This window comes from Hyperoodon ampullatus (genome assembly GCF_949752795.1).
Source record: "Hyperoodon ampullatus genome assembly, chromosome: 17".
Lineage (NCBI taxonomy): Eukaryota > Metazoa > Chordata > Mammalia > Artiodactyla > Ziphiidae > Hyperoodon > Hyperoodon ampullatus.
In genome coordinates this window covers 47,279,120-47,423,298 of record NC_136930.1, presented here as the reverse complement: position 1 = coordinate 47,423,298, position 144,179 = coordinate 47,279,120, and the positions used below count along the sequence as shown (strand labels likewise).

The 144,179-nt window shown below is 36.8% G+C and overlaps 1 protein-coding gene across 1 annotated transcript; it reads left to right on the top strand.

The window, feature by feature from the left end:
- Positions 1 to 48,485: 48,485 nt before the first annotated feature.
- LOC307065348 (integrator complex subunit 10-like) lies at positions 48,486 to 139,811 on the top strand (the record flags this gene model as incomplete). The annotated part of the gene is given in 7 exon segments (XM_079722156.1): positions 48,486 to 48,617; positions 48,620 to 49,190; positions 49,193 to 49,857; positions 50,170 to 50,412; positions 50,415 to 50,576; positions 50,580 to 50,889; positions 139,444 to 139,811. Coding segments are annotated over 7 exon segments (2,451 nt in total).
- Between the last annotated feature and the right edge of the window lie 4,368 nt (positions 139,812 to 144,179).

Below are 144,179 nucleotides of genomic sequence, written 5' to 3'. Positions count from 1 at the left end.
TGGTGAGTGAGCCAGGGACCCAGAAGAATTGTTGCAGGAATAGAAACTGAGTCTGGTAGGAAACACATAATATCCAGGGAGCCTTAGTTCAGGGATCTAGAATGCTACAGGAAATATTTTAAAAGTAAGGATGGACAGAGTGGACTCACAGCATGACTCTAGCCTTTACTTTTTTTTTTTTGCGGTACGCGGGCCTCTCACTGTTGTGGCCTCTCCCATTGCGGAGCACAGTCTCCGGATGCGCAGGCTCAGCAGCCATGGCTCACGGGCCCAGCCACTCCGCGGCATGTGGGATCCTCTCGGACCAGGGCACGAACCCGTGTCCCCTGCATTGGCAGGCGGACTCTCAACCACTGCACCACCAGGGAAGCCCTAGCCTTTACTTTTTATTGGAGTTCCTGTAAGATATCATTTGAAAAAAAAAAATGGAGCTTTGTTGCAAGAAGAGGGAGAAGGCGGAGGAGAGGGGAGAAGGGAGAGGAGAGAGGAAATTACTTGTTGTTTGATAATCACTTGACAAGAGAATTAGTTTTCTTGAGAACTGGACAGAGGCTGGTTCACAACATATCCTCCATTCTTGGCATAGTAGCTGGTACACGGTGGGCATTCAATACATACTTACTAAAGAAATGGATGAGTAAACAGATGAGAGTGTGCCTCAGATAAGTTCACTATGCATTAAAAATCTCAACAGATAAGCAGAGTAAAATGGTTGGTTAATGGATACCCCAAAAGGCAGAGAGGCAGACAGGTAGTACCAGGAAATGTGTTGACAGGAAGCAAGCTCCTAGTCACTGGAGCAGTAATCTGGTAACTGGCAGGGTAGGGAAAGGAAGACCTGGGTCCTAATGGAAAGCTGTATTCTTGGGAGTGCCCTAGAAAGGAATCTAATTGACAGCAACCAAAACAGAAATATGGCCTGGGGCTGGGCAGCCTTCTGGGGATAATGTTTTCAAAGGTGACAATGGGTTAGGGGCAGACTTTCAGAGGGAGGACTCAAGTATTTAAGTCTGGTCCTCCTAATTCTGGTTAAGGTTAGTTCTGGGAAATGGGGGGCAGTTAGCAAGTAATCTCAATCGTGATTAGTTTGGGGCAGAAGCTAAAATCTAGCCTAGGTTTGCACTGAATTTTTTTATCCCAAGTTAGGAGGTTATTCTTTTTCTAAGTTTGCTCAGCAATTTCTTTTATCTTAAAAAAGGTTCAACTGGGGAAAAGCACAGCCAGTGAGAGAGAAGGTGACTTTTAGATAAGAGAAAGGGTTGGGGGAGTTCTACGAACCATCCCAGGTTGAAGAATTTGAACACCACGTGTGTAATGCCTGTTAGCTAACCTCTCCACATTCACGTTTATTTCAAGTGGATGAAATTAGCTTACTTGACAAAATGTATGATCTTCCAGTGTCCACCAGAGTGCCATGAAATGTGGAGATTTCTCTGCCAATGTAATAAATAGTACAGTATTTATTGAGGAAAGAATTAAGATTATTATGCTTTTATTTAATTAATTTTTATTATAAGATTGTACAACTCATGATAAAATATTTAAACAGCAGAAATAAAAATAAACGTGGTCATCTGCATTTGGCCAGTACCATTTATAAGAATGTAAAAAAACATATTTTAATATGTGGTTTAGAAACAGTCTGTGCATATGCAAGTTTATATATGTTCATACTTTTCTTACACAAATGGAATCACGACATACCCAAAGTTTTACAATTGGCCTTCTGAGATATTATTTCTTATAATTCTTTCTTTGTAGGTAAATATAGATCTATAGATTACATTAAATTACCCATTAGGCTGCATAATATTCCATTTTTATGTATACTGTATTACAATGAGCATTCATTACCATTATCTATGTCCACTTATGTGAGTATGCTTGTAGGATAAGTTTCTAAAATTGAAATTTCTGGGCCAAAAGGACACAGACTGTTATTCAAGGGTACCTTAACAATAAATGACATTTTGGTTTTTTATTGTTTCTATTTCATTTTACACAATAAAATGACAAAATGTATTATTTTGTAATATGTATAAATATATTAATTTTTATAGTATTAAACCAGGCAGCACCATAGTGAATTAACCACTATAATATCCTACCTAAGGTAGCATTGAAAATATATGTTTTGAATTCCATCTCAAAACTGCAGAGAATAATGGAGGAGAAAAATGGAGACACTAGTAAAGTAACATCTCCTGAGAACACAAATTATTTGCAGTGGAAATTGGTACTCAGCTTTGAAGGTTAATGCTCTTTGTCAGTCAGAGGAAAACAACTGTCTTCCCTGTTTTGGGGGTTTTTGTTTTGTTTTGTTTTGTTTTGCGGTACGCGGGCCTCTCACTGTTGTGGCCTCTCACGTTGCGGAGCACAGGCTCCGGACACACAGGCTCAGCGGCCATGGCTCACGGGCCCAGCCGCTCTGCGGCATGTGGGATCCTCCTGGACCGGGGCACGAACCCGTGTCCCCTGCATCAGCAGGCGGACTCTCAACCACTGCGCCACCAGGGAAGCCCTTCCCTGTTTTTAAGTCTATAAAAGTCTGTCTTTCTACCTCTCTTAAGGGATAGATGTGAGGTCAAATCCAAGATACAACAAGGGAGAAGTCTTGCTCTGGAAAAGCAAAGTTAGAAGCTCGTCCTGAGTGGAGGAGAGGCAGTGGGAGTCAAGGTAGCTTGGGTGGTTAAACTGGAACCCTTGGCAAGAGTGAGATTTATAAGCTCCTAGACTTGGCTTCAGCCAACCAGGAGGAAATAGCCCCAGCTCCATTGCAAGAAATGGTTCTGTCCCTGAATGAGTCATATAAATAGTGACCCTGGGTAAAGAAGGTTTCCCTATTTTCTTCCAGCACAGAAGTGATGGCACCATCATCCTGGGAGGTCAGGAAGAGAGGAACAACAAAAGTTTCCTTGAAGTTATACACTAGAAGGGACCTTGGCAGTGGTGACAGTAACCTGAAGTAGCAGCAACAGGAAACAAGAAGAAAAAGGTCCTCATATGGACCTGTACTCCTGCAATCCTCAGCCGGTCTAAGGACTGTGCACTTGATAGTGATAGCAGGAAGGAGAGAGCCTAGGCTTCAGTGACTTGCTAGGAGCAGAATGTCCTAGTATACTGGGAACCAGCCTAGTGTATAGAGGGAATCACGTATCCATCTTGCTTGAAGGCTATCTTAGAAGGTATGCCACTACGAGTGCCTCAATCTAGCACTTGCACAGCTGTAGAGACACTATTGGTTTCATTGTCATTGGTAAAAAATTACCTATAGATTTCTCTATCTAGGCTGGGGGTTCGGAAATGTTTTATATATACTATGTATATATATTTATTACATACACATACACTGTAGAATCTTTGCCAACTGTGGTTTAAAAAAATTCACATATGAAAAATCCAAATTTTTTATATGTGATGGTTCAATTGTTTGTTCTTAAGCAAGAGAATACGACAATATTGTCAGCCTTTTCTCTCCACAGCACACTGCGTGGTTATAGAGAACTTTTTTTTTTAGGTAAAAGAGAATCTGTTTCTATGGCAGAGCCTAGGTCCAGGAAAATGTGTCCTTAAGCACTACTTTCATTTATAAAGGACAGATTGAGGCTTGTGAAAATAAAAGAAGGGCAAGTGGGATGCCAAAAAAGCATTTACTATTACCCAAAATTAAATCCATCATTAAGGGACAAAACTTGCCACCAGTGAAAATGATCAGTCTGGTTCAGATTGATTGATCACTAATAATTAAAAATATATCTCGATAATGGATTTTCACATTCTTTCCTCTCTCTGCAGCCTTCGTTTTTTTCAGTTTGGATGTTTTACTGTGACATTATGCATCAGGTGTTCCCTAATTCTACTTCTCAGGATTTACTCTTTATGATCATATGGCTTTTAGAAAATAGCACCGTAGTGAGACTGGCATCCCTTTGACCTTTTGTAGCCCTCACCTTGCTTCTTCTTTCTGCTTTGGATTTCTCCATCTAAGTAGGTTCACACAGCCCTCCAATCATCAGCAACAGGTTCAAATATAATTATGACAAATGCAGGGTCTGGAAACCCTGCCTGGTAACTGCCTTCGAAAGAGACTTAAAGCTTCTTACAGAATCAAGCCTGTTGTAATGGAGCATGTATTGTAAAACCAACTCCATAATTGTCCACTTCAATTCAGAATTGAGAGATGCACTGCACATTCTGAATTTGCTTTTAATAAAAATGTGTTTTTACCCACTATACCAAAACTTACTTGATAATCAGTCCTCCAGCTTACCCAATATTGTAAAGAAATCCCAGACATTAGTCTGTAGAGGTTTCATCTCACCCAGATAAATCACAACTTCCTGCATTTCAGCATATAACTCTCCCTAAAGGCAAAGACTACTGCATCTCCAGTGTGATGGCATACAAACATTCTCCTGCCTGAAGGAGTCCTCATCATCATTGACTGTGAATAGACAGGCTCCCTCCCATTCCCGCTTTTAAAAGCATGTAAACTCTGTCCTTATTTAAATATGTTCTCATTTGAATGGCATGCCAAATCTAAAATGATGGAAAAAATTCCAAATTATTACAGTGGTTCTTTGTACTGTTACCTCCTTTGTGTTCAGAGGCTGCAAACCACCTTTCTTATACAAACAGGTTTTTCTTTTTGTCTACATAATAGCCTTTAGTTTACTCCTTATTTTTGCTTCCAAATTAGCCATTAGTGGAACATTTCCAGAATCTCCAAAATTTTAGGAACTCTATACATTGGCCTTTTTCCTTTGAGTCTAGAGATGAGCTTATTAAAGGAGGCATTAATAAGCTGATGGGGGTCACTTGGGGGTCCTGTTCTGCATCTTTTTATGGGAGTGGAAGTGAATGAGAAAGGAGATTTGTACTCACAAGATGAGAAGTTTTACCTTTTATTTTTTTAAAACCTGTTCTTTAGGTGCTTGTTCACAGAAAGTGAATCCTTATAATAAAGTATCTGTCTTGCTCGAAGCACATCTTAGAAGGTGAGCCACTATGAGTGCCTCAAGGACCTTGTTATAATACAACTGCATTTATAACACACCCCTGTGCTCAAATGTCTCTGCTTCATTGACTGTCGGGGCTCCATACTGGGACCCGCCAACAACATCCCTGCGGATATGAGCCAGTTATAGTTCCATATATTAAAACTGCAGAGAAATAGGACATTTTCTTTGCTTGCACTGTGTAGAAAATATCAGCTTGTTTTCTTTAACTGTTGTTCTATTTATTTCACAGTCAGTCTCAGAAAGTGGGCTGGCTTCTTGCTACTCCCAAACAATATAAAAGCTTGTTTCCAAAGAGCAAAGATAATTGACTAAGATCCATGGTTAGATGACAGATGGATTCTGTCGCATTGCCAGAGACATGAAATTACAGGTGACACCTGATATATGATAATAAAGAGTACCCATCCAGTAATCAGCCCTTGGCCTTTATTTTTGTGATGCCATCAGCATGCAGGTGGCTTACCTGAGATTCTGAATAAAATACTGAGCATTGTCAGGGGCTACATGGACAACTTTTATCTCCCCATCTGTGTGATCTCCTGTGTGATGAGTTTGGACTACAGCCATTTCCAGCTCTGTCTTGGTTTACAAAAAGTTATTAGAAGGTTGTCTGTGGTCCTGTTTATCCTGCTCTGTCTTTTGTCTTAAAAAAAACTCTGAAGCCAATCAGACAGTTCAATTATGCCATTAATTGTAATATCAATACCTTTAGAACTAAATGTATGTGCTTTGTAAAAATATGATCAATAAGAAATATGAGATGTAAAGAATATCCACATAATATTAACCTGGATTTGGATTATTCATTGTGCTCAGATGACAAACTCCTGGTTTATTTATCCTATAGGGTAGTTTCCTACCATTTGATGGCACATCAAAAATATGCCTGAGGAAGTGGTGTTTTCCTGTGGCATCTGGGAGGTAAGGCTGTTAACCTGTTACTTATTTCCACTCAGTTCAGCTAACTCTTTTTTAAAAAACACAAGAAGTTCATTTAACTTGCGATCTCATAATAAAACAACAAATACACACACACAAAGATTAGTTAAGAAATAAACTCTACCTCCTGCAATAGAGTCATGTTATGAACTATGAACAGTTTGCTGAACAACTATTCTCAAGGTAAAATAAGTAGCACTCTTGGGAGCACCCAAAGCACCAAGTACAGGTGCTGTGTATCTTATGACCATTAGCTGGTTTAAAGCTCATGAGTGCTAGCAAGCAGGTTCATTTTATCATTGCCAATTCATCAATAAGGTAAGGGAGGTGCAGAGGTCATATTAGGTACTCAAGTTTGCACAACTGTAAATAGCAAGATCAAAATTAAATTCAAGCCTCACTGATTTCAAAGCAATGTTCCTAACCAGTACATCATACTGCTCATAAACACTGTGTAATAGAACGAGGGTTGTTTGAAGATGTTATATTATAATCCCTCCTTACTAAGATATGAGTGAATCTCTAGTCAGAGGCATTAAAGGAAATATGTTGTCATGGTCCCTTTCTTCCATTATCATCTTACAGTTTTATTATCCACTGTTTGTCTTCTCTGCCCCAAGCCAGTCCATATCCTACAATGATCTGGTCAATTCCTTTCATCTGTGCTTATGTACAGTTAGCCAAGAACTTAGCTCTCCTCTGATAATTGCTCAAAACTTTTATGTATTTAGAAAATTATCTTTAAATCATTATATAGTGGTAGTTGCATTGTTTGTTGTTTGAGTTGTTTGTTTTATTTTGTTTTCAGGGGATGGTACTGAAAATATTGGTATGGATTTTGGAACTTAGGCATTTCATTATTCCTAAGTATGACATCTGTAAAACTGCTTACTTGGTATGTTTGTGTGTATGTGTGTGGGTGTATGTTTCTGTGCGTAGAGGGGTTTTTTAAATGTGCAGGATGTAGTGTAACCTACTTTGGCTTTTAGCAAAAAAGAACAATTTCTGGACTGAGTACTGCATCAGAAAATGTTCACTAATTTAAAAATAATTCTTCTTGTTTCATATGATTAAACATCTTACTCGGTTAAAGTAACTTATTTTAAAAATTAATAATTTCATACACACACAGATATGCCTCATATAAACACACACATAAAATGAAAATTTGTTGAATAAATTTTCTTTATTAAATTTAATATCTTTCTGGGTTTCCATACTTTATATGCTAATAGTTAACACATAAAATAATTTGAACAATTTTTATTTTAAGGTCACAAAATGGTACTGTACTTGAAATAATATTGAATTGAATACTTGAAATGTCTTTTTGTCAGTTTGTTGTACCAGCACCTGGTACAATCATGACATGAGGCCCAGCACTCTGACATATTTGTTTGTTTGGTTATGAGTTTGTATAAATAACAATGAATTTGGAAAATTCAGTAATGAGAAAAATTCAAAAGACTTTTTTTCAGATTTTTCCAGAAGAGAGTAAATAGAAACGTTTAGTAAAATGATAAAGACAATGAGAATAATTCACCAATAATATAAAGTAGTGTTTTAATTATAGCATTTTTTACTTCACTAGGAGCAATATGTTACTGCATTTTATTTGTAGTCTCCATGAGACCATTCATGCTTAGTAAATCTGGCATAAATTAGAGATATTGAATGTAACGTGAGAATTGTAGTTTTCCATAATTGCCCCATGGTGGATTTGAGAATGTGTACCAACAGTAAATTCCCAAATGAGTGTTTAGCATATATAAATACCAGCATTAAACTTAGAAATCTTCAAGTATGTAGGGGAGGAGTTATTTCATTTAGAGAAAGAATTATGGTGAGGTATGGTTGAGCAAAGAGATTAAAAGTTTTCAAGTAGATGAAAGAAGTTAAAAATTGAAAATCTTCTAATTTCTATACACAATAGGTCATCCTTCCCACAGTGACATGATAAACATCTTTACAACTATAACCAGACGATTCTCATCAGAGTCCCAGAAAGTCTTCCATAAAGCCTACTGAAATGAAGCATGGTGTTGTGTTGGCTAAGAATGAGGTCTGATTTCCTTTCTATGTAACTTTCACAAGTGAACTCTTAGGATATATACTCTTATCTCATTTCCTAATGATTTTTCTTATCAGCTTGTTAGGTCATGCAATAGTCCCTGAAATAAAAATTAATACATTTCATACAGACGACCTTGATTCTGATTCAGCACAATCCTAAATAAGAAAGAACTAATAAGCACATGGATGAGACTGTGTTTGGTTTTACCACAAACACATCCTTTAGACTTATATATAACTGTTGGTAAATTTTAGCATTATTCCCCTGTGTGAGATTGGCAAAACTGCAAATTTATAAGAATCTCCACTGAGGGGCTATTGATTCTTGTCTAAATTATTTCAAACCTTTTAATTATTAAATTTCAAATCATTGAAATGAATGAAGGGAATAGAAATAGATAAGAGTGCAACTTAATTTAGACACTTATAAATAGAGCCCCAACTTTAAAAAAGTTAATACGTGAGTTAAAAAGTAAAACACAGATGGAATAAACTACTTTAGAAAACTCCTTAAAAAAAACAGATATGCATACTTTTTATTAGAAAATTGAAGTCTGATTTAAAACACTTTATTTTTAAATTTATAGTTGGTAATAACACCTGCTGGAGCACTGAAACTAGAAAATGAACAGTGAAATATTCCTAGAAAAAGATAAAAAGTATATTATGTGATCTTATTTTACCTTGTTCATTTTACATTTGTATGGAATATGAAAATTATGCAAAAAAATCTTAGGTTGCACATTAAAACTATGTGAATCTTTCTCCCTTTTACTAATACCACCATATATCTCTGTTCTGCAGATGACTACTAAAAATCCACATCCCTCATAAATCCATCTTAGATTATCAGAAAGAGAATAATGATTTCTATTGGACCCTTGAAGAGTCCATGTCCTACTCCCCTTGTTCTTCAACCTTCAACAAAAAAAATTTGTACTTGATTTCTTTCCAACTTGCAAATAACCAGAACATAGTGTGAATAATTTTACTGTCTCTGTATGTATCTGTGCAACATTCATATTGCATTCATAAACATTTTTTCTTTGTTTTTCTGTATCACTGGAACTTGATTCAGATTCTAAATCTTTAGAAAATAGGAATCTTCAAAAAGTACAGCTTTAACATAATGTAACAAAACCGCATTCATCTATTCACAAAACATTCAGTACCTACTATATATCAGAAATTGATCAAGAAGTTGGAAACACAAAAATTAAGGAGACATAGTGCCTCCCCTTAAGATATTTACTTTAATGGAACCAGGGGAAACTATGTAAACAACCGTGCATTAGTTTTCATTAAATAATGCCACATTTGCAAAAATCTCAAAAACTCAGAATCTTACTGTATTTCTCACATTAAATAATGATTGTTGTGGCTATAGGTTAGCTATGGGTTTGCCCCACCTCTTTTTCACTCCAGTATTAAGATTGAAGGAGAAGCCCCTATTTGGCACATGCCATTATTTTAACATGAAAAGAAATAAATGAATTCTTTGTGGCATATGGAACCTCCACCCAAATTCCATTGATTAAAGCAAGTCACATGGCCAAGTTTTACATCAACAAAACAAGAGAATATATATTCCTCCCAAGTTACAAGGCAATGGGTAGGGATGAGGAATCCTCTTTTAGAGTGGATAAAAAAAATTGGAAACAAATATATAATTTATATTGAATTAATTACAAAGCAATGTGATGAATATGAAATATGTTTGGATCACATAAATCAGATCATTTAAATATAGCATTTAGCAGTAATAGGAGAAGTGATACTTGAGCTTAGTCTTTTAGGTTGAGCAGGAGTTTGTCAAAGTGATAAGATAGGGAAGGTATCCCAGACAGAGGGTAAAGATGTCCATTTGCAAAGACATAAAGGAAAGAAAGAGTCTGTCTTGTTCAGGAAATGGTGAGCTGTTTAGTACAATTGTGGGATTAGATTCTTTGTGGTAATAGTGATCCCAGATTAAATGTGATCTAAGGAGCTCTGACCTTATATCTTAAGAAATAGAGTGCCAGGATGTTTTTTTTTTTTTTGCGGTACGCGGGCCTCTCACTGTTGTGGCCTCTCCCGCTGCGGAGCACAGGCTCCGGACGCGCAGGCTCAGCGGCCATGGCTCACAGGCCCAGCCGCTCCACGGCATGTGGGATCTTCCCGGACCGGGGCACGAACCCGTGTCCCCTGCATCGGCAGGTGGACTCTCAACCACTGCCCCACCAAGGAAGCCCTGGAGGTTGATTTTTAACAGAGGAATATCCCTATAAAAACAATTTGGGGCAAGTCAATTAATGTATACCCTAGGCTCTCAGAATCTCAATGTGCAAGATGGGATTTGGGGACTAAATTATATACCATATTCTTTACAGGCCTTACGTTTTATAATTCTGAAGTCTTTAAATTATGACTCAATTAAGATGATTTTCAAACTTAATGAAAACATTTCAAGATTTCACTTTCAAGTTTTGCATTTTACAAATCTCAAACATGAAGTAAAAATTTTCTCTTTTCTCACATAAGTGATCCATAATAATTATTAGAAAATGACCTACATATCCTGACGATGGTTAGAAATTCATAAGACAGAAAACAGATTTCAGTATAGTTATATTTTTGAATTGTACTAAGTCATTTTTTTTTAACATCTTCATTGGAGTATTGCTTTACATTGTTGTGTTAGTTTCTGCTGTATAATGTACTAAGTCATTTTTAAACAAAATAAGTCAGAGAAAAATCCATTTAGCATAAATGTTCTCATATTATAGGCCCACGTTTTTCAGTTTTTATTTTATACACAGTGAAATTGTTTATTTTTTTCTTCTAAATAGTGTCTGTACCATGAGATATGTGAAATATAAGTGAAAAAATGATTTAGGTAAATTAATTCAAGATTGACTAGATCATATTGAGGTAACAAACAATCCTCAAATATAAGTAGCTTACAATATCAAAAATTTATTTTTAGTTAATGTAAAGACCACTTCAAGTCCAAGTAGGTTTCAGGAGTAGCCACACTCATGAGTTCGTTCAACATTCCAGGTAGCTTTAAACTTCTGAAACCTCTTAACATTTTTTTTCACTATCACCTTAGCAGGGTGAAGCATGACAAGGAGAGTAGAATATCAGCAATTAAATGCTTCTTCCCAGAAATGACATATTATTTCTGCCAACGATCATATCTACCCAAATTTCATTGTGCAGAGGAAGTCATATGGTCTCTACTAACTTCAAGGAGAAGGGGACATGATATGTTCCTAGTGTGGCCAAAGATAGAGATGAATCAGCTTGATGCTGGAGAGTTACAGTAATACCTACCATCTAATATAAGGCAAACAAGAAATTAACATTTGTTTACAATCTACCATGGGCCAGAAGTGTACTAGTACCTTTCTCATTTGTTAACTTAGTGGATGCTCACAAAAAAATTATTGGTATATTATCTCTATTTTGCAAAAGCCAACAATTAAACAAGCAAATAATAATAACCAAACCTGTACCCAAAATCTGCCCCAAAAGATAGAAAGAATTTAATTCATGAATTCTTATTCCAAGTCCTGTGTTCTTTGTACACAATCATGTTGCCTTTGAATGTTCCCACATTAATAATAGAATAATAAATATTAGATAATAGATTAATAAATATTATTCTTATGTTTCTTAAAAAGCCAAGTAGAAATTGTGTCTTGAGTTTATAATTTTGTTCTCTTTTCTTGAAAACAAGAATTATAAAAACATTATATTAATGTAGTCATCTATCACAACTATCTGATTCACATGGAATTGAGGAAATCTCCACATTTTGTTCTAACTTTTTGAGTGTTCTGAATCTTCTTTTTCAGAAGTTATAAACTTCTGACTCACTGGCTAAAAATTCATCTTCTTTGTGTTTCATTCCTCAGTGGCCATAGGAATTAAAAATGGAGCCCAGTTTAGCATAAAATGTGAATCTAGTTACATGAGCCTTTTTTTAAGCTCAATGATAGTAAAGAGCATTCACACCCATTGAATATCTTATCTCAGTGTTTCAATGCAGTTAGGATGATGGTCTTGCAAGAGAGATTATTCAACATGGTCTATAGATTTTATTTTTAAGTTGAAAAAGTAACCTGCAATATGGCAAGGATAATGGTTTCTATATACTCTCTAAGGCAGTAGTAGCTCTATAAAAAGGCCATGGAATTCATTGCCCCTTTCTTCCCAAAATGACTATTATAGTTTTTTAAAAACCTGAGTTGACAGTGGATTTAGTTTGCATATATTAATATTCACCCAAATTGTCTATTTTGGATATTAAATAAATAAGTATAAGATTTGTGCATATGAACAAGCTCTTTCTGAGTTGCTGAAATTCTTGAATAAGTTCTACCAATTGTACCTCCCTTTTTCTGCATGAGAATATGTCTAAGAGAGGTGAAGAAGGAAAGACCATGCAAAAATCTGCTCATACAGTAAAAATATTATGTCTTTACTTTAAAACTTTGGAATATAACTCATCTCAAATAAAAAGTTAATAAACTAAGTATTTCTAACTGTTTCATAAGCATTGGTCTTCTAGATATGCTCTCACTAAATATGCTAAGAAACAAAGAACATTCCTGTTAAGCATAATTATTAATATTCAAAATCATGAGAGAGATCAAAACAGATACAGAATTTTTAGGGTGGTGAATATTTGTAAGGAATTTTAGCAAATTTCCAAATGGATCAGGTTTAGAGACTGTCAGCAATTCACAACTGATACATGGAATTCGAGCCTAATATTTGATTCAATGTACAGAATGTATCCTATATCCTCAGTGAAATTGGAGGATTAAGCTTCTTCACAGGCTGCTAAAGACTGATTTAATCAATTAAAATAACACAAAGAAAAAACACTGAGTCATGACATTTTAATGAAAAACCATTATTAAAGGACATTTATATATACTAAGAAATTCATTAATCATTTTCTTTGAATTGTTAGACTGTATGTATTGCTATCACTTATCGTGTTTTTAGTAGTAACCAGGTATGACTTCTAATCTTCCCAACAACTTTAGAAGTTAACTGTTACTATCCTCACTTATAGATATTATTTAACTGAGGCTCAGAAATGTAAGTTGGCATGCATGTGGTTGGTGGTGGAGCAGAGATTCAAACCTACTTCTGAGTGATTCTAATGTCCAGGTGTTTTCTGAAACCTCAGTCTGTTAAAGATAATGGCACCCTCATTATCTAAGTTATGTAGGCCGGTGACTTTGGGTATATTTTAGAGCCTCCTCTTCTTCTGTTTTTCTCTCTACAAGTCTCTCGCACCTCTCCTTTTATACACTGACATTGATTCTGACCTAATTTAGACCCTCATTATCTTTTGCTTTAACTTCTTTAATGTATTCAGACATCAACATACATTAAATGTTTAACAATATATTATGTACCAAGGGTGAAAAGATAATGAAGTGTTTTTCATAACTGGTCCAAAATTCTTTGACGCTCTTCTCATTAAGCAGTGGGGTCTATGTCCCCTCCTCTTAAATTTAGGCTCTAAATTTCATGTTTCATGAATAGAGTATAAAAGTGACTCTGTACCTGTCCTAGCCTGGAGCTTAAGAAACTGGGAGCTTCTACTTCCTGTCTGATGTGAGAAAACCCCAGTCACGTGGAGAGGCCATGACAGTCCTAGCTAAAGTCTCACGTCAATAGCATCAACCCCCAGACATGCAATTGACAAAGCCTTTGAAATGACTCCCATCCCAGGCTCCAATCAGGAACCACCCTGCTGAACACAGTCAACCTCCAGAACTGTGAGAGATGATAATAAAATAATTGTTGCTCTTTTAAGTCACTAAAATTTAGGGTGACCTGTTATGCAGCCATAAATAACTGGAACTGATGACTAAAAACCAAGGTCTTCCCAACAGTCTAATAGAAAATGAAGACATGAAATAAAAGAAGTGAAATGGGAAATTTTTCATTCATCAAAATAACCTCAGGGGCTTCCCTGGTGGCGCAGTGGTTGAGAATCTACCTGCTAATGCAGGGGACACGGGTTCGAGCCCTGGTCTGGGAGGATCCCACATGCTGCAGAACAACTGGGCCCGTGAGCCACAGCTACTGAGCCTGCGCGTCTGGAGCCTGTGCTCCGCAACAAGAGAGGCTGCGATAGTGAGAGGCCTGCACACCGCGATGAAGAGTGGCCCCCGCTTGCCACAACTAGAGAAAGCCCTCGCACAGAAACGAAGACCCAACACAGCAAAAATAAATAAATTAATTAATAAACTCCTACCCCCAACATCTTCAAAAAAATAAAAATAAAAATAACCTCAGGAGAAAGCCCATTATTTGTCCATGATAAATACATGGCTTAGTTGATAGGTGGACATTTGTGGTAGGCATGTTTTGACCACATTGTTGGGAAGAGGGTGCTGTTTTACTGGTCCTTGTGCATTTTACTTGGGAGGGGTCCTTCTTAGGTCCCATCCACTGCTACCAATAGTGTTTTTAATATCAGTTACATTTTCCTAATATATTTTTGCCTTATCCTTTTGGTTTTCAAAGAAATCCCTACTTAGAAGAGACCTTAAAGTATCTGTTGTCTCTAGGTATTTTAATTCTCTTAGGCTAACAATGTGACGGACAGAAGGAGGAGTTGGGAAGTTCTAGGAATGAAACCAGGTGCCACGGCAGAGAGGCTAGTGCCAGTGGAATTTCTTCAGACTGAGTTTTACCTGACAGTAGGGGATATGTCGCATTCTTTCGGGCATTTTGAAAATATCCTAATATTGATATCAAATAAATTTGAGGAAGTATTTGTCCTCCTAAATAAAACTGTCTTCTATGATATTACTGTTTCCAGAAAAAGGAGATCTGTGCCAATGAAAAACATAGAAAACAGTAATATATGTTCATTTGTAACTTCATAAAACTCTGAATCAGAAATTTACAACTTTATTTTGTTCTAATTTCTCTGTCCCATCCAGATTGCTTTGCTGATTCAAAAAAAAAAAAATCACAGCATATATCAAATTAGCAACCAATTTTCCTGGCATGTCAAACAGCAGAAGATTTGCTTTTCTAGTGAACGCTGGGTTTTGTTTGTTTTGTTTTTTAACGATTATTACTGTTGCAAAAAAACCAAAAAACTGCACAAAATAGATTAAATAATAAATGCTTAATTACATTTTAAATTAAATGTAAATCTTGAAAATATCAACAAACTGCTAATTGTAGGTTGTTTCACATTTTAACTGAAAGCATCTAGATACATGCCGTATTCACATATTCATAAAAAAGTCACATAATCTGAAGAGACGAAACTATCTAAAAATTCAAAGTAACAGTTTGTGTAATTATACTGAATCAGAGAGGTCCTGTTGCTTTGTTCATGGCTGGGAAAGAGACCTTATGTAATACTGAAATGAAACATTATTACCGTCTCACTCAGTCTTTCTTGGAATTGGTTTAGTGATTACTTCAACATAGACATCAGTGAAAAACATTTGACATCTGGCCTAGAAAATCAGACAGTAGACCACAGAGACTTTGATTAAAAAACTTCATGTAATTTTCTCCAATCAGTAACTTGGCCTGTTCTTTTATCAGAGTGAAGGTTGCTCTCATCGCCTGCAAATTTATACTAAAGCTTTAAACAAACAAGCATGAAACTTTTACATGAAAATCCCCTCCTGAAGGAATATTTACAGAGGAACTCGATGATTAGCTGTACTGATGATTTGATTTCTTCAATGTGAAACAAGACTGGAATCTTTTGTATATATATTTTTTACTCCAGTCGTGTGTACACATGTATATGTGTGTGATTAGCCTTCATCTCGTAAAGCATTTTGGGGAAAACTCTACACAAGGTGCTATTGCTTGCTGGGGAAAAAAAATGACAGCTTCTTTCCCATCATCTGTGTGCCAGGAACTATTCTGAAGTCAGAAATCATACAAACCACTAGGGTACTGTATGTTTAACCTCCTATAGAGCAGAGCCATTCCCATTACTGAAAAGAATGAACTCTTAGCAACACAACAATAGAGATCCTGAAATGAACTGCACTGCAGTATCACCATGAATTAAAGTCTCCATCAGAAGCTGTGGCTCTTGGCATCACAGAAAAAGGGCTTCTATGAAGTCGAGCAAGGAACTCTGCAGTAATGAGCCATCCTGCTGCCTTTTCTCTTTGAAGACAATTTATATGATGAAACTTGATAATTAACTTATGCCCAACAAACTAAATCCAATATATCTGTTTTCAGGTCAGAGGCAGTAGCTGTAGTCTCTGGGAATATGCTACCCCATCTACCAGTTCCTTGACAAGGAGACAGTCCCTGCTAATACAGGGTCACGGTAAATTTGCTTATCTCTTAAGAATAAGGAGGTGTCCTGTAAAATATGTATGTACTATCAAAACATTCGTGATAAAATCTTAATAAAATTAGAAAGTTGGAATAAAAGGAAATCATGGTCTTTAATTGTATGTCTTGAAATTAACTTCAGTAATGGCTGATATGTTATATATGTGGTGACTATAATGCTTCAGCCCATGAGCACACGATTGGTTTCCCAGGTTCAGTTTCCAGTGAAAGAAGACAGTATGATGAAGTAAAAACCAACTTTTCCCAATTCTACAACTTTATCTTTCATGGTTTACAAATTGTCATTACACTGCTATACCCTGGAGAATATGAAATCTACTCGGTGATTAGAGACACAGCCCAAAAAAGGCATTTCCTTCTTGATACTACCTGAAATAGCAAAGTAAAAAAACATAGAAGGTGAAAAAAGGAAACACTTGGATCATTTTTCAAAATGTCAATGTTTTATTTAAACCTGCCTGGGGCTGATCTTTGCACTCAATCCATGTACATGGCATGGTATTGGAATTACAACTCTCAGATGGAAAGAAATAAGAAGTACAAGGCAGATTTTGCATCACAAGTTGTGACTATTTCTTGATACATGCTTACAACAGTCATTTATTGGTCCACTGGCCTACATCCTCATGAAATCAGATTGCATTTTTGGAAATCAGACAGAGAAATAAAATCTGCTCTCAGAGATGGATATCTATTGGGAAACACTTTCATTATGTGACTGCTATAAGAGGTATTCTGCTGGAAAAAAGTGATTTGTTCCATGGAAAAATGCATCTAGAGGAAATTGATATTTAGTTACTCATATCAGACATGCTTATAAAAAAGAGATTCTAGGTTTTTCTCTTTTAAAAACATTATATTATTAATCTCTCTAGATGTATTTATTTGTAAAATGATAGACAATAGGAAGCTTAAAACCATTCTCACAATTTTTGCCTTTTAAATATAAAATTCATTGTGGATAAGTTATTTAACCCTTTTTTACAATTTCACATTAACCTATTAATGCCTTAGCAGTGGACATATTTCTAAGACAGCATAATGTTATGTAATTTTCTTAAAATTATTGCTTTTCTAATTAAAGTTATGTTTTTTTATCAGAATAATAAAGTGAATAAGGGTTGGTCTTGTATGGCATGTTGGAGGAGGACCTAAACCATTTTCTCAAATGTGAATTAATATTAGGGCACACTGGAAGTTATGCAATGTCTTAATTCTAAACCCCATTCATGAGATTTTTGGAAGTTATCAACTGAAATATACTAGTTTCAGATGATAGGGTCCAAAGTGAGAGATGATCTTACTGTATTTGCCAGTCTCTTGTCTACCTTTAAATGATACACCTTATAAAATCATATATTTAATAGTTTATGAGTCCTTAGGCCTACACAAAGCTTTACATTTTACATCATGCTTTGACATTACCTATGTGACCAAATGCATAGTCTATGAAATTTCCTGGTGTACAAAGATAATGAATCCTATTTCTTGCTATTTTAAATTGTTCAAATAAAATATATATGCTTTTGTTAAAAGAAGCTGAATTTATAAAACAGTTTCTGTCTAGGAGACTTCATTGACTTCATTCTTCTTGCGCATCACATTCTCCAGAGGAGTGAGGTGAGAACTGCTCATAAAGAGAAAATCTGTGCCTGAAAGATGCTACCTCACTGAGGATAACTGTTACTTATGGGTAGAGGTCTTTATTTGTAGCCCATTACTCCCAACCTGCAGCAGCTTCATGATGGCTAGGAAAGTGACTCCAGATGAGCTGCCGTCATCTCCTCCCCCTTTAAGCCACACACAGGAGAGTGTAACTAGAGAAAAGGCAGGTTGACATCCTCCTATGGCACACGGGATGCTTGCAGGTTGTGGCTGACTGACAAAATCACGTTAACAATAAGCATCTTGATGCCACCAGTATTGCTCAGCTGAGGAAGATCTCTCTTTTGCCTCTCTTGCACTTCATCAAGAAAATCACCTGCTAAATTCTGATTCTAGGGTCTTTATTATTGGAGATGATGTGTGAAACAGGAAGACACGAAGTGAATTATACACACTGGGCTGGGATTTCAGTTGGGGAAATTCAAACCAGAATTGATGTGTCTTCTACTGGAATGTATGTGAGGCAGAAGTCAAGGCTTGAAAAGACACAGGAAATGTCCTAATGACAGTGACACCTTTAGTCCTTCAGGTGTCGCTTTTGTATGTTCTGAAGGAAGAGGCAGCTTTGCCCCAGTGGGTAGAACTTAAGGGAACTGTTCCCAAGGCTAGGCACATTGTACAACAATCCCTTGCTACCTTAAGTGCTTTCTTTCTTTTTAAAGACAAGGTCATCCCAAAGAGGAAATGAAACGGAAATTTCTCCAGCTTTCAAACTAAGGTGAAAACCACATTAACATCTGTTCTGTAAAACAAAAGAAGAGCCATTTTGTCTCATATATTTTTTATCTCCTTCTCCTCAAATCAGGCAGAAACAGTAAAAAGCAGATAAATTATACATTAGAAAGAAATAATCACTTACCTTTGACTTTAGTTAAGAAGTATTTACACTTAGTAGAGAGTTAACATCCCTAGTAGAAGTCAGCTTATGTTCTGGTTAAGAATAAAACAGAATTGTATAAATTAGTGACAGGAAAATTATAAATTGATTTCAAATATTATTTTAGTAATTACTATTGTCTTAGGGAGCCCGTCTCTATAGCTCAATGCTTGTCGTTTACATCATTTCTTTGGTTTTCTCTTTTTTTTTCAGGCTCCTACTCGTCTTTGTCCTATTTCTCTATAGGTTTTTATGAAGACCTCTTCTGCTTCTTTCCATTCCCCTTTTGGTTTTGTTTTGTTTTGTTTGCTTTTATCATTTATCTATTCATTTATTGAGCATCTATTATATACCATCATTGAAGGTGCTCTTGCTTTCTTCTCCCACTCTCTTTCTCTACCTCTAAAATTGCATTTTCTATGCCTTTTCTCTTCCCCACTCATCTCACACATCCTCCCTTCCAAAACACATATGCGCATTCACACTCAGACAATCATATACATCCCTCCTTTTGTTAGTATAATAACTCAGCTGTCACTGGAACAAGATATGGTGTGGATGGCTGACCTATGGTGTAGATTGCCAGACCTACTAGGACTGGCCAATATAAAGCAGTAAAGGTCCATCAGGACAGCTCGTACACAAGACTATTTAGGGAACCCAAAGAACAGGCAGTAGTAATCAGAGAATTCTGTGTATTAGAATTTCAGAGGACCATGGATTTAGGAGAGTCAGGGGGGCTCTAGAAAGTGTCAGCCAATGACAACTCAACACTTGGAAATACATGAGGGACCCAACCACAGTAAATACATGATTTTCCCTATTATCAGTAGGGAGAGTGTCAGTAAAGGACCTCCAATTTTTGAAAAATCAGGGTCTTATGCAGAAACCAACTCAAGCACAGAAATATCAATAGATGAGAGAGAACTAGGTACACAAATTAGTGTATTGGGGCCAGCTGGGTGGATCTCACTGGCCCAGGTATGCTTAGTTGCCAAGTTTTTGGCTTTCTCCTACCTCTGAGCCTGAGCAGGATAGGAATATGAGTCATGGGTAGAAGTTAAGTGGTCATAGCACAGGGATCAAAAGGGTGCCTTATTAGAGGAGGTGGCCACAAGCACACCTCTCATCTCCACTTGCATCCTTGATGCTTTCTATTCCCAGGGCATGTCAGCCTGTTGCTTCTGTATTGGCCACCTAGAAGTTGGAACTTAAAATTAATATCTAACAAGGAAAAGGAGCTGCTTACCAAAGATTTTTAACAAGGGTAAGGAATATGTCCTGAAACCTGGAACTGCCAAATTTGTAAAACCACTGTGACCCAAATTTTGTGTAGGAACTATTTTCACAAAGCATCAGGTTCTATCTTTATGAGATTTACAGGTTGAGAGTGATGAATAAACTACTGATTTGTGTGGACATAGGGACTTCGGGTGGTTTGTGAAACTCACCTGTAAGCTAAATTAATTTATGCAATACACCTTGGAGTGGAAAACACACCAAACCTTTAAATGTTGGAAATATCTCTTTCCTACTTGCCCTCCTTGAATTACCTTGACCAACTATATACAAGTATGCAAAGAATGCGAAGAAACTGAGTTGAGGGTTTCAGTCTCTTCTATTTCCAGAATTTCCCCAGCCATTACCTATTGTACATACCACTCACAGTACCCCTGGCCTTCATTTCCCCCGGGTTCTTTGACTTCTCTTTGGCATTAAAACTTCGTTCCCAATTTTCAATTCAAGCCTCTAGTTCTGATGACCATTTTATGCACAAGACTTGTCCAACCCTGGCCAGAACTCCTTGCTTTCTTATGTTCACATGTTGTGACTTTGGGAAAGACACATTCCCAGTCTTCTTGGCCTTGGCTCTTTGATAGGAGGCTCCTTGGTCCACCCTCTGCCTGTCATCCTTGACATGCACAAATAATTCAATTAATAGTTTATCTTTAACTAATCATGGTAACACGATATTGCCTTACTAAAAATATTCACCCTGGGTGTAAGGGCACAGAAATAATTAGAAAAAAAAATCTCTAAATGTAGGTAGTGGAAAAGGACAACTGAAATATATTCATATATTCATGGTATGATAATACAATGAATAGTATCCACATACACATACATTTAGTGTGATTAAATACTATATAAATACATGTGATTATATAGCTAGAAGTACAATTCGATAATGTCAAATTTTGTTCTTTATGCTCACTTCTCCATTGCTGGTGGGAAAATGAATGGTACAGTGCTTTAGAAAACTTTCTTATAAAGTTATACATACACTTACCATATGAGCCAATAATCCCACTTGTAGGTGTTTACCCCAGATAAATGGAAACATTTGTCCACACAAAGACGTCTGTGTAAATATTCATAAAAGCTTTTTCACAATATCCCAAACTGGAAATAACCCAAAATTCCATCAACTGAAGAATGGATAAAAGTATTGTGCTACATCCATACAATAGAATACTACTCAGCAATAAAAAGCAACAAATTACTAACACATGCAACAACATGGATGAATATCAAAATTATTTTGCTACATAAAAGTAGTCAGACATGAAAGGTTTTATACCATATATATGACCATTTATATGACATTCTCAAAATGTTAGCTATATCTGTAGATTTTAGTGCCATAGAGCTTCTGGTATCAATTCCTTTGAAAAGAATTATGGACAGTAAAACAACATAAATTGGAACACTTATTAAGGTCAAAATATGTGGTAAACTAACACAATACACATTTATATTCTGAATACTTTTGAATCCTAGAAACATAGTATTAGAAGTGGAAGGGATCTTAAAAATCAGCTTGTCCAGGGCTCACATTTTAAAATTCTGGAAATAACATCTACAGATTTACTTACAGTCCAATATTTGCAAATATTCTTACTTAAGGGTGTAGACTTTGATAGAATAAATGCTCAGTTTTTATTCAGGAAGGATCACAAGACAGCTTTTAAAGTAGGTTTTCTAAAGTAGGCTTTTCAGGAGGTTTTATTTTTTGAAGATGATCCTAATTTCAGTTGTGGCCACAAATTTTGACTTGGAAGTACAGATTGTGTGTGAAGCAAATAAATAATGAAAAACTGAAAAGATTTGCCTGAAGAAATAAGTAATTCTTGATGTCATACTGGTGGGATGGTAGTTCCATATCTGGTACCTGTATTAGCACATAGTAAGTACTCAGTAAATGGTTGCTAAGTAACTGAATGAAACCAAAGGCTATTGCTTGACAATTTTACAGAATAGATATTTCACACAAGAAATAATTATGCTAATGGTAAATTTGCTTGGATTCAATACATTTTGGTTTTACTTCTGTTTTTGGCTCTAATTATTTGCATCACATGAGACAGCATGTACATTTATACCTCAGTGGCTTCACCTGTAAAATGGTGATGAAGATGCCTGTACTCACTAAAATAGATTAGGTCAAGGAGAGATATGATTTAGGTAGAAGAATTTTCATAACATTTTGTATTTTTATAAGACATGTGACCTATTCAAGGTTTATATTAGAAAATCACTACGTTTCCTTCTAACTCTATGAATTTAGTTTAGAAGTAGATATAAAGTCCTGATTATTCATACTCATGAAGAGTTTTGATGTTATTGAGAAAACAAAAATATTGATACAAATATAAATATCAAAACTACTACAATAGTGTGTATATATGAGTACATATACATTATTTTTATATTTTTAATTTGCAACTAACACTTTACTAGTTGAATCTAAAGACGGGTTTGTATTTAATAAACACATTATTTCAGGGCTAGAGATTCACAGAATTAAGCAGAGGGGGAAATCAACCTAACACCTAACATTGAGTTATTTTTGGATGGGATTAATTCTTGGATGGGATTCCAGTGGCTAAGATAAAGAGTAGCTAGTTTCTGAGCTACACACTATCAAAGAAATAATTTACTTTGTGTTTAAACTAAATTATATTTAACTCTTGGGAAGTCTCTATTTTTATAAATTCTCACATTACTTGTCTGTTTCCTCTCCCTCCTTCAGATCTTAGTACAGTGAAATATAGAAATACGAAAATGGCCCACATTGCATTCTTTCCCCTAAACAGATCCGGAGCATGGGAGTGACATTACTGAATAGCTGTTTTTTTCCCAGGCACTGGCCTAAGCATTCTGCGTGTATCTCTTATTTAATCTCACTACAACTTCATGAACTGGGTATTACTGTCATTTTACAGCTGAGCAAACTGAGGTTTCAAGAGGTTAATAACTTTTTCAAGGTCACGCGGCTACTAAGGGGCAGAGCCAGGTCTAACATACAGGCAAATCCAACTCCATCCTTGGAGCTCTACATAATACACCAGTGGTTCTTAAAGTGTGGTTCTAAGACCAGCAGCAGCAGCATCTTCTGGAAACTTGTTACAAATACAAATTATTGGGTTCCATGATGGAAATACTGAATCAGAAATCTGGTGGTGGAGAGGGTAGGTAGGACCCAATGTTCTGTGTTTTCACAAACATTTTGGATTATTTTGATGCTAAAGTTTGAGAAACATATGTCTTCCATAAAAGCAACATGGTTGACATTCATAAACAATTCATATTCAAAAGGCTCCATAACCATTTAACTGGTGGACTTCTTACCTAGAGAAGCTCAGTAAATAGCATCAATAGCACACATTCTTGTAAGAATGGCAGGCGAGAAGCTGCTTGGGATCCAACTGAAGGTTAGTGTCTTTTGCACATCATTTTATTCAGTGATTCCATGGGACTCAAACCACTTTTCCAAGAGGAAACAGATTAGTTATCCATAACTTATGGGAAACCTAAGTGAACATCGTTACCTGATTGATTTGGCCTCAGCCAGTTAGCGTGTCACTAATGAAAACCGTAATAGCCAGTAAGGGTGGTGCAGTAAGTAGATTCACAGTTGACTGGGTTGCTCAGATACTCATAATTTTGATAATTTCACATGGTAAGGGATGGAGAGGGTGGGAGCAGGGACGATTCAACTATTAGAGAAGGAGGCAAGATGCAGTAGGAAATACTTCCTTCCACACAATTAAAATTCCGGCTTCCTTGTTAGGTATGTATGCTTCTGCACTGCCCATCCCCCAGCTCCTGGACACCAGAGTCTGGTCAATACGCTATAAATAACCTATATTAATCTTGGGAATTTCATGCTACTGAAGTGGGTTTGGTGCAACCAGTGTAGTGGTACGTATTTCAGAAAATAAGAGAGAGAGAAATAGAACACAGTTTTGGTGAAAACATGCTTCTTAATTCATATTAACTGTCTATTAGGATTGTGCTCACTGATGTGAAAGCTTTGGAAAAACTATGTGAGATATCACATTAAAACAGGAAACAGATGGTGCTTAACTGGGTATGCAGGTGAGGAAGCAGGAGCTTCCTCATTTGGCTGTGGGATGCACGACAAGAACAGCAGCGACCTGTTTGTTCTTTAGTCCGAGTCCGAGGAAAATATCAGTATGTTTGTGAATTACAGTTCATCATGTTTAAGATGTACTAATTTACTTACATAGAATCTAACACGATAACAAGAATATAATCTGACCATGAATTCAGTGAATTGTGGTTTATTCTCGCTATTACAATTATTTCTGAATATCAAAACGGTTCCTTCTGATGTTAATATAGAGCATACTGGGTTTTAGAGCATGAAAGACTCAGTGCAAATTTAACCATTTGCAAGTCAGGTTAATGCTGGAATAAACTAAAATAATTTATAGAATGTACTAAAACTGAATTGCAAGGAAATTTATGATAGGTAGTCACACAATAATAAAAAACAAAGCTTAATTAACATAAAAATTCTAGCTGTCATATTTCTCTAAGTAGAAATAATTGTAATGTAATTTTATTTCACTGATTGAACCTCCAGCTAGGTCCTGGGTAAAGTCAATATGAAAATGAAAGACTATGAAGGGCACCTTTAGGCCGGAAGGAAAACAGGACATGATCTCACCAGCTTCAGAGTTAAAACCATTGAATTACTTGCTACACACACACACACACACACACACACAGATATCCTTAATGATATTCATTATTGCTCCCAAAGGGTGGGAAATTTGAAAGAAAAATGAATGAGACTTTAAAAAGATCTGTCTAAACTATTTTTGGAAATTGTGAAATAACTGATGTATAGAGTTTCATTTAAAATAACTCAAAAAATTTTGTTCATTTCATGAATTCTTAAAATATCGAAGGATTAGGAGCAAAAAGAATTCTTTTATAGAAACTGTAACCAAGAAACTAAATTATTGAATTAAATTATTGTCACAATCATGTGTGGCATTTTTCTACTCACAAATATTGGGAAATCACTATACGCAAAAGTTTGAATAATTAAAAAGGTAATAATCTTAGCTTTTCAAGCATAGGACTTTTACTTTCCAAACAAATGTCTAGATTACTGAAGGGACTGTGTTTGCTTTCTACTCCATCTTTGTATCTCTGGAACCCAGTGCCTGCTGCACCTTAGCTCCTCAGTAAATGTTGGTTGGATCAGATGAAGTAGTTTTCTCATAGCACATTGGTCCGGCCCACTATATTTAGGACTGTAATGTTTCTGAATGAAGAAAACTCACCTTTCGAGTCATATAGGCATTCCTCTGAGGCTCATAAACATACTGCAGGGACCTGGTTGTTTTCCTCTCCGATCCTCTAATGATGGTGAATTATACTGCTTTTCTAGATGTGTGCATTTGCACCTTCTGTATTTAGGATGACTTGGGATGGATTTTTGTGATTTAAGCTTATTGTAGAAGTAGCCACCAGAGGGAACCCACAAAAATGATCCAGAACTTTATAAATGTAAAGATAAGGCAATTCTGTGCTTCTTTTGTATTAGATAATAGCATAGTAATCACTATTTTAACTATCATGTGCTTTTTGGTTAACTCTCACATTTTTGGTATAAATTCCTAAGAGTTGGTCTATAAAATGTTTAACTTTGAAGAAATTTAGTCAAACAGCACTATTCAAAGTGACATTTGCCCTTATGTAGTAACTGAAACTAATACTCTTCTCTCCCACCCTCTACCTCCTACCCCCCAAAAGCCTCAAAAATCAAGAGACTTGGATTCCGGTCCTGTATCTTGAGATCTTGGGCAAGGCCATTTACATCCCTGGACTTCTGGTTTTTTTCATCTGTGAAACAGTCCCAACAAAACCTATATCATAGGGTAATGATGAGGTTTAAATAGAATGAGAAACGATATGTAAGAATGCTTAGATATTTAAAATTTTACATAAATGCAAGGTAACATTTTGATGATAAGGTATTAAACCTTGAACATCCAGAACGTCAGTGAATGAAAGGTCTGGGTTCCATTAATTTTCTAGTTAACTGAAGATGAAGGGAAAACTATTTTTCAATCGTTATTTTTTAAAACATATTTCTGAAACAAATCAATTTGCTTTCCTGCAGCACTATAAAAAATTAAGTCTTAAGATTAAATGGGATTTAACAATCTGTTAAACAGTAACTCTAACTGTAATATTGTTGTAGTTCATTCTGTAGGAGTTGGATCTGAAACTATCCTGATCAAGGATCCTTAGGAATTTTATTTTTGTTTTGTACTTAATGCCTAAAATCAGCTGATTTTTTAGAACTAATTTCTTTTTTAATAAAAGTATAGTGTAATGAAAAAACTGTTCATGGTGACTTTACCTTTAGCGAACACAGGTTTTTGTAGTGAAATCCTATTCTGTAAATATATCTGATTTATTGTCAAAGCATTGGAAAATATCAAGACATCTGGGGCATTTTGAATTTAGTTTTAAGTTCAAAAAAATTGAAAGAGTGAATCTCTACCTATCACCCCTGTGCAAGAATTTACCAAATTCATGGGCTAATTGGATTCAGTAATTTAAGTAGCATTTTCCAAAGACAGAGAATGGTTTCCACTAAGAAACTAAAATGAATGGACTTGTGTCTGGGTTGGAGGAGCCCACAGTCTTTGTAACACTCAGCTTTTACCAGAAGCAGTTTGTCCACTTGGGGTGACGTAATTTAATTGTGGGATATATGTTACCAGAATGTAAGTTAGATATGTTAAAATTGTGCCCTACTGTATTTAAAAGGAGCTGAGTGGTATTTTATTTTTATTGTTAAAACATCCACATAGTGTTGACAAGAGCATCTGTTTTTAATTATGCCTATAGATAGAACAAGACAGTATCTTTTATCATTAACTTTCTAAGGTGTTTATTTTAAATGGAGCTTTTCTTTTTTAAAAACTTTTTCTTGTGGAGAGATAGATGATAGATAGATATGTATACAAACACAAATATTTAAAGCACATTGTTTGGTAACTGTATATCTGCTTCCTCTCTAAGAATATGAGCAATTTAAGGTCCGAGACCGTGTTCTACTTGCTTGTGTGTCCAGGGAGATATTCAAAATTGTTAACAGGACTTCCCTGGTAGTCCACTGTTTAAGACTCCATGCTCCCACTAGGGGGCACGGGTTCGATCCCTGGTCAGGGAACTAAGATCCCACATGCTACTTGGCGTGGTCAAAGCCAAAAAAAAAACAAAAACAAAATTGGTAATGGACAGTATGTCATGGGCACTAACCCATCAGAGCTAAGAACTGGCCTAGGTTCTAGAGCTGGGGCCTGGAGAACTCCTGCTGTGTGCCTGGTATTAATCTTTTGTTGCTGGACCATAGAAAAGTCTGAATTCCAGGGGGGTGTACAAGATGGCTAAAACAATGGCTGGGGTAGGTGGAGTGCCCAGGGCAAGATTTTAACAACTAGCATGGACATAATGCTGAAAATTTTCACACTGGCTGAAAATCAGCTTTGTTTCTTCAATGCTTAGCACAGTGCCTCATACATAGTAATACTTACTAACTTTGTATAGAATAAAAAATAATAAATTTTTTCCACACTTACCAATTAAAGCTGAGAGAAGCCAGTCTGAGAGTATTCTGGGTAAGAACAGAAATACAGTCATGTTTGAAAATATTGCTGTAGATAACCCACAAGGAAACAGGACACAGTACATATACGCACAGAGACACACAAACATGGTATTGAAAATGAGTTGTACATAAAGAGAAAAAAGAATGATTATGTACCAATGATACCAACATCCTTTATTTTTATAGTGAGGGGTTTTCAACCAGAAGATCATCCAAAACGTTGGGTGAGCTGTAGACAAAATGGCTGAAAGTTGCCTGGATTCAATTGCCACTATTCTCATGTATCCCGATTTACCATTTGCTAAGACTCAGGAGGAAGACACAAAGTTCTAATTAACACTCAGCCAAAATGAATAGCAAAAGGTGAAAGTTCCTAATGTCTTAAGTTGGGGGCAGAGACCAAACAACTGACAAATGTTAGAAATAGTAAAGAATTATCATAGCCATATAAGCAACAGAAAATTAGTGATTTTAAGCAAAAGTAACAGAAGGAGTATAACTTGTGCTAAAATTCACTACACTGCTTTGGCCAAAAGAAAAAAGACAAAAACTTATTAAAGAAGAAAGGCTTTCTAAGAACCAACTACTGAAGCCATTTGGGCAATACCTAAGAATTAAAGAATATCTTGTAAAGGAATGATCAGTGTCAGTAATAATTATTCTGCTTCACGAACATAAGCTCTAGGTAGATTTCCTGAATTCTGCCCATTTCCAACATAGGCTCAATGTCATTTACATTTTCTAGGTGTCTTCTGAGGAGACAGCTTCATAGACAACAACCTACTCATTGTAAGCTTTAGAGATGAGCACAGTTTTACAAATGGCACCTGCATATCCAAGCAGGAAGTGTGAAATGCATATGTCCAATCCACTACATCTATGCCTTTAGGTGAACCATCTTCCAACGCCTCCTTGAACAAGATCTGCACTCTTCACATTTCTACTTAGAATCTTCTTTATCTCTAGAACCTCTTTCCCCATTGTTCATCTCTATCCTTTTATCCTCAGCCTATTCACACCTTTGCTAGGAAAGCCTTCCTGACTTCCCCAGAAAAAAATGTGTCCCTCTTGCGCTTTTCTGGATATGGTGCACAGCATGCTCGGCCTTATGTTGTTCCCGTGTGATCGCCCTAAGTTATAAGGGCCATGAGGTCAGACCCTCCTTCTTCATCTTTGCATCCTTCATTCCATCTTGTAGAGTGTTTATACATAGAAGATTCTTGACCATTTTTACTGTTCAGAGCAGAAAAAAGAGCATGAAACTCAGCATTTCTAAAGGTTTCTAAGACATGTGCAAACTCAGGACTTCAAAATCCCACATATTTCTGCTCCAGTGGGCAGAGATTTCTTAAAGAATTTCATTGTAATGAATAGAGCACAGGAAATGGGATGCCACCATGGCTCACAGTCATGCAGTGGACTCATTCTGCAGCCCTGTTGCCAGTCTCAGATTACGACATTCAACAAATCACCTGCTGTCCATAGCGTTGTGTATTTTGTAGAATAATACCTCAGCTACCCCCCACTTGAATGATTTATAACTTATCATTAACAATCACTGTTCATGTTTTTAAAAATCACTTCTATAAGAAGCTTTGATCCAGAAATGAATAAATTTAAGGCTGCTTTCCACAGCTGACCCACTTTCCAGTGACCCATCTTGCTCTTTCATAGACTATACAAATGACTATTTCATACATTAGAAAATAACACAGAAAACAGATATTAAAAAATATAGTAGTTATATAGGTATATATACATATATATGATAATTATGCTTCCCAATGTAGTAATTCCTAATCAGATTTGTTATCCTGTTTGTCTTCTTTGAAATCTTGTTTATGCTTTTTTCCAAATTAAATCATAGCAAAAACTTAGTGATGGACTAAAAATATTCAAATAGACGATATCTCAAATGTATAATTTCTTTATACTTGCATGCCATTTAACTGGACTAATTAACAGTGGTTTTGATGTTTGAAAAGCACTAGTCAATGAATGCTAATCTTTTAAATCATAGATTTGTAAATAAATACATGGAAATGGAGTTAAGATATCCAAATAAGCCTATCTGCTTGTGGCACTAAAAAAAATCCTTATAAAGAAGAAAAATAAAGCACAAGCAAGAGTAAATTGCAGGTAAATGACCACATTTTAAAATAATAACATAGATTCTACATTTGTGTGTGAATGTGCCATCAAGGCTAATATAAACACCTAGCAATTCTCTCCATACAAAATCACACTGTATTTTAAAATCTAGATATTCAACAATGATGAATGTCATCAAAAGCAGCCATGAGAATGACCCTCATGTCTATACTTCAGAACCTTGCCAAGAAATGTATTCCCCATATTGTCATAAACAATCTATTTGACTTCATTATCTCTGATAAACATTTCCCATCAATTCTTTTGAAGTACATAACTATTGACATGCTTCTAGATAACAACAGATAGACTAGAATAACATTTTCTTAACCCTCTTTGTCAAGGTCTTCCTTCATAATAAAATATACTTTTAAAATTCATGAAGAATCATATCATTGAAATATTATTTTAGCCACAAGCTTCTAATAAATAAAGCTGTGTGTTAAGCAAATCAGTCTTTTCAAATGCTTTCAAACTAAGCATCACATTTTTTCTTCTGCAATGAAAAGCCCCTGAACAAATTAGCACGTCTGTCTGAAAGCCTGTTCAGAAGTAGTATTTTATCAAGTAACATTTTAAAAAATTGACTTAACTGTTAAAGATCACATCAGTGTTCCCACCCCAACCTTACCACTAGTTATCAATAAACTGTTCATCTGTAAACTCATAGAGCCCTGAATCTACAGACTCTATTTGTCAATCAATTTACCTACTTTGTATTAACCACAGGCTTTGTGGCTAATGTTTACTATGCTGGGGAATATTTGCTGAATTAAGCAATGTTGTCAAAGTGATAATAACCTTGTGTCATCAGTATTAATATTGACTCATCATATTTCCAAAACATATTTTAATAAATTACTTTTTCCTTGAGGAAAACAGAACATACTATAAGTTTAATTTAACATAAAATCAAGAAAATCCTGTTATGTTTATTATGGGAAAGCATTGGTGGAGCTAGCCTCTAGGAAAAAGGGAGGATGACACATACGCTTTATCCTCTTCTACAGAGGCCTACTGTCAACTGACTGGAAGTTTACTGTCCATCACTGAATGGCTAAGAGAGACACCTAACTTCTAGGCAGACTACCATCCTGTGTTGTGCACTTTGACTGTATTTACACAAACACAGATGACACGAACTAAATTCCTTAGTGAGAAATCCCATGACTGGCTTGCATAAGACTATAGGAAGTTGGCCCAAGGTGAATGAAAACTCTTAAGGAAAGTCATAGCATGGAGGCCAAGTTCCTTCTAGGCAGGACCTGCATTAATGCACTTACCTGAGGAATTGCTGGAACTCTTTACCTTGATGGGTCAGGCATGGTGCCACTAAAGCCCGGGGTTCTTGCTCTGCACACCTTCTGGCAAGTCAAAAGCAGAGGCAGTCTAGTTTCACCTGTTTCTCAAGATAGTAACAGCCTGGTGATGGTTAAGAGTATGCTTTTGGGTATCACACAGATCTGGGTATAAGTACTAACTCTACCACCTACTAGCTGGGTGGCCTTGAGCAGTTTACCTAATTTCTGAGATTTAGTTTACCACATTTGTAAAATGAGGATAAAAACAGAACTTACTTCATAGGATCACTGTGAGATTAAATGAGATACTGTGTGCAAATCAGTTGTTAGAACCTAGGAAACACTCAAGTTAACTATGATGATAACAATGCCCCAATTTAAAAATGCCATCTAATTCACAAAAGTATTTGTGGTGAATGTTCATAATATGTCTATTTTGATCTCACTGTGTCATAAGACTCAAGATAGGTTACTGAAGATCATAGCACAGGGAATTATCAAGAATACTGGGCAAGGGTTATAATTACAGTGGTGAGCAAGACATTCAAACTCATTTAGAGCTTCTAGTCCCATTGGGAGGAACAGAAGTAAAAGTCAATTTCAAGCCAATGTAACGATGACAAGCACTGTACTCTATGGACAGTTGTAACCGAGACTTGGGTGTTAGTGTGTGGAATGTTCTGGAAGGCTTACTGAGGAAGTGACATGAAGACAAAAGAGACCTGAGAATGAGTAGGGAGTTAGATACACATGCAGCGTTGGGGAGAAGGGGAGTGGGGGATGAAGGATAAAGGTGATGAGAGAGGTTACATATGGCAGGAAGCCACCATTAGAGACAACACGAATAATATATGCAAAGGCCCGGAGAGAAAAGACTGTTGCAAATGTGTGTGGTGGCTGGGAGCTAGGGGGTAAAGCACAGTGGCAGAGTTATGATCTTATGTTTGTTGGTGGCTGACTAGATGGCAATGTGGCCAGGCCCAGACCCTGGAGTCACATTACTTTGTGGGTAGGGGAGGGTCAGGGCTTGGATTCCACCCTCAGAAATTCTTATGCAATTGGTTGTGGATGTGGTCGAAGTGCTTATATTGTTTACAGACATTCTAGGCAACCAGTATTTAAATTTCAAATAATCTGGATCAACCTATCAAAAGGGAGCTGGAGCATCTGGTAATGGACCTTCATTCTGAGTCAAGGAAAATGGGGTTGTGATGACAGGTAACGCTTTCATGACAACTGCTTACAGGTACCTTCCAAACCTCCTAGGAAAAAATGCCAGTGATGAATCCTCAGGGCCACACAGCAAATACTCACAAACACATCTAGGATTACATTCTTGTTTTCAAAACTAGCCATGGTTGTGTCCCAGGTACCCATTTTCATTTATATCCCAAGATGCATCTTTTGGCTATAAAATAGAAACATTGGAAATTAACTTTGCTAGATAATGATAATCCCATCATTAACCTATTGCAAACAGTTGTTACTGCACAGGTACACTCAAGAAAAACTAACAGAAAAGAGATGCAGGGCGTGAAATTTGCTCTATTATTTTTTGCAATGTGGCCTGTTTACTCTTTCCTTGTTTGTCCATGACCCAGGATCCATGGACATGAGCTAAGTCATAGGCATAATTTATTCTTAGCACTCATGAATTGGCCATAGGTGGTAGCATGTTGCATTTATATGAAGGGAACTCTGCTTTTAGTTAGGTGGGAAAAGTACCTCCAAATTTGTTTCTCCGGGGTGCCCACTGCACTGGGGTTCTCAGTCATGAATAATTGCTTATGTGAATAGTAACATTCTTTTCTTATACAAATTATCACCACACTCCCACCTATCTACCCTATTTGAGTTAGAAACAGTTTGATGTGAGATTCAGCTTCCATCCAGACAAAATTATTTCAGCTATATTTTATACTCACTTTTCTTTTTCTTGGAAGTAGAGAAAGGGGCCCTTGAGCTGTCTTCTACGATATTCCCACCATTCATTCTCAGCCTTCAATCTCCCACGCACCTCAGTGCTCTAAACCTTATATCCAGATGCTGCCGGCTCCTGACTGTCCTTCAGAGAGTTGAATATAGAGACCTTGTCATTCTGTGTAAAGTCATTTGTTCACAGTGGGGACCTGGGTCTTGATGTGACTGAGGACAAATTCAAAAAGCAATATACAATCAAATTATTAATGAAATCAGATCATCTTTTTCTGAAATTTTATAAATAAAATATGACTAAGTATTTTAGCTAATATGCTAGGTAATTATTTAAGCAAGAGAAAACAGGTACATTTTGTAATATTTCTGCAAAGGAAGGAAGAAAAGCTGCATAAGACACTTATTTCTGATGTTTAAGTAAATTCACTCAAAAGGAGTTATTTCACTAAGACCATAGCTTTAGTCATCAATCAACAATAACACAAGTCCCTAGAACAGAATAAAAGCTCCAGCACCCACTGCTCAAAACCTGCCAGGAAACACATTCCCCAAGGAAGAAAGGTAAAAATATCAGAGAGAAACTGGCAATATCTCCCAGGGATCTACAAGATGCCTAGAAGTGAATGTCATTTTCTCACCAATAATCTGCACTTTAATCTTACATGAAACAATTTTTCACAAAAAAAATCTCTGTTCCCTTGTGTTTGATAAAGAAAAAGAATTAGAAATAGGCCCAATTTCTTTTAGAAATGTAGGTTTCTTCAGCTTTTGATTGGCCTTTCTCATGACCCCCTATACAAGAAGACAGATAATAAATATAATGATTTATACTGAAAAGAGAGCAGTGAGGATAATGGCCCAAACAGTGCTGTCTTTTATTATGTTACCATAGTAAATAATAGCAGTACACTCACACCGTTATACTTAAGGTTGTAGCCACAATTCCATTATAATTCTTGTTTTTCAGAAGTTTACAACTTGGTCTTGACAATATACTCTAGCCTGAAACTAGCCATGTTTTTGTTTTTGTTTTGTTTTGTTTTCTTCAGTCAAAGGCTGGTTTTCCTTGATTGTCACACTGTTATTGAATAATCAAATTGGAAACTTAAATAATACTTTCACTGTTTTCTGGCTATACTTTGCATATATCGAAATCCTCTTCTGTAGCACACACACACACACACACACACACACACACCCTCCATTGGTTTGCCTATACATTCAACACTTGTGTTTAGAAAAATGAAGAACATTCAACGCATTCAATGTTCTTTAATTGGTATGACCACTATAATAACTTACTACAAAATACCTAAAATGACATATATTAAAATGTTTTTATATGCAATTCTGCAAATAATATGACACTTTGATTAAGGTACATAGTCCCAGATGAAAACAGAAACACAATTCTACTAAAGGTGGGCAATCAAATTCAATAGAAGATATTAATAAAGAGGAAATCAAATATTTCGATAAGCCCGAGTGACAATGGGCAGTTTTTTCATTGTATTCATTTTATACCCTTAACAGGAGGAGAGAATATTTAAATTCTAAGTATAGTTTGCCTTAATTTGTACTGTCTGAAAAATTTACTCAATGGGAGACAAATTCTTCTAGTAAAATAATAAATGCTACCTGTTCAGTAGTAGCAGAAGGAGAATTAGGAACCATGTAGAAACTTATAAACAGTGCGTAACCTGTGTCCCCAAAAGCCTGAAACTTATAACAATTTGGCACTGATGTTAATTCTGCTGACTTAGACCAAAAGAGTCTTTTGGTGAGAGAAAAAATGTCCTGTGAAAGAATAATTAGGAGGAAAAATTCTGACACTGTAGCTCTTGTTTGGACCTAAGAAAGCAAATGCCTAAATCCACATAGTTCATTGCTGAAAAGAGAGATTCTCTTTAGACTAAGAGCTACCTCAAATATTCTGTCTTATTCATTCTTTTTTCTCATGCCTAAGAAATACAATTTTGTCTTATGGAAGAATGGAAAATGGAAACTTGACTTTTATAGTAGGTTGCCCAAGATTTAATTTGCAAGCCTTAACAACTCTACCATAGTTTTCTAAGTCAAACAGGAAAAAAAAGAAAATTTCTCAATTTGAGCAATTCTTTGAAATATTTTAAGTTGAAAAAGAATTGGCTAATTTTTTATTTCAATTCCAAACTCAAGAGATCCTTAAAAATGGAGGAAAAATAATTAGCTTGAAAAGAGTGAAAAAAATCTATTAAAATGGCAACATTCTTCTAGCTATTGCTTATCAGACCCCAGCTTATAAGAACTATAAATACAGGTGATACTTGTAATTTGGATAGAAACTTACCAAAAGATCTAAATGAAGGAAATCAGCATCTACTAGAGATTCTATTCAGAGAGTGATCCAGAAAAATCAAAGACACTGGAGAGAAAATAGGCAGCATCTACAATGGCTGCATTGGAACCATGAAAGGGAAATATCTGAAATCAGAAATTTTAAAATATCCTATTTTGTAAAAGTCTTTTGTATAAAACAATAGGGTACTAAAATATGAAGGTAAATTAGGACTAGTGTTCAGTAATAAACAATACATATGTAAAATAATCTGTTTTTTAAATCACAAAGTCTCATTTACTTGTCCTTTTCCAACTACCCAAATCCATTGTGATAAGCAATAGAGGAAGACCATCAGGAGTGCTTTGCCTGCCTTCGTGATGCCAACACCAGAACATGCAAAAGCACACCTGAAATCTCATGAATAACTTAATGGGTATGATAAGGAGACTCAGATATGTCCCAAGTATGGTTTTAAATTTGGGAGTAAAAATGAGATTAAAAAACAATAACAACAGACAAACAATTAAAGCACTAAAAAGCCAAAGCAGAGAATGGAGCAAAAGACATGGTTAATCAAAGAGAACTCTCACCTGTGAGGGGCAGGATGGTTTAGTGATTATCAGTACAACCTCTGCAGTCGTGCTGCCTCCTGAGACTTTCTACTACTCCACACTACCTCTTTCATTTTTCTACCATCAGACACTTGAGAGTGAACAAAAATGACCCTTGAAATTTTGTCATCTTCAAAAGTTTGGGGATAAAAGAAGAAAAATGACATAAAATGGAGCTTCCCAAGACCTAAGTCTTCTGGAGGACCTGACAACAGTTCTTTCACTGTCTGTCCTGAGGGACTGGCCTCTGGACACCATTTGGGGCTCAGTGGGATGCAACCTCCAACTATATAAGGAGTCAAAAGCCACCCTTGGAAGGGAAAATGTTAACTCACCAATCTCCCCCAGAAAGAAGCTATTATTCTCAACTTCTGGCTGTGAAATGTTCACTATTAATAGTCACATAATACTAGTAACACTCTTCACCAAAAATTATTATTTGCTTTAGAAATATATTTCTGGGGCTTCCCTGGTGGTACAGTGGTTGAGAATCCTCCTGCCAATGCAGGGGACATGGGTTCGAGCCCTGGTCCGGGAAGATCCAACATGCTGAAAAGCAACTAAGCCCGTGCGCCACAACTACTGAGCCTGCTCTCTAGAGCCCGCAAGCCACACTACTGAGCCCGCGTGCCACAACTACTGAAGCCCAAGCACCTAGAGCCCGTGCTCTGCAACAAGAGAAGCCACAGCAATGAGAAGCCCGTGCACCACAATGAAGAATAGCCCCCGCTCGCCACAACTAGAGAAAGCCCACGCACAGCAACGAAGACCCAATGCAGCCAAAAATAAATAAATAAATATATTATTTTTTTAAAATATATATTTCTGCAGAAGAGCTAATATTGGTTTTGAATATGTTTCTGTTATTACTTTGATTCTATCACACAATATTATGATTCTTTGGACAGTACTGGAAAGATGCACTGCATTTTAAAAATGATCATTAAGACAGCATAATTACCATCAATTGTTTAAAGAAATGAACAGCTATTTATTATACAACACATGGCACATGCGTGTGTTTTCATGTTCAATTTGTGTTGATTTAAGTGCTTATTATAGGTGAAGGATATTGATAGAATACTTTGCAAATGGCCTCAAAACATGGAGAGAATTCCTTTTTGTTTTTTGCTACCACAAATTTCAACATGAAATATTTTGCCAGTATGCTATGAGCACCAATAGTATAACATAAACCATGGAAGAATTCCAGGCTGTGTTGACGTATTTTATGAATGTTATGGGATGGCAGATTGGAGGTGTACATCTGCGGGGGTTGGCCAGTCATCCCACTGCCGTCTGTGTATCTGTATGCTTAAATGAATTAGCTAATATAAAAACAGTGCGTAAACAAGTTCAATGACATAGAATTTCCTTTATAGGGTACAGAATATTCAAGTCTGAGTAAAGGAAGAGAAAATTATGTTCAATTGCTATTACTTGGGAATATGGTATGTATAAAATGGAAAAGCTACAGCACCCAAACGGAAAGGCCTTATGAATACTGCTTGGCTGTTCTCCTTTTTCTCCCTTTCATTGTATCGCCCTGTTTTACTGGCAGCATTGTTTTTGCAACCTAGGATGTGAGCAATGATCTTTTATCAAAGGACTGGGGAGACCATTCCACACCTCAAGGTCATTCAATGACTACCAAATCAGGGGAAAAAACAAACCATAATATGCAACCCTCAACCCTAGATTCCCATCTCTGAATTACGCTTTATACAACATACATTGTAGTCACTTGTCAACAGAGGCCCCCCTGGTAGCTGATCTAAGAAAAGACTCACTTAGCAATGCGACATTCTTGTCCTATCCTTTACATACATATAAAAATCCCTCAACGATAAGCTCCAGCTACAGGGCTTGATGTCAACAGTTTCACACTGAATTCTCTTTTCGCCCCTTGAATTTAATTCCTTCATGATGCCTCTTACTGGTTAACTAGTGTAAATGATTTTTCTGGTATATTAGCTGTCTCCAACTTTCATTATGTTTTCTCTTAATTCTTAAACATTATTTTGCTTGTCATTATTTCTCCATGGGTTCATTATTCGCTAAACAATTGTGTGTGTGTGTGTGTGTGTGTGTGTGTGTGTGTGTGTAATAACTACAAAAATGAATAAAAAGAAGCAATAAATGATCCCTTAGGGAAAACTATACATACAAATATACAGTACGTATAATTGGTGTTAATTTTGATGGTGGGATTTTTAAGTTAGACAAGAAACAATAAAACTTTTATTTTTAGCTAACAGTTTGTGGGCTAATTTAGTCCTTGAAATCCTTCCAAGCATGATAGCTTAAAATTTGCCCCAGATGGACTTTCTCTTCTGTTCAAATTGCTCGACAGCAACATAACAGCCATTTATAACAAAGTCTGCAGAAATGGGCTGGCGCTTCTAGTCTTCCAAATACAAATACATCGGTCTGTTTGTAAGGAGAGTGCCCCCATAAATCACCATGAATTAAAGAGGAATGCACCCGTCCCAATCAAAACATCAGGAAGAAACCATTGCGCAATAGATAAGAACACAAACAAGTGCAAAGCATCACTTGAGTTTTTATAGAAGGCCCATATTTTTGGAAGGCAACCAGTGCTGTTTCACATGCTGTACTTTTTCTAATCTGACTGACTCACAGTCTTGTGATAGTGAGATAAGCTAGGTAGGCAAATTTTTATAGAGTTGCAATTACTGAAATTGTCATTACGCTGCTCACTGTAAAATAAATATAGATAGAAGTGAAATTATGCACAGGCTAGAAGTAGAAAGTGTTTTGCTTCTGTTTGCTAAATTAATCTCTTCCTAAATGGCTGCAGGCCAGGTAGGTTAGCATTTGTGGTTTCAAAGGTTTTCAGCGCTTGCAATGAGCCATGAAATTACTGCATGCTGCTGAAAATGGCAGCTGATGAAAGGAAAAGAGTGAATCCCAAAGGCAGAAAGACAGGAGGAAGCAAAATTACAGGCAGAAAGCCTGATTTTTGATGTTGCTCATTGTGAAATGTACACCCAAACTTTTAATAAAACATAAAACATTAATAAACCTGCTAACAATTCCTTACAATTTCTTTTGAAGTCTGAGTATAATTTCTGAATACTTATTAAAACAGGCAACGATTCAGAGGGGGCTGAGCAGTTTTCTGTCTATGGTATGTGCTGTATTGGTAGAGACTCTCCTTGTGACTTTTGAAATAAGATTTTTATTGATGTTTTTAATTGAATCACACAAAAGGATTGATTTTCAGTTAATAAAAGTACCCAGATCCTTTTAGTTTTCTGTTAGGATTAGCTAGTCTTAGTTATGATACTGTCACCAGCATATACTATCATCAGGGCTGCTATCCTGTTTTAAATCGTCTGAATTTCCTCAGAATAAGAGGATACCTGAGTCTTCATACATAGGTTTGAAAACTCTCCAGGCCAGAACACTGTGTCCCAACAGTCTTCACCCAATTCTCAGAAAGAATGTGAATCAGTTGGATTTTATAAAACCACACATGCTACTACATCTTGCCATAGACAGGCAGACTATTCAGGCCCAAAGTAAACATTTTCCCAATCCCCAGGCTTTGCCTCTTGAGCACCAATTTCAAATTGAAGGTTGTAACAGTTCTTAAATATATTTATAGAGGTATTTCCCATCTTGTAATGAAAACCAGTCTTTAAGACTTTAAGGCATTCCATAGCCAGGAGAGGTTCCTGAAAAGTGAAATGATCAGCATTTGGAAATCCAAATTTCTGTATATTTGACAGCCTCAGTCTCTGTACAACTGGAGTTCATCCATACTAAAACAATCATGCCACAGCTAAGGAATGCAAAATCGTTACACATTCTCAGAGATTCAAGGCACTTATACTTGCCTGATTTCATAGATTAATTACTAGGAAGACAGAGGATTGTAAAAATCTTTGGATGAAATTCTGTTATGGAAGGCATAAATAATCTAATGATTACTATGCATGTCTGGTCAAACAGTTCCTGTCACCAAGTTATTGGAGTGCTTTTTTCACTTCTAGCAAGGAAATGATCTGAACTGCAAATTGAGCTCAGCTGTAAGGAAGAGATGCTTCAATCTTAGCCCTCAATTCTTCCACAAAGAGGGGAGTGGCCAAGTTAGCAACAAAAACACAAGAAGCATTCACTTATTCATACAATATTTAAAAATAAAGCCCCCATATGGGAAATACCTAACTACCTCCTGCAGTAGTCTTTGCATTCATTTTTAAATGGCCATAAAAAACTTTCCTTCCAATATTCATAGTGTAACCCCATTTAAAAATAATAGTCACAGTTATGTGATTTCAGGCAGAAGTGGTTTATCGGAAAGTGTATTCGGTGTGGAGTGGAAAGAACACAGATTTGTCACTTAATAGCCATGTGATCATATGGCAAAGGGCACTACCTTCCTGGGTCTGATTTTTCATTTTTATTTTTTGGCATCCAAATAACAATAGAAATATTTAACCTAATAGAATTAAATGAGTGCACTTTCCACTTTGTAAACTAGAAACTTCTATACAATTGTGAGAAATGATTTGAAAATGAATTGTTTGAGACATCATTGGTTTTCAAATAAGACTGATGAGGAAAGTAACCAAGGAGTCTGGAAAATTAATGAAGCTGAGGATATAGACTAAGTGGCCATGTGTAACGGGGCTTCTTAGGAGGAAAGTGACACTGTCACATACCTGAACTGCTATTCCCACCTTACTAAATTTTGAATTGAGCTACAATTTTCAAGCAGTTCAAATTCAGACTGAGTTGCCATAATTCCTGATTTACCCCATCTTGTGTCAGCCCCAAAGCTTCAGTGACAAAAAAAAGAAAGCTATCATGCTTGTCCCTTGCTCAAGCCAGCTTGAAAGCACATTTCCCCACATCGTATTCACACAGGAATCAGAAAAGATGTTGACCTTAGAAAGATGGGCTGTAAGTTTTACCATCCAGTTCAATTTATTCTCTGTCATACCTACCGTCAAGTTTGATCTAAAGTCAAATTGTAAATTCAGAAGGAGTGGAACTAAAGGATACTAATCATACTGATGACAACGGAGGTATTTGAAAATACAGCCATTTCCCATTAATGCTTCTGCTGTAATTGGTATGTTCACAATGATTCAACAGAATTCTATTTTCAAGTAAAAAAAAAAAAAAAGTCTGTTACAGCAAACCCCCAACATCCAAATAACATCAAAAGCAAAGATTTCCCTCAACCTCAGAACTAATGATTAGGAAGTTAAATGCTCAGGGATAGACAATCCATGAATTAAAATTAAAATTCTGTTGTCAATGTGAAGGATATGTGAACCTGCCTTGGAAAATTTCTGTCTAAAGGGATTATTTGTACATTCATTCAACAAATGTTTATTGAGAGTCTAGTATGTCCCAAGTGTTGTTGTAAACACTGGGAAGCATATCAGACAAACTCATCTCTATTGGACCTTAAATTCTAATGAGCCTGGGTATATGACAGGGACATAAATCAATTTCATTTTGATTGTCTATGCACATTGATTAAAGATGAGCCTAGGGAACTATGTTACAAAGAACTATGATAATATATGCAAGTTTGAGAGGAAAGACTGCCAGAATTGACGAGTGATGTCTGGCGTGGGAGCAGGATAGAGAAGTATTGGCACGCATGCCATGCTTTTGCTACTCCTACATTCTAGGAAATGACCATGGGGCTAAAAGCTTCAAATTCAGAACTTTTACCCATGGAAAATATTGGTGCTAACCACATATGCCACAGATCGACCTTCTTTTGTGCTGTCTTTTTCAAGGGAAATAAGAGAAAATTACCTACTTACATTTCTATGTACCCCAAGGAAGGCTCCTGAGTTTTCACAAAAGAAACCTTTTCTTTCTTTTGGTTGTTCATCAAAACATAAGTCTATGCCCTTATAGAAAATATTTGTCCTTCACAGTCTTACCAAATTATGCCAATTTCAAACTCTCTGCTATCTTATAGTAACCAAATCCTTGATCACACTTTCAGGTTAATCTTACATTTGGTGGGTAGCCACAAACCAAATTTCAGCCAACTTGATAATAAAATACCTATGAAAACATAAAGGCAAAGGATATTCAACTGACGATTCAAAGAAATATAGAGGCAATGAAACAAATTTTTTAAATCTTTGACCACACTAGTAACCAGGAAAATGCACACTGAACAATAATGAGTCACCATTTTTCCATATCAAATCGGCAAACATTTTAAAAGAATGGATCATATAGCATTGGCAAGAGTGTGAGGTAAAGAGCACACTCACACTTAAGCAATACCAGCAATACTGCTGCTTTGGAAAACAATTTGTCAGCACTTAAAAACATCTAAAATATGTATACTCTTAGCATTTCCATTTTTAGGAAGCACACAGGTACGTTTGCACAAGCATATTTATTATCATGTAATTTACAAGAATAACAACTTGTTCATCAATATCAGATTGGTAAGACATAGCATAGTAAATCCATACTATGGAATAAAATGCACTCACTGAAAAAATAAGTTCAGTAAACTTGTAGTGAGATAATATTCACTATATATCACTGAGAAAAAGTGGATAGAAATACCATCTTTAGCGACATTAAAGTCTCATTCAACCTTTCACATTTCAAATTGACCAAAAGTAGTGACATAGTAAGTAAATGAAAAAACTTAACTTTATCATTTTTTCTATATGAATTTTACCAAATTCAAAGTAACCAAAAAGATGATGAGGGAAATTTTCTTTACATGAGAAGTAAATAAGTAAAGATAAAATAAGATAAAAATATAGTAAATAGGGCTTCCCTGGTGGTGCAGTGGTTGAGAGTCCGCCTGTCAATGCAGGGGAGATGGGTTCGTGCCCCCGGTCCAGGAAGATCCCACATGCCATGGAGCGGCTAGGCCTGTGAGCCATGGCCACTGAGCCTGCGCATCCAGAGCCTGTGCTCCACAACGGGAGAGGCCACAACAGTTAGAGGCCTGCGTACCACAAAAAAAAAAAAAAAAAAAAAAAAAAATGTATATATATATATATATATACACACACACACACATATATATATATAGTAAATAAATTTTTAAAAATAAAAAATAAAGATGTAGAATAAAGTAAAAATATTACTATTTTGCAACTCCTAATGAATGGAGCTGGGTAATGATTAAAGACCGCTAACATCACAAAAAGCAGCAACCAGGCACTATGTGCCTTCTGCTGGAAGAACTTACCACCACCAGTGAAATAGTCCTGCTTGAAAAGAGAAATTGAACCTGAATCTGATCAAGCATTTCTATCTAATTACCAAATTACAGGAGATAGAGGACAGAGAAACATTTTAAACCAGACCACAGGGATGCAATCAGCAAAGTACAGACTGTGGGAAACTATAAACAAACAATTTGATTTCTTCAACAAACAAATTGAGAGGAAAAAAATACCAAGATATGAAGGAGGAATGTATAGCTTAAAAGAAGTGTGGGAAGCACAAAATCCAGTCACAATGCTTAAATCCAGCAAACTGTTAAAAAAAAAAAAGAAAAAATTATGAGGCAGTTGGAAATTTGAACACTGACTGGGGGATATTTGATATTGAATAATTATTGCTAGTTTTATTTAGTTGAAATACTAATATTATGTTTTCAGAGTCCTACATTTTAGATATATACACTGAAATCATTATAAATAACATTTTGTAATGTCTAGGATTTACTTAAAAAGAATCCAGAAATGGGGTACATATTGAGGTAAGGATGAAACAAAACCAGCTGTGAGTTGGTAGTTATTGAAGCTGGGTGTTAGGAAAAAAAAAAAAAGGATGTTTATGGTACTATTCTATATGCTTCTCGAAATGTTCAGATTTTTAAAATAATACCACAGCTTAAAATAGGAATATAGAAAATTCAAAAAATAAAAATGACATGGTTGTACCAGTGCAAATATTTCCCTTTCAAATACCTTTGGCGCATTTACAAAATTAATCATTTTGAGGGTACAAAGATGATCTTAATTCAAAAAAAGAAACTATTTCACAAGCACTATTCACTGGCAATAATACAATATTACAAGAAATTAATATCATTGGGGAAAATGTCATTTTTTCCCAAATTAATTAACAGATTTGACCATTTCAATGAGATTTTTATTGAGAGAAGCCTTTAGAAAATTCCTCTATATTTCATCCTGAATTAAAGTTTAAAAATAGTAACAAATGCAATTATAAAAAATGAGAGAAAAAGAGGGTTGCTTCCAACAATTATGTAATAAAATTAAAATATTATGTAACTGGCATAAGATTGACAGATCAGTGATATAGAATAGATAACCTCAAAATAGACCTTAGTGTAAAGAAGATTTTAATTTTTTTCTTTTTTTTTTCTTTTTTTTTTTTTTTGCGGTACGCAGGCCTCTAACTGTTGTGGCCTCTCCCGTTGCGGAGCACAGGCTCTGGATGCGCAGGCTCAGTGGCCATGGCTCACGGGCCCAGCTGCTCCGCGACATGTGGAATCTTCCTGGACCGGGGCACAAACCCGTGTCCCCTGCATCGGCAGGCGGACTCTCAACCACTGTGCCACCAGGGAGGCCCTCTTCCTGATTTTTTTCCAGATTTTCCAAAGCTATCATCTCCCAGATTTTCCATAGTAATGGTCAAAATAGTTGGCTGCTCACTGTACAAAGAGGAGTCAAGGCTTGAGAGAGTATAGGTTCTGATATGTGAGTTCATACCGATTTCCTCCATGCCTCCTGAATGAATGCTGGGAGTAAGTGCCAGCTCACAGCTGATCAATTTCTTTCCTCCTGTGATTGAAAATGTTTAAAATTTACATTTCTATCAAGAATCCTAAACTCATCTTCTCAAATAAACAGAAAGAAAGTGCTCTTCCTTCTTCACTGATTCCTAATCTAAATGCAGTTTATAGCTTGCTATATACCAGACCTGCTATATACTATCCATGAAATATAGAGGAGTATAACATATATTAAACTCACTGCTTTGAATATGTTGTATAAGTCAAGGTGCTCTGTTCATATAGAGCCCAGCATCATGCAGATACACAGCACAGTCAATGCTTCCTTAAGCAGTCAGTGCTTTCAAATCCACACAGGCTTTGGGAAATCATGTAGCGAAGTCTTTGTGAATATTTACGGGAAACCAGGTATCTTTTCTTAGCTTTGAGAATGGGGGGAATATTTAGTGGCATAAGGTCAATATTGATTTCTTCAGGACCTCTGCAGCATTTCTTTAGCCTTGTTGTAAACCAAGCACCCAGAAGTGGGTTCCATGATGCGTTGTAGCAGTCACATTCCTTCCAAAAGTAATCCACACAGACAGTTGCTTTCACTGAACAAAATCATTCTGGGAACATGCTAAATTAGTTCATTCTCCTGTATTATCTTCACCTTCTGTGATTTAAGAGGGATGGAGGGAGGGAGGATAGAGAAATGGGAGGAGAAAGGAAGGAAAGAAGAAGGGAAGGAAGGAAGGAAAGAAGGAAGGGAGGGAGGGAGAAAGGGAGGGAGAAAGAGAAGGAGGAGAGGGGAAGGAGAGAAGGGAAGGGGGAGGGGGAGAGAAGGTAAAAAAACAAATTGCCCTCCAATAGGTTAATAAGAACTGCTTGATTTCAAATCTGAAGACAAGACTACTTCTCTAATGTTTGAATACCTCACTGTACAATGGGAATAGTAATAGATTGAAGGCATGCAAAGTTCTAGTGTAGTGCTTGGCATATAATAAGCAGAAACAAATGTGGTATCTCTTTGCACCTCCTCAGATTCTTCTGAGGCTCAGCCACTTGCTCTGATACAGTCACAACCATCCAACTCAGCTTATGCTCTGGTGATCCCTTGTCTAGAGTCAACCAATCTGACCAGACGCAAACCTGGAATCTGTGGTTTTTCTCACCACTTCCAGACTTGAATGTAACGGCACACTGAGGAGTATAAAATCTAGGTTCTGAGCAGCTGTCTAATGGGTAAGTGTGTTGGCTGGGGTGGGGTGTTTTAGTGGAAGAAATTTGACCAATAAGAAAGAAGAGAGAGGAGATGCAGACATCAGTCAGAAAAATTCTGTCTCCCTCTTTTCTTCCCACCTACTCTTCTAAGGCACTTTCACCAAGTCGTCTGATCAGAGATACCAAGTGACCAAGTGGATGCACCTCCCAAGCCACTGTCTTTGTCTCTTTTAGGTTTATCCTAAAGCAGAAGCCCGCGAGGTAACACTTCACCTACTATTGCTTCCCACCCTTAGCAACTTCACTTCCCCCTTTCTCACTTTCACTACCCTGAAAATTGTACCCCCCAAATGAAGCATCACCTCTCAATCCTTGACTCAGGCTCTGTTTTCTATGGACAGTTGAATATGACTATTTTTATTAATAAAATATTTCTACCATTTACACTCCCATGCCCAGCCCTCAACAATTGGTCAGGCCATCTTTATTTTTAACTGCACTTAAACCAGTTAAAGTCCTATAAAATATCTGCCATGTCATGAATCTAGTGCTCCTTGGGGCATTATGCTAGAATCCCACCCACATATTAATATCAAAGAAAAAAAAAAGCTTTCTTTTGTTTCAAAATATTTCATTTAGGAGACGCAAAATTCACACTTTCCCTGTCTTTTCCAGATGTGATTAACTACCCCTACTAATCCCTTTTGCTCTTTTAAACACGTTTTTCAAAGCCCTTTACTAACTCCCACCTTCAAGTCCTAGCCGCTGCCAAAAATAACACCCCTGCCCACCTCTGCCAGCTATCTCCTTCCCATCATTCAGTCAGGCTCTGAGATAAGACCTATTCCAGAAGGCCTCTCCTGCCTAAAATGATAGGGATTATGTAATCACTACCCATGCTGCCCCTAGCACTAATTTATACTTTTCCTTTATATACATATCACATATGTCCCTGCTCCAGTGTTTCATGTATTGATTCCAGTAAAATACAAAACATTTTTGTAGTTTCTATGAGTTATACTTAGATACTCACCTTCCATGATCGCCAGCACTGGAGCTACCAAAACCTTGATAATAGAGGGAAAAAGCAGCCTTCTGGAAAGACTCTCCAGATATTATGATTAAAATTCAGTGCATAAAAGCTAAACAATTGTAATTCTTTCATTGATGACCATCTTGAAATATCTCTTTTCTATTAGACAGAATTCTGACAGACTGAGTAGAGATCAAATACAGTGCAGGCTCTACCACTTATCAACTCCTTCCTGACAGAAGGCAAATCACTCAACATTTCTCAGCCTCAGTTTCCTCCTTTGCAAATAGAGATGATTGTACGTACTTATGCACCTGCTGTAAGGAAAAAATGTACCTTAAATTTAAAGCACTTGGGGACTTCCTTGGAAGTCCAGTGGTTGGGACTTTGCCTTCCAATGCAGGGGTTGTGAGTTCAATCCCTGGTTGGGGAACTAGGATCCCACATGCCTCATGGCCAAAAAAACAAAACAAAACATAGAACAGAAGTAATATTGTAACAGATTCAATCAAGACTTTAAAAATGGTCCACATCAAAAAAAATCTTTAAAAAACATGTAAAGCACTTGGCAGTCATTATTAGTGGTATGACTGGTAACTTAGCATTTTCAGAAATCACCCAATTTCTTAACTATCACTAAAAATTTTAATGACTTCATCTCAATGAAATATTCTAATAAACGTCCTATTCATCATTTGAATTTAGACTGTGCTGTTTTTAAGTTTACAGACTTGTATCTTGTTTATTTTGCTATTTTTTTAATTGAATTGATTCCGTATTTAATGAATTAGATAGTACTTGAAAGTTTCCCTTATTTTAGGCTGGCTCTGAATCTAACACCACACTGCAATGGACTAGTTCCTTATCTGTTGGATAATTATTCTTACCAACTAATGGACTTTGACAGCTCTGTAAGACAGCTAAGTATAAAATGCTAGACTTTAAGAATCCATGAAGAGGACTTCCCTGGTGGTGCAGTGGTTAAGAATCCACCTGCCAATGCAGGGGACACGGTTCGAGCCCTGGTCTGGGAAGATCCCACATGCCACAGAGCAAGTAAGCCTGTGCACCACAACTACTGAGCCTGCACCCTAGAGCCCATGAGTCACAACTACTGAAGCCTGCACGCCAGGAGCCCATGCTGCGCAAGAGAGAGAAGCCACTGCAATGAGAAGCCCATGCACCGCAATGAAGAGTAGCTCTCACTCACCACAACTAGAGAAAGCCCGCACGCAGCAACGAAGACCCAACGCAGCCAAAAATTAATTAATTAATTAATTAATTAATTTTTTAAAAAAGGCCTCCCGCGTCATGTCGGCCCAGGGCGATTGCGTGTTCCTGGTGCAGCGAGCCCGCGAGCTGGTGCAGCAGGACCTATGGGCTGCCAAGGCTTGGCTAATCACGGCCTGCAGCCTCTACTCCGCCGACTTCAACATCCAGGTTTATTTGAAACTCTTCCTGGTCGGGTCCAGTGTGAAATGTTACTACAGGTTACAGAACAATGCTTCAACACTTTGGAACGATCAGAAATGTTGGTTCTACTTTTGAGACGATTCCCTGAAACAGTGGTACAGCATGGGGTTGGCCTTGGGGAGGCACTATTGGAGGCTGAAACTATTGAAGAGCAAGAATCTCCTGTTAACTGTTTTAGAAAATTATTTGTGTGTGATGTCCTTCCTCTAATAATTAACAACCATGACGTTCGGTTGCCTGCCAATTTGGTGTATAAGTACTTGAACAAAGCAGCTGAATTTAATATCAATTATGTCACTAGATCTACTCAAATAGAGAGTCGGCGTCAAGGTGCCCAAGGAACGTCTGATTTAATGTCACCGAACAAACGTAGCTCTCAGAAGTACATAACAGAGGGGCTGACTGAAAAATCATCCCAGATCGTGGACCCTTGGGAGAGGTTGTTGAAGATTTTGAATGTTGTTGGAATGAGATGTGACTGGCAGATGGATAAAGAAAGACGAAGCTATGGTGATATTTTGCATAGAATGAAGGATCTCTGCAGAACGTGAACAACTTTGATAACGAAGCTCATGCAAAATATAAAAACCAAGTGGTTTATTCTGCTATGTTGGTCTTCTTTAAGAATGCATTTCAGTATGTCAACAGCATACAGCAATCTCTGTTCCAAGGTCCTAATGCCCCTAGCCAAGTTCCACTGGTTCTTCTGGAAGACATATCCAATGTATACGGTGATGTAGAAATTGATCGCAATAAACACATACATAAAAAGAGGAAACTAGCTGAGGGAAGAGAAAAAACCATGAGTTCCGACGATGAAGACTGTTCAGCAAAAGGAAGGAACTGTCACATTGTTGTCAATAAGGCAGAACTTGCTAACTCAATCGAGGTGTTGGAAAGCTTTAAGCTGGCCAGAGAGAGCTGGGATCCGCTCTGTTCCCTGGAATTCCTTGACAAGGAATTTATAAGAATTTGTTTGGCGTGGAAGACGGATACTCGGCTTTGGTTGAGAATCTTCCTCAATGATATGATCATCAATCAGGGTCAATATAAAAAGGCCATAGCGAGCCTGCACCACTTGGTGGCTCTCCAGGGACCACTTCCTCAGCCACAGATCTCGGGACAGGGGACCTTGGAGCATCAGAGGGCACTCATCCAGCTGGTGACCTTCCACTTTGCCTTGGGGGAGTACAGAATGACCTATGAGAAAGTCCTTGATTTTTTTATTTTATTTTATTTATTTATTTATTTATTTTTGGCTGTGTTGGGTCTTCGTTTCTGTGCGAGGGCTTTCTCTAGTTGCGGCAAGCGGGGGCCACTCTTCATCGCGGTGCACGGGCCTCTCACTGTTGCGGCCTCTCTTGTTGCGGAGCACAAGCTCCAGACATGCAGGCTCAGTAGTTGTGGCTCATGGGCTTAGTTGCTCTGCGGCATGTGGGATCTTCCCAGACTAGGTCTCGAACCCGTGCCCCCTGCATTGGCAGGCAGACTCTCAACCACTGCGCCACCAGGGAAGGCCCAAGTCCTTGATTTGATGTGCTACATGGTCCTTCCCATCCAGGACGAAGGCAAGTCACAGGGAGAACCCTCAAAAATAAAGCCCAAGTGTATAAAAGGTTCATATCTGAAGCTTCGGCCTTGTACCAGCAAGTCTATCGTGCCCTATTGCCTGCACTTAATGTTAGCTTGTTTTAAGCTTAGAGCCTTCTCAGACAGCAGAGACAACATGGTGCTGGGGCACATGATCGTGCTGCTTCAGCAGGAGTGACCGTGGGGAGAGACCCCCTTTTCTTGAAAGCCGTCAATAAGATTTGCCAGCAAGGAAACTTCCAATATGAGAATTTTTTCAATTATGTTACAAATATCAACATGCTGGAGGAATTCGCCTATCTGAGAACTCAGGAAGGTGGGAAGATCCATCTGGAACTATAGCCCAATCAAGGAATGCTGATCAAGCACCACACGGTCACCCAGGGCATCACCAAGGGCTTGAAGGAGGACTTCCGCCTGGCCATGGAGTGCCAGGTGTCCCGCTGTGGGGAGAAGTTGATGCTGGTGCTGCACAGGTTCTGCGTCAACGAGAAGATCTTGCTGCTCCAGACTCTGGCCTCACCGGCCCTCCCGCCAGAGGCAGCCCACAGTCGCGGGGCTCTGGGGAGACATAAAGCGCCGCTGAGCGTTGCAGTCATCGCTCTTCAAAAGAAGAAGACCATCGGTGTTTTAACTCATTGGCTGCTTAGAAGTAGTTCCCAACAGTCCAAGAAGCTATTTCTATTTTTGTCATATTTTGTAATTTTTGTAAAACAAAAGAACCTGTTTTGTAAATAAAATCATCCTAAATTTGAAAAAAAAATAAAAGAATCCATGAAGAAATAAATTGTACTTGTTTGTTCCCAAATCAACCAAAAAATTTTGTACAGAGCCTGTCTGGCACATACATGAATGACTGAATAAATAAAAGAATAAATGAGCAATTGAAAAAAATATATCCTAAGTGTAGGGGGAACCAGTTTGTGCTTACATCCATTATTAATTATTTGTGATTTAGAGTATCTTCCAAATCCATTTTTGAAACAAACTAAGGACACCAAAGTGTCAATCAAAAAGATTGTCCCACAGACTCCTGGTTGATTGATACTTATCTTTGCAATTTTTACTCACTGATCATAGCTTTAGATTCAGTGGAAAGGAAAAAGCTGTGAAGCACTCTGAATTGACCCCAAATTAAAACTTTATTTGGCTTCTATTCAGGAATGCAGAGAATGAAAAACCCTGGCTCTTCTCTGAAGCTTTCCCTGACACATACACTCCCACCCACTCCCCCATTCATCACACCTCTGGCTTACTCTTATCTTTGCATGTATTATAAAGCAGAACAAATACTTGTTACATGTTCTGTGAGCAGCTGGAGGCCAGGAACCAACAATGAATCCATTTCTTTCTCCCTAGTGGCTGGGATATATATTGAATTTTGGGGGTGGGGGGAGATTGACTGGGTCCTCAATAAACATAGAACTGTTGAAACGATCAAGCTTGTGATCTATCTTCTACTACTAATTCCACCTGCTTCTTGATGAAAGCTCAGTAAGCTTACTGCAGGGTGGATGTGAACAGCAATTAAGCATGATGGCAACTGTTGAGCCCTTAAGGTATACCCATCTCCAAATTAACATGTAGATCACTTATTAACACTTATGGAACAGTCTAAGAGATGAAGCCTGCCTGGAACTCAATCTTCAAAATGTTCCCAAGGTCCACCTCCTTCATGAAGCCCTCGTAGACCAACCCAACCACTTTACTCCTATCTAAACGCTTAGCATGGAATCTTTACATATTTATGAAACAAGAAGGTTATTAAACAAACAAATATAAGCAAACACATTTATTGTTTATATCATCTTTTAAATGTTTAATTGTATGCTATCTTATGATGACTTTTTTCATTATTATAACTTCTTGAAATGTCTGTTTTTTTTTTTTAATCTTATGATTAACTTTTGATGTATTAGGATGGCTATTGCTAACTACCGGATAACTCTGAGGATAAGGACCGTATCTCCTCTTACTATGTTTCCCTGCCTAGAGTCAGTGCAAAGCCTTGCATATATTGAGAGCTGGTGTTAAATGCATGTTTTTTGAAATAAAAGCATGCATGAGAAATCTCTCTTTTTTAGTAATTCACATCGAATGGAAGAAACAGCTGTCTGTAATGAAGAATTTTACATTCTTTCCCAAATTCTATTTCTATAGATAATGCAAAGTAAAGAGATAGTTGACTCTTGCTCTTAGGTTAGCAAATCAAATCGAAATTATTGTCAAATCCTTTGAAAATTCACTTAAGTAATATTGCTAACGTTTTCTCAGTGAAGGGAAAAATGTTCAAGGTAATAATAATGCATTAATAGTTGTTGTGTCCTTGCTATGGATCGGTACTTTATTAGTGTTTCATAGTTCTCATAACAACTCTATGAGATAGCTACTATTATTGATGTCATTTTCACAGATGAAGAAACTGAGACCCAGGAAGGTTAAGGAATTTGTCTGAGATAGTAAAGCTCAGACCTGATAGGACTGGCATTCATTCAAACCCAGCAGTCACACTCTACCACTCTTGTTCTTAACACCACACTAAATCTGTCTCTGAGAAGTTTCATTCTTCTCAGATTATGCCGATTATAGTCACAATATTATTTAAAATTCCCAAATCAAATTTGCAAAATCACTAATGTACAAGGCTGAATGCTATGTTCACTGCTGTCTGGGTGGGGATGTTACATAAGGTTTACAATTGTCCAACTAGCAATGTGATATACATTCTTTTTGTTTGTTTGTTTTTGTTTTGACTGCACAGCCCGGCTTGTAGGATTTTAGTTCCCTGACCAGGGAATGAACCTGGGCCCTCGTCAGTGAGAGTGCCAAGTCCTAACCACTGGACTGCCAGGGAATTCCCAAGCATATGATATACATTCTGCTTTGAGAATCAACAGTGAAGGTAAGCTTGTACAATTAAGTTTACATACCCCTTAATTAGACTTGTCTTTAAATTGTGGTAAAGAAACATCTGTAAGCACTTTTAAGTTTAGAAAGTCAGAGCAGTGATATAAATTCAAAATCTGAGAGTTTATACAGACCAAAATTGAAAAGCATAAAGAGTCTGTCTACATGAACAGTCTCCATGGTGATAATTTTGCAAAATACTAGAAAAAACATTCAAGGTATGTAGAAAGACTATAAAGATGTTTTAGGAAGATGGCACAAAAAATACTTTCTCATGAGCAGAAAGGGAGTCTAACTTGGAATTTCAAATTACCTTTTTGTATGATGCATTATTTAATAAATGTTAGCATTAATTTTTAAAGAGTTTAATTTGCATACCATTACTGGGCCAAATGGTTGACGAGGATCACAATTAAAGAAAGATGCACCATTCATTTTACTAAGAAGAAAAAATCCAACGAAGTCAAATCTTCATCATTAAACTGAATAAAGGCAGCCTATAACTGCCAAAAATGTAGAACTCCCTGGCAGATGCAATTTAACTCCAGTGATTATTTAAATCAAACACTTTTATGTATGACCCTAAGCAAAAGCTCAATATCTTCTCAAGGAATATGTATTTTTTAAAATACTATGGACTTCAGAGGGGAAGAAAAGGCATTAGAAAAGAAAAGCAAATTAGGGAATAGGGTCTGGGAATATAAATATAATTTGAAAGAATATGCCATCACAATGTTACACCATGGACAGAAAGCACTCATGCAAAATGGAAGACACTTCACTAGCACATTAAATAACATTTAGTTCCAACATGATTCAATCTGTGTTTAGTTCAGAGAAGTTATACAGAAAACAGACCTAAAAACCACTGTCATGTAGTTTATCATCTAAACAAAATTTATTGTTATTACATGCACCCCTCCCATAATCTTCTAAAGGAAAACTTACTATTTACAGAGTTACTATGTGCTAGGCAAAGGACTGATATTTATATGCTGAATGACAAACACATGGTATATATGTGGTATAAGTTACTGTATAAATAACTAACTAACTAACACATGGTATAAGTTAGTGTACGACCTGCTTGTAATAAGCTGCCAACCAAGCATACCTGGAGGGCTGGGGCAGGGTCTGCAAGTACCTGTCCTGCAAGATGTCAATCCTTCACAAGGATGATCGTTCACACCCTGGTTCTGAACATTTGTTGGGCACTAAGTACAATTTGCCTGCTGTAATGGATGCTTGTTTTCATCATGAGCTTTGTGTAGTTGCTAGACTTAAAAAAAACTCAGGATGCATTGTCTCAACTTTAGCTGTGTCTATCAGAACACAGAATAGGTGGAGATTCCAATGGTATGGAAGCAAACATCTCAAGCTCACACTACATTGGAACCACAATGGCAATGACCCCATATTTAGGCAAAAAGCCCAATACCTTTTGTGGGGGAGGGGTTGGAGCGGTCCTTTTTTGTTTCAAATAACTTTAAATTGTGATCAAAGTAATTCATTTTCACTCTAGGAAAATTGAAAAATAAATGTTTGAAGAAAAAACAAATCATGATAGCTATCAAGAGACAACTACTAAAACATTTTGGTGTTAAGACTCCCAAGATTTTTTCTATACACACATGTGCAGTAGAATCACTTCTATCTGATAGCCAGCAGTCTTTGGTTAATCAGAAAAAGGTTTTATAAGGTACAGAACCTTTAAAAATTATACATACATGATATGTAAGTTTAATTTAATTAATAAATAAGTGTTTCTTCACTAATTTTAATCTGTAATTAGGCTTTGTAATTATAGGACAAAGGAAAATGATATTAAGATATAAAAACACATCTGACTCCAAATCTATATATAAATCAACAGGTGTAATAAAAATGTGGCTATCCTAGGGAGCTGCCAGCTCTCCATAAGTATTGACATCAGTAAAGATAAGTTACAAAAGAAAGAGGGAACATTTGATGCTTCTGTTAAGTAGAGGTCAGGTAAAAGAGCTTCTCTACATTTAATTTTATAAGTTGGGATCATATGCTCTATCATATATTAACATCAACATATTCTTTTTAATCATCCACATATTTTGTGAGAGTTTTCCCACATCACTGATTATATAAATGTGATTTTTTACACAGCAGTGTAGAATCTGTTACTATACTATACTATACTATACTATATAAAATATTATACACTATAAAATATTCAACTAATCCCCTATTGTTGGGTATTTAAGTTACTGCTGCTTTTTCTATCACATAATACTACAGTCTGATGTGTACTTCTATTTTCTTAAACTATATTCCTAGAATATTGAATTAATCAATGAAGTAAATATTTTAAAGGCATTTGATACCCATTTCCAAATTGATTATCAGATATTTTTATTATCTATCATCACTACTCTGTGAGATTGCATGTTTACAAACCTTAATATCTAGTATTAATCTATTTCTTGCCTTTTCCAATTTGGTATTGAAAAGACTGCGACACTAAATTTGCATTTTAATTAAAATGAGTTTTTTCATTTTCTTGTTAGATATATGTTATAAATATTTATTTTCAGGTGGTTCTTTGCTTTTAGTTTTACCTATGGTGAATTTTATTTTTATGTCAATAATATTTTAGATTTAGATTTTACTTTTATGTTATGAATTTTTAGATTTCTTAGATAGTCAAATGCCCATCAATCTTTTTCTTTCCGTTTTCTTTTTAAGCTTTGAAAAGCATACTCAAAATCAGATAAATACATCCCACATTTTCTAATAATTGTATAGTGTTATCATTTTAACTCTATAACACATTTTGAAGGCATTCTGTCATAAGCTATAGGGTAGAGATAATTTGACTTTTTACAAATTAATAAATTAATTTGGGGCAAGTTGACATGCTTACTGTATTATATTCCCATTCAAGAACAAGAAATTTCTGTCTTAGCCAAGAATATGTGGAATAATTATCTATAAATATTAGGCCCCAAAATAAATTTTAGTTAAGTAAAATTTAATAAATTTAATAAAATTTAAAATTGTTAAAGTATTTTAAACTCATGTAAATTTTCTTATTTTTCTATGTCTGAACTAAGTTCTATTTCAAACCACTATTCTCAGTCTCTTTAAGGGGGTCTCAACACAAACACTCTTTTCGGCTTACAACCAAGGACTTGCAGGTCTGGAATCTTTTCTATTTCCAATCTCCTCTCAGAGGATGAGGAATGAGAGGGCTTTTAAATTCACCCTCACCAGGAGGGGCTCAAGGACTCTGAAGTGCCTCAAGCCCATCTGCCTAGAAATCCCTTTCTTTCTGCTCCTCTGATAAGCTAAGTATTGGGAACTCTATAAGGCTGGCTACTTCTCAGAGTTCCACCCAGAAAGATATGCACAAGTCACATTGTCTTTTTAATTGTAAATCTACCGGGGTTCTATTGGTTCACCCGCACTCTGGGATTTGGCCTGGGAGGAGCTGAGCACATAGTCCCTTCTCAAGGATTCATCACCTCAGAGCCCTTTCACTCTTCTCTGCCTTTTTCTTGCACCACCCATGAAATCTTTATCTAGACTGGATGTGAGACCATCTGGCTCTTCATCTATTTACTCCAAATACTGTTTTTTTGCATAAACTTTGATTGCTTTGAGTCCTTTAATGTTAAGAACTTGAAATTTGAAAAAACCTAGTTTCTTGTGATTTAAATTCCTTTTCTCTCAACACTGTTAGCTCTGTCATGAGTTCCAAAACCAAAACTTGACAACTTTGATTTCTGTTCTGTTTTGGTGTTGATGATCTGAAATAATGAGCATGGAATAGCTCACTCTTTTATGGACTGGAGTGGGAGGAGTGAGAAGGGTCATCAACTAATAGGAATTACCAGGAATATAGAACACATTATTAAGATAAACTATTGCAGACATATCAATTATCTCTTAAAACTGAACTATAGATTCAATGCTTTACCAGTCAAAATCCTACCAGATATTTGAAAGAAATTGACCAGTTGATTCTAAACTTGACATGGAAATGCAAAAGGCCAAGTTTAACCAAGAAAACTCTAAAGAAGTTCATGTGGGTGAATTAAAGACATTTTATTAAAAGGCCTTCTCTAATGTCAACATAATTTACCTTAGAAAGGAAAGGTCTTTCTCCCTGCTTGCCCCTATTTGAGCTGAACCCAGCCATGGAGGTAAAGAAGAAACAGAAGTAGTGGCAGGTGTAATATCAGTAGCAGAAAGAAGGGTAGAGGCAGAAACTGACACACCTATGATAAAGATACGTGATTAATTAAGGGTCTCAGGGCACCATTACTCTCCGGGGTCAATAACTTTTCCTCTCTAAACTTCATTCAGTAACCTCACACTTCTACTTTACCTTCAAGCTGTAGTCTCAGAGAAGGTCCCAATACATTTACATTATGTTGTGAAAGAATGAAATTGATCATAATCCTTCCATTCCTCTCTATCCCTACCCTGCATTCCTTTGTTTATCTCTTCTACAAACATTGAGGAAATAATGTTCATTCTATGTCCTTCATTGCTTCCATTATAACCCACTTTATTATTTCTGAATAAAAGATGTGGAATTCGAATTTAGAGCAATAACATACTCAGAAAATACAATCCTTTGAATTCCATTCTTATAATTAAAAGATATAAACCAAAATGTTCAACTTTAAAATCTGAGGTAATGTCTTAACTACTGATGGTTTCAAGTTGCCAACAACAGATGAGTGGATAGCCAAAATAAGCAAGTAAACATTGGGAAATTCTGAATCCCATCACTTACGTCCCTCATAAAGAATGTAACTCTTCAAAAGTAAATTCATTTTCCATAGGGAAAATATGACTCACACTGACCACATTAATATAAGGACAATATTAGAGGTATCTATGGAGTACTAGGCTTTTTCCTGAAGCTTGTCAGACCAAGAATCATTCTCATTACTTCTATGGAAAAACAACCTAAGTTACAAATAACCAACTTGAAGTAAAATTTTTAAATTATTTTTTCTGATTTGCCAGTGGATAGTTGTCTAACCAGCTGGAGCTTAAAATTTTCTCTGTTGAATTAAAGTTAGAAGCCAGCTTGTTTTTAAGGAAGCCACTGTACAAATCAACAATCGCTTTTGTGTGTATGTGACTTTATTCCATAGTTAAGGGTGTACAGGCAGAGAACCAATGCTTTAAAGTATGAAGGCAGAACAAGTATCCAGTTTTACTTACCTCCATAAAACAATTCATTTCTCTATTTTATTGTCTAAGTTTCTTGAGTTACTATTATGATAGTAAGATAATAATTTTAGTCAATTACAAAGTTGCAGCACAATTTACATGCAGGCATGGAAATGTTTTTAATTTGAACTAGTTACTGGATGAAGCTTTTAAGTGTCTGTAATATCACAGAGACAAGATATATGACAAATGAAAAATGAATTAAAATTTGTATTATTGAAGAAGTTGACACAATTACCAGAGTTGCAGTCTGGTCATCTTTCCTTAAAAATAACTGAACTTGCATAACAGAGGGCAAAAGTTCACCAGTTTCTGAACTGGAGGAAATTCATTTCAATGAAATCAGGAGAGATATGTATTCAACTACCAGTGGTGCCAAGGAAACTTTTCAATATTTGGCTTACAATTTTAGAAATTACTGTAAAATATTTTAAATATGCACAGTAATTTTAAAAATAAATTAATTAACCTTAAGGAGAAAGAACAGAGACCAGGAATCAAATTCTTATTTTGGCAGCAAGAATCTGTGTGACTTTGGAAAATTTCTCAAGAGATCTGGTCTTAAATGTCTTTATTTGTATAACTAAATAATCTTTTAGGTCCACTGAAGCTTTAACATGTCAGGATTAGAACAAATTATACATTCTAAAGGAAGGGAAAAATAACATATATAAATGGTGGTTTCTGTAACATAGGAAAGACAGTCAATCTTTATGGGAATACCTAATGTTCTGAAATATGTTTGTCTCTAAAAAATTACTTATGATATTAGCAGCCACAACAATAATAATTATAATAATAATGGCAGCAGCATTATTGCATGTCATTTATTTGCCAGGCACTTCAATAACCATTTCACATAGGATACCTTTTTAAATCTTCGTAATAGCAATATGAGGTAAGTAAATTAATATCTCTATTTTATAGATGTATAAACTGAGGCTTGGAGAGGTTAAGTAAGCTTCCTAAAGTCAGCCAGACAGAAAGTAGCAGAAACAGTTCTTAATCCATATCTCTCTGACCCAAAATTCTTTTATCACTGATGTCAGTAGCCTCTCTGCAGAGAAAATTTTAGTATTTAGTATTTAGTATATACCTTATTTATTCATTGGCTTTCATCAAAAAAAGTAGGCATCTCTACTCTGAAAGTTAAATTTTCTCTACAACTTAGTATTATGTTTTGTTACTAAGCCTCTAAAATAATATTTAAAGAGAGAATAATAATTTTTAAATATATAAGGATGTTCAAAAAAGTAAAATATACTCATTTTAAGGTAGTATAATGTTTAGTTGAAAAAATCAAGTCAAAATGGTATCAGTTATCTGAATACAACATAGCAGAACTTAAATATCCATTTTTATCAAACTGTTATGTGTGATCAGAGTTTGAATTCCAAGTCAACCACTTAGCATCTGTGTGATTTTGAACAAGTAATTGATCTTCTCACACCTAAATTTGCTCCTATATGAAGTGAAGATGAAAAAATGTATTTCAAAAAATTCTTTTGAAGATTTAGTGGCATAATATATATAAAAGCTCTTTGCAAAAGTTAAAGCACTAACCACACTGTTAATTGAGAGAACACCATGCAAGACTTTTTGTCTTTCTGACACTATTTCTCTGTAGAGGTTTCTGACTTAGAATGAATAGATTAATCATTAAAAATATTGACAAAGCTAGAGTGAATCTGAGGACATTAGTGTTCTCCTAAACTGTTGCTGGGGTCTCAATTGATATAAACTTTTGACAATGTCTTTTGAAATTTTGAAATATGCCTAGCCTTTGATCCATCATTTCCACTATGTGAATTTATCCTAAAGGAGCATTTGCCAAGTTTTCAAAGTACTGAAAGGCTTTTTATAATAACAAGAAAAAAAGGAAATGACATAAATGTTCATTAAAAATTACAATGCGGCCATATAATGGAACATGATACAATATCTAAGAAAGAGGAGGATCTTATAAACACTATAAATATGAAGTCCAAAATGTATTTTTAAGTAAAAAAAGAAAGTTATAGATTTGTATGTATATCATAATGTAATTTTTGAAAAACATTTTTTTTCTTGGGTTTGCTTATTTATTGGCAATGGTCTAGAAGGCTATACAGCAAGTCATTAACAGTGTCTGCCTGTGTGAACTGAGATGGGTGACATGGGGAGAGTACGGAGAACACTTGCTATCTTATATGTCCTGGTTTTGCTTAATTTTCTTTATTATGGACGTGTATTTTTTTAAGAATAAACTATTTTAAATAGGTTGCTGCTATTAAATAAAATGTACAAATGGTAAAGATAAATGAATACATTGACCAAGAATGAGGCAAGAGGAGGAGAATGGTGGAATGGGGTTCAGTGAAGAAAATGCAGTATATGGATTAGAATATAGAAGAGTCCAGATGAAGAAGAGGTTTGCCTTTGGATGATGGACCAGAAGTTCTGGGATTTAAGGCATCATGCCATTATTGGATTCCAAACAGAACTTCCCTCATCACTGATGCTTTCCTCTCCTAATACAAACACGCCCATGTTAAGTCATTCATAGAACAATTCCACCTAAGTGCAATTTCTTTCCTTCCAAATAGAGCTTACCTTCTTTATGTATAATCTAGAATCACCACCTTGGGTGCACTGACACCCTCACAAATTACCTATCAGCCATGCCTGATGTCTTAAAATAGAAACTGTGGCTATGGTCTCATAGTGCCAGGAAAATTTCAAGACTCTACTTCTCAATCTCTTCCAAAGCCCCCACTCAGCTCTTGTTGACCTGAGCATTGGTTATCAGGTTAACCAATGCTACACTCTCAGATGTAGCTGACCCTGCTTGTCTGGTTAAGTTTAGGATCAGACTTTCACTGCTTCCTCATCTTTCCTTCCTTCAACTGATCACCCCTCTGCAATGTGACTTTTGCTCATATCAGTCATCACCTCTTCTGAAAACTTTTGCAATAACCTCTTAAACCTCATCCTAAGTGTCACTTTATTGCAATACATTCTCCATAATGCTGTCAGGTACTTCTCTATAGATCTAAACATATCACTTCCTTGGTCAAAATCTTTACTATCTCCCCACTGTTTAAATAATAAGGAAAAAATCAATTTTTGAGGAAATAAAACTCTTAATAATTATATTGTTTAAGAGACAGTCTTTCAGAAAAAGAACTATATATTAAAATACATAGAATGTGGTCAAAGCTATTTTTTGTCATAATTAAATGTCTTACTATAAAATAAAAAGAATGAATACAAATACTAGGAATTAAAAATAGGAGCTAGAAAAATAGAAATAAAAACCTAAAATATAAGAAGAAATTACAGAAAATGGTAAATAAATGTAATAGCTGCCTCTTTGAAAAAAAAAAACAATAAAGAGGATGTACTCTGGTAAGCTTAATTTAATAAAAAAGAGAAAACACTAACAATATAACAAAACATGCAGAGCATATTTGAAATTATAGCAGAATAACAGGTTTAAATCAATTTAACTTTGTTCTTACAAAGCAGGAAATCTTGGCAAAAACAAACCATCCCTAATAAACAATCTCATGAGAAAATACAAATTAACAAAACTAACTCAATAATCCTAGGAGAAGTAGGGAAATTTGTCAAATACCCCCAAGAAGGTGAATGACCCAGGTAGTTTCAAAAGCCAATTATCTTAAAATATCCAATGAATTTATGCAATTTTATTAAAATGTTTCAAAGCATATGATAAGAAGGAAAACTTCCCAATTTATTTCATAAATTAATTAAAACTCTAATAACAGAATTTAATAAAGATAGAGCAAAGAAGAAAACAAGTGCTTAATCTCACTTTTAAAAATAAAGGCTGAGGTCTCACATTTAAAAAACAATACATAAAAAGCAAGCATATTTTTTTACCAGTATTGCATCACAGATGATTTAACATAGAAAATCTATTAATATAATTTATCCTATTCAAAAACCAAATTTAAAAATCCATATGATCATATAGTTATGTGCCAGCAGATATTGCTTGTGAAAACACTTGGCAAAACAAGAATATAATATACTTAGTAAACATGGTAAGGACGTTCTATTCCAAACCAACAGTCCATCATCATACCTAATAGTGAAACAGTGGATACACAAGTCATGAAATCAGGAAAAAGCCTAGGGTCATTCTGTTACCACTATTATTTACTATAATTCTAAAAGTACTAGTCAATATTATCAGGCCAGAAAAGAAAAGAAAAAAAGTTTTTAAAAAGGTATAAATTTATATTTACTAGTGACATTGACATTATTTACATGAAATAAAATTTGCCAATTTTAAGTGTACAATTCAGCAAGACTTGACAGACTTACATAATTTTGTAAGTCTTTTGTAAGTCTTTTGTACATAATTTTGTAAGTTTTCCTGAAGAATATTAAGTTAGGGAATATTATGTTTCCAGGTGGTAATACCAATAGTATAAAATAAATTTTCTCTCCAAATAGCTCTACAAATTTTATTTAGCACTTAAAAGAGCAAAGCCAAGCAATTGCCTTGAGTGACACTAAAATGCCACATGATAATACTTTATATTTTTTCTGAAAAAAACTCAGAAAATAGGAATAAAATAATATTCCTTTACGTGATAAACATATACCTCAAAACAACCACTGTATGGTAATAATGACAAAACAATAAACGTATGGCCATTTTTCAGGAAAAAAACCTGGAATTCTCACTATTGCCATTATTTATCATTGTTGCCTTAGCTCTAACCAATGCTATCAGACTAAGAGCTGGAAAAGACGACCCTGTAGGTTTAAATAAGAATTATAGACATTGGAAAGGAAAAGATAAATAACATAATTTACTGATGATATAAGACAAATTACTTCTTTAAAAAAAGATCATCAACTAAAATATTGAACAGAGTATCAGCTAAACTATAAAAGTAACAAATCAATTACACCAGAAAATATAATGGTTATTTTAGTTCAACAAGAAGGAAAACTACACTGTGTTATTTACAGATGTATAGTTCTAACATAAGAACTATAAATAAGGCCAAGGCAATAATCATCACAAAAGTCAAATTACTGACCATCTTGGAGGAGGAAGAGGGTCATGGTAGGGGAGGGGCACATAGTGGGTTTCTAGAACACTTAGAAGTTATGTCTTGACCTCAGTGGTGGTTCAATGAGTGAACACTTTATAAATAGTAGTTACATTTTCTATAACTTTTTATTTTATTTTTATTTATTTATTTTTTGCAGTACACAGGCCTCTCACTGTTGTGGCCTCTCCCATTGCGGAGCACAGGCTCCGGACATGCAGGCTCAGTGGCCATGGCTCACGGGGCCTAGCTGCTCCGCGGCATGTGGGATCTTCCCGGACCGGGGCACAAACCCGTGTCCCCTGCATCGGCAGGCAGACTCTCAACCACTGCGCCACCAGGGAAGCCCTGTAACTTTTTTAAATGAATGTTTCATTTTTCAATGCAAAATTAAATATACATATATGTATGTATATCTGTGTATGTATATACAGAAAAAACCTCATTCATAATAACCCCATACACAAAAAAACATGAGGATAAACAAAAGCATTGATTTGCATTTCTCTAATAATTAGTGATGTTGAGCCTCTTTTCATGTGTTTGTTGGCCATCTGCATGTCTTCTCTGGAGAAATGTCTATTTATTGTAGGTCTTCCACCCTTTTACACTGTTGGTGGGAATGTAAATTGATACGGCCACCATGGTGAACAGTATGGAGGTTCCTTAAAAAACTAAAAATAGAAATACCATATGACCCAGCAACCTCACTCCTGGGTGTATATCTGGAGAAAACCATGGTTCGAAAGGATATGTGCACCCCAGTGTTCATTACAGCACTATTTACAATAGCCGGGACATAGAAGCAACTTAAATGTCCATCAACAAAAGAATGGATAAAGAAGATGTGGTACATATATACAATGGAATATTACTTAGCCATAAAAAGGAACAAAATTGTGCCATTTGCAGAGACATGGATGGACCTAAAGACTGTCATACAGAGTGAAGTAAGTCAGAAGGAGAAAAACAAATATCGTATAATATTGCCTATATGTGGAATCTAGAAAAAATGATACAGGTAAACTTATTTGCAAAGCAGAAATAGAGACACGGTTGTAGAGAACAAACATATGGATACCAAGTGGGGATGTAGGGGATGGGATGAATTGGGAGATTGGGATTGACAAATATACACTACCATGTATAAAATAGATAACTAATGAGAACCTACTGTATAGCACAGGGAACTCTACTCAATGCTCTGTGGTGACCTAAATGGGAAGGAAATCCAAAAAAGAGAGGATATATGTATACGTATAGCTGATTCACTTTGCTGTACAGCAGAAACTAACACAACATTGAAAAGCAACTATAATCCAATAAAAATTAATAAAAAAAGAAAAAGTAAATGGGTAAAATAACTCTGTAAATTATGTAAACTTTTCATGAGCATCGTGAAAGAATCCTTGACTAAATGAAGAATTCTTTTTTAGATTAGCAAGATCAATATTATGGAGCTAAAGATTCTCACTAAATTTATAAATTTCATGTAGAGTCTCTGAAAATCTTAATGGATTTAAAATTGGAATGAGGCAAAAGTGTTCCAAAATGTATATGATAGACTAAATACTGTAGGGACATGTTCTATCTGTTATTAATATTTATTTTTAAACACTACTGAGAGAACATACATATATACAAGAAAATATTTCAAATTGATAGAGGAAGTAGAAGGGTTAAAATGGATTTGGGAAAATGCAGGAAAAAAAGAGAAAAACTCTAAATGAATTAATGACCGACTTCTAGTTTAAAAGAAAACACTCTAAGAAATTTTTTAAAATAGTTCAATAATTTTAGGGTGAAGAAAAATCCTATAACAGAAAGGATATCAAAAGAGATTTGTAGATTTTTCTACTTATTTTTAAATTTAGCTCAGTAAAATCACCATAATCAAAATTAAAAGTCAAGTAAAAATCATGTATCAGACAAATCCTATAATATATAAAGAATTCTTCATTAAAGGAAAGATAGGAAAGATGAACAGTCTAATAAAAAAATGGGCAAAGTACGTTAGAGGGCAACTTACAAGTGAAGAAATAATAGTCAATAAATATTAAAGAATAATCAATCTCACTGAATCTAAGGTGTATACTTTAAAATATATTTCACCTATCTTATTGGTAAAGGTTTAAAACATTGTTATATCTAGTGTTGTTAGAGTGTAGGGAAATGGATATTTGTATATAGTACTGATAAAGGCAGGAATTGGTATTTATAAGAGACAATGTGACTATATGCATAATTTTTGGCCAAACAATTCCATTTTCAGAGAAGAATATTAAGGAAATAATTGGACAAGTGAGCAACCCTCTATATAAGGATGTTCATCACAGCATTATTATATAATAGCAAAAAGATAAGAAACAACATAAATATTCAACAATAGGGAAATCGTGAAATACACACAATAGAACATCATTTTCTCATTAAAAAATTTTAGAGGAATATATTGTTGGTGAAAAGTAGCATGAACTGTATAGTCCAATTTATTTTTAAAACTCATATGCATATATGCATTGAAAATTTTCAGAAGGCTAAGCAGCAAGATTTTTTTTTAGCACCAGGATTTTAACATAGTTATGTCTATATGGCAGCATTTTGAGTGATAATTTCTTCTTTATAATTTTCCATTTAATGTAAAGAGTATTAGAAAATACAGATATCAAAAAAATGTCTTCCATCTACTAAGCTGACAAAAGGTTTTTAAAACGTAAATTCAGTGTTGGTGGGAGAATGGGTAGGTATGCTCTCTCATATGCTACTTGTGGAATTATAAATTGATAATTTTCAGAAAAGCAATTTTTCACATGTATCAAAAACAGTATTGAAATTAATAGTGAAAAATTAGCAATTGTATTGTTAGGAGATTGGTTAAATAATGTAATAGCCACACAGTGGAATTCTATGCAGCCATTAAAAATCATGATGCATATTTATTCTTAGCAACATGGTAGAATATTCACAGCACATGTGAGAAAAGTCATACATAAAAGAGTACATTTATGAAATCTAACTATTAAATATATATCACTATCAAGTATGTGTTAATAATTATCTCTAGATTGTGGACACTGGTGGCTTTAGTTTTAATTTTTCATGATCATACTGTGAAAATGAAATATTTATGATAAAAAATAATTACATGTGAAGCTCTTGTAATCTCCGATTCCAGCTTTGTTCTACTAACAGCAGGGGTCTTGAGTTCAGATTAACATCCAATTCACAAGATAGAACTGATTTCACCTGGCACTGTTTGGTAAGTGTTAGAAAACAGAAAAGGAAAAAGTGCTGCATGCAAAGCAGAGCATAAAAAGGGGTCTGGTGACTTCCAGGCAGAGTTTCTAATGTCTTGGTCATTCAACAGTCTAGTTGTTGTATTCACAATAGACAAGGCTCATTGTGTGTGGATAATTAGGAAACACATGGGCTCTGGGGTGTCTCTGGATTTTACACCTAGCTGGCCATGTAACTCCCTCAAAGGTGCAGCACTAGCACTTACTCTCTAGTGTAGCTCCATCTTATCAATACTGGCCACTCGGTACTAAATAAACATCTGGAGAAAACGTACAGGTGTTTCTTCTGATACCTAACCCTCAAATAGATTCTCATTCATCTTGGATCCAATAAAGGTAAGCACCTGACAATTACTTGAGTTAATGTTTTAAGAGAGATTCAGACCTCCTGTGTCCTTGAAGCTAGGGTAAAAGCCACAGCATCAACTGCCTACCCTTTCCTTCTGATATGTCACTGAAGTCATTTGAAAAATCAGATTTCACTCTTTCCCACACACTGTTTCATGCATTTAATATGTGATTAGATTCTGGAGCTAGTCTCATATGGCCAGGATATTTTCATATTGCTCACTCTCCCAAGAAGACTATTCCATCCTAGTCTGATTAGCATGAACATCTGGCTTAAATCTAACCTCCTCTAAACCCACCTCACCAAAATGATCACTTCTTACTCCATGTTCCCATCCGTCTCTATTCCTACTTTATATTAGAGGCTAATTCATATCTTCATGCTAGCATCATCACACAACCTGGCAAGCAGCTCCACCAATGTTTATTTTATAAATTATGAAAGACAGTAGAAAAAATAATTCCATAATACAAGCAGTAATCACAATAAATACTGGTTTCAGAAAGATGTTGATGGTTTGTTACATTATTTCATAAACATATACAATATGTGTTTTTATACTCCTCTTCCCTCTGTCCTAATTATGAGTTCTCAAAAAAATGCAGTAACTGCGAAAGATACATTAGCTTTTAGGTCTTCAGCTTCACTTAAGCTAAGGGACATAATAAAAAATACAAAACAAAACAAACACACAATTGGCTTGTATTCTTAGGCTGTGGTTTTGCACATTTCATTACTTGGCCAATGTTTCTACTTTGACAGGAGTGAGGATTGCAAGATTAGGTCCAGAGAGAAAATATGTTTAGCTGAGGTCTGGAGAATCACTTAATGAAGCAGACAGTGGAGGAATCAGAAAGATTTTGTATTGTTATTTGGTTGGCTTTTTTTTTTTTTTTGCCTTTGGCAAACATTCTTGTAGTAATAATAGTAATGCCATGTCTCCAAAAGAAATTCATGATTATAGCTCATATTAGTTTGTATTAGCATCTGTAGAGGACAGGTCCCTCCCTGCCAGTGCTCACACACTCATAAGCACAGAAGCAGCTGAGAGAAACCTTCTCACTATTTGTTAGCGATACTGCCTCTGGCAGGGTAGAAACAAGTCTCTCTCAGGGGAAATTGCTGATGTTACTATTTTAATTTGCAAACCACATTTCTCTGGATGATGATGAGATTGCAAATAACCTAGACAAAACAGACCCTAGCTTAACTAGCTGAAAAAATACAAGCAAAAAAAGCGAATTAAAATATTTTTAGCCTTTCTCTCTAATGGTATAATTGAAAATCAACTCTTCCAAAAGCGTCTTGCAAGGGTAATATCATAGATACAGGCACTGATTTAAAATAGCATCTATGGTGAGTCCCAATCCATCCACTCTATTGTTTAACCTAGTGCCCCCCAAAACTGAAAGGTAAGTACAAAGGTGGATGATATTTAAGCGTGATGAAGAAATATACATTTTAAGGAATACTCCAATTATAACAGATGTTTCATATGATACAGCTCATTTATGGTATCTACTGACTGGAAGAGTATTGAAATATTTTACTTTTAGAATAATAAACAGTTTATGCCTGAATTTTATATGCATATTTATATGCATATTTTATATGCATATTATGTATTTGTATTATATTCACAAAATGCATATTCTACCAAAACCAATTAAACCATAATATGAAATAGTCACATTTATGGGAATGAAAAGCATATCAAAAGATCATTAAGTACATCTATCCAAACTTTACACTGAATAATCTTTGAAATAATATAATTAGAAAATGTGCCTAACAAAATAAGATACAATGCAATATGAAAGATTAGTTATAGAAACAAAATGCTCTTGATTTAAGCTTTGAGTTACATAAATTTGTCACAACACAACTACAGTAAGTCCCCTACCTATGAACCTTCAAGTTGCGAACTGTCCAATCACGTAAGTTAGTTGTGTCTAGCGTACATTGTCACACGTGTGCCTCCTCTACAAGTGGTTATGCTTTTTGTGTACTGTACTGTATAGAGTACAGTAGTACAGTATCTTTATTTCAAGCCCAGGATGTCCAGAAGCAAGTGTAAAAACAGCAGTGATATAGCTGGTACTGCTAAGAAGCAGCAAGCCATAACGATGGAAACAAAAGTGAAAATAATTGAGAGTGGAGTGAGGTGAAAAGATGGTAGACATAGTTCGTTCTTATAACATGAATCATTCAACCAACAGCATGATTCTAAAGAACAAGGACAACATCATGGCACATGTGAAGTCTGCTGTGCCGATGATGTTGACAATAATATCGAAGAAGCGTGGAAAAGTGATGGAGGACATGGAGAAACTTCTCAGTGTGTAGATGCAGGATCAGCATCAGTGTCGAGTCCAACTCAGGTTAATACTGATCCAAGAGAAAGCTGAAAGCCTTTATGAAGACTTGAAGAAGAAACACGGTGAAGAATCAGCACATCTTTTAATGCCAGCCATGGCTGGTTTCATTGGTTCAAGGCTAGAGCCAACCTTCACAATGTAAAAGTAAGTGGAGAGACAGCAAGTACAGATATGGTAGCTGCCCGGGAATTTCCTGAAATGCTTTGAGAAATTATTGATGAAGGTACTTATTTACCAGAGCAGGTTCTGTCTCATCCACATTAAAAACCTACTCAGGTAAATAAGCACCTTCAAGAAACATTTAACAAGGACCTAGAAGAACTAAAGAGCAAACAAACTGATGAACAACAAAATAAATGAAATTAAAAATTCTCTAAAAGGAATCAATAGCAGAATAACTGAGGCAGAAGAACGGATAAGTGACCTGGAAGATAAAATAGTGGAAATAACTACCACAGAGCAAAATAAAAAAAGAATGAAAAGAATTGAGGACAGTCTCAGAGACCTCTGGGACAACATTAAATGCACCAACATTTGAATTATAGGGTTCGCAGAAGAAGAAGAGAAAAAGAAAAGGACTGAGAAAATATTTGAAGAGATTATAGTTCACAACTTCCCTAATATGGGTAAAGAAATAGTCAATCAAATCCAGGAAGCACAGAGAGTCCCATTCAGGATAAATCCAAGGAGAAACATGCAAAGACACATATTAATCAAACTATCACAAGTTAAATACAAAGAAAAAATATTAAAAGCAGCAAGGGACAAGCAACATATAACATACAAAGGAATCCCCATAAGGTTAACAGCTGATCTTTCACCAGAAGCTCTGCAAGCGAGAAGGAAGTGGCAGGACATATTTAAAGTGATAAAAGGGAAAAACCTACAACCAACATTGCTCTATCCACCAAGGATCTCATTCACATTTGATGGAGAAATTAAAACCTTTACAGACAAGCAAAAGGTAAGACGAATCAGCCCCACCAAATCAGCTTTACAACAAATGCTAAAGGAATGTCTCTAGGCAGGAAACACAAAGAGGAAAAGACCTACTATAACAAGCCCAAAACAATTAAGAAAATAATAATAGGAAGATACATATTGATAATTACCTTAAATGTAAATGAATTAAATGCTCCAACCAAAAGATATAGAATGGTTGAATGGACACAAAAACAAGATCCGTATATATGCTGTCTATAAGAGACCCAACTTCAGACCTTGGGACACATATAGACTGAAAGTCAGGGGATGGAAAAAGATATTCCATGCAAATGGAAATCAAAAGAAAGCCGGAGTAGCAATTCTCATATCAAACAAAATCAACTTTAAAATAAGGAGTATTACAAGAGACAAAGAAGGACACTACCTAATGATCAAGGGATCAATCCAAGAAGAAGATATAACAATTGTAAATATATATGCACCCAACATAGGAGCACCTCAATACATAAGGCAAATGCTAACAGCCATAATAGGGGAAATTGACAGTAACACAATAACAAGAGGGAACTTTTAACACCTCACTTTCACCAATGGACAAATCATCCAAAATGAAAATAAATAAGGAAACACAAGCTTTAAGTGACACATTAAACAGGATAGATTTAATTGATATTTATCGGACATTCCATCCAAAAAAAACAGAATACACTTTCTTCTCAACTGCTCATGGAACATTCTCCAGGATCATATCTTGGGTTACAAATCAAACCTTGGTAAATTTAGGAAAATTGAAATCATATCAAGTATCTTTTCCGACCACAACGCTGTGAAACAAGATATCAATTACAGGAAAAAAATCCGTAAAAAACACAAACACATGGATCCTAAACAATACACTACTGAATAACCAAGAGATCACTGAAGAAGTCAAAGAGGAAATGAAAAAATACCTAGAAACAAATGACGATGAAAACACCATGACTAAAAACCTATGGGATGCAGCAAAAGCAGTTCTAAGAGGGAAGTTTATAGGAATACAACCCTACCTCAAGAAACAAGAGAAATGTCAAACAACGTAGACTTACACCTCAAGCAATTAGAGAAAAAAGAACAAAAAAAAAAAACCCCCAAACTTAGGAGAAGGAAAGAAATCATAAAGATCAGATCAGAAATAAATGAAAAAGAAATGAAGGAAATGATAGCAAAGATCAATAGAACTAAAAGCTTGTTCTTTGAGAAGAAAATTGATAAACCATTAGACTCATTAAGAAAAAGGGAAGAGACTCAAATCACAGAATTAGAAGTGAAAAAGGAGAAATAACAACTGACACTGCAGAAATACAAAGGATCATGAGAGATTACTTTAAATAACTATATGCCAATAAAATGGACACCCTGGAAGAAATGGATAAATTCTTAGAAGAGCACAACCTTCCAAGACTGAACCAGGAAGAAATAGAAAATATAAACAGACCAATCACAAGCACTGAAATTGAAACTGTGATTATAAATCTTCCAACAAACAAAAGCTCAATACTAGATGGCTTCACAGGCAAATTCTACCAACCATTTAGAGAAGAGCTAACACCTATCCATCTCAAACTCTTCCAAAATATAGCAGAGGGAGGAACACTCCCAAACTCATTCTATGAGGCCACCATCACCCTGATACCAAAACCAGACAAAGATGTCACAAAGAAAACTACAGGCCAATATCACTGATGAACATAGATGGAAAAATCCTCAACAAAATACTAGCAAACAGAATCCAACAGCACATTAAAATGATCATGCACCATGATCAAGTGGGGTTTATCCCAGGAATGCAAGCATTCTTTAATATATCCAAATCAATCAATGTGATACACCATATTAACAAACTGAAGGAGAAAAACCATATGATAATCTCAATGCATGCAGAAAAAGCTTTTGACAAAATTCAACACCCATTTATGATTAAAACTCTCCAGAAAGTAGGCATAGAGGGAACTTACCTCACCATAATGAAGGCCATATATGACAAACCCACAACCAACATTGTTCTCAATGGTGAAAAACTGAAACCATTTTCACTAAGTTAAGGAACAAGACAAGGTTGTCAACTCTCACCACTATTACTCAACATAGTTTTGGAAGTTTTAGCCACAGCAATCAGAGAAGATAATGAAATAAAAGGAATCCAAATCAGAAAAGAGGAAGTAAAATTTTCACTGTTTGCTGATGACATGATACTATACATAGAGAATCCTAAAAAGGCTACCAGAAAACTACTAGATGAGTAGCCAGATACAAAATTAATGCACAGAAATCTCTTGTATTCCTATACACTAATGATGAAAAATCTGAAAGAGTAATTAAGGAAACACTCCCATTTACCACTGCAACAAAAAGAAAAAAATACCTAGGATTAAGCCTACCTAAGGAGGCAAAAGACCTGTATGCAGAAAACTATAAGACATTGCTGAGAGAAATGAAAGATGATACAAACAGTTGCAGAGACATATAACACATTCTTGGATTGGAAGAATCAACATTGTGAAAATGACTATACTGCCCACAGCAATCTACATGTTCAATGCAATCCTTAACAAACTACCAATCACCTTTTTCACAGAACTAGAACAAAAAATTTCACAACTTGTATGGAAACACAAAAGACCCCGAATAGCCAAAGCAACCTTGAGAAAGAAAAGCGGAGCTGGAGGAATCAGGAGCCCTGACTTCAGACTACAGTACAAAGCTACAGTTATCAAGACAGTATGGTACTGGCACAAAAACAAATATAGATGAATGGAACAGGATAGAAAGCTCAGAGATAAACCCACGCATATATGGTCACCTTATCTTTGCTAAAGGAGGCAAGAATATACAATGGAGAAAAGACAGCCTCTTCAATAAGTGGTGCTGGGAAAATTGGATAGCTACATTTAAAAGAATGAAGTTAGAACACTCCCTCACACCATACACAAAAATAAACTCAAAATGGATTAAAGACCTAAATGTAAGATCAGGCAGTATAAAACTCTTAGAGGAAAACATAGGCAGAACACTCTATGACATAAATCACAGCAAGATCCTTTTTGACCCACCTCCTAGAGAAATGGAAATAAAAACACAAATAAAAAAATGGGACCATATGAAACTTAAAAGCTTTTGCATAGCAAAGGAAACCATAAACAAGATGAAAAGACAAGCCTCAGAATGGGAGAAAATATTTGCAAATGAAGCAACTGACAGAGGATTAATCTCCAAAATATACAAGCAGCTCATGCAGCTCAATATCAAAAAAACAAACAACCCAATCCAAAAATGGGCAGAAGACCTAAATAGACATTTATCCAGTGAAGAGATACAGATTGTCAACAAACACATGAAAGGATGCTCAACATCACTAATCCTTAGAGAAATGCAAATCAAAACTACAATGAAGTATCACCTCACACTGGTCCGGATGGCCATCATCAAAAAATCTACAAACAATAAAGGCTGGAGAGGGTGTGGAGAAAAGGGAATCCTCTTGCACTGTTGGTGGGAATGTACATTGATACTGTCACTATGGAGAACAGTATGGAGGTTCCTTAAAAAACTAAAAATAGAACTACCATATGACCCAGCAATCCCACTACTGGGCATATACCCTGAGAAAACCATAATTCAATAAGAATCATGTACCACAGTGTTCATTGCAGCACTATTTACAATAGCCAGGTCATGGAAGCAACCTAAGTGTCCATCGACAGATGAATGGATAAAGAAGATGTGGCACATAGATACAATGGAATATTAGTCATAAAAAAGAAATGAAATTGACTTATTTGTAGTGAGGTGGGTAGACCTAGAGTCTGTCATACAGAGTGATGTAAGTCAGAAAGAGAAAAACACATACCATATGCTAACACATATATATGGAATCTAAAAAAAGAAATGGTTCTGAAGAAGCTAGGGGCAGGACAGGAATAAAGATGCAGACATAGAGAATGGACTTGAGGACATGGGGAGGGGGAAGGGGAAGCTGGGAAGAAGTGAGAGAGTGGCATGGACATATATACACTACCAAATGTAAAATAGATAGCTAGTGGGAAGCAGCCGCATAGCACAGCGAGATCAGCTCGGTGCTTTGTGACCACCTAGAGGGGTGGGATAGGGACGGTGGGAGGGAGATGCAAGAGGGAGGAGATATGGGGATATATGTATATGTATAGCTGATACACTTTGTTACACAGCAGAAACTAACACAACAATGTAAAGCAATTATACTCCAATAAAGATGTTTAAAAAAAAAAAAGTGGATGAGGAGTCCAAAGAGCAACTTAGTGACCCTCAGCGAAAAGCTGGAGCTAGATCTGAAGGAGGACGACTTCATTGAACTCCTTGCTGTGCAACACGAGGAGCTTACTAATGAAGCCCTGATGGAACGGAGGCCCAGAAAAAGGACATAGAGAGACAAGAGGAAGAAGTAACTGAGGAACTGAAGAGTTTCACAACGCAGGAAATGGCAAGAGAATTATCTTTATTTGAGGAGGCACTGTTAGTTTTTGAGGCACAGGACCCGAACGTAGAACGATACACGCAGGTTGCAGCAGCCGTTCAGAAGGCAATCCAGTGCTACCATGTCATCTATGAAGAGAAAGAAAGAGCTACTACCCAGACATCACTGGATCGTTTTTTCAAGAGGGTAGATAGGATTGAATCCAGCAAGGAACCAGAACCTGTGCCATCAGCGTCAGGCGTGAGTGAAATTGCAGCTTGCCTTCTGTCTCCTACTGCTGACGACCCTTCAGCTCTACCATCTCCCACCTCCTCTCCCTCCTCCAGTCAGTAACTCTTCTTGCCTCTTCACTCGAGGCCAGTCCCTGTATGCCAGCTGTTGTACTGTACTACTGTACTTTTCAAGGTACTGTACTGTAAGATTAAAAATGTTTTCTTTATTTTTTGTTTTTTTGCTTTTTATGTATTATTTGAGTGAAAAGTATTATAAACCTATTACAATACAGTACTATATAGCCGATTGTGCTAGTTAGGTACCTAGGCTAACTTTGTTGGACTCAGGAATAAATTGGACTTACGAATGTGCTCTTGGAATGGAACTCGTTCGTATGTAGGGGACTTGTATAATATATTTATTACTATAAATTAATAAATACAAACATACATACAAACACATGGAATTGAATCTGCAATTTTATTGAGAAGTCACTCATCATCATTAATTTTCAGTGAATTTAAGGAGTAAGGTTCAGGCATGAAATAACTGCTTAATACCACTTGGCATTTACTCATGATCATCATAGGAGCAAAACAATTAGATACACCATTTTCTCTATATTAACACCTCAACAGCCTGTGGTGAAGTCTGAGAGCCTGCTGTCTATCTGGAAATATGCATTTGATCAGTTTTGTCTTGGTAAAGCAGATTGTTTCCCTCCCGAGAGGAAACATTTTCTACAGATACCTGTGCAATATTTACATGACTTATCATAATCAGAAATGCCCTTTACAATATGGTTGGTTCTTCCTGGCTCTATTCTGGGAAGTAACATTCCTCAGGTAGGAACTTCTTCTGCCTTTTCCCAGACTCCCTTCCTGGTCTGGGCATATGTTCAGGTGAAAAGAACAATGGTTTGGTTTCTGTTAGTCTCCTACAGTTATTCAGCTCTTCAAATGCAGAACTCTTCTGTCATTTTCCCAGCCACCTATACCTACTAATCAATGCTTTCCAACTTTTGAGATGGGTCTTCTTGGTATATCCCAAAGTTTTCATTTATCTGATCAAATGACATGGATTTTCTCATTTTCCTTAGTTGAGTTTTTACTGTGAATATTGTAAAAAGATGATACCTATGGAAGAGAGGAGGAAAACTGGCTGGCGTATATACACATGTATGTGCATGCTGGTGGCTATGAAAATGACTCAGTGCAAAATCACGAATGCTGTCAATCTGGCTTGCCTGAAATGTCTTACCCCTTTCTGGCATTTTCTGGGAACTAGATCCCTTGTTCCCCTTGGCTATTTGGTTTTACCTCATGGTCCCTGGCTCTGGGATAGCCCTCTTCAAATGACAGAGCTACACACTTTTATAGATATTCTTTCGTGTTTGTTTGTTTAGGAATTTTACTAACTGAAGCAGAATAGTAAGGAGATATTTGTACTAGGGAATTTCTTTCCTCAAATATGAAAATCTATTTGCATATGGTTGACTCTAAATGTGGATGTATGTTTTCTGAGAACAAAGATGTGGTCCAGGGTTTGAATGAGCAGAAAGCCAAATCTTCCATCCTCTTTGTTTTCTCTTGTATCCCAACAAATTCATCGATTAAATTCAATCTAACCAAAACTTTTACTGAGCATATAGTTCTGTCTCCAAGGAACTCAGTGTCAAAGGACTGGAAAAGACTAGGAAGCACTAGTACAAGCTACCCAGTAGTCCTACAGAGACCTGCCCTAAGCACAAAGAGTAGAAAGAAACTCCAGGCCATTTCCAGATTAGGTATTCAGGAGGAAAGGCAGGCAATTCTCTTCTTAACCTCCAAAGAATTGTGAGTACATCAAGCACACAGGTTAGACAGAAACATTCAGTTGAAAATTGCTCCTGGATGACACCACAGTTAATATAACAGAAGAAAGAGCACAGGTATGCATATCTGCCACCCAAGGAATCTGTAAACCCTTATGGAAGTTTCATGGAGAGTGAGACTGTTTGGAATTTGTATGTAAAAGCTCAGAATTTAAATACTCTACATAGAGAAAAGTACAGTGTTAAAAATGATTCTTCTCTGTGAAAAAAATACTTCATAAGTAAAAGACTGCAGTATAGCAAAGACAGAAAGAGAAGCCTGAATAATATTGAAGGGCAGTATCTATTCTTGAAATAATTCTGCAAAGTAGAGGCATCAGAAGAAGGTAGAAATTGTGCTAGGGGCAGTAGAAACAAAACAACAGTAATACAGGAAAGCAAACTTACTACCACTCTACATTTTAAAAAAGAAAGATAAAGAATTCAATCCATGAACATTGGAGTCGACTGAGAAATGTCCACAGCAAAAGGGAGCTCCAATGAATTGTGTGTGGCAGAAGCTAACTGATAGATGCTCCCATAGAAGTGCCAGAATTTGTTGCCCTGTCTCTTCTCCCCCAGAGTTAACCTAAAGCCTGCCTTCCCATCCATATCAGTCAAGGACCAATCAAGAGACGGAATCACTCAAGTCATTTTAATCAGGGCCAGCTCCATGGACAAGTGACCAATGCACCTGCACAGAGCCGCCTGCTCAGAAGAGTCCCACACTTGGATTTCAGTGCTCTGTTGTCACTATACTGAACTACGTAATAATTTTACATTTGAATTTGTTTTATAAATGAAGTCCAGTGGGACAATAGAGCAAGTTCCAAGGGCTTAGAGTATCAGCTCCCACCCCGTCCCACCTCCTGTTACCTCCCCAGACTGACTCCCACCCCTCCTCACTCTGAGGCTCCCGACTGGCCTCCCTCTCCCCACCGCTGCCCGGTGACTACTCTCACCCTCCACCCCCAGCCTGGGCCTGGGCACAGGAGCTGAAAGGTCAGGGTTGGACTCATGTATCCCACAGACTCAGGGAACAGGTATGGCGGCAGCCATCCCCTCCCTAGGCTGGCCAGCCCTGTCTGGATGGAGAAAGCCTCTAACCCACCCCCATCTAGGTACCAAGTGTGTTCCCAGTACTGAGGTTTAAAGTTCCTTGGAGGCCACTCATCTGCCAGGGTGCGCCACGTCAGTTCAAGGGCCATAGAGAGGGGATGTCCAATTGCCATCAGGCCCAGCACTCTGTATAGTGGGACTGGTCCTGGGCTCCTGTCTGCCTTCACCCTGAGTATCCCCATGCCTGAAAGCCCTCCCTTAGCTGGCTCTCTGCCTGGTCATTTTTCCTTCTACAGTCTTCCTGAGTATCACTCGCATCAGTTCCTTCTGGCCAGCTCAAGGCACCCTCCAGGAATGAGCCACAAAATACAAATTGTGCAGTGTTGGAGATTCCACATTTTAATAAAAGATCTGATATTTATAGTTAAAATTGACATTGTACAATATAAAGATACATGGTAAAATTCATACTAATTTTAAAAATTTGAATTGCATTTTTACTTAGAATGACATTAAATAGAATAAAAACAACATGACAAATAGACCAAAGGAGAAAGAAAAAAAAATTATATGTACTTTTAATGATACTTTTACCCTACTTTTTGAACGAGGGGACCTGGATTTTCTTTTTGCACTAGTCCCCCGATTATGTAACTGGGCTTGATTTGATATGAAGAATTGTTACCACGGTACCAGAGAACTGAAGAGGCAAAAAAGGAAATAAGGAATGGAGGCAGCACAGGGAAGAGGTTGAGATTATCAAAATATAGAAGCTTGGAGAAGCCGCACAGAACAAAAGCTCAGACCTCAGAAAGGTCAGCACTGCTCAACTAGTGCGAGACCTCACGGCTGTTCAACACAACTTTCTGCAGTGGTGGAATGTTCTGTGCTCTCCACATGAGAGAACTGGACCTTGAAATGTGCCTGAGAAACTGAATTTTAATTGTGTCTAATTTTAAGTTTAAATTCCACAAGCAGTTAGTGGCTACCATATTGGTTAACACAGTGCTAGAGCCTCTGAGTTTAGAGAAGAAATCCTGTGCCTGAGATGCAGACCTTGGAGGAAGATGCATTGGCCAACTAGTGCTGGTGGCCCTAGAGGGTGTGATTTTGTGAGTGTTGAGAAAACTGGATAGTAAATCAACAGCTGCTACTGGAGTGAACAGCAGCTGCTGGGGTGAAGCTGCATTGCTCTGGTGATGCTGACAAGAACAGGGAGTAACAGAAATGAACAAATCTCACCTTCCTCTTGGAGTTTTCCAGTCTCCCTTTAGCGCCCCCTATTGGGAAGTGTCTGAGAGGGCAACTGGAAAAGCAGAAAGGAAGTGTGCAGAAATGAAGTGTGAATAAGATCACAAAGCTGAAAGTGGAAGGGTGGGATGCTAACACACTAGCTCAGCATCTTCCATGGATTATGACTTCCGGAACTTCTTTGATAAAACTGTCTTCCTTCTTCATGAACTCCTTCATGAACTCCTGTACCAACCTCCTCCCCAAGTCTGCATCTTCTCTCAGACTGCACTTATTTTCAATTGTACCTTAGTGGGCACTCACCTTGCTCAACTTTTAGATGCGTCTCTGCTCAGTCCCCAGGATGTGACAAGGTATGACAAATAAAGAAGGCAAAACAGAAACAAAACAAAAGAAAAACGACTAAAACATGAATGAAGATCTTAGATGTGAAGGGGGAAAAGCAATGATGGTATGAGGGAGTTTAGCCTACAACTACATAAACCTACTTTTCCATTTCTAACAGTTTTTTCCTGAATAACCCAATCTTGATTCCATACCCATAAATACAGTTTCTTGTAATTTGTAATATTGTAATTGCAGTTTACAACTTGAATATGGTCATTGCTAAAATCTGCAAAGCAAACCAGAAGTTTCTTAGAAAATTCTTAAGTAATTAAAGAGTTAGCCCCAGAAACTAGGCCCATATGGTATTGATAAACTCTATTTCCTACACTTGTGAAACTTGCAATATAGAAAGAAATTTAGGAATAAAAATGAAAACGGATTTTAATTAGTAGAGACTGGACACTCTAAAAGAGGCCAGAACAATCTTTTAATTTGTCTGCCATCTTGCAGATTCAAAACTAGTCACTTGAAACAAAAAATGCATGAGGAGGTTATGTACCTGAACTGAGAAATGCCACAGTTCATCTCAATTTGTCCCTAAAGAACAATTAATTTCAATTTCCTGCAACTGATATCTTAACTTCGAAAATGTATTACTTCAACAACACCTGGTTATTAAAACCCTGTGAGATGATACTCAGGTTTATTCTACTCCATGGTGTCAGTTCTTCTCTGAAACATATATCACTTCCTATCTTTAAAAGTCGACTGTGTGCTCAGTCACATTACCCTCCTTTTCCAAAATGTATCACAGCCCATGCTGCATCTCAACTGGTTAAATTAAACTCTGTTTCCTGTGTCAGACAGGAGAAGATAAGACAGTGCTCACTGGGGAAAAAGCTACCGCTCTGAACCACACATGCAACTTCTATTGCTGTTTGTGGAGGCTGCACAAACACGGGAGATGAATCTGAGCCATTTCATGAGAAATTAGCTTTATTCTAATCCAGACATTCTACCAAGGGTCAGATATAACAATCAATTTTTCAGTGTATTTTTTCATAAAAGAATTTCCCAAAATAATATTTGATTACACCTTATTATTATTTCCAAAGATCTTATATAAATTAAAATCTAGGGTTATAAGTGAGATATCAATTAACATAAGAATCAATTTAATGGTAATTTAAATAGCTGTTATAATTTTTGCATAATGAAATGGCCTCTGGGCTTGAAGTCCTAATCATGTCTAATTAATTTAAAGGATGTTACTTTTTATTATCGTTGAAATTTCTGACAGGTGATAAAACATTTAGGGTTGCCATCACAAACTCTTTACATCAGCTGTACTGTAAGTTGGCAAGCTATATAGATCATCCCTCTGAAAATGACTATTTAGGCAGAAAAAAAAACTCAACTACATTTGTAAAGTTATAACATGGAACTGCTATTTTACCCATGTAAATGAAAACAATCCTATTCACTAAATAATAAAATAGTTGACATTTTGTTTTCATGATCTCAATAGTTATAATCAACCTTCATGGGGAATAATCAATTTCAGTTTTAGAAAATAATCTTCATAACCTTCCTATAGGTTTATATAGTACCTATATTGCCAAAACATTAATATACTGTCCATTGTCAATATTAAAAAAAAATAATCTCTTGATTTTTTGAGGCTCAGGGAGCAAAGAAATTGAACTGCAAGCATATTAGCTAAAGGGAGTGTCATTTCTTTACAATAGAACATTAAAATATCCACCATTAAAGTATACTCAGTAATGTAAATTAATGTGAAGAAAATTATTTTTCAGAGACTATAGCTTCTATGGTCATAGAAAAACCAAACCCAAGGCACAGAAAGCAAATAGATAAGTATAAAGCAGATATAGAATAACATAATTCCAGTAAAGATGGAAAGTGGAAGACTCCAGACAGCATAACCCCAAGATCTGTACTACTGGGCTATTCTTTTAAAGGGGAAAGAAAAGAATTATTTTAGAAATCCCCAAGAAAGATTTTACGTAAGATAAGTACAGTAAAAAAACAGAGTGAGGGACTTCTCTGGGGGTCCAGTGGTTCAGACCCCGTGCTTCCACTGCAGGGGGCATGGGTTCCATCCCTGGTCAGGGAGCTAAGATCCCACATGCCATGGGACTCAGCCAAAAAAACAAACAAACAAACAGAAAAACACATTAAGCACTAGAAAACTAAAACTAAACTAAAGAATAAAATAAAGTGATTTTTAAAAAAACCAGAGTGAACAGTGAGTAGCTATAATCTGAAGGTCTGCCTGCTGGGCAGACCTTGTCAAGATGAGGGTAAAGGCTTGAGGAGGAGACATGAAGAAAGCTGTGCATAAAGGCAGCATGGCAAAGTTGTTGGGAACATGGACTTGGGCTCTGACTATGGGACCTTGGCAGGTTATTCAAACTCTTTGTGTTCCTGCTTCTCTCTCTGTAAGAGGTGACTAATGATAGCACCTACTTGGGTGGTTGGTAGAAGAATTAAATAAGTTAAATGTTTATAGTACTTTGGAAGAGTGTCAAGTACATAGTAAGTGCTTCATACATGTATGCTATAATAATATATCTTAGGTTAATCCTTTTACTGTAGTCCAAGAACTTCTGGAGCTCTCAGCTTGAAACCTATAGTAAGAATACGCTCTAAAACTATAGAGACAACACTTTTTTAACATTGGGGTCAAATGTGATCTGTCTAGATTCAGGCTAAGTCTACTTTGATAACAGAAAGATAATAGAAATCTCTTATGATGGTAACACAGCAAAAATCCTGGACTGCAAGTCACAAGGCCACCGATCTCCCACTTATTATTATTGTAAGCTTTAAGAGATACTAAAAAAACCAGGGCTTTGGAGTGAGTCAAAGTAGTTTGAATCCCATTTTCACCACTTCTGGCTATTTGACCTTAGACAAGGTAGTTACCTTTCTGATGTTAAGTTTTCTCATCCATAAAATAGGAATGATAATTCCTAATTCATATAGCTTTTGTGAATAATTCTCAACACAACATCCCAGGTAGCCACTACAATTCAAATGTATTTGTCAAGCTAAGCAACTCCCCTACCAGACCATGACTAGAACAGAGGGGACCAAAGTGAGGACTCAAAGTCAACAGTGGGGGTAAGACTAAAACCACATCGCTGGGAACCATCCTACCTCTCCTTCCCTCTGGCTTTATCCCCATCCCTGTGACCTCCTGATCATCTCCAGGGTTGCGGGATTGGGCAGTGCACCATGTGACTGCTCAGCAGAAGGTGAAAGTAGGTACTAGAATCAGGGCCAGGCTCATGACACAAGGTTACCAGGGCTCTTGTGGAGGAAGAACTCCCTCTTTCTAACCCACCAGAAATGCTAATCGACTATCAGTGGTGCTGCCAGCCCAGCATTAATTCAGGGCTACAGTGTTTTCCAAGTATATACTGCAATAGTCTCCTAAACCAGTGGATTTCAAAAGTTACTGCCTATAAATATTATCTTGGGAATTAAAAAAAATTCCAATGCCCAGGCCACACTCTACACTGAGTAACTCCAAAGCTTGGGATGGGACCCAAGCATGAGTATTTTTTTTAAAGCTTTCCAGATGATTCTTATGTGCAGACAAGTTTGAGAACCAGTGTTCTAAATATTTCCTTGCCTCTAATTTAGTATCCCTGTAGCCCATTCTCATCATTATCCAAGAATAATGAAACTCACCTGCAAAATATTCTTTCAAAATCTTCCCATTGCCTTCTGCAGTGTTCTCAAAGTGTGGACTGGAGACCAAAAGAATAACTTAGGGTGCTTATTAAAATACAGATTGCAGGCCCCTCATTTCAGAGTGCAGGGTGAGGGCAATAATATACATTTTCAATAGTCATAACAAATATCTTTCATGAATCTTAAATTTGAGAACCACTGACCTCCAGGACAAAGACCAAGTCCTTTAGCATGGCAGAAAGGCATTTCATATTATGGTCCTTGCCTAGCTTTTCAGATCCTACTTTGCTGAATCTTCACTTTGCTCTCTTCCCAACACCCCATGCTCCAAAAATTCCAAATTTACCTCTCTATATGTTGGCCCCTCCACCGAGAATAGCCTTAGGTAAATCACTTAACCTCTCTGAGCCTGTTTCCTCATCTGTAAAATGGGGATTATACTATGCATCCTTGGGTCTATTTGAAGATTAAGTGAAATAATATATTTGAAAATGTCTAGCTCTGGGCCTGGTCCAAAGTTAATGCTTAACATTCATTCATTCACTAATTCTAGGACTTGTAAATTCAGAGTGTCTGGGCAGAATTGTGCTTAAATAATGCTGACGACGTACTGTCTGCAGAACCACTGCCTGAACACAGAAATGACAATCCTACTACACTAGAATAAGCATATTTGCAATATGAAAAAATGGGGGGAGAAATTGCCATACTCTTAGGATTTCACAGGCCACACATCAAATGTACTAAAAAAATAAAATAATCCCTCAAAAAATGGGATGCTTGATCTCCTTAGCTCCAAGGCAGCTTATTCAAGAGTGAAGTTTTAAGAACTGAATAAATAAATGCCCATATTAAACACTAGGTTAAATTCAGTCCCTGGCCTAAAGGTTGCAAGTTCCTTGCAATCTAAAGGAAGCAGCATACAAAGATGGACACATGCACAAGGAGGAATTTATGAAGTTATTTTTAAAGCTGTGTTATTTTTCTCATTCAATCCAATATTTTTGCCTGGTAAATGGAAGGATAAAAAAATGGCAAAAGGAAATTTCCTCCTGGTCCCTACTGATGCCAAATATTTATTTAGTTTTCATCTGACACTTATTAACATAAATTTGTAATTACATCTATTGTTATATATGCACCTAATAAATACCTAGTTTCTTACTACTAACTAATGATGCTGATGCTGATATGATGGCTGCCAGTTTTGAACACTTACTAGTGCTGGGCATTTAGCAAATGCTTTAAATATGCCATATAATCTACAGAACATCAGTCAGAGATAAATAGATGAATTTTTCCATTTTCTTTTCAGATGAGCAAAGGGAAATGAATATAAGCTATTGGACTTGTCATAGGTTCTTATGTTATCCCAGAAGATCAAAGATCTGAAGTAATGTCTCTTTAGCCTCAAGCCCCAAGATTTTAACCCCAACAAAATCAGTGTCACCTCTAGAAATACTGGTTTAATTATCTCCTCAACAGCAAAACCAGTTTAAAAAGAGGCAACCACTAATCAACATGAGTAAACTTCTTTCTTAACAAGTGGTGACCCAACATAGATCTGCCCACTAACTTGTTGGGTATAGTAACTATGACTCTGACGTTGGAAGAATCCTAAAAGTCTTCCAAAACCTCATCACATAGTCTGGAAGAAATGAAGTTCCCATTACTCCTTTGGGTGTATTCTTATGTTTTGTTGAGATGTTGGTTTACAGCTGCTCAAGAAGAAGAGTATTTTGCAGCTGGTGGCAACTTAGTTTTGCCCCGTAAAAGCTGATGAATAATTATATGTAAAATTTTAAAATTCTGCAGTCCCCTTTATAGCAAGAATATGGAATCTTGCTTGTTTTGCCTTGTGTTTTATACCACTTTTCTCTAAGAAGCCCATTGCCGTAAAAATGGTCATAGAGCTGGGAGATTTTTTTCAAATAAATTAATTTTGAAGTATTTTGTTTACACTTACTGTTTAAGATACCATACTGGGAAGTACAAGGTGACTATGATATGGCATCTTAAGTAGGTTAAAATTTTGGTTAATAGTAGAGACATAGGGCTTTCCTGGTGGTGCAGTGATTGGGAGTCCGCCTGCCAATGCAGGGGACACGGATTCGTGCCCCGGTCCGGGAAGATCCCACATGCCGTGGAGCGGCTGGGCCCGTGAGCCATGGCCGCTGAGCCTGCGTGTCCAGAGCCTGTGCTCCGCAACGGGAGAGGCCACAACAGTGAGAGGCCCGCATACCGCAAAAAAAAAAAAAAAAATAGTGGAGACATAAATGTTTATACAACTAACCATGCCTAATGTGATAATTTTTATACTGATGCTTAAGACAATTTCCCATGTTACCAAAGAGAGGGCAATTATTTTTTCTGAGAGAAGGAATGTCAAAAATTATTTATTGGAACACTAGTGGAACACACATAGAATAAATAAAATTTAATTTTATTTTTCAAATATTGGTATGATTGTGTCTTGTAAAGGCAGCAAAAAGCATTCTAGGCAGAAAGAACACAACACATTAGGCTTGTTTCAACAATGCAAGGGATAAGACTAGAAAAAATGGTAGGTATATGAGAACAGGAGGTGAATTGACAATACCATTACTAGCATTCAGAGGTTGATGGTTTCCATTTGGTAGGAATGTTGCTGGGAAAACTCAAATATTAGATGTGTAATTGGACCAGATAATTCATTTTATTTGAAACCTGACATTTATTAGTGTATGCTACACAGTCAAAGGAACATGCAAAATCACAAACTTAAAGGGAACACCCAATTTCATGACTCAGACTCATAATGAAACATAATAAATTAAACTTGCAGATTTCCCAAATAATCATGCTAAAAAATAACACATAAATTGTACCCTCAGGGATGTGACTTCCCTGGTCTCCTTATTATCCGTTTCCTCAAGCAAGAGAACAGAAATACCAGCAACAGAAAAAATTGAGAATTCCTCAATTAAGACCAGCTTACGTCAAAATAAATAAAACACAAAGGAAAAAGGAAAAGAATGATATAATCCTATACTCAGTTCCTCCTATCTAATTCTTCTAATTTCCTACCTGATTACTTTAAAGTTCACATTACATAAATTTAGACATTTTGTGTGTGGTCCTATAATACACACCATACACATGGGAAAAGTCTTTGCTTTCTTTTTTGTTATGCTACTTAGTAAAATGTCTACTTCCTCATCATTTGGAAGCTTATAATTACTTAAAGAAGCTACAGTCTTGATTTATTATAAGGCTAATTACTGAGTATAATAAAGTTTATATTATTTTAGCAAAGTAAAAATCTTGAGTCAATGAGCTTTTAATCTGGACTGATGCTGGAGGAGCACACAGGAAAGGATCTAGATGCCACCACACTCCATCCATGTCAGAATGTCAACCTCTGTATATAGTTTTCACTATGATTTATAATCTGAATTCTATTTTTTTGTAGAAGTCTTTTTAAACTACACGTTTATAGTCCATCATTTTTAGTCAGCCTTTTTCCCCACTTGTTCTAGAATTATGTGGCTTACTCAAAGTTCCATGTGTTCTTTATTTTATTTTTATTTTTATTTTTATTTTTATTTTTTACCATACCACGAGGCATGTGGGATCTTAGTTCCCTGACCAGGGATCGAATCCGTGCCCCCTGCAGTGGAAGCACAGAGTCCTAACCACTGTACTGCCAGGGAATTCCTATTTTTTGATCACCAAAATATGAGCAATTACATATGTTCATAGTTTAGAAACAACCTATCCACATATAAACCCTTTTCTAATTGTTAAAATCAATAAAAATAAAACATATCCCATTATATTTATTCCTATTTGAATTACAATTTTCTAATTTTTTACACTTTATATTCTCTCTTATATGAGAATCATTAAGGATCTGTGACCTTTCACAGACTCAACTTGTTCCAATTAACCATAATAATAACATTAATTATTACATTTAGTATTGATATTATTTTATGTACAAATTTTTCACAATTTGACGAGTAGGAATCCATTTAAGTTAGCAACTTTGTCTTTTCAGTACTGCCCTGATATTTGAAAACTATCCTTGCCTTTAATTCCTTTATGAAACCCCACTTAAATGATGCTAAAGATATCAAAAGGGCAAAAAGTCCACAAGAGAAAAGAAGGAGAAATGATGATGTTGACAAAATGTTTGAACTGGGAAGCAGAGGGGTAGAGTAATGCGGAGCCAAAAATAAGCCAGTTCATGCCTCCGAGCCCTGAAAAACAGGACTTAGAGACACATTATATTTTCAAGATGTCAGTGGGACTAACAGGCAGATTGATTGAAATTTTGCATTTGAAGACATTAGAGTCCTACATACCCTCATCAACGCACAGAGCAGCATTGCCATCCACCTAGTCTTAGACAACTGGCTGAAGATGTTTACTCTCTTAAACAAGAGGGAGCATGAACACAAACATTAGAGCTAAGGGAACTGTCTTGGAAATAAAAGGCTCAGTGAATGTTTATATCTTAATATGTGAGAATACTAGCCTCCTCTCCCTTTGCCCCTGGGAGAGAAACTTTCAATCCTCAGGCAGAGAATTAGGAGACTCCTCTCTGATGAAACTAGTCTGCCTAAGAGAAAAACTTACAATAACGGTCCCATAACTTTATAATAAACTCACTGCCCAACATCTTCATATCTGGTTAGTGCCTTTTTGTGTTTCATACTTTAACATGGGCAAATATTGACAGATCACCAGACTTTGGAGAAAGAGAAACAAATAAATAAGGCAAAAAAAGAAAAGTGGAGGATTCAGAGACGAAGAAGAAAACATAAAAAAATAATAATTTAATAATATCAAAGATAAGGGAAGATACTGCATTCCTGAAACAAGAATAGGAAGTCTTATAAAAGAAACACTCAGAAGTCCTGAGAGAGGTCTTTGAAATTTAAAAAAAGTGATATCAGAAATAAAACGTTAATAGAAGAGTTGAAAGATAAAGTTGGAAAAATCTCCTAGAAAATAGAACAAAAACCCAAAGAGGCTTTAAAAAATAAGGAAGAAAAGATTTTTAAAAGATTATCTGAACTAATGAAAGTTCAGAAAAAGCAGAAAAACAGGAGGGAGAAAATTATCAAAGGATAAAGAAAAGGATTTCCTAGAACTGCAGACTTTGAGCCACATTATCATGAGATTTCAAGGCACTAAGGATAAAGAGAACTTATAAGCTTCTAGTAAGAAAAAACTTAACAGTTTCTAATGTAAAAAAAATCATAGAAAAAGTATTAATTAAAATAACATCAGACATTTAATAGCAGCACTGGCAACTAGAAGGCAATGCAAAAATTCTTCCACAGTTCTGAGGGAGTGTTTTTATATTCTAGAATTCTCTTTCCATCCAGATTTACAATCAAGTACAAGGGTAGAAATAAAAAATTTTACAGATGGTAGAGATCTAAAATATGTACTACCTGCCACAGGCATCCTTTTTTGGGAAACTATTGGAGGATGTGCTCCACAAAAGCAAGGGGGAAATGGAACGAAGTTATACAAGAGAATAAAGGCACACATAGCATACTACATAGTTTGGCTGTCATATATACATTATTTTATGTTATTACATATACATTATTGAGATATGTATTCTATATATAATAACACTGAATATTGTGTTAACTGAAAATTTTATATATCTATCATAAGAAAGGGGTAGGGAAAGTGTGAATGGAGTAGAGAAAAGAGAGTTAAATCCTCAGCTCCTCTAGCAGGAAGTCTAAACTAACACTAAAAAAATCAAGAAATAGTCATGTTAGCATATTATTCAGAAATATGAAGGAAATTCTAAAAGGAAGGATGGAGAAAACCAAAATTGGTGATATCTTGGCATAAGAATCAGAGTTAGGAGTGGTATTGCTATTTTTCATTAAAAGTTCAGAAAAATTTACAACTTATTACCAATTTTAAAAATTATTTTAACAGTGAAAGGATAGAAAAAAGAACATCCTTAATCTCATGAAGGGTTTTTACTAAAGATATGTTAAACATTTTGCTATATTCTCATTAAAGTTAAACTATGTTAGCTCTGTCTTTCCCTTTCCTTTACATTATACTGGAGTTTACGTTCAATCATTAAATAAGAAAAAGAAATAATTGACATAGAGTTTGATAAGGAAGTGATAACCTCCTATCATTTATAAATCATGCTGTACTTATGTGCAGAAATACAGTAGAAACTCTAGGTAAATAATTGAAATAAATAATGGAGTGCATCTGTATTTCAGGATAAAATATCAGTATACTGAGGATTTTTCTGTCTCAGGGCCTTAATATTTTCTATTCCCTTAGCCAGGATGTCTTCCTCCAAGATATTTGAACAGCTTTCTTCCTCACCATATTCATGTTCTTTCCCCTTGTACCATTATTTTTATTCATAGCATTTATGAATAACCACTAATATAAGACATCTTTCCCCATTGGACTATAAGCTCATATATATGAGAAACTCTCAAATATTTGTATAAAACGTATAAGGATATTATTGTGGCATTATTTTAAATAGTATAAACTTGGAAATAGCTTAGTTGTCCATTCATGGGTTAACTAATAATTAAATCTTATAATGCTAATGTATTAGATTATTATTCAATGATTAGGTAACTGACATTACTCAACAGAGATCTCAAACCCATAATACTGAGTAGCAAATAGCATAGCATTATGTATGGTATGATACAAATGATGTAAATTTAAAATTATGTACACAGTCAGCCCAACAGAATGTATTTGTGGTAAAGGCTAACATCATGGACTGTATACATACTGTCCTCTGGTGAGGGGGAGGGAGGGGGCCTTAAGAAGAGAGTATGAAGGACTTCAACATTGTCTCTGATGTTTTAGTTCCTAAAGATGTTCTGAATCAAATATGAGTAAATGCCAATGTTTATTCACTTTGGATGGCATGTGCACAGGTGTTATATAGTATCCTTTATACCTTTTTGTTTGGCTTGGTTTTGGTTTGATTTACAGGGATTTTTGGTTTGTTTGTTTTTTGCCTTCAAAATTTAAAGGAAAAAGCAGAATAACAAAGACAGAACCCTATTCTCAAGAACAAGAGTAGAAAAAAATGGTACACAGGGCGAAGAAGATGGACATTATAAAGGAGAACTGGTTAAAACCAACAGAGACCTGGAGTAAGATACAAAAGTTCAAGAACCATTTCGAGACAATTTCTGCTACAATTACAACTCCCTTATAATAAGCAGAATCTTATCACTTTATCTCAATCCATCAAAACATGGCAGAATGGAATGCTCTGGACCCTTAGTTTTTAGGAATTGACCTTGAGATTCTGAACAGAGGGCACACTATAAAAAGTAAAATGCAATTATGAACTGTTTCATGGTTAAAAGCATGGGCTTTGTAGGCCCAAAGCCCACAGAATGAATCTAAGCTAGGCCCCTTCATGACTGAGCAATTTTGAGATGGCTTTTGCCCTCTCTAAACCTCCGTTTCATCATGTAATAATAATGTTAGTATTGGAGCTCATCATCATCCTTTTCTTTCATTATATGGGGATAATACTATTTTCCACTCTATAACATTGTTGTGAAAATTAAATTTGATCATGCTTCTAAAGCATTTAGCACAGTGCCTTGCTCTGTGGAAATAGCTCAATAATAGCAACTACTGTTATTACTTCACTGCATTTAGTGAAACCATGGTCCTTTCTTCTTTCACTATAGCATGTTTGGTTTTCATGTAATCTGAGGACATGACATTAAGCAGGCAATGTTATTGGAAATACATTTTGGTCATTTAAATATACCATTAATTTGTATATGCTCATTTGCACACATGTGTAAATAGTGGATAGGAATGCCTGCCCAGAATTCCTGTTCCTAGGAATATCTCTTCATAATCACAACTGTGCAATCAATCCACAAGATTACAGAAGGAGCTGCCATGTTGGAACAAGGTGGCCCACCCAGCAAGCTCCACCCCCTGGCCACAGCTGACTGGGTGATCAAAGCAGAATAAGGCAGAATGTGGAGAGGAGAGATGAATGAAGCAGAAACTGAGAACAGAGGACCCAAATCAGATTAGCTTTAAGTTCCTGGTCAATTCATATGTTAGGTTCAGTTGCAGTCTGATGTTTGAGTTCTATGTGAAACCCCAAATTCCTTACATTAACTCACGTTTTTACTTATTCAACTTGAGTTGAATTTCTGTTACTTACCACCCAAAAAGTTCTGGTTGATATAATGTGAATACAACACAAACAAATATAGTTACTTTCCCACTTACCTATGGCTGGCAAGCAGTAAAGAGATTTTATTCATCAGTCAGATTTGTAAAACTATATAATTTATTTGCAAAGCTCTATCATGCACACATATCATCAATTTAAAAATAATCACCACAAATCTGAAGATTGGGAGCTTTAGAAGATTCAGAAAATTAACCAACTGAGTAAGGCATATGTCTGCTGATCTTCACCTCACCCAACTCTGTTTATTTAGACATCATAAAAGCACTTATATAAAATAAGACAGATTTCTTCTAGATTGAAAAAAGGTAACAGAGAAATGACATGACTTGGCCTAAATACAGTTAAATAGAGACAGAATGCAAATGAATATATTTTGTGTGTGGAATAGATATGCTGCTAATTGCGTTCACTTGTTATCATAGAAATGACATGTTTTCAGCTTTAGTTATATGCCGCCACAGTTAATAATTGAAACACAAACACATGAAACAGTAATTTAGTGGCAGACTTTGTAATTACAAAAGTATAGTAAGGGTTTGTTTTGTAAACATATGTGAAACTCCTTTGTACGTGGTGCAATTAATGTGAACATAAAAATATAAGAAAACCTTACAGAAGAAATTCAGCCGTAGTCTAACTAAAGCAGTGGTCAAAATAAAGCCGTGTAAAGCTTCATGGAGCCAAAGGTTTTCAAAAGCTCTTTCTCAGGACATAAACTGGTTAAAGCTCTTAAAAATAGAATGTATGCTTTGAAATATACAAGTAATATTTATTTTAGAAATAAAGGCTATGATTCTATATTGTGAGCAGTCCTACAATTGTTTTTTAGTTTCTCTAATGGGTTGGCAATGGAAGATAGTGGCTAAGTCAGACCCTGTTTTTAAATTCTTGCTCTGCCATTAACTATTTGATCATGAGCAAGACCTTCATTGTCTATGAGCCTCTGTGGTTTCTTCATCTATAAAGTTGAGATTGGTGACTAGAAGGGTTCATTTAGATAATATATCTTTTAAAACCCAGTTACATTGGTTCCCACAAATATATTAGGTCCTTAATAAATAATAATTATGGGCCATAGATGTTTCTTCTGGATACCTATATTTGTAGGCTAGAGGAAATAGATTGTTTTGCATAACTAATTTATAATTGTAATATATTCTGGTACTACATCCAGATGATTTTCTTTGTCCTTGTGAATTCAAATAGTCAAGGGGCACAGGCTGTAAAATGTAACTCTACTAGGCTCCATGCTAAGCATTTTATAGACCATCTCATTGAATTTTCAAAACAACTGTACCAAATAAGCATTATCTTTCCCCATTTCATGACTAAAAACTAAGATTCAGAAACACTAGATATCTTAACCATGATTAAACATAGTAACTCATGAGGCTGGAACTTGAAACCAGGTAAGCCAAAACCCAAACAATTATAAAAAGTGATTCTTTCCTTTATATGCTAGCTTTAATCACTTCAATAGCTTGTTCATGTGCTAGATCTTTCAAAAACATAGATTTATTGTCATATAAAATAATATGGTCTGGAACAATGACATTTGCCCCAAAAATAATAATAAAAAAAGAAAAAAGAGATTCAGGGGAGTTATAGGAATTTGAATACAAAAAAAAAAGGTAGAATTTAGTATTTGGGGTTGCCTCCTCTGTGGCCCAAAGAATATGACATCCAATTTCTAAACAACAAGCCTAAGTAAGCTCTACAGCTTCCCAGGTTTATAGTTAAGAACGTAGAGGATGGGATATAATTCCGGTAGGCCAGCAACTCACTGGTCTGCCCTCACAAATATTTAGACTCTTCACTGTTCCTGGTCCAGCCCTTTGATCCCCCCAAAAACAGCCTCAAAAACAACATGTAAATCAAGATAACCCCAGCCTGGGAACCATAAGTGGGTTATCTCATCATGAGAACACAGAGAAAAGGAAAACCATCAAGAGAGGAAGATGATTTTTCAGCTAATCCAAGTAAAGCACATTATTATTTTTTGACAGAGATGAATATTTAGTAAAGGAATATTTGGGGAACCTGTGAAAAACCCTTCATTTTCTTTGGTGAGCACATGCACATGTCTTAAGGCAAAAAGCACAGAAATCCCTATCTACAAGCTCTCCATTTCCGAACATGCTCAACAAAGAGTGCACTCAGATGGAACATCAGTTAGCTTTTTCTTTCATTGGGAATGTGCTTATTAACTGTTGTTCAAATAGTTTGTAGACATAACAGCCCTGGGAGTGAATGTGGCTTTGTATTTACAAGGTAGTCATTTGTTGTTATTTATAGTTCTTTTAATTTTCACCTTTTTACATTTAAATTTTCTTCCAAAGGTTATGATTAAAATAGGCACTACTTAAGAGAGGAAAAACTCCCTTTAATGTGGTTTTTTTTCACAAAGATTTTCAAGCTTCAGAAAGAATCTAGGGGTGCCCAATTTTTTCCTTTGTCAATTTTATGGACATTTATAATTTGTTTTCCAAGAAAAACAATCATGGTGTCATTATGCAAAACTACGACAGAGCCTCTTTTAGCAGAGGTCATCATTCTAAACAGATGTTCTTCCTTTCAACTGTTAGTTAAATGGCTCCAAAAAAGAGAAGTAATGGGAATTAACATGTATTTAAAATGTTAACAGTACAAGACTCTGCTGGCTAATAGATGTTCGTTTTCATATGTAATTCTCAAACTACTAATATCAGCATTATTATGGGTTGCTACATAGCAGAATGGTTAAGGGGATAACTTTACTGTTACACACATTTGGGCTTACACACATTTGGGCTTGCATCTGAACTTTATGATTTATCAGCTGTATAACCTTGAACAGATTACTTAAACTCTTTTTATCTCAAATTCATTTCCTTATTTTTAAACATATAGAAAATACTACTACACATGGCAAAAGCTTACTATAAAAATTAAATGATGGAATGTAGGCGGAGCTTAACACAGTGCCTAATATACTTACTATTACTACTTTTCACTTATCAGAGGGACAAAGTGAGGCATAAGACTCCACCCAGCAAGTAAGGAACAGTGTTATTTGAAACTCGGTCTTTTTTACCTCAAAAATTAATGCTTTTTGCGCTACACTGCAATAGGATAAGTGGTGACCAAATGCGATTTTGTGAAATATGATAGAGAAGAAAAATATTTTTCAGACTAGGGAGATGAAACTGGGTCTTTCTTCTAGAAATTACCATGCCAAGTGCACAATAGTCTCATCAAGATATTGTTACAAATACTAGGAATTTATTCATATAGTCATGTGTCTAAAAACAATTGAGTACCCCCCAAAAGACCCATACCACTGATGGAAATGCTCTCTGAAAGAAAGAGTCAAGGACAGAAAAAGCATTCCCCACGAGGGCCCCTGCAAAACACTCATCCCATTCTAATGGAGGAGAAAATAACTCATCCCTTATCAACTCAGTATCATTCATAGAAATGACTGATTGTAGTCAATACTCCTGCAATATGTCAACATGCCAAAAAGGATCTTAAAAACATCAATCTTAAAGGAGAAGCCAAATCTAGTAAAGAAGGTATTGTCCCTCATGATCTGTGCACAATCCATGTCAAAGTAACTATCATGTGTCTCCTCCTTCACCTCTTCTCAGCCATTATTAGGGCCAAAAAGCATGCAGCAAGGAAAACTACAAATAGACCATTGGGAATTAACAGAAGCATTTATGGAAAGCCTAATGTTGCCTATTTATTGGCCAAAGAAAAAGAAATCTTAATTTTTAGAATTGAAATACAGATATTTAGAAACCAATCAGGTTAGAAATCATCTGACTATTTTTCAAGATGAGAACTGGACCAGTCCCATCTTAGCTCGACCTTCAGTGTTCAATGTAGGTCCACACACACCAACAGCACCCTCTACTGTCCAGTAACACTGTGAAAAGAGCATTGGTCACATTTTCTGAAGAAACAAATCATTTAAAATTTTCAAATGAAAACCTTTCTGTCAAGCAATGAAAATTGATGATATATGTAGACAAATAGCAATGAAGCAGAACTGTTACCAGTTGGCAACTAACAATCCATTCCAAAGGGAGAGGTTTCAAAAAGAGGAGGAAAGTTAAGAGGGAGGGGAGATGTGGTAGCCAACCTCCAAGATTACCCACAACGATCCCTGTCTCCTGGTATTCACACCCTTGTGTCGTCTCCTCACACACTGTACCAGGTGGGTCTGTGTGATCCATATATTGGATTATAAATGACACTGGCTCCATTTTCTTTGTGACGTCCCTCTGTCATTTTCTCTCTCTCACACACACACACAAACACACACACACACGCACAAATACACAGATACACACACTCATCCTCCCCACCCCCTCATCACTTGCTCTGAGGAAAGCCATGTGTGGGCAGCCATATGGAGGATCCCACATGGTGAAGAGCTGAAGCCTCCTGCCAACAGCCACATGAATGAGCTGGGAAGGAAGCCCTCCAACCCCAGTCAAGCCTTCAGATGACTTCGGCCCCCATGGACCACTTAACTACAACCTCATAAGACACCCTGAGCCAGAAGTAAGAGGCTAAGACTCTCTCAGAAACTGTGTGAATTAATAAGCTGTTAAAGAGATCCTCCAAGCTGTTAAGATTGGGAATAATTTGTTACATAGCAACAATCAACTAATACAATAGAGGAAAGGTGGAAGAACAATATGAGGAAATATGGTATTAGGATAATCAAGTTAAGACTGGAGAACATGAGAATTATTTAAGTTTCCCCTCTCATTTTTGTGCTTTTTTTACTTGGGTTTTGTCAACCTCCATGCCCCCACATTATATATTCTAACCTAAATGACAATATTTGTACTGAATGCTTTCTGACATAGCATTTTATTACACTGGGACAAACAAATGTAAAGAATAATGATAAGAATGTTGCTTATCAGGGCTTACCTGGTGGCGCAGTGGTTGAGAGTCCGCCTGCCGATTCAGGGGACACAGGTTCGTGCCCCGGTCCGGGAGGATCTTACATGCCGCGGAGCGGCTGGGCCCGTGAGCCATGGCCGCTGAGCCTGTGCATCCAGAGCCTGTGCTCTGCAACGGGAGAGGCCACAACAGTGAGAGGCCCACGTACCGCAAAAAAAAAAAAAAAAAAAAGAATGTTGCTTATCACAGAGAAGAGATTTGAGAAGTGTGTGTGCATGTTTGCATATATACACATTTATATTCATACATATGCATATATGCAGGCATATGTGTGTTCTTCTCAAGTTTAGAAATGTAAAATAAAATTAATTTCACAACACAAAGCCTTACTGTGAATTGCTCCATAGAACCCTAACAAAATTTAATTGAGCCCAATCAAAATCCCTGCTTAAACATGTATTTCATCTCTGTGAAATGTAACTTTCTTAAATGATTTGAATGGGGGAAAATAAGAGATAATAATAAGGCAGTGTATATAGATGATCAGCTAGAGAGTCATCTTTCATTAAGGGTGAAAAGCCATGAGAACCCTGAGCTTGAAGTCCTCTGAGTCTTGGGCATCAAACCTCACTTAATTATTATCACTACAGTATTGGGGCTAACATTGTCCTCATGGTTCAAATGTTGACATTAAATAAAATAATTGTAAAGAGGCCATCTAAGTCAAGGGTCTATGAATTTTTATGAAGGAGAGGACAGTGAGGCTAAATTGTGGAAAACTAACAAGGAAAATGTAGATACTCCTTATACATCTGGAAGAAAATTTATTATCTATTGAGGAAAGAAAAAACCCCGCCCCTTTAATGGACTTTCTCTGGTACAAGAAACTTAAGGCTACTACTCTTTTCATCTCCTCATTGTGTGTTTGGTTTAGGGTTTCTGTGTTTGCTCAAACACCCAATGTCCTATGGTGAATATATAAGAAGTATAAGGCAAGTTTCTTTTACTCAAGGAAACCTTGATCTCATTTGGAAACAACACCTCCAGGAAGTAATCAGAGGACATACCAGATGGTGTATAATTTATTGCCTTAATTCAATAGAAAAGGAGGTCATTGTTAGATCAGAATCCTTGAAAAAGATAACTCAGGTAGCCTCTGAAAAATGAGTTGAACTTGGGAAAAGGAGAGAGAGGTTATTTCAGGTTAACATAGCTTCACACTACCTTACATTCCTGTCTTTGAGAGGCAAAGTTTCTGTGGAATCAAGATGCTCAAGTTGCTCCATCACTTTATAGAGAGGTATTAGAGCATCTTCTGAATTGTCAAGCATTGCAGTTGATGGCTCTTTACCCCATGGTTTTCCATCGTTCCTGCTTCATCTTTATTCCACTCTTTCACTGTTATTAATATTACTACTACTAATAATAGCACCCATCCCCATGTATTAATCACCTACAATATGATCTATATGTTCATTTCATTTAATTCTCCCAAATATCCTATGATGTAAGTTTTGTTATCCTCATTTCACAGATGAGAAAGCTGAGATACAAAATCATTAAATAACTTGCCCCAAGTTACACAGTTAGTAAGTTCACATTACTGTCTCATTCCATCATTCATGCCCCTCCCACTATGTTAAAACACCTCCTAGTCTTAAGATTTGTTTAACTAAGTTCACTCTCTTCCCATCTTCTGTTTCTGCGGAAGTGCTGCAGAACACAAACAAGCAAAAATACAGACTAGATATTAGAGAGGGTTTGAGCAGAGTGACAAACTCTTGCTCAAAACAGTCACAGTTGCTGGAATTAAAATGGCAGCCAGAATAGAAGCTGGTTAGAATGGAATAAAGGAGGGAACATATTTCCAGGTTTTAAGGTGGAGTTAGAAACAGACGTCAGCCTCAGATTTCCTCACAATTGGTAATTACAAGAGGGCAGTGCTGTCAGAACTGCCAGGGGCCAGAAGACCTTCACCTTCACCCATGGGGTCCTGGCTCTTCATAGGAGTGAACGTTGAAACAAGTCATTCTGTGTCAGACACCCTGCATCGTCAGGGATGTGAATGGGGCAGCCTTCCGTAATTGGGATTTCCTTAAAAATATTGAACATTTTTCACTATTAAACACTATCTTCAAAATCCTAGGGCAATGTTCCAAGAGCTTTGATTCACCCTGAAATGATTTGGTTCTCAGAATGTTTCAATTTCTGGATTTAGCAACTCTGAGCTGTGGTGCAGAAAAATATATTTTGAAAAATCCTTGAAGCTAAGGGCTCAGAAGAGCCAAGTAGCCAGCTAGAAATTGCAGAATATTTCATTTCATTTTCTGTTTCAGCATCAGGATTTCTGCATGATGGGTATCCAAACAAATATCGGACCAAAAAAAAGAAAAACCATTTTACAAATTAGATATCAGGATTCAACCTTTTTTTCGTACTTATCATTTTTAACAGAAAATGAAACTGCTGATGATGAGTGCTAATACCAATTCCTGTATGATCTATATGATCTGCATTCTCATTGTGCATATAAGCCACTCTGGAGCAGTCCCTGGCACATACCAAATGCTCCATAAATGTTAGTTGTCATTTTTATTATTAAAATAAGGAAATACTTTTATAATCTTTTCTTGCATCAAAGAAACATATATTTGGCTCTAAGAAATGAAGAAATCTGGTTTTGAAGAAATCTGATTTGTGGGACCAGTTTTTAGTTCTGCAGTTAACAAATTGGGTTGACCTTATTCACTGATAGAAATTCCTCTTTTCCACTTTGCAAGCAATTTATTATGATTGTGGTATTATCTCTAACGGTTACTAAAACAGCTCTCTTAAAAATTATCAAAAACTTAACTAATTGCAAAATCCAATATGCTATAGAATATAGTACTCAGTCATAGAATACAGGTATTAGAAAATGCCCCATTTGAGCTTCCCTCTCATTTCACTCACAAATACCACACCACTACCATCTGATTGGTCCAAAATCTCTATTGGTTTTGCCTCAATTCACTTTTTCCAATCTATCTCCTCCTTTCAATAATCACTTCCTCAGCCCTAGTTAGATATCTCATTATCTCTCACCCAAACAATTAAGGTTGTTGCCTAACCTATATCCAGGCTCTTTCCCTTTCAATACATCTTGAGTATTGCCACCAACATTATTTTCTGAAACAGGTCAAACCAATGTCACTCCGTTGCTGGAAAAGCTTCCTTTAGGTCTCTTCCACATGCTCCATAATGTCCAACTTGCTCAACCTATTATTTAAATTCCTTCACAACACAGCCTTTACTCACGTTTCTAGATTGAACTCTCCATCTACAGCAATTTTTCTTACTGTTCATGGAAACTGACCTTACTTGCTTATCTTTTTTTTGTTTGAATTTAATTTTATTTACTTTTTTATACAGCAGGTGCTTATTAGTAATCCATTTTATACACATCAGTGTATACATGTCAATCCCAATATCCCAATTCATCTCACCCCCACTCCCACCCCCCACCGCTTTCCCCCCTTGATGTCCATACGTTTGTTCTCTACATCTGTGTCTCAATTTCTGTCCTGCAAACTGGTTCATCTGTACCATTTTTCTAGGCTCCACATATATGTGTTAATATATGATATTTGTTTTTCTCTTTCTGACTTTCTTCACTCTGTATGACAGTCTCTAGATCCACCCATGTCTCTACGAATGACCCAATTTCGTTCCTTATTATGGCTGAATAATATTCCATTGTATAAATGTACCACATCTTCTTTATCCATTCATCTGTCGATGGGCATTTAGGTTGCTTCCATGACCTGGCTATTGTAAATAGTGCTGCAATGAACATTGGGATGCATGTGTCTTTTTGAATTATGGTTTTCTCTGGGTATATGCCCAGTAGTGAGATTGCTGGGTCATATGGTAATTCTATTTTTAGTTTTTTAAGGAACTTCCATACTGTTCTCCATAGTGTCTGTATCAATTTACATTCCCACCAACAGAGCAAGAGGGTTCCCTTTTCTCCACACCCTCTCCAGCATTTGTTGCTTGTAGATTTTCTGATGATGCCCATTCTAACAGGTGTGAGGTGATACCTCATTGTAGTTTAGATTTGCATTTCTCTAATAATTAGTGATGTTGAGCAGCTTTTCATGTGCTTCTTGGCCATCTGTATGTCTTCTTTGGAGAAATGTCTATTTAGGTCTTCTGCCCATTTTTGGATTGGGTTTTTTGTTTCTTTAATATTGAGCTGCATGAGCTGTTTATATATTTTGGAGATTAATCCTTTGTCCGTTGATGCATTTGCAAATATTTTCTCCCATTTTGAGGGTTGTCTTTTCATCTTGTTTATGGTTTCCTTTGCTGTGCAAAAGCTTTTAAGTTTCATTCGGTCCCATTTGTTTATTTGTGTTTTTATTTCCATTACTCTAGGAGGTGGATCAAAAAAGATCTTGCTGTGATTTATGTCAAAGAGTGTTCTTCATATGTTTTCCTCTAAGAGTTTTATAGTGTCCAGTCTTACATTTAGGTCTCGAATCCATTTTGAGTTTATTTTTGTGTGTGGTGTTATGGAGTGTTCTAATTTCATTCTTTTACATGTAGCTGTCCAGTTTTCCCAGCACCACTTATTGAGGAGACTGTCTTTTCTCCATTGTATATATTTGCCTCCTTTGTCATAGATTAGTTGACGATAGGTGCGTGGGTTTATCTCTGGGCTTTCTACCTTGTTCCATTGATCTATGTTTCTGTTTTTGTGCCAGTACTGTATTGTCTTGATTACTGTAGCTCTGTAGTATAGTCTGAAGTCAGGGAGTCTGATTCCTCCAGCTCCGTTTTCTTCCCTCAAGACTGCTTTGGCTATTCAGGGTCTTTTGTGTCTCCATATAAATTTTAAGAGTTTGTGTTCTAGTTCTGTAAAAAGTACCATTGGTAATTTGATAGGGATTGCATTGAATCTGTTGATTGCTTTGGGTAGTATAGTCATTTTCACAATATTGATTCTTCCAACCCAAGAACATGTATACCTCTCCATCTATTGGTATCATCTTTAATTTCTTTCATCAGTGTCTTATAGTTTTCTGCATACAGGTCTTTTGTCTCCCTAGGTAGGTTTATTCCTAGGTATTTTATTCTTTTTGTTGCAGTAGTAAATGGGAGTGTTTCCTTAATTTCTTTTTCAGATTTTTCATCATTAGTGTATAGGAATGCAAGAGATTTCTGTGCATTAATTTTGTATCCTGCAACTTTACCAAATTCATTGGTTAGTTCTAGTAGTTTTCTGGTGGCATCTTTAGGATTCTCTGTGTATAGTATCATGTCACCTGCAAACAGTGACAGTTTACTTCTTCTTTTCCAATTTATATTCCTTTTATTTCTTTTTCCTCTCTGATTTCCGTGGCTAGGACTTCCAAAACTATGTTGAGTAATAGTAGTGAGAGTGGACATCCTTGTCTTGTTCCTGATCTTAGAGGAAGTGCTTTCAGTTTTTCACCATTGAAAATGATGTTTGCTATGGGTTTGTCGTATATGGCCTTTATTATGTTGAGGTAGGTTCCCTTTGTGCCCCCTTTCTGGAGAGTTTTTATCATAAATGGGTGTTGAATTTTGTCAAAAGCTTTTTCTGCATCTATTGAGATGATTATATGGTTTTTCTTCTTCAATTTGTTAATATGGTGTATCACATTGATTGATTTGCATATAATGAAGAATCCTTGCATCCCTGGGATAAATCCCATTTGATCATGGTGTGTGATCCTTTTAATGTGCTGTGGATTCTGTTTGCTAGTATTTTGTTGAGGATTTTTGCATCTATATTCATCAGCGATATTGGTCTGTAATTTTCTTTTTTTGTAGTATTTTTGTCTGGTTTTGGTATCAGGCTTACTTGCTTATCTTAACATCTAGGTGGTTGGTTGGTTGGTTGGTTGGTTGGTTATTTGGTTGCTTGGTTGGTTGGTTGGTTTTAATCTGTTAGGAAAGACTTGCCCTCTCTTCCCAATTCCCCTCCACCTTTTCAGTGTGTGTTAGTTTCAATTCCAACCCTTTCTCTTTCAAGACATCTTCCCAAATTTTCTCTATCTCTTTCTCCCTCCCTCCCTCCCCCCTCCCTCCCTCATTTTCTCTCTTGCTCTCTCCCTTTCCTCCCATAGCACTTCATTTATTCCTACAATATCTTACTTCTAAGAATAATGTTAAATATGCTTGTATCTGGGATCACATTAGGATTCCTAGAAGGGAAGAACCACAGTGCATTCCTTTCATAGCACTCAGTGTTGTATCTAGAACTGCCTATGAGTTCACAGAGTAGATACTTCATAATGCTTAATGAATGGAAATAACCTTATACTACTGTAGTTGAAGGTCAAAAATTACTCTGTAATGCAGATCTCCAGTACCACAGTTAAGTTTCATTGCATCTGGTAACCTGTTTGTCATCTCTTCATTGCTTGAATTCCCAGCAGTGAGCACAAAACTTGCCAAATAATAGACTTTTAAATGACTGTTGAATAAATGACTAGTGGAATGGATAAACAAATGAATAACTAAAGTGGAAAGCTAAGATGAATCATCGAATAATTTTAAGTAAACATGAATTGTCTCACTTGCACAGTTGAATGTACCTCCTGAATCAGGATCCAATAATTTTCCCAAAAAGTCTAATTAAGAAACTGATGCTAAAAGGAGTACTCAGAGAGGTTGTCTGTGCTGGTAATCACACTGGAAAATCCTGAATGTCAATTGGCAACTCAACAAATGAAGCAATGAGGTGTATTGAGGTCTTTCCTAGGTGGTTGATGCGTGGGTCTCTCAGGAAACAAAGGACTGTGTCAGGGGGCCAGTTTCAGAAACCAATATTTGGCATCACTTTGTTGAAGTAAGAAGAAGCTCATCCAGCTGTTGTCATGAGAAAGAAGACCTATGAGAATAAGTCAAGAGCAAGAATAGAGTATGCAGCCGTATCAATGCACCATATATACACCTTCTGGCATCCTTCCCCAAAGCACCTAGTGTACTGTTCAGCACAGAGAGAGATAAAAAATGCTGTTGATTATTTGCCTAGCCCAGTTCTATGTGGCCAAGAAAGGTGGGTAGCCTTTGGAAGGGATTCAAAAATGTCATTCACTGCCTGAAATTGTAGGGCTGATTCCCTTGAGAAACACAGATGATCAGTCCACAGTTGCCCATATTTTACCATGGGGAAGGTATGAATCACTTCCCACATTTCTTTCATTTCTTCCCATTTACTAAAGCCATTTCAGTCCACACAAATGCTTAAGATTTGGAAGATTAGCAGATATTTCAGAAAGTTACTCCCTTGCTAATATTCACTTTGGATGTAACTTTGGCATGACAGATTTGAGATGGAAAAAAATTAAGAAAATCATCAAAAAGACATATCAGCACGGCATGAATGAAAAAAAGAAGGTGAACTATTATTAGGGAAACAAACATTTTTGCATCATTCTTTTGCACACACAGTCTCTAGTATAATAAATCATGTAGCTCCCTAAATTAATATTTTATTCTCCCTCATTTTTCAACTACTTGAAAGTAGTATATGCATGGGTTGGTGCCATGCCTAAGAGTGAGTAGTTAAATGAACTTTCTCTAATTCCTCACCATTCTATATTCCAAGCAACATTTTACTTAATTTTGTCCTGACAGTAAAGAGTTTGTTTCCTACTCTTTCCTCCTTTTTCTTGCCATTTTAAAACAGAGCTGCAGCTAAAGTGAGAGGATGATAATAGTCCTGCCAAATAGCAATACTGCACATGGTCAAGGTCACAGTCATGAATAAATCTTCGACTTAACATGCTCACTATTAATATTTATTGATGATGAATAAAGTCAATGAGGTGAGCTATAAATGCCCCATCATATCCAGCAACTCTATAGACAGATTCCAAAAAAACCTATCATTTCTTCCTGGGATGTTTCCTTCTTTCTTTATCCTTTCCCATGGCTGTTTCCTGGAAAGATTTTTTCCTTTCCTCAAATCAAAATTTCATCTTTTAGAAATCAAGCAACAGAAGAACTGAGAAGTATTTTAATTTTGATCTGCCCAATTTTATATCCAGGTGAGATATGCTCAACTACAGAATCTTGAGACCCTTTGCCTCTCTAAATGAGATGCTAATTTAGATTACATCTCCAGGGATTTTTCTTTTCTGCTGTCATATTACCAAGACAGATGGTCACTCTAGCAACAAGGGCATAATCACCCGAGAAGAAAGATCAATGTGATCCAGAGACATTTGGGGAAACTTCATGCTGCATGAAAGAAATAGGATTTGAGCTAGCTCTGAAAGATAAAATTGGGAGTAACAGGATTTGGTGGTTCAGGTAAGCGTCCAGACATGGTGAGGCTGGGTTTTCCAGTGTAGTTTAAGATGGACAGATATGGGAAAATGCCAGACAGGACAGAAAGAGCACAAAGATAAAACAACAGGGATAGCAAAATACATTTCACATTTTCTGTCAACTCAAATCAGTTGAAATAGCTGCCAAGAGCCAATATCTGGTCTCAGTTATGAGCTGTGTGCTGTAATCATTTAGCAACGTCAGCCATGAGTATGGGAAGGGAGCACAGCAATCCAACTACCACTTACAATATTTGTCATCCATATTGGATGGCTTTATTGAGGTAACCAGTCTTTAATACCTTGGTAAGAATAATCTTAAAAAAAATTAAACTTGATTTCATGTAAGACATTTGTTGATTTTATTTGATTATTTAAGGCAAGAATTAGTCAAAGGTATACTTTTCATGGATAAGAAAGAACACCTTAACAATAGCCTATACAAAATGACCCACATCATACTAGAAAAGTTAAAGTCTCTTGCAGAACATTCCTAAAAAAAGATGAAAAAGTTGTTGGGAGAGAGGGCACAGACTAGCATACTATGTTAAAATATTAATGTTGATAAACATTCATTTATTTAGATTTAATATAAAGCATAGAAAATAGATTGTAGAAATAGGAAGGAAGCTGTGCCCCTAAGGTAAAATGCAGTTTTATAGTTATGAAACTTTAATTTGACTGCTTTCCCAATAATTGCTCATATTTGTAGCAGCAGCATGCCGGCAAGATAACGGTCAATCAAATGGACATCACCCTGTAAATGCTCTTTAAAAGCCTGTGCTGTGTTTCCTGGTGGGAGAATGGCAATGCTTCCAATTGTTAAAAGATGCCCGGCTGAAAAGCAGAATAAGAAATTGGACAGTAGGAAATCTTTATATATTGCCATTTCCCTCCCTCTCTCAAATTAAATTCCTGTTGGGAGCTGGAACTATTTTTTTTCTTCCTGAAAATAGAAATCTGTCACATCAGAAACCAAACCTTGAGCATAGAATGTGTGAGGTTCTCTTTTTAAAATTCTGTTTGTGATCAAGAAAAATTAGGATATGTTACGAATATGGGCTGGGCAAATATTTCTTTCATAGGTGAGTAAAGGACGGCAGTAGGTCCCTCAATGTATGAAAAATTTCCCTGGATCCTGTTTGAAGAACAGCAGGAGAAAGCTTCCTCTCTGTCTCTGTCGCCCTCTGAGCCTCCTCTAATTCCTCTCTTCCTTTTGTTCTCTTCCTCGTTCCCTATTTCCCACACTCTTCATGACCGTTGAGAAAACGCCATTAATAACTGGTACAAAGAATCGTGCTCGGTGCATGGAGATAAACTGGGGATGACAAAATATCAACTTCCTGCTGCTCAATTGAAAGCCCTATCTGTACAACTGGTAATTACTTTTAATTTAATTAGGACTCCTGGTATTGTTTCTATCTCATAGATTACATTATAACGTGTAATGTGTTAAAGCAACAAGACAAATTGAGGCGAGAAAACACAGAAAATATTACCTTTTTGTCTATAGATAATACCACAGTTTAACTCTTCAAAAAGCCCTCAAGTAGCTTTACTATGGGCTAATTATTATTTTCCATATTCTTTTGGCTTAAGTAAGCAAAAATCTTATATAATCTAATGAAAAACTACATCTTGTGGCTCTTTGAAAAGAATTTTTTGAACTCTACACTTTCTCCTTTCCTTTCTCAGGCAGAACAAATAAATGATTTATGCTGTTGCTTGCTAAAACAAGACTCATATGACTGGAAAGAACAATACTTGGTGCTAGAGGGAGAACATGACATTGACTCTTAAATGTCGGGGTGTGAGAGTGGCTTTGGAAAGGCACCGTTTTTAGGCAGAAACACACTGCTGTGAAAAAGACAAGGAAGCCCAGCTGAGATCTTTGCTGACTCAAAGGAATATGAGGGATCCATTTCTTTGTGAAAGACATACATTCTGAGTTCTATATGGAATTCGCAAATCGTGAACTACTAAATGACTTCACATGACCATCTAAATAGTTAAATTGTATAATAAGGAGTGTTGATTAGGACTCTGAATATCTCTCTTTTCAAATTGCTAAACTACAGAACAGGTAGTGAAATGAGGTGAGAGAGAGACAGACAGACAGACAGAAACACAGAGATACAGAGCAACAGAGAGAAAATATAGAGGCACAAATACAAGGAGACAGATGCCTCCGTTGAAAGAAGATTCCCCACACTGAGCCTTCAATTGCTGTCCACTTAAATGAAAAAATCTGAGTGAATGGCAAGGTAAAATATGATTGTAAACTTCTCTAATAATATTTCATCTTTTCATCTTGTAAATTAGAGGTGGAGACTTACTAGCGTAGGTAGATTTACTGGCTTAACAAAAACTTACCCGCAAATTTCATAGCACACAGAAAAAAAAAAAGACCTCCCCATCAAAAGACTGCCCTTTTCTAAAATTAGAGGTACATGTTCACAGATAATTTTAGAACCCAAAGACCTTAAATATCATCTGTACAATAACCCCACTTTATATATGGCAAAACAAAATTCTCTGAACGGAAATTAGAATATATATCCCAGCAAGGCAGAGCAATCCCGAGGACCAAATTCTCATTTTCAATCCAGAGGTTTTTTTCCCTACACAACATTGTCAACTACAGTTCAAACTAGTGAACTTCAGAGGCTTAACAAAAGTTACACAAAATTAAATAATACCTATTTTTAGTCCAAAATTTCCTGTCATTCCAAGAGATAAAAGCACTTAAGTTCACCTGGACGGCTGAGCTGATTATCATAGTGTGTCGGTGTCTAGAACAGTTCCTCTCTGGCAACCTTATATCCGCAGTCTGGTATAAAGGTAGAGCTGTTGCCTTATTTGCAGCCCAAGAAAATAGCACTGGTAGCCAGTTCCTGAAAGACAGAAGACTTTTGGAGAAATGGCAGTGTTCTCTTGCGAAAATAGCAAACCATCATCTGGGTAAATTCAGGAAAGCTTATGAATTCTGCCAAAGTGAAATTGTGCAGTGCTGTGGCAAGTCAGTACTGTGTTGGGATAGAGATCTAGATAAAGGTCAATTTAGATTTAAAGAAGATATAGAGAGTGGTAGGTGTTCAGAATAGGAAACAATTCCTTAGGCAAGCTATGACTTTTCTTTCTTCAAACATTCACATAATTCTTGTTAAATAGACAACTGTAAAATGGTATCTTCGAAAGTATAATAATATTTTCAAATAAAGACACATAGCTATACACATACTTCTGGGTAAAGTTACGTACCATTTTACAAAGAGGTAGGATGGGAAGTGGGAGGAAAGGTAATGGATAGGAGTGGGGTTGAGGCTGAGTCATATTATGGATAAATATCGCTTTCGATGTGTAGCATAGTATATTGATGCCCTACAGATCTGGGGATAAAATAAATACAGTGCCTGTCCCCATGGAGCAAACAGTCAGGCAGCAAAGTTGAGTAAGTAATGCTGGGCAGGGGTGAGGGGAGCAAGGGGACAATTATTAATTTAAAAAACTGTTACCATAGCTGAGAAAGGAGAGTCTCATAGAACACGGTTCTAATAAAATCCCACAAAGCTTTATGGAATTAGAACATAATATTGAAATACATCCTAATTTCTTCCTGTGAGATTGTGTACAAGTCATGCTAAGAATGAAAATGAAACTCTTGTAAGTTTCTTGCTAGTAGTTGGGAATTCACTGAGGTTTTCACCTCTCATGCACTAGCAAAAGAGAGAAATAAGATTTCCTGCCAAGAAATCAAGAATGATATCAACTGTGGAGCAAAGCAGAGATGTGTAAAGTCACACCAAGGAGAAAAAGTGATTCTCAAGTCAGCAAGACTGGACTGTATCCTGCTTCAGTAAACAAAACTATCTGAAAAATAAAATAGCAAATAATAAAGGTTCAGTCAGCAAAGAACACATACAAAAGGAGAATCATAGAGCAAACACTGGCTGTGCCTATTTAAGCACTGTCCAAAAGAAAGGGGGTTTGGGATGTCAGTGTGGCCTTGCCAAATGGGATGGAAGGCCATCTCGAGCATGAGGATGAATGCATGGAGTTAAAAATCAAAAGATTCAGCAGATTTCAGGTCCCATTAGCAGTAAACTTCTTACCCTAAAATGGATGCATCAGAATGTCTTTTCTTGATTTTTTTAAAGTTCAGTTTATCTAACACTGCATCTTCTTCATCTTATTTTTCTATCCTAAGTTACCTTCTGATATACATTAGATCTGTCTGGAGGGATAAAATATCCTGATATACCAAATCAAGTTTTCCCATTTGTGTGACAATTTTATTTTTTCCATTCTCTATTTGGTCCTTATTGATCTGCTTTCTGTATGTGTCTAGGAACTGTAGGAAAGCAGGACCTATGATGGGAAAATGTGGAAGGGGAATGACAGTTTGATCTGCTAAAAGTTGTATTTGGTGGCAGTAGCCCAATCTTGCCCATATATCTTCACAATAATTTATATTGCTCAAGAACCTACCGTGGCTCCCTATCACCTATCATAGATGATTAGAATCTTAGTGCTGAAAAACATTTGTAATCCTCTAGCAGGAACACACCACTCTATGGAGAAAGAAAATGAGGCATAGAGAAGTTAAATCCCTTGCCTATAACAAAACTCTGCTCAGTCTAGAAATACAGATCAGTGTTCTTTCAGCACCAGGTACTGCTGCCTCCAAAGCCTGTTTTCTTGAGAAGAACCTGAGCCACAGGTGTAGCAGATGGGAGGGTCCTAGAGAGGAGTCTTTGTGTGAGATTGTAGAGGTTCACTTTGACCCTGGCTTCCAAGTCAGAAGAAAGCATTGACCTTTTCTTCAGCAAACCAAAGATGCCTCTTTCTTGGGATATGTCCAGTCCAAGAAGAGTCCCCTCTGAATTCAGCCCCTCACTACAATCTGGATCAGTCAACCCCAGAGACTGAGTTGGAACTTGACTAAGGAACCCTTACTCTGAACCAGGCAGGTGAAGCCTGACATCTGAATATGACCAGTGGATTGCAGAGACAGGGACTGATGGAGACATATTTTGAGAGAAGCTCAGCATCTATATGGAAAAAATTAGGATTTGGAGCAAAAAATTAATCTCCTGTGGCTTCAAGTGGATATTATAATAAACATGCTACCTGGAACCACTGCCAACTCCCACTTAATGGAGAAGGAATAGGATGAACTCAAAAGTATCACTTATAAGAAAAAATAAAGGATGCTAAGGAGATTTACTAGAAGGGTGAGATGAAATCCACCAACCAAAGGAGGAGGATGTGGCTGAGGCTTTTAGACTAACTTAATAGATTGGTCTTGGGAGGGAGTATCATATAATAGAGCCATAGTGCATGGCTATTCATGGATTGGCTTTAGGAAGATGACACACTCTAATGAAAACCAAATTTTCAAGCCAGAGGAATATTCAGGAATATATGTAGATTTACCACAAAAGGACAGTAATCTGTATGCAGGACTTCGGGAGTGTCTGTAGGTGATGTTAAACCTTTCAGTTTTGTCTGCACATATACACTGAAATGCATATGTCCCAGATTCACTCTTCACTGGATGGATACTATGGAGAAAAAACGGCTGGCATTCCCTGTTACAAGGAATGACTTATTGCGTTACGTTGATGCTTCATTGTGGCACATCTAAAGAGGGTTTTAGTGAGGAATGTGGAATCCCTAGCATTGCTGGGCCTCTGCGCCTCAGGCCACTCTCTTCTGCCTTCAAAGAATACTCACTCCCCAAATCCACAGCTTCTTCCTCGGACCTCAACTTCTTAGCAGCAAACAACAACTTTCCTGGTAATCTTTATTCTTTATCTGCTATTCACTGGTCTATATTATTTCTTCTCTTTTTTTTTATTTAATGTAGTTAAATGAAGAAATAAGTCACCTTTACCATTGAATCAGTATCACCATGTTAAATCCAAATTATCTTACTAAGACATCAGTCTCAAATTCAAGAGTGTCTATAGTTATCTCACTACTTGAATCATGTTTATTTTCTATTCCTCTAACCTATCTCATTACCTTCTGAAAAAGCTGTGATCATAAGAAATGGCCTTTTTTTCTCTTTCCACCACAATACCAAAACCACTTCTACTGAGAGTGGCCTTCTTATGTGTAGGTGGTGCTCCAGTTCACCAGAGTATCCAGATCTCTAATGAATTACACCCTATTTGCTTCTCTCATTTGTGTTACTAGCCAGGCCTTGGGGACATTTGAGTTTGTGGTCCTTGGTCTCTTAGAGCAATGATTTTTCAAGCTGGGCTCCTTGGAAAGTTTATTTGATAGACAAAAATTCGTCACCTTTACTATAAAAAAAAATGACTCAAAATGATTGTCTTGCTCAAAACTGTCTCATATGAAGGGAAAGAAGGTTGTTTCTGTTTTAAAAGCTCTATATCCTTCAATATCCTTCAGGAAATCATCCTATTCTATTTAGGTTAGCAAGGGCAAATAATAACGATAATGAAGCTAATGATAATAAAACAACAGTAATTAACAGCTGCTCATCACGTATTTTATGCAAGATCCTGTTCTATGTGTCTTTCTTAACTTGTTTAATCCTCATGAGACTCACATGAAGTAGAAACTATAATTGTCCACATATTAAAGATGAAGAAACTATACATAAGGTACTGCAATTAAATGGGCACTAGCCCATCCTCAAATCAATCAATGTGATACACCACATTAACAAAACAAAGGATAAAAATCATATAATCATTTCAATAAATGCAGAAAAAGCATCTGACAAAATTCAACATCCATTTATAATAAAACTCACAACAAACTGGGTATAGAGAGAACATACCTTAACATAACAAAGGCCATATATGACACGTTCACAGCTAACATCATACTCAGTGGTGAAAAGCTGAAAGCTTTTCCTCTAAGATCAGGAACAAGACAAGGATGCCCTCTTGCCACTTTTATTCAACATAGTGTTGGAAGTCCTAGACAGAGCTATTAAGGAAGAAAAAGAAATAAAAACATCCAAATTGGAAAGGAAGAAGTAAACCTGTCACTATTTATGGATGACATGATTTTATTTACAGAAAATCCTTAAAACTCCACCAAGAAGCTGTTAGAACTAATAAATAAATTTATTAAATTTCAGGGTCCAAAATCAATATACAAAAATTGGTTGCATTTATTTTTTACCATTTTTTAAATTGAGGTATAGGTAATTTACAACACTGAATTAGTTTCAGGTGTATAGCAAAGTGATTCAGTTATATATGTATATATGTGTATATATAGAGAGATATATATAAAACTTTTTCAGATTATTTTCCATTATAAGTTATTATAAGATATTGAATATAGTTCCCTGTGCTATAGAGTAGGTCCTTGTTTATCTATCTTATATATAGTAGTGTGAAGTTGGTTGCATTCCTATACACTAAAAAAAACCTATCAAAAAGAAAAATTAAGAAAACAATCCCATTTACAATTGCATCAGAAAAAGTAAATACCTAGGATTAAGTTTAACCAAGAAGGTGAAAGATCTGTACAGTGAAAACTATAAGACATTGATGAACAAAACTGAAAAAGACATAAAATAAATGGGAAAATATTCCATTCTCATAGATCTAAAGAATTAATATTGTTAAAATGCCCATACTATCCAAAGCAATCTAAAAATTCAATGCAATCTCTTCAAAATTTCAATAGCACTTTTCACAGAAATAGAAAAAACAATCCTAAAAATTTTGTGGAACCACAAAAGACGCCAAATAGTCAAAGCAATCTTGAGAAAGAATCTTGAGAAAAAAGAATACAAAGCTAGAGTAATCAAAACAACATGGTACTGGCATAAAAACAGACACATAGATCAATGAAACAGAAGAGAGAGGCCAGAAATAAATCCATATATGGCCAATTAATTTACTACAAAGTAGGCAAGAATATACAATGGAGAAAGAACAATCTTTTCAATAAATGGTGTTGGGAAAACTGGACAGCCACATGCAAAGGAGTGAAACTAGACCACTATCTTACACCATACACAAAAATTAACTTAATATGGCTTAAGGACTTGAATGTAAGACCTGAAATTATAAAATTCCTAGAAGAAAACCTAGGTGTTAAGCTACTTGACATTGGTCTTGGTGATGATTTTTTTAATCTGACTCCAAAAACAAAGGCAAAAAAAAGCAAATATAAACAAGTGGGACTACATCAAAATAAAAAACTTTGAGACAGCAAAGGAAACCATCAACACAATGAAAATGCAACCTACTAAATGGGACAAAATATTTGCCAATCATATATCTGATGAGGGGCTAATATCCAAAATATATAAAGAACTCAGACAACTGAACAGCAAAAAAATAATCTCATTAAAAATGGGCAGAGGATCTGAGTAGACAATTTTCCAAAGACATGCAGATGGCCAACAGGCACATGAAAAATGCTCAACATCACTAGTCATCAGGGAAATGCAAATCAAAATCACAGTGAGATATCACTTCACACCTGTTAGAATTGGCTATTATCAAAAAGACAACAAATAACAAGTGTTGGCAAGGGTGTGGAGAAAAGAGAACCCTCATGCACTGTTGGTGAGAATGTAAATTTGTATTGTCACTATGGCATGGAGGTTTCTCAAAAAATTAAAAATAGAACTACCATATGATCCAGCATTTCCACTTCTGGATATTTTTGAAAGAAAATGAAAACACTAATTTGTAAATATATGTGCACCCTAATGTCCATTGCGGCAACATTTACAATAACCAAGATGTGGAACCAACCTAAGTGTCCATCCATGGGTGAATGGTTAAAGAAGATGTGGTATATATAAATACATTGGAATACTACTTAACCATAAAAATGAAATCTTAACCATTTGTGACAACTTGGATGGATCTTGAGGGTATCATGCTAAGCGAAATAAATCAGAGAAAGACAAATACCTAATGATTTAACTTATGTGTGGAATCTAAAAAAACAAAATGAATGAACTAAACAAAATCTTGCTTGTTGCCTTTATCTTTGTTTTGTAGACACTGTACTCTACAGCTAGATCTGTCTTTCAGTACTACAAAGGAGAGACCAATTCTTGAAGCCGGTCCCTATATTTGTCACTTCATAAATTTAAAGGATCACTCTCCATCCTATCCTTATGATTAACAAGGAGTATTTATTTCTGCCCAGGAGAGATAGTCCTGGGAAAGGAACAAGCCCTTGGGGCCAGAGAGAGCAAAAGCAGCAGAAGAGGGTGACAAACAGCCTATTTCACAATTTTCCAGAACTCCTTGAGAATCTTGCCTTATTCATCTCTATATGTGCTTAAAATAATGCCTCATGAATGTTTTGTACCCAATAATTTTTTAATTTATTTTTTAAAATTTATTCTACTTATTTATTTTTGGCTGTGTTGGGTCTTTGTTGCTGCATGAAGGCTTTCTCTAGTTGTGGTGAGTGGGGGCTAGTCTTCATTGTGGTGTGCAGGCTTCTCATTGTGGTGGCTTCTCTTGTTGTGGATCACAGGCTCCTGGTGCACGGGCTTCAGTAATTGTGGCTCACGGGCTCTAGAGTGCAGGCTCAGTAGTTGTGGCGCGTGGGTTTAATTGCTCCGCGGCACGTGAGATCTTCCCGGACCAGGGCTCAAACCTGTGTCCCCTGCACTGACAGGCAGGTTGTTAACCGCTGTGCCACCAGGGAAGCCCTATACTCGATAATTTAAAAAATAAAATAAAATTGGCCACTAGCATCATCTTCTTATATGAAGGAGAACGTATTTTCTTCCAAAGAGAATTTTATACTATTTATCCTCTTTTTTAAAAAATACATTTCAATTTGGTAACTTGGAAAAATGCAAAGTATCTTAGAGTCTTTTGATTATTTGCTTTCAGTGAAAATGAAACGTAAACAAAACAAAACCAAAGGGGGAAGTGACCTTTAAATCATATGGAAAATAACATATTTTTCTTTTATTCTTTCAATACAAAGATGAATAGAGCATTATTCCTGTCCTTCAGAAACATACAGTCTAATAATGAAGGGGGAAAAAAGATTAAAAGCAGCTATCAAATTAAATATTTTGTACCTTAATTGAGTTGCCCATCATTTCTCACCTGCCAAATAGGAATAATGAGAACTGTTTTACTGAGTGGTTGCCAGGGTTAAGGAAAATTACAGATTTGAAAATGCATGTGTCTGGCACATAGTAGGTACTCAGAAAATGAGTTTTAAATACACTTGTAAGGGTCAAGTGTTTACTACAATGTGATTTACCAGGGGCAATGCTAGAAGTTAAAAAAGAAATAGGTGTATTTCTAAGTATATTTTAGAAATTTAACTGGGAAGCTTCCCTTGAATATTCGTTTTGTCACTGTTTATTATAGCTTTCACTAGTCATGAAGTAGTCATGAGATTAGAAATGCACTGCCTTGTCTTAGTTCTCTGGAACAAGTTTCATAAATGTAGAGACATATTACTTGGATAATTCTGCTACATCACATTTCTATAAGTACATTTATAAAACTTAATTAGGAACAATATACACAGTTTGGCAGGTAGTTACTGAAACAGCTCTATAGTTTTGTGAAATAGATTTGGTACATAAATAATGTAATCATTTAATGGGTCAATTTCAATTACACTTTTCTACTAGGCACCCTGGAAATAGATTTCTTTAACATAGGAACGTTAGTCTTTTCCATATTCCTACATATATTTCAGTTCCATGGATGGAACTGAAACTAAATTTAATAAATCTTTTCTTCATTTTCAGCCAAATGCCCTCCGTTTGATGGATATTAATGACAAAGCAGCTTATAACTCTCACAAATGTTAAAAACTTAGGCCAAAATACTTTGTTGCATGTTCACAATATCTTGAAAGGACTTTGAGATCCTTTAGAATACAGTTTGGAAGATGAATCAACCGCCAACCTATTAAATATTGTGATAACATTTCTCAAAGGAAGACCACATAAGCCCTTCAGTGTTACTCATACCGATTTATGAAATGAGAGCCGCATATGCAATGGCAGGCAGTTTTCATTCTTTTCCAGTGTTCACCCATTTGGTGCTGTGGATGTGGCAGAGTATTCATAATGGATAAGTGTACAATGGCACATGGGGGTCTCAAGTAAAGGAACAATGACAGGAACAATGACAGCTCTAAAAAAGAGAGAGGTTTTATTTTTTCCATTCAATTTCAACTTTTTCAAAACCAAGACATTCTTTCTTTCCTGCCGTTTGGGGTGGGCCTTTGGGTACAAGTGTAATAGCTTAAAAACCAGCTACTTCCTAGGCTAAATACGTGCAGCTTATATAAATTCCACCAAGGGGCCATGTTCCCAGTCGCCTTTTTTTCCGAAAACACAGGGAAAGATGCATTACTCAAGGTTTCACGTTTAACAAAAGAAAAGAAAAAAATTGTTTACTTTGGCTTTTCTTTTTCTTTTTCATCTTTATGAATGTGTGTGTAAGAGAAAGAAAGACTGTTTTTCCTCTTAGTCACACTCTGCCATTGGAGGTAAATGTTCATGAAAAGAGGCTTGGTCCAACCCCAGGAAATCACTTGGGGGTAATTACCACTTGGCACTAGAGCGACATTTAACAAGCTTGCCTTTTTCTACTGAGAGATGAAATAGTCAAGCATGGCTTTCATTGAATGCCAAACTGGACTTTCCTTATTCAGGCAGGTTTTTACATTGCTCTTGGTTCAGATTAGTTGGAGTGGCAATTCAGAAGTTAAGAAAGTAGACTTGGTAATTTAACAGAGTAGAGAATATTAATTCAACAATCCCAAACTGTTACTTTGCGTACTGGCTGTACTTGCCATTATATGGGAATGCCTGCCTTCTCTGAAGAGGACTAAATACAACATTGAAAGTAAGATAATTAACACATATCAGTTAACTACATGTATTGGTGTTTATATATGTCACACACACATACACACACATACACATACATATACACACACATACATCTCCTTTCTTATATGCACACTGTTCACTACTTGGAATCCTTGGGTGTTTAGACAATTGGGTTCCCCCCTACCAAATTCGCCTTTCGGGACACTTCTTTTGTTATTTTGGGGTGTGGCTCTTAGGATAGATAGTAATAAAATAAAAGTTGAGCTGAGCAAGTGATAAAAGAGCAAGGAATGCTTAAACATAGCAGGAAAAAGAAGATACAGTCAGAAGCCAAGAAAAGAGAAATGGAGAGTAGATGGAAACCTGCAAAGAAAGGAGAGCTGATGGGAGGTAGCTGGGAGAGAGCCAGTCAAAATTATATAGTTTTCAGGTGGACACAAAACTCCAAAGAAATCCTGGGACTGTGTTTTTCAGTAATTTCAATCATGACGACGGCAGGGGTTGAACCTCTATTATGTCAACTATTCAAAATCAGATGTAGTTTAACAAGGACAATACAGCCCTTTGCTTGATATTTATTTACCAGGGAAAGGCTTCATAAACAACCAGGAACAATGTGTAACAAAGAAAGATCTGTGCTTATGTAAGCGCACATGCTTGTGTCTATGAGGAAATTGTTGTATCCTAGAGATTTCCTTCTCTGCATCCGCAGCACCCCTCCCTTCCTATATCCACTGCACCCCCAGCCAGATATGTGCCTTTTCCTTTTTCCTGCTCTTTGAAAAATGATGTTTGGGCAACATAGCTAGTCAGTAACCATTAATGGGTTAAGAGGGTTGGAAACTCATTTGATTTCATAGTTGACTGTTTGCATGACTACAGGTTAAGCTGTGATTAGATTTCCATTTACAGCTCCCTCATTTTCAGGCATTTAAAAATAACTCAGCCCTAAAAGATCCCTCTAAATTGATTGAACTGGAGCTTGCCAATGAGTCATAGATAACCCGCGACCTCAAAAACACAAACAAAAAGCAATACCAAAGTTGGGGGAGGGGAGCGTATATCAACTCAAAGCTAATTTTTTTAAAGCTTTCTTATTCTGAAAAAAAAGAATCATTTTAGGAAGGCAAGCTAATAAATTTATGTCACTTCTGTATAACTGTTTTTAAGTTATTTTGCAAGGACCCCAAAAATGGTAAAACATTCAACTGCTGCACTTGCTAAAGACAACATACACACACACACACACACACAACACACACACGTGTCTGTCTGAATATAAATAGATAAGAATTCAGTGGCCTCTTGGAGGTTGTGTAAGACATATTCAGTGTCAAAATGGGTGTTTTGTGATGGTCTGGTCTCTGAGGAAAATCCAAGTAAGTTTCCAAGACCTGATAAAATATCCTTTTTTTCCTCCTTTTTCGACCTTAAATTCAAGGCTATTCAGGACGCTTGCCAATTTGCCAATTTACAGCTGTAGAATTACCTAAGAGTGCAAGTTTTTTCAAAGCATTCAGAAAGTGAAATGCAAGTCCAGCAGGAGACCCCTGCTGGTGGCATCTCCTTAGACCTCCAGCACAATGCAGCCATTTTTCCTTCTACCCAGGCTCCTTAGAGAGGAACTGGTCTCTTGACCCATCCTATGACTTCTAGATTCCAATTTCCTAAAGCACTACAGCCTCTTATTATCGCATTTGATAGATTTAAAGTATTACTTTTCCTCATGCCAAGGAACACAATGAAGCTTTCAATAAATTTAAGACCAGTGTGAGTCACTACTGTTTACAGGCATATTTTTTACATATACTGGTATTTCTGTCATTTGGGAAGGTCACTTGTTAAGTAATTTTCCTTTGTGAAGGAGGGGTTCATCCTTACCAAAAATAAGACGAATAAACCTGGGAATGGTAGAAAAAATAAGATACAGATTTAGTCTGGTAAAACGTTATTAACTAGGCTTACACTAATGCATAATTTGTGATAGTGTGTCCTGGGCTAGACTATAGATTAAGAAAAATCTTGCTATGCAAATTTAAAAAAGAAACCAAGACTGGGCTGGTGGTGAGGGGTTAGTGGAGTAGGATTCGTATTAAGCCTACTTACGAAAACATAAAGCCTCTACAAGCAGCATGCTTCAAAACACGTGTTACACTTCCCACACTGGCACATACTTTGGAATCTATTGAAACAAGGTAAGGTGCTGCCTTCAAGGAGGTAGGATCCAGTTGACTCTGGAGTGGCATGGATACGAATGGTTCGGATATTCAGATACAGGCAAAACCAACCTAGCTGTTAGTTTAAAAGTAGCTATGATAGAAGTTAGTTTGGGTATTGAGTGGGAAACAATAATACGGGATTTAGGGCTTCCCTGGTGGCACAGTGGTTGAGAGTCTGCCTGCCGATTCAGGGGACACGGGTTCATGCCCCGGTCCGGGAAGATCCCACATGCCGCGGAGCGGCTGGGCCCGTGAGCCATGGCCGCTGAGCCTGCGCGTCCGGAGCCTGTGCTCCGCCACGGGAGAGGCCACAACAGTGAGAGGCCCACGTAACGCAAATAAAAAATAATAATGATAATACGGGATTTAAACGTATATAATATATAACATTAAAAATATGTATATATATGCCTGTGTACACACTCACACACACAGACATAAAGTGAATGTCCCCAAAGCTATCCAGTAGTTGTAGAAGTTATTAGGTACTTCCCTGCAGCGCTGGTTTCCCTCAGAGTACAAATAAATTACGGTCACTTGCAGGATGCGCTCCTTTTGATCAGCTCTCAGTCCAATAAGAACAAAAAACTCATTACTGAAAGTAACTCACTTTATAAAAATGTCTGCCTGGCGACTGGTTTAGTCTAACCCTCTATATTGACCAAGGAGTGGCAGTAAAATGTGAGTCAGTAAAATGTGATAGTGAAAGTTCATAGACTCCTTCCAACCTCTCCCAGGTCGTTGGTGATCGTTTACATGTAAATTTGAAGACAAGTGTGTTTTACTAAGGATCCACCTGCTTCTTTTTACAGTTGGACATATCAAGTTCCTTTTCACTTTTAGGTCTAACATGTTAAGCTGTCCAGTTTAACGTGTGAAAATATTACTGTGATTACATACTTTATTTCAATGCCTTTTTGATATTTTTCATTAGGTACTATTTATATCATTGCATTATTTAGTCCTCTAACCTTAAAAATTAAGCAAACTTCTAACACCTTCCCGTTTTAAAAAATCTCATTCAGTCTGTACATCTAACTGCGTTAGAAACTTATAGTAAGAAGAGTAACAGGTACAATTTCTTAAACATTTACATTGTGCCAGTGCCATTATTGGAACTTGACATAAATTGATCCCAGCTTTATAAACCCATTTCATAGATGAGGATGCCAAAGCTCAGAAAATTTAAAATAATGTTCACATGCAAATAACTAGTCATTGGCAAGTCCAATGTGTAAGCTCTGATCTGCGACACTGCAGAAGCCATCTTCTTCCCATTGTGACCATTCAGTCACTGTCTTCAGGTCACTTCCACTGCTCTTCCTAAAGTGGGGAAAGGATTGACTTCATAGCTCAATGTCTGCCATCACCTTTCAATTATCCAGGATCTATTTTCCAATTTCTAAATTATCCATGCCTTTTATTGATCCTTCTGTTTCATATTATTTGCTCTTTATATATTCAATGTCTTATTAGTAAGTTTCCTGGGCCATGAAATATAGGACTGAAGTTGGAAATCAGTGAATATTCTTATTCAAAATTCTAAAGCAATTCTAATGTAGAAGAATGATGACATAAGGACTAAAGTGAGCTCTGAATGTTACCTGTGCATTCCTGCCCTTGGTTCCTCCTAAGATAAAGAAGCAAGCACTACTGCCAAATGTAGCTGTTCATTTTATTTAGCCCACACACACACACACACCATTTACTATGTGTTAGGCATTATTCTAAGGGCTTTACAAATATTAACTTATTTAATCCTCATAACAACCCCATATGGTAGGTAACTATTACTCTCATTTTACACATGGGGAAATGAAACTCAGAAAAGAATAGGTGGGTTTCCCCATGTTACACAGACATTAGCTGGCAGTTGTGGAATTCACATGCAGGTATTCTCACACTAGCATCAGACTAGCTTTTAACTCAGGCAGAAAACTGTTGATTGCTGATTCATTGACATCACCTCTTCTCAGGGTATGTAATTCATGGACCCTCTCAGCTTGGGACTGGGGGTCCATGGGGACGGTGCTTTCACCATCAAGTGATGTGTTTGAGTATATGTTTACCTTGTGTCCACCGTTGTTAGAAAGTGGGAGAATACACCAAAAATAATGTCACTTGCTCAGGTGTGTTCATGCCTTTTTTATAATAATCTGCCTAAGAGGAGGGAAACACGCCTGGCATCACAGCTTTACTACATTTTTTTCTGGCTTTGATGTTTCTCCACTGTGCCCATGAAAATTCAGGTTTATAGCTTCATCACTGGGTGGAGATTTGTCTTATTCATCTTTTATTTCTATAACTAGCACAGTTCTTGGCTCATAGTAGAAGCTCAATAAATATTGATTTGAAATAATGAACAAAACTATGTGAAAACCCAGTAAAGGTTATCATTCTTAAACCTACTCTTCTGGTTTTTCATATGAAATGAATTCATATCTCTCAGTTTTTCACCAGAAATTAAATTCTGTAATGTTTAATGAATCAGAAAGTATATCACATCTTGCCGAACTCCTGTATCATTTTTCCCTGTTCCTGAAATTTTCTTCATTATTGCTGACATTTTACCTATGATAATATTCTCAACAAAGAAAACAGAATAGCCAAGCTGCTGTTAATAGCCTTTGAAGTGAATCAATTTATTGTCATAGCAACCAAAATTTACAAAACAGATCAATTTTTAAAAAAAGATTTAAATTCAAACTAGGAAGTGAATGTTCCTAGAAAAAAAGAGATACACTATTCCATTTTTCAAAAAGTTACAACGATAAGCCTTTCTCTGCCTCTGACAGATTTTCCACAGTAAAGAATATAACCTATCCAGAGTTGAAATTACATACAGGAATTGAGGAAAGGTAAAGAAACAATAATGATACCCAAGTGCCAGCAAATTTGTAGATGTAAGTCCCTGCCCTGCCCCTATGGGCACTTTACTCCCATTCATCCTTTAGCTCTCAAATCATCCTACAAGTTCCAGAAAAGCCTCCCTGGCCTCTACTCCTCCCTGGATTAGGGGAGAACCCCTTGTGAAAGACTGAGTATGTCTTTTCTTTATAACAAATAATTTGTCATCAAACATTTATTTTTTGTGATTACTTGATTACGACTGTCCTCTAGAATGTGTTTCATAAGCTCAGCAACTGGATCTGTCCTCATTCTCATTGTGCACCCAAAGATTATCATGGGATCTAAAACATAGAAAGTACTCAAAAAATACTCAGCAATATTTGTACAGCATATGCCGTAAGAACTTGGTGGATTTTTTTTCTCATGTTTCCTTAAAATTAGAAACATAGAGAGCAAAATCTTAAAGTGCATGTTACGTAGCCTCAAGTGTAGGCTGGGAAACTTTATCCCAGGATGGAATTTAGATTCCTGAAGGTAATATTACCTGTCAGCTGGCCTTTTAATAAGAACTGATGGCCTCACTATGCTCTTGAAAGCAGTCAGTCCATACAGGAGGGATTCCCATGCATGACACATTCCCATCGGCCTGTACCAGAGTATGAATAATTCCACTAACTACCGGTCACTCCAGACTTTTCTCTCCCACTTAAGAAAGCCTTTTGAAACTGAGTGTGAGTGACCTTATTATGAGAGAGAGCCTTGTATCTGATTTAATTTATAAGAAAACTTAAACCATTCATAAACACCACTACTTTACAGAAACAAATCATTCATGGCACCCAACACAACGGATAGTGATAGACAAATGTGTCAAAATGATTTGATGGAGAATGGCAGTCTTGAGGTGGCCTCTCAGGGAACCTATAGGAAAAGCCGAAATGTTCTTCAGAAAGCAGCTTGAAGTCCGTTTTGGTATACAGACAACTACCCGAGTACATTTCTGACAATGGTATGCCAGAGTTTTGCACCAAATTTCCTTTCTCCCAGCAGAAAATAACTTCCTTGGAAGGCTACATGATAAACAGGAAGTCAGGAAGACGAGGCTCAGAAAAGTAAGGACTTCAACAAACCTCTTGAGGGACCAAAAATGAAAAAAGAAAGTGATTTAACTAGACTTTTGTTTGTTTTTGCATCTCACCTTGCTTAAAGCTCAAAGTCTAGACAGAGTCCAGTGGCTTGTCTTGGGTCATGTGCTCACACTGGTCAGAGGTGGGAAGGTGGCCTGGCTTGTAGTCCCACCAAGACTATGCAGTGTGTGAGATGAAATTCCCAAGTAGAAATCAGATTAATGCTGCTGAAAGAGAGATACGTGAATGCTGCTGTTCATCACTCAAAAGTCCAAGCTTAGGCTCAGCCAAATAAAAGAACTACTGTTCTAGAAGGAACAATCCAAACGTAGTGCTTCCATATGTTTACTCTCATCATATAGTCTCTGGTCAATCCCTGACCCTTTTCTCTTGCCTCTACTGAGTTGATCAATGAAGGAGGTACATAAGTTTCACTCTGTTATTTCAGCTATAACCCCAGTTGTAGCACTCCAGTCCCATCCATGGGCGCCTATATGCTGGCTAATTTTCACTGTGTTTCCTTTTGCTATACTTCCCTCAACAATTCTTTCTACAAGACAGATTTCTCAGAATCATGAACTGATTCTCTCTCTGGTATTCTAAATATCCACACAATGGCCAGATTTCTCCAACAGCTATTCTCTACTCTGAGCAGGATGCCCTGGAACTGACTGGAATGAAAATTGAGACTACGATATTTCACACGCACCTGAACCTCCCCCAGAGATGATATCTAATGGCTAATGATTTTTAACCTCAACATTTTATAAGGTAGACATTGCCAATTTCATACCATCAACAATACAATCCCTTAATGGTGCTTCCACACCATTAAGTCAAGTGCCTGCTACAAGACTTCCTGTTGAACCAACCTGAATAAAGTAGTTTCAAGTTCAATTCCCCATAACTGCACGACTTATATCCAATTAAATCCAATCTTGTTAGATTCCAGTCAAATAGACTGCAGCCTATTATTCTATTTGGTTATGTTCCCTTTGATCCTGATTCTATCATCCTTTGTACTAAACCTTTCTTCTAGTCTCTTGTCACCTGAAAATTTGATCAGAACTGTTTGATAATAAAGTCAGCTAGGACAAGACAAAGAGGAAAACCCAATTGCACCATTGTAGACCTCTCTTCAGGCTGATACTCATCCTCTGGTTCCTCTGCTCTGAATATAGCCCTTCCATCCGTGTCAGCTCCTTCTAGCCATATTAGCATGTTTCCTCATTTTGTCCACCAGAATATCATGAGAGATATACTAGAGTTACCCTGAACATTCCCTGTGTTTCAGAATCATATTAAAAAATCATAACAAGAAGAGGGAGGATGTGAGGTTGTTTTCGTGTGATTTCTAAATGATCGCTGATTTTGTTTCTAAATTATCATAAATAATATATTAAATAATTGATTCCAGTATTTTCCTAGGCATAGGATCAAATGTACTGATCTTTAATATGTAGCATCCAAATTCTTCCCTTTTGGAAACTTGGAACAAGTCCTCTATCATTTCTTCCATTTTTCATTATGCTCTAATGTTCAACAAGAGCTCCTCTTGAAACCCTTAGGATGAATTCATTAAAGCCAGAAGAGTTGAACTTTTAAAAACATCTTGGCATACTTTTCACATTGCATTGTTTGTTTAACCCCCTCTTCACTAGGATGGCTCTATTATTCTTGGTGCAAAGAGTGCTCACTGTTCTTGACAGAGAGATAGAACAGAAATAGAGTTGGGTAGTGCTTCTCTGTCCACTTCACCAGTTTTCCTAACACAAACTGTCCTGTAGAGAAGACTTGCTCCTTCTCATTGCTTTTACTCTGAATATAGTGTAGAAACCCCTTAATTAATGTGACTCAGCTGTAGTAGTTGATGGATTAAGTGTGTGTTTTACACTTAAACTCTCTAAGGGTACCTTGTTTCACCATTTCTTCGATACAAGGTGAGGCTTATTCTTCGAGTGTGAATCCCTTGTTTGGAGTTCTGGATTACTTTTTTGCATATACCATACATCTAAAACGTAGGCTACAGGGCTTCCCTGGTGGCGCAGTGGTTGAGAGTCCGCCTGCCAATGCAGGGGACGCGGGTTCGTGCCCCAGTCCGGGAGGATCCCACATGCCGCGGAGCGGCTGGGCCCGTGAGCCATGGCCGCTGGGCCTGCGCGTCCGGAGCCTGTGCTCCGCAACGGGAGAGGCCACAACAGTGAGAGGCCCGCGTACCACAAAAAAAAAAATAAATAAAACGTAGGCTACAATCTTCCACTTTTGTTTCCTTAAAGTGCAATAAAAATTTAGAGCACTAGCAAAATCATCTGAATGCAGTAATCTTCCAAATTTTCACATTTTTCCCAATCTCTTTTAATTACAATGTAATTTTTAATTATTATTTTTTAGCCACTCATTTTTATAGCCTTTCTAAAGCATTTAATTTAGTAGTAATTTCTTTAAAAAAAAACCCTTTCCCAGTCATTTCATGAATTTTCATAATATTTAACTATCACAACATATAAAACTGGCATAAATTGAGGAGAAAAACAATTGAGCCTTGGGATATACATAGCTCCAATGGCAGGTTTTGCCTGGTACTCATAGGCATTCTAGAAAGAGCCCAGGAACCATGAGCCTGCAGTCTTTATCAAGGATGTTTTAAAAACAGGATGAAGTGTGTCCGTTAATCTGGCATGCCATTAGGCAGAGGTCAGTTAGGAGAGTTTATTCCATAACTTTTGGAAACTCCTTTTTATGGATCTTAGCAGTTTTCACAAACCCCAGAATCTTAAAGTTTTGTTCTATAGTATAATGGAATTCTTACAGACTGTTCTCTGTTGTTTTCCTTCTGGGCTATGGTTGCCCCTTTCTCTTTTCTATGAATGCTTAAAGACTGAGAGTTTCCTCTAGCAATCACCTCATCTTCCTTAAAAGTGTCTTAAATCCTGCCATTTGTGACAACATGGATGAAGCTTGAAGGCAGTATGCCTAGTGAGATAAATCACACAGAGAAAGACAAATACCGTATGACCTTAATTATACATGGAATCTTCAAAAAAATAAAACAAACTCATAGAAAAAGAGATCAGACATGTGGGTACCAGAGGAGGGATTGTGGAGAAGGGGAATTGGAGGAAGGTGGTCAAAATGTGCAAACTTCCAGCTATAAGATAAATAAATATTAGGGAATTAATGTACAACACGATGACTATAGTTAATACTGCTGTATGAGATCTAGGAAAGTTGTTAAGAGAGTATGTTCTTAGAGTTCTCATCACAAGGAGAAAATAATTTTTTCTTTTCTTTTTTTTATATTGTATCTATATGAGATGACGGATATTAGCTGACCCTATTGTGATAATCATTTCACAATATATGTAAATTAAATCATCATGCAGTACACATAAAGCTTCTACAGCCATGTATGTCAATTCTCAATAAAACTGGGTGAAAAAAATATCCTTTTTACTATAGCAGCAGATTTCCAATATTGGTAAATTTAACTCTGTATTCAACGAAAACAATGTTTATTGCATGCCTTTGCATGCCTGCTATGTGAAAGGCACTGGGCCTCCTTTTTTGTTTGTTTGTTTGCTTGCTTGCTTGTTTTGCGGTACACGGGCCTCTCACTGTTGTGGCCTCTCCTGTTGCGGAGCACAGGCTCTGGACACGCAGGCTCAGCGGCCATGGCTCACGGGCCCAGCCGCTCCGCGGCATGTGGGATCTTCCTGGACCGGGGCACGAACCCGTGTCCCCTTCATCGACAGGCGGATTCTCAACCACTGCGCCACCAGGGAAGCCCTGTTTGTTTGTTTTTGAGCAACTTCCCTCTCTGGTCTTTAGGCTATTGGGAACATGCTTACATTTCCTGTTACCGATTTATTTATTTTCCTAATTTACCATCCCTAAATCTGATATACATCTGGCATTCTCTTATTTTCTTTTTCTCTTGATATAGAATTCATCTGGTTTCAAGTGTCAGAACACTTTAGCTGGCTTAAATAAAGAAAAGGAGAGTGAGTGTGTGTGTGTGAGTGTGTGTGTGTGTGTGTGTGTGTGTGTAGGAAAACCTCTTCCCTTCTGTAGCTGGAAATCCAGGGGATTTAATCAAAACTTTCATGGTGTCATCAGGCCTCTGGCTCCACCTCTCTTCAGTTCCCTTGGCTGTGACCTCATCTATGAGTCAGGTTTGTCCTGAGACTGGCTCCCTTCATGAAACTAAAAATCAGTTGGGTATTTAGTCATCTAATATGTCCCTCTCCCCCTAGGTAACCTCCACAAGCAGAGGGGCTGCATCTTGTTATTACACCTCACTCTACCTGACATCTAGCATGGGGTCTGGCACAGGGTAGCTACCAATAAACATGTACTGAAGGAATAATGATTGCCTGTCATCAGCCATGCACTGAACTAGGTGCTTTGTACTTCTCACCTCCAAGACATGTATGAATTTAAGCCTGAAACATCAGAGTTTAAGGGTGTCACTTTTTTTCTTTTTTATTTCTCTGAATCAAATTGTGTCTGCTTCAAGCCCACAACCACTGGGCTGAGGAGAATTTCAATCTTAGTCATCAGGGCACCCGTCGCCACTCTATTTTGTACCATGCAAATCTATTGGACATACGCAGCGCCAGGAAACTGGATAAGAAGCAGCTTCTTTTACCCATGGTTACTGCAGGCCTGATATTTCTTGGTCCGTGTCACATGTCACACAGGTGAACATTTGCCGATGCTCTCTGACTTAATCACCGCCATTCTACATGGACTCTCAGAGATCTGCCTTCCTGACAATTGGCTCCATTTCTCACACCATTCCCTGAGGTTCTTTGTGCCACTGGCCTTTGTCATAGCATCTCCCATCCCCAGACTGGAGAAATGGATCCCCCAACCGCCCGCAGGTGTCACTACTTCTACTTCTACCACTCAAAGCACTTTGACATTTCTGGGACAAACCATATAATTCCCCTCAATGAGCCATTCTTGGGTGGAAGTGGGCAAAGGTGATGTTAACACAAGCTATTCCTTTATTTTTTGATAACTCATTCTTATATTTAACGAGTCTGTGTTTTACATAAGACGGTTCTCAAAATAAAGGGTAACAAGCAGGGAAGTTGGCAACTCTGACCCCTATCCAGCAGGTTCATGGCAGAATCTATGTATGCATCCATCAGTCTTGAACACGTTCTCCCCATTCTAGGTCAGAACAAAATGTGAAGTGGTCACCTGACCCCATTAGTTGGCTTTTATACTTTTTTTCCTGCCCTTACTAGAGGAAGCAACACTAAGCACACCCACCTAATTAGCTAAGGACAAAAAAGCTTCTCAAGCGGACTCTTCACTCAAAATACATGCCAACACTAACACACTTCTAATCCCAGTGGGCAGAATTTGACTGGTATCCTGACTGCCCGGGGTTGTATTTTTCTCCTAGTTCAGTATTTATTGGAAATTTTATCATCGGTTTTGTTTTGTCCCTCCCATAATGTACTAATATCAACTACCAGTCTGATTTTACCACAGACAATGAAAGAATCCTGCCTGTTCAATCACAGTGCCAGCCACAAAGAGACTGGACCTTTCTTTTCCAGGAAAGACATTAGCATGACCATTTCTCCCATAGCAGTGGTCCCTAAATCCAATATAAATCCATCTCTTACACCTTTAAGTCAAAATATGTAGTATACAAAACCACTGACTAATGATATTGAATATATTTTAAACATGAATTAGGGAAATAAAGTCTTTGTTGTTTGTTTTTAATGTCTTGACAGATTTACAAAGCTAAAGAGACGTGAGGTAGAGTGCACTAATCTGGTCAACCCAGGTCAGTCTAGAAAGTTGTATGAATCATCTAAGCACTCACACTCAAACCACCTAAATGAGCTGGATAATCTATGCAAGCTCAGGTCCAGTTAGGTACTGCCTTGACTGACTTGCTTCCTGGAAACAAAAAAGAAAGGAAAAATAACGATGCTCAAGTTCACACAATTGGTTTGGACTACTCACAACCATTCTCTGAGAGGTGACTGTTGGCAATGCTTCTTTCCCGTTATGCTGGAAAGGCTCTAAGAGAAGCTTTCTCGCGTTATCCTGGTCCTTATGGCCTAGAAAAATTGTGCAGAGGAAGACAAAATGGGTAAATAATATTTTTAAGTTCATCCAAATTTTAAAATTCCCAATCAGCCTACTTTAGTGCTGAAGGAATACCTAGTCACTCGTATGATTTATTATTGTTTCCTCAGCTCTGGTTCCATGAACATAAATATGTCTATATTTTTAGTCATGGAGAAATCCTTTGGGGTGAATACTAGCAACTTTGGTAATACTTTGTATCTGAGGTTTCTATTAAAGGTTGGCTAGCACCATTGCAAAAGAAAGAGCCTTCCCTGTGTGCTACTGTTAAGACCTGCAGTCCTCTTAGATAAGAGGCCTGCCTTCGTTAGCTCCCTTCTTCTGCCTTCTAGGTTTAGAAAGTATGAATAGTCTTCATCCTCACTTTAAAATCCATTCAAAACTGCCTTGAATAAAGTAAGGCAACTAAATTTGAAGTTTAAAATAAGACAATCCTTGCAGAGAAAATCAGTCAGTTATCAGTAGAGTTCCATGCAGCTCATTGGAAATTCAGAATTTGGAACACAAATTTAGAATATTGAACATGGCATTATTCATTGCCTGGCACAGAGTCATGCAAGGCAGTTAGCCAAACAAGCTATCTCTCTACTTACAGGTGAAACAACGGTTTGGAGAATCTTAAAAATTTGAAAACATTCATAAATCAAAATAGGAGGTTTTCTAAGAGGGAAGTTAACATGTTGCCAAGTTAAGCAAACTAAAGAAGAAAACAAGCTGGCCGTTAAAATGGTTTTCATGGCAGATACTTACGCTTCCTCAAACAATATCAATTAGTGTGTTTAGAACAGACTTCCCAAAGATGATATTTCAATCAGTATATTTTCTGGATGTACAGAGCTTTCTTTCATTGTTTCAGATGGCAGAAAATAGGATGATGGTTAGCACTGCTGACAATGGTAGAGCTGGGGCTTCCTGTGTATACAAATGCCTGAGCTGATATAAAACTTACAGTACTTCTAGAACCTCAAAGGAAAACTTTTCCCTACCTATCAACAATAAAACTTGTTCATGTGTGAGTGTTCTCAGCTTACAGGTATACTTCCCTCTTTTCCAAAAATAATTTTGTCTTTTGAGGATCATCTAAATTTGCCCTTGTTTTCTAAGGCCTGGTCTAGTCTTACCACGTTGTTATGAGGCTACATCAAGAACATGGGTAGGGCTTCCCTGGTGGCGCAGTGGTTTAGAGTCCACCTGCCGATGCGGAGGACGCGGGTGCGTGCCCCGGTCTGGGAGGATCCCACGCGCCGAGGAGCGGCTGGGCCCGTGAGCCATGGCCGCTGAGCCTGTGCGTCCGGAGCCTGTGCTCTGCAAAGGGAGAGGCCGCAGCAGTGAGAGGCCCACGTACCGCAAAAAAAAAAAAAAGAACATGGGTAAAAAGTTATGGGATTCTAAAAGAAGAGAAAAATGGAAGACAACTTCCCTACTGAGTCAGTTATTGAGTTCTCCTCTGTTATTGAAAACCTAGACAGTGAATTAAGCCAAAGGACTTAAACTGATCTACAGTATAAAGACTTGAGGAGGAAAAGCAACCAGAGGTGTAACACAGAGAACCTTCCTGGACTGGGTTTTGGGGAGAATTTTTAAAGTTTGGTGTTTGAGCAGCTCCAGAGCTGCAGAGTTAGGGAAAAGAGAGAACACAATTAAGATGTGTAGGATGCATCATGAATTGAATCCCTTCAATATGCGAAAGATGCAAGTAAAAAGGCAAAGTATTGTGTTTACTGTATCTATTTCTTTGATATCCCTCTATGAAAAGTCTGTGCAATGCAGTGCATTGGTTATACCCGCACCACAAGCTAACTCACTCATGTCCAAAAAAGAGTATGCTCGTTCTGGATCCTCAACAAATTGTCCACAGAAAAAAGGCACAAAAATCCTCCTTCAGTGGCCATAACACCAACTATGACCAAGTTGTAAGGCTTGCAGTTGCATTTGAGTTCATTTTGTGAACACACCACTTGACATGGGTTTTGACTGAGAGTGGCTTTCACAGAATTTTGTCAGTAAGCTTCCAGGTCAGTTGTTGAAAAGCCTAAAGTCATTTCTATCCCTGCTGCTTTCCTTATATGTGACCACGTGACCTATTCATTTGTGTATTTCTCTCTGGAATCTGTTAGGATTTGCTTTTTATCTCTGCTGTTCTGAATGTCATAAATGGTCCTGGACATTTTGCATTTTTATGGGTCCGTGCCATGGTGGGCATTTCACTTGGTAAGACTTTTAGGTCTAGAAATTATTATCCTTTGGTTCTGGAAAAGTTCCTTGTACATTTATTTGATAATTTCTTTCCCTCTATTTCCTTTGTTACCTTTTGCAGTAACTTCTGTTTTTTGGATATTGGAACTACTAGAATGATCTAACTTTCTTGTCCTTTCTTCCTATATATTTATATATTTGACTTTTTGTTACTTCTTCTAGAAGGTTTGCTCAAGTATATTAATCAACCCTTAAGTTGAATTTTAATATCTATTTCATATTTGTTTTAATTTCCAAAAACTCTCTTTTATACTCTAACAGTGAATCACTTTTTACTTTTTTTTACTTTATACTGATTTCATTTTCATGAATGTAGTAGCTTCTCTTATCTCTCTTGGGATAGTAAACATAGTTTCTTTGAGATTTTGTTAGCTCCCTGTATGGTCTCTTTATCCCCGGCTTCCTGTTTCCTGTTTGTTTCAGTCTCTGTCTTTACGCTAGAGTCTTATCTCAAAACTCAGGTAATCTTTTGGGTCCACTTCAACTTCAGCAAATAGTACAATGCTGGTTGGACTATATCTGTGTTCATGGGTGGGATTTGTCAAATAGTGGGCTTCGGTAAAGGAAGTTGGGTGGAGGGCATTCAACAGACTGCCAGTGTTCCAGGGAAGTCTTAAATGTCCATTCTTGTAAACCTTGAGTGGGTCCGTTTCCTCAGAATGAAATCCTTCCCTCTCCTGTGTCAGTGGGAAAAGAGGGACTTCCTGTGCTCTGGGGGGTAAAAATGGAAAAGAGGCATGGGGACTTCTTCGTTTAGTATAAAACTTTCACTTAATCCCCCTGTTTCCATGTAGCACCTACCCCTACCTCTGCTTTGCCTCTTGGTGCAGACACCAGACTCTATTGTGCATCTCCTGAAACGAAAGCTCCAGTCTTCAGCCTGGGTGGAGGAGGGAGTATAAAAAGTCTCATCACCTCATTTAAAAGCAGGCAACCACACCATTACTGGACACATACCTCTCCTCTTCCCTTGAGGGGTACATACTACCTACAACTCCTGACTCTCAGGAGAGAGTGGGCACTGTGTTGTCCCTTCTGGATGTTCCGTGCTACCCCTCCACACACTTAGCTGTCAACTTTTTCTGTTCAACACAGTCTCTTACCATTTACTTAACTGCTTTCCAACTTCCAGCTTTTTTGACATGAACCGTCTACGCTCATTTCCTCTCACAATCTCTTTCCCTTGTGTTTCCATAGCTTTCCTGCCATTTAATGAGGTTCGTAGAGGAAGGGTGAATACACACGTGGTCAGTCTGCCATGTTAAACTGGAAATCTATGGTAGCTTTTAAACAAGTTTACCCTCTAACAATGCAAGTAATGCTGCAAAGAGACATGAGAGTTCAGAGTCAACTGAGGCAACCTTATGTGTGAGAGAAGCCCAGGTGTGGTCAAGTTATTTGCTGCAGCTCTAATTGATATTGGTGTTAATAACAATGACCTTTAGAGATGCTGATGAAGATGTGGATGAGGAAATGTTTGTAGAGATGTGACATAAACTGTAAAGTTTGTTCATCATCACCCCTCATAGGTAGAGACTAAATTTGTATCAACTCACCGATAATTCTATGCTAAAAACTTTTTCTGGCTTTTGTCATCAAGGCAGCAAATTATCCAGTAGCAAAGACAAAAGCATTTATATAGCCAAGAAAAAAAAAATGCCAGACTACTAAAAGGGTCAAAATATATCAGACCAAACATCTGAATCTGATCTTATCCTTTCCTTCACCTCTGGACCTTCACACAGGCCATTTCCTCCCTAAGGATATGCTTTGTCACCTCATTTCACTTTGCTTGACTAATTATCAACTTCCCTTTTTTGTTTTATCAATAATAATTATAATAAGAATGTTACTAACTACTTACAGTGACTGGATGTATTATATTATTGACTTCACATATATTATCTCATTTATTGTTTGGAGCAAACCTAGGAGGTAGAAATTCCCTTTGTCTCCATTTTATACATAAGAAAACTGAGGCATAATTTATATGCACTTTCTCAAAGAATTCCCCAGTCTCTTAGTTGTGTCTTACAACGCAGTGGTTAGGATATATACTCTGGAGCGAGTTCCTTAGGAAATCTGATTAACCTCTCTGTTCTTTGGAATCCCTGTCGGGAAAAAAAAATGTAGATAATAGCAGTTTTCATCTTACACGGTTGTCCTGAAGATTAAATAAATTAATCCAAGAGAAGCCCCTTGAACAGAACCTGGTGTGTGATAAAACAGTGACTACATACAAGCTATTACTGTGTGCTGCCTGAGCCCCCAGAAAATTCCCTATTTTAACACTTATTACACTATATTGGAATCTGAGGGGTTTTTTTTTAACTACATCCGTTTAGTTCAGTAAATACGCACACAAACACATACTATTCCCATTACACAAACAATTTAGAAGCAACTTATTTAGCAGTTGAAATGATAGTTCCACAAGCCATTACTTAGCAACTGAAATGACAGTTTCAGGGTCCTAGGCACAACTTGGCAGCCAAAAACGTTTAGGTATGGTCTATGGATCGCTTATTCGCCTGTGATGGGTTTAAGTGGAACTGCAGAGGCTGCCTCTGCAGTGCATGGGCACAATCCGAGTTTTGCATTTTCTGTATCCCACTCCTCACTTTCCAGGGGACTATGAGCCCTGGGAGGGCCATGATTGTGTCTGTGCTCTTTAGCGTTGTATCCTACCACTCAGTACAGTGCCTAGAATGTAAAGTGTACTTAATAAATAGTTGTTGAAAATGAGAATCAATGAATGAAGGCTTGTAGGAATTCAACTCCTTTGGGTGAGTTTTACACGTGCAGAAAATAAGCGAGGGTAGAATACTCAATTAGCTTCCGGCAGAAACATAGTCATTATAAGGAGCAAAGGCAGATCTTCTAACAGCTCTAACTTGGAATCAGAAGCGCAGGCTGTAAGGACCGTGTTCTTGATTTCCTGACCATGGGATCCTAATCTCTTTATCAAATGAGATAAGGTACATGCAAGCACTCTGTAAACTGGATATCCCTGTAAAGGGTTACTCTAAAAGATTTCTCCCCAGACCATATCAATCTGGAAGTACAGTTGGGATATTAGTTTAATAGGCCTGTCATTCTCCAGGGTGTTTCTGAACTGTTGCCATCTTCACCATCCTAAGTGCCTGTTAGATTCCTTGTTGATGACGAATATATGTAGATTGTGTGAGGGGGGAAAATGAGGGGTGGGGACAGGAAGCAGAGACTATTTGTGCTTCACTTTGTCCCCAAGTTCCTAGAGGACAAAGAGAATTGAAATGCTCAGAAAAGTTTTAGAACAGCCAAAAGTACATAAAGTCAGCTACAGAACCTATAAACATAAGTAATGATTCTATTTGTTTTGGCAATGGTGCTAGGAGAAGAAAAATCTCTAATTGCTTAATAAGATAGGAAAAAAAGAGAAATATGAATAGTTTCATCTTATTTAGAGACCAGCCACCACCTCCTGCCACTAACCAGTTTGGTTGGTTGATTTATTGTTTAATTAAATAATTTGTTTATTTGTTCAACCAATATCATAGATATACACCATCTAATATGCGCAGGGCCTTATGGCTACATTGGCAAGCAAAAGGGAGCAAAACGTTACATCTTGAAACTTACAGCCTGGGGGACACAGAGGCTGTCCCTATGCCTCTGCTTCTGGTTTGGACCAACTCTCATATCTGAACTGGAGAGAGTCTTTCTTCATTTAAGAAGTCGTGACTGTCAACAGTGGGAGATGGTGCCCTTTCTATAGAGAAATATTAGACAGACATTTATTAGAGCATATATCCAGTTTGCAATACCATTTCTGAAAAAGAAAGTGAGTGCTGGAAAGAAGGATAAAAGTATTTAAATTTAAAAAGATACATCCTGTAAAGAAAAATTAAATGATTTAAAAAATCTAAACAGCAGAAACCAAAGTCTGATTTAATATCTGCATTCAACAAAAGGTTTTCATGTAGGAAATAACCTTGAATAATGTAGGGGAACTGTAGTCCTTACCTAAGAAAGACCTGCCTGGCATTGGATGATAAAGAACTGGACTGGGAAACCGAGGAAACCTAGAGACTCATACTTCCAGGAGACCCATGGATTAAACATCAAGTTGCTTCATCACAGAAGCATCAGTAAAACCATCTCTCCCAGTGCTTTTCAGCTTTATAGATAAGTGAGAGGCCAATTACAATAGATGGCTATTAATTCCATGTAGAGAAAATAGAACAGAGAAAATGAATTTGTTTTGATTCTATTTATACTTTTATTGCAAAAGCCAGACAAGCTCTTATTAATCACTTCAACATTATTGGACCCTTTTCATGTGTCAGGCCCTGTATTCGGTGATGGAAATCTACAAAGATTCTTCTATTTTCAGTAAATATATAATTTACTGGGGAGACAGAGCTCATAACTACTCACCGTCAAATAATCCCTTCCTATATGCCAGGCATTTTGTTAAGTATTTTATATGCCTGATTTTATTTAATTTTTACACCAGCCCTAGGAGGTATGTATTATCGTCTGCAGATACAGCAATTCAAAACTTTTGAGACGTTAACTAAATCACCAAGTGTTCAGAGCCAAATCATGGAGCTAGGATTCAAACCCAGTCTTACCTGATCCAAAGCCTGTGTACTCTTTTTTTTTTTTTTTTTACATCTTTATTGGAGTATAATTGCTTTACAATGGTGTGTTAGTTTCTGCTTTATAACAAAGTGAATCAGTTATACATATACATATGTTCCCATATCTCTTCCCTCTTACGTCTCCCTCCCTCCCACCCTCCCTATCCCACCCCTCTAGGTGGTCACAAAGCACCGAGCTGGTCTCCCTGTGCTATGCGGCTGCTTCCCACTAGCTATCTATTTTACGTTTGGTAGTGTATATATGTCCATGCCACTCTCTCGCTTTGTCACAGCTTACCCTTCCCCGCCTGTGTACTCTTGATTACTACTTCCCACTTTGTGCTGTACTCCAAAACAAAGGATAGTGATAACGATAGTAATAACAGTAGCAGTAACAAATAAAAGTAACAATGATAGTAAAAATGATAATAATAACATAATGCTTATTATAAGAAACATATAAACAATAGTGTTTGGCGATTAGAGAAAATGGAGACATTGCTTTCAACTGGAGATCATTGGAAATCTTTGACAGGTCATTTTAGAAAGACAATTGTCCACCAGTATAGGTGACCCCACTTCTGTAGCAGAGCAGTCATTTTTGAGGAGCTACCCAACCAACCAATATTTCTCAGCCCCTCCGCCATGACTAGTTCTCATCAGTGGAATCTGAGTGAAAGTGATGTGGGTCCCTCCACTGCCAAGGCAGTGTAGACACAGGTTTGTTTTTCCCACATTCTCTTTCTTCTTGCTGACCAGAATGCCTATATAAATACTGCTTTATAAATACTGCTTTGTATTTATACAAAACATAAACTTTTATTCTACTAAGCCACTGACATTTTAGGGACTTACTCATTGAAGCCACCGCCATTACACTAACTAATACAGAAATTATTCTGAGCAAGGGATAGAAAATAAGCAATATCATGGAGGCATGGTGTGTGCAGGGAGAGTGAACAATTCAGGTCTTTGGAGGATAGATATTAGAAGGAGAATGACTGGAAAAGTCATTTAGGACCATGAATACCAGGCACGGAGTTTCAACTCTCAGTGATGGAGATCCCCTGAGACAAGGGAGGTCATAAGTGAAACCTATCCCATTTAAACCTAAAAAAAAATGTTTGTAGTTTCCATTAGAAATATGAGCAGAAAGAATTTTGGATCATGGATGGCTAACTGCCCTCCCCTGTTAAATAAATATGTTTGGTTTTAAGTGGAATATACACACTCGCAAGCTCACACATATGCACACTTGCACACACAAACATGCACACATACACACTTGCATGCCTGCAAAGCACAGACATGCACACACATACACTATTCACACACATGTGCACACACTTATTCACACCTGTGAATTCACACACCATTTTCTCCTCAAGCAGTGTTAGATGTTATCTAAATAATCTTCTAACTGTATGTTTATATAGCTATCTATTCATTTCTAGAACTGCATCTGTTTGGACACCTGGCTTATATATTTTTGTGAGGAAGAAAAACTAGAGTGCATGGCTGAATACTTGTATTCTCATTGCCTTTGTGCTCTCTGTTTCCCCTTCTTTGCCTCGTGGAAGTAAGTCAGAAATGGAAGGGGCATAACTCAAGGAAAGAGAGAAAGCACATCTTTTTCACTTCTCTGTCTTCTTTTCTTCTTATTCTTTAAACACTTTCTTCTGTGGGTCTCCACACAGTCTCCTCAGGTGGGTTCAGAAGGTCCTGAGAGCTGCCAAACTTCCCCTCCAATAAGAAACTTGTGCAGAAGGCCAGCTGCTTCCCAGAGGGATGTGACAGATGGAGAGATCACTGTGCAGGGCTCAGATGGCTCACTCAGGTGGAGAGGCATCAGGGAGCTGGAAGCAGAGCTCTGGAAATTATTCCTGTCCTGCTTCAGCTTCTCATGTTAACAATTCCACACCCTTCTAAGCTGTGAATTTTGGAGGTTGCAGAGCCCAGAGGCATGCTTTTTTTTTCTCCTGAAAGAGCAAATCTGTTTGAGTTCTCTAAAGCCACCATGTCATTGGGGATATTGTCTTTATTGCACTGTACACTATTTTCTAGCATTCACTGATGCCTAAGTCAGTCTAATTTTCTCACCTGGGTGTGATGCTGATTTACCAATGGTAACACCAGAGTAACCTCAACCAGCTTATAAAGGGGGCTCTTCAACAACCACAGTGCAGCCAGAGCCAAGATGGCACGTGGAATGACATGCATGGGTGTGGCCCGATGTGATAGTTTAGACTTTGCAACTGGCCTGATGGAGGAGTGGCAAGTGTGGAGTGCTCAGAAATTGTAGCTTGGTTAGAGATAACGAATATTTCCCCTATAGGATACGTTGTTTGTGGTTCTTTCTTCCTCCCAGGAGCCACGAGGCAATGCCATGCAGGCAGCTTTACTCTCAGATACCATCACTGGATGGGAAAGCGTGACAAGGCAGATGTTGAAGTTCCACATCTAACCTTTACCTTCAAAGAACAGAAAAATTAGCAACTACCAACCCCCTCATCACCGTAGGGTTGATTAGGCTAACATTAGCATCTGTACAAGTTACTAGATTGAAGATGTTTATTGCCAGAAAGCAGGAATTCTGTTTAACTGTTTCTTTCTTGTTAGTGAGATGCTGACTACCATAGTTTTGCTGTGTCCAGTAGTTGTACCCTGTCTCTTTGTCACCAAAGGAACATCAGCAGAAAAACAAGTGACTAATACCCCCAGGGTAGCACCTAGAAACCTGTATCAAGATGATGAGCATCTGTGTTAAATTTCAGACCCTTGGTATCTGAAGAAGCTCCACAACAGAGCCTTGATGTGCCTTTTGCCCCAAAGTTGAGGTGACATTGAGCTTTTGAACAGTGTACATATACATATGAGAAGATTTTACTAATATATGTTCCAAGACGCCTGGTGAAGTTAGAGCACAATTCATGGACTTGGAAAAGTTCTGTTTATATTAGATTTTTTTAATGCTTAGCTAAGTGGCCTCCAAGTGAATCAAACCCACAACTTTGGCAACAGTATAACTATAGTCTACCTAAAAGACTTTCATATTCTTTTCTACATAGAAGATCTGAGGAACTTGATAAACTGCAGATTCTAGGGCCTCACTTTAGAGTCTCTGATTCAGCCAGTCTGAAGTGGGACCCAAGAATCTGCATCCCAATAAGGCTCCCAGGAGATTCTGATGCAGTAGTCTTGAAACCAAACCCAGAAATAATGTTAATTGAGGCAAATGCCAATTTGAAAGTTTGAAGTCTTCTTTGAGGTTATAGAGAGGACTACACCTCATCATGGGTTAATCTTATTTGCCATGATGAAAGTGGGAAAGAGAAAGAAAGTAGGAAAATGACAAAGAGAGAAAGTGGGATGTTTTACATTGGGTTCCCCGGAGACCGAGGCTGAGACAGGAATTCTTGTACAGGCGAAAGGGGTGAGGGAGGCAAGCTAGCAGACGAGAAGGAGCTAATCAGAGAGGGGGTCTCCGCTGGAGTCTAGCCTCAGCCTGACCCCTCAGGGAGCTCTAGGGCATGAGTCACACACACATTTTGAGGCCAGGTCTCAGTTTCTTGTAACCCCGTATCACTTCATCTTTAGCTGTGGGCTACCCCTGGATGTGGGGCTCCAGCTCCCAGGCATCTCTGTTTGGGGTGGTTCCTTCCAGCAGGGAACAATATTCTGGAGGAAGAAATGGCTGTGAGCTTAGCCAGCCAACACTTCTGGCCGGTGGGGGAAGGATGCACCAGCCCAATAAAGGACATTTTGGTGGAGTACCAACAGCATCAGATACAGGGAGGAACGGAAGTAGGGGAATGAGAAAAAGAATGATAAATAAACACTTCTCAAATAAGGATGATCCAAACAAAAGTTCTGTTCCAGTCAACAACCTGAATGGCACTAAAAAGCCAACAAGTCACTTTCTGTGGTACATTCCACTGAGTGTTCACAAATTGCAGCATCCTTGAGCATCTGCAGACTTGAGGCTAGTGTCTAGATAGCTGCCTCCAGAGTAATCTGTGGTTATAAGGGCACGAAGGTACAGGAGGAGATGAGACCACACACCAAATCACAGAATCTTAGAGATGAACAACTGAGCAGTCCAACAATTCCTCTCCGAAGCACAGGCCATTATACTCAACTTCATGCCATCTGCAAATGTAGTAAACACACATTTTCACCATAGTTAAACTAAAATGTAGTATATCAATCAAGACCACTGATTAAATCAAAATTTCAAAACCCTTTGTGTAGGATAAAGCACCACTAGGATAAACCAATCCAAGTCATATTTTCCATCTTACCCAAAATTCCATGAATTATTTTGTCCAATAAATGCCTTCTGAAATCAAAGATGCCATTACTATGCCATTTCTCTATCACTCCAATTGCTTCATTTTAGAAGGAAATTAATTGGATAGTATCAATGAGTCAATATTTGCTTCAAGTATCAATACTTTTTAAAAAATAGGTGTTAATAAATCACAGATATGATCATTTATTCCAAAAACATTGCCAGGTTTTGATAGTATTTTACTGAACAAAAAATTTTAGAAATTCCACCATTTGCCCCTTTTTAAAAGCATGTCATATACCCATCTACAGTGCTTTGGTAAGTCTCTCTACCACCATGATTTCTAAAAGGATGATTTCTAAAAGCACCAGGACTAACACTATGGTGTTCTCTGCATGATTTTCCAGTACCTTACAATTTAATTCCTCTGAGACTTTACCCACATAAAGCTAATATATTTTTCTTTACAATTTATTTGCTCATCTAACCTGGGCCTCTACATCCTCTTAATGATCTTTGTTCTGACTAGTCGAGCTTGAAGATGGTCTTGCTTGCTGGAAAACATATAATCAAAGTAGGGTCTAAATAATTTCTCTATTACCTTGGGCATATATCTATTGGAGCACTTACAGATGCACTTATCTTTTCCTTATTCTCCTTGCTCTACAGAGAGCAAGAAGGCCTTTGGGTTGTATGCAACTCTTATTGAAACTTACTTTTCACCCTGGACTTTAGCCTTCCTGATACTCTTCTCCAGATGCACTTCCTACTCCCATGTGCATCTGGGCCAAGGCCTCCCTCCATTTTTGTAGATGCCCTTCTACTAGATGACTTTATCAGAGGGCTTCTTTTTGGCTGCATTGTTAACTTTAGCTATCACATAATTATGCTCGTTTGTGTTAAGTTGTTACAAATTCTACTTTTCAAAGATTCCTCTAGAGCCATATGAACTTTTGACTTTCCTGACCATGCAACAAGGCTTGCCCTTGTTATAAACTCTAGGCAATGTATTTCCTAAAGCCTAAGATATAGTATTGAGTGTCTCCTATGATTTTTTTATTTAGTATCTCAAATGATTTGACTACTTCCTACAAAAGTCCCTATCACGTCTCTATCACAAACAGTTCTTTCATAATTTGGTCCAGAATATTGTTTTCTTTCCTTGCTTCTTCATCTTTCTGAGTTGTCAGCAAGTCTCGAATTTATCAGATGCCCTGCCTTTGGTAGAATAAGACTTCAGCAGACATTCCGACGGGTGTATTTTCCCTTCTCTTCAAGGCCAGTTTTGTAATCTGCGTTCGGAAACCTTTATCCATATCCTCTGTCTGGTCTGTTGGTCTGCAGAATACTTCAAGAATAATATCACTTCTAATTCTCTTTTATCTTATCCTCCCTGAGAGGAAAATTTGCAATGTCCATTCTTTGTGCAGAAGGGAAAAGAACGTTTTGAGTCATAGCTGTCACCTGGGTTTCCATGTGCTGCTGAATATTTGAATGCTCAAAAGAGAGGGAACTCAAAGGTCAATAAAATATATTTTTTTGGACAAAGCAGCAAAAAGATCACTTGTCTTTTTCTCTTGAAAGTTCCCCATACCAATGACAACCTCTGTCCCAAGTTGTACTAAAACATACACTTATCTAATAAAAGTAGAATTAATTGAAGTATTATACATAGGAAAACAGAGAGTTATTAAGAATAGGAGTTTTGAAGCCCTGAGCTGACTTGACGTTGATTCCCAGCTGCAGTGCCTATGCTGTGTGTCACTGATAATTTCTCTAAGTCTTAGATGTTAATCTATAAAATGGATTTATTAGTAGTACCTATCTTATTGGATTGCTGTGAAAATTATTTTTAAAAGGCTGACCCCAGTACCTGGATTTCAATAAATGTATTTATTTAATAAAAACCAATTAACAATTGCTTAGTATGAACCAAGAAATATTCTCTATATTGTTATTATAACAGTGGACAAGTATAAAATTCCTGGCCTCACTAGGAGGGAGTCAGATGCAAACTATAAAATCATCCATCCATAAAATGTATATAAATTATGGCCAAGAGTAAATGCAATGAAGTAAATAAAAATACATAAAACAAGAACCAGAAATAAACTATGTATGTGAGGGAAGGGCCACTACTTTAGCTAGGATAGTCAGGAAAAGCTTAAGACTTCTCTAAACAGGGGTCATTTCAGTTGAGCCCGAATGATGAGAAAGCACCAGCAATACAAAAATCTGAGAAAAAAGTATTCTAGACAGAGGGATGGGCAAGTGTAGATAATAGTAAACTACTTCTCAGTACATGTGTTTCCCTTAAATAGATTTTGGCCAAGTGGTTGACATGATTTTATATTTTCTGTTTGGGCATTATCAATTTTCACTTAAAAATGAGCAGATTCCTCTTGATCATCCTCTATAATGCCCTTCAATCAATCATCGATATTTTAAGCTTTTGCAACGTGCAAGTTGATGATTTACACACCCATGTTTTATCGCTGCGAGACTGTGGCTGAATGACATGTAGATGAATTTGACTCTGGAAAGCATGTCCCTTCAATTACCTGTTAAATGCCTCTTTTTACACCCAACCTGCTGACAAAAATGAGAAAGCAAACAAATGAGATGAGTTGCAGTGAGGACACAAGAAGCCAAGAGAGCAGAGTATCTAATTGGAAGAGCACAGGAGAATGTTTAAAATAAGTTTCAGAATAGCGATAAGGATGAAGATGATGTTATCTCTTGGATAGAAGAAGCTATTAAAGTACACCAGAATGTTTTGAATCACTTAATCAGAAAGCCCTTTTCCTGAGAACTGTCTTTTGTCCGTGTGCCATGTACAAACATAAATATTTTGGATTTCCTGCATCCTTCACCCTGATAATGGGCTCTTAACTATAAGCTCTTCCCACCTCAAAGAAAAAGCTAAAAACAATGATAAAACATGAAAGATGGATGTAATGTCTTTTCCAGATGAATTATTGAATCCCACAAATAGTTTTTAGTGTTATTCCTTTTCTAGCTCTTGTTTTTTTAAATAGGAGATTTTACATTTTTTATATATAATACATGATGCATCCTGGATTTAGAGCATAGCACATAAGGTAAACAATGTACACAAGAGCTGAACTTAGGTAAAAGAAATAAGCTTTTTGAAAATTTCATGTGAATTTCTTTTAAGATGCCACATAATTGTACCCTTTTGTTTATATATAAATTTTCATCTCACATTTAATATTTGAAAAATTCTTAAAGAAATAATTTCATAAGATACTTTTATAAAATGTTCATTTAAGGCTTAAACACTTTTAAATTCTTAAGAGCAATAGGAGTAATTGTGTCTACATGTATTTAACAAGATAATTTATGTTGAAATCAAAAAACAAAAAAGAACCCTTATGATAACAGGCCTATCTAGGAAAAAATTTAAACTATGAATTTTTTAAAATGATAATTAAAACAAATAATTTGACAGAAAGTTCTTTTGTTGTTATGGGAATAAAGTTTCACGAGATGTTTACGTACTTATGAGATTTTAAATAACATTTTCTGGATCCAAATAGAGATGTGTCAATCATTTGAATCATAATAAACCAGAAGTTCTCTTTTGTGTTAAACAAATAAACCAAAATGAAATTCTACTTGGGCAAAGGGTGAAATTAAGTTGAAGTGACCATATTCATGAATAAAATCACTATGAGGTACAATTAAATGCATTTTTGCTGCTATTATAAATGACAAATTTTTCCATTATACCTATATTTTAATTTATAATTGGAAATTGAAATCCTAGTACTCCAGTTGATCCCATCCAGAGTTTTACTTTGAAGTTTGACCTCAGAATTTGAGCAATAATATCAAGTAGCTGATAAAATTTCAGGGAAAATTGTGTAATAATGGCCCTCCTGTAGAACTCTTACACAGCCCTGAGTCTTGTATACCAACCCGGCTTTGCTTTCCATAAGGATATAATACCCCTATCTATTTGAACCTCATGTTACCAAGGCACTAAAATACAAATCTGGTTTAATTAAATGGCCAAGAC